This window comes from Podarcis muralis, chromosome 11, assembly GCF_964188315.1.
Source record: "Podarcis muralis chromosome 11, rPodMur119.hap1.1, whole genome shotgun sequence".
Classification (NCBI taxonomy): Eukaryota; Metazoa; Chordata; class Lepidosauria; order Squamata; family Lacertidae; genus Podarcis; species Podarcis muralis.
In genome coordinates, this window is record NC_135665.1 from 6,181,553 (window position 1) to 6,325,731 (window position 144,179).

At 43.1% G+C, this 144,179-nt stretch overlaps 1 protein-coding gene across 2 annotated transcripts; it reads right to left on the reverse strand.

The window, feature by feature from the left end:
* Positions 1–30,214: 30,214 nt before the first annotated feature.
* On the reverse strand, positions 30,215–105,084 carry LOC114606788 (transducin-like enhancer protein 1). Of its 2 annotated transcripts, none has more exons than XM_028749348.2 (20): positions 103,965–105,084; positions 102,926–103,026; positions 100,880–100,943; positions 100,449–100,493; positions 81,963–82,025; positions 80,472–80,546; positions 70,813–71,017; positions 70,046–70,062; positions 56,005–56,121; positions 52,916–52,969; positions 52,273–52,425; positions 51,150–51,294; positions 49,929–50,119; positions 46,858–46,934; positions 41,998–42,247; positions 39,265–39,512; positions 32,660–32,807; positions 31,874–32,024; positions 31,116–31,192; positions 30,215–30,857 (listed from the first exon to the last, which is right to left on the reverse strand). In XM_028749348.2, exons 1-20 carry the CDS (start codon positions 103,986–103,988, stop codon positions 30,750–30,752), a joined length of 2,313 nt encoding a protein of 770 aa, XP_028605181.2. In that variant the 5' UTR covers positions 103,989–105,084; the 3' UTR covers positions 30,215–30,749. The 2 variants fall into 2 exon arrangements, with proteins under 2 accessions (XP_028605181.2, XP_028605180.2); XM_028749347.2 differs by having other exon boundaries at positions 80,442–80,546.
* Positions 105,085–144,179: the final 39,095 nt, after the last annotated feature.

The following is a 144,179-nucleotide window of genomic DNA, read 5'->3' on the forward strand; positions in this document are numbered from 1 at the left end:
GCTGCAGTAACAGAGAGGACTAACTCATTAAGTTGTCTTGGGTAGGTGGTGAGCTCTTTGGTTGTCAACGGGTACCCAATGACAACAATCCTTAATGCTCCCTCAACTTCAAGGCTGGATGAAGATGTTTGTTCCTTGTTACCAAAGTGAGAATGCATAAACACTTTAGATTCCCTAGAACTACAGTAGCAGCACAAAAATAATTTAGAGATAGAACCAGTGATATAGCTACATGTGAAAGCAGTTTTCATTTCTGAAGCCAGCTCAATATTTACTAACAAAATCTCTTCTATTCCAGAAGAGAGTGGATTAGAGCAATTGTACTGAGAGAGGAAACAAGGCAAGTATATATATATATATATATATATATATATATATATATATATATATGCAGGTTTTGGTGTCCTCGGGTGTCTTCCCGTGTAAAAGTTGGGGTGTCTGGGCGACGTTTCGACGAGGTCTCACTCGTCATCTTCAGGCTGGTGCTTTCGGCTTCTTGTTACTGGAACAGAGCAGGATCTCAGTGTTTGAGTTCCTATAAATACTGTTGAGGAGGTGTGGTGTATAGCCTCCAATGTTCTGGGCAGAGAGGAAGTTCCCAGGCTAGTGTGCTTTTTCTTCTTTTGTTCCTTAATTACTTGAGAGATATCTTGAGTGATTTCTTGAGTGATATCCTGAGTACCACTTAGGTGGGTCATTAGGTGTGGATTAGTTGCTAAAGCCTTTGTGTCTTGACCTCTTGAACTTTGTGAAGAGTTTTTCTGAGAAGATGGCTGTACTGCACTTAGTTGTGCTCTGGCTTGGCTTCGTGTGTAGGGGCGAGCTGTGGTTTTGTGGCCTGTGCCAGCCAGATCTGTGTAGGGATTGCAGGGGGGTGCAGCATCCGGAGGTGCCACCATGGTTTGGCTACTGGATGGTGTCTGTAATTTATCTGTGGAGAGGGTCTGGGTTTGGGTCTGGTGTGGTTGATTGGTGATGGCGTTCTGTGTGCCTCTGGATCTGGTGTCAGTTTTTGTGGGGAGGGCTAATTTCCAGATGTCTGGCAAGCGGGATGTGTCGTCACGCTTGTTCATGTTGTGAGGGTGTTTCTCTATCTCGATGGCTTCCATGATTATTCTCTTGTGGTGATGTTCCATGTTAAAGAGCAATTTGGAATCTGCAAAATTAATTTCGTGTCCTGTTTCTTTCATGTGTTGGAAAAGAGAGGAAGTTTTTTCTTCTTTTTTGACGGCATTCTTGTGTTCTGCAATACGTGCATTTATTCGTCTGTTTGTTTGTCCAATGTACGTGGCTGGGCAGACTTTGCAGGGTATTTCATAGACCCCTTGGTTTTCCAACTGGATTTTATCCTTGGGGTTTCTGAGGATATTGGCTATTTTTTGGTTGGTGCAAAAGGCTGTTTTGATATTGTGTTTATGGAGGATTTTGCTAATTTTATCTGTAGTGCCCTTGATATAAGGAAGGAGGGCCATGCCATTGTTTTCTTCTGTGTCTTGGTTTTTGGGGGGTGTTTCTTTTTGGATTAGCTTCGTAACCCTGTTTTGCTGGTATCCATTGGCAATTAACACATTTGAGAGATTCTGTAACTCAGTTGTCAAGTGGTCTTTGTCAGCCAGGCGTTTGGTTCTGGAGATGAGAGTCTTGGCTACGGAGTTTATTTGTGCAGGGTGGTGGTGTGACTGTGCATGTAAGTAGCGGTTGGTGTGTGTTTTTTTCCGGTAGATAGTGTGTCCTAGGGAGCCATCAGGTTTTTTGTAGATTAGGACGTCAAGGAAGGGAAGTTGGTTGTTGGCTTCTATTTCCATAGTGAATTGTATTTTGGGGTGTAGGCTGTTGAGATGTGTGAGGAAGCTATCCAGTTTTTCCTTCCCGTGTGGCCAAATTACAAAGGTGTCGTCAACATATCTGAGCCAAAGTTTGGGTTTGTGTTCTGACTTGTCTAAAGCATTGGTTTCAAAGTGTTCCATGTACAGGTTTGCGATGACCGGTGAGAGGGGTGATCCCATAGGTGCTCCTTCTATCTGTTTGTATCTTTGTCCATTGTGGATGAAGTACGTGTTGGTTAGGCAGTGGTTGGTCAGGTCCAAGATGTATTCGGGGGGATTGTATTTGTTTTGAATGGCTGTCAAGGCTTCATTAATGGGCACTTGTGTGAAGAGAGATACAACATCGAAGCTCACAAGTAGGTCATTGGGATGTAGGTTTTGCTTCTTTATTGTTTCTATGAACTGGAAGGAGTTTGGAACGTGTGAAGAGATGGATTCTGCATAGGGCTGAAGTTGCTTGGCGAGAAATTTAGCGAGATTTTGTAGAGGTGAGCCTATGGAGCTGACTATTGGTCTGAGTGGTGTTCCTTCTTTGTGTATCTTGGGGAGGCCGTAGAGTTTGGGGCATCTGGATGATTTTTCTCTGGGGATGATTCTTAGCTGGATTTCTTCACTGATAGGAGAGGCTTTTATTTTGGATTTGGTGGTTTTTTCCAGATAGGTGGTGGGATCTGTTTTTATAGGTTGATAGGTAGGGTCTTGGAGTAGATTTGATAGTTTTGCTTGGTAGTCCGATGTGTTCATCACAACAGTGGCATTACCTTTGTCTGCTGGGAGAATGATTATGTTGTTGTCTTTCCTCAGGTTGGTGAGTGCTTTCTGTTCTTCTTTGTGTAAATTGCTTCTGGGTGGTTTGCTGGAGCAGAGGATGTTGGTGACTTCAAGTCTGATTTTATTGGCTTCATCTGGGTTGATTTTGGTTAGGCTAGCTTCGACTCCGCATATGATGTTTTCCGTGGGGATGCGTCTCGGGGCGACTGCAAAGTTGAAACCTTTGGAGAGTACTTTGGTTTCAGTTGAGGTGAGGATCCTGTCTGATATGTTATGTACTCCCTGATGGCTCCCTAGGACACACTATCTACCGGAAAAAAACACACACCAACCGCTACTTACATGCACAGTCACACCACCACCCTGCACAAATAAACTCCGTAGCCAAGACTCTCATCTCCAGAACCAAACGCCTGGCTGACAAAGACCACTTGACAACTGAGTTACAGAATCTCTCAAATGTGTTAATTGCCAATGGATACCAGCAAAACAGGGTTACGAAGCTAATCCAAAAAGAAACACCCCCCAAAAACCAAGACACAGAAGAAAACAATGGCATGGCCCTCCTTCCTTATATCAAGGGCACTACAGATAAAATTAGCAAAATCCTCCATAAACACAATATCAAAACAGCCTTTTGCACCAACCAAAAAATAGCCAATATCCTCAGAAACCCCAAGGATAAAATCCAGTTGGAAAACCAAGGGGTCTATGAAATACCCTGCAAAGTCTGCCCAGCCACGTACATTGGACAAACAAACAGACGAATAAATGCACGTATTGCAGAACACAAGAATGCCGTCAAAAAAGAAGAAAAAACTTCCTCTCTTTTCCAACACATGAAAGAAACAGGACACGAAATTAATTTTGCAGATTCCAAATTGCTCTTTAACATGGAACATCACCACAAGAGAATAATCATGGAAGCCATCGAGATAGAGAAACACCCTCACAACATGAACAAGCGTGACGACACATCCCGCTTGCCAGACATCTGGAAATTAGCCCTCCCCACAAAAACTGACACCAGATCCAGAGGCACACAGAACGCCATCACCAATCAACCACACCAGACCCAAACCCAGACCCTCTCCACAGATAAATTACAGACACCATCCAGTAGCCAAACCATGGTGGCACCTCCGGATGCTGCACCCCCCTGCAATCCCTACACAGATCTGGCTGGCACAGGCCACAAAACCACAGCTCGCCCCTACACACGAAGCCAAGCCAGAGCACAACTAAGTGCAGTACAGCCATCTTCTCAGAAAAACTCTTCACAAAGTTCAAGAGGTCAAGACACAAAGGCTTTAGCAACTAATCCACACCTAATGACCCACCTAAGTGGTACTCAGGATATCACTCAAGAAATCACTCAAGATATCTCTCAAGTAATTAAGGAACAAAAGAAGAAAAAGCACACTAGCCTGGGAACTTCCTCTCTGCCCAGAACATTGGAGGCTATACACCACACCTCCTCAACAGTATTTATAGGAACTCAAACACTGAGATCCTGCTCTGTTCCAGTAACAAGAAGCCGAAAGCACCAGCCTGAAGATGACGAGTGAGACCTCGTCGAAACGTCGCCCAGACACCCCAACTTTTACACGGGAAGATACCCGAGGACACCAAAACCTGCATTCCTGTACCCGTGAAAATCTACGAAAGCATATATATATATATACACACACACACACACACACACACACACACACACACACACACACATATATACATACATACATACACCACTACTACTAATACTGTTGTTTGTTGTTGTTGTTGTTGTTGTTGTTGTTGTTGTTGTTGTTGTTGTTATACAACACTCAGTGCTTAAGGGAGACTCCCTGCAATGGATGCCTTCACACTAATTCCAGGGATATCAATTATTCTAGAATCACAAACAAAATGCTCAAAAAACAGTAAAAATCAAACACAGGCAGACACCTTTTGAAACCCGCCTACCGAACAGCTTATGGGATCTGTTTATTCATTCAACAAATATATGTTGAAAGATTAGGCTGGAGTTGGCTGCCATTCAGCAAGATAAATGTAGAGTAGACTCATTTTCTGCCTCACTTAATGCTTAAGGATTTGTATTAAAGGAGGTAAAAGCAGGGGGTGGGGAATTCCAGCCACCTAGATCTTTGGAGTGGGATTATTTTGCCAAGGACCTCACACAGAGGGTCTGATCAGCCCCCTTACATAGAGTGAACGGTCTATTTTTTTTCCCCATAGAAAATTGACAAAGAAAGAAAACTGGCAATCAAGGAGCACTTGCAGAGACTATTCAGACTCCAAAGACTGGTTTTCACAAATAGCATCAGTAAAACTGTGTCTGGACTATGCCACTTTGAACTGCAGGTGATTCACATGACTGAATACATGAAAATATATTCCTATGTATAGAAAACCTAGGATGTCGGGGAACTAGGCTTGGACATTTATTTCTGACTGCTACTTTTCCATACATTTTTTTGTATGCAGGGAATGTTCAAAGGATCTGAAATGGCACCACTCACATTTTCCACCTCACCCACTTGTTTGTGATAATAGGGCCTTAAGTGACAAGAGGAATAACAGAAAGCTAGAAATAGAGTTTTTGACTATACAGTAGGGGTGAGGAACCACAGTCTGAACCGATGTGTGTCTGCCTTCTAGTCAGCATCTCAGACTCCCTCAGCAGACCAAGAGAGGCAGGTCCTGATTGAAAGGCAAGCCTAACTACAGAGCCTATCTAGTAAGGTTTTCTGGCTATGTACACACTCCCATTTACACTGCATCCTGTGTGCTCCCACAATCGGTTTTGGAAGTGGTATATACAAAAAGTTAGCCCCAATTCATATCTATCCTGCCATATCTTACTAAATACTGCATGTTGATGTGTTTCTGCCAAACCAGCCCGAATTGAGAAAAATAACAGCTTAGCTGTATTAGGCTGGCCTGTCTCCATGCTCCCTCTCTTCTCCAGCCTCCGGGGAAATGAGTGAGAAAGAGATGGTAACCAGGAGGAAATTGATCGGGAGAAGTTTTTCTCCCTCTGTCATAATATTAGAACTTGGGAATATTGAAATACAAATCCCTTCTTCACACAGTGCATAACTAATAGAATTTGCTCCCATAAGATGTAATGGACACCACCTCAGGTGACTTTAAAAGAGGATTTGATAAATTCATGTAGGATAAGGCTACAATAATGGCTATCAGCCATAATGGGTATGTCCTGCCTAAACTGTTGGAAGCACCATGCCTCTGAATATCATCAGCTGGGAATCATAAGTGGGGTATGTGCTGGTGTACTCAGGTTCTGTTTGTGGGCTTCTTTCATTCTGGAAAGAAAAGCTCAGTTAGAGAATTTCTGACTTAGAGAGTGACTCACTTGCTACTGAGTCATAGCTGCAGAGGGGGCTTGCCGCTGCTGAATTCCATCATTTGCCACCTGAGGTGACTGCCTCGCTCTGCCTAATGGTAGGACCAGCTCTGACCACCTGTGCTTCAACTGCAGCAACAGTTAAGAATACCTTTTACCAGCTAAGGTTGGTGCACCTGCTGTGCTTAAGAAGCCAAACCAGGCCTTTGTCATTCATGCAGTAGATCAAAAGTGGAGAACAAATGTGGCCATCCATGCCTGCCTATCTAGCCCACAAGGTTCTCCCCAAACAAAGCCTTTCTCCAGGCCACACCCCTCTTCCTGAGACTGCATCATTTACTAGCCTTGTTCCATTCCCTCACTGGCATTCAACCCCACAGAATTTTGTCCATAAGGCAATGCAACCATTAAGTCCATTGTCCATTCTTAGTTAATTCCAACTGAAATTACTATGATGTGTGCTGAATTTGGTTGGGGCTTCCTTTGAAAGCATTTCAGAAATCTCAGTTAGTAAGGGGAGTAATTTTAAAAAATATCTCTCTCTGAATATTACCGCCTTCATTAGCCACTGATTTGTTTTCTACATTAATTCAAATAAATGATTTTGTCCTAGAAAGCCCTATTTGACCTTGGTCACACCCACACCATCCATTTAAAGTACTCTTATGCCACTTTGACAGTCATGGCCTCCCCTTCAAATCCTGGGACTGGATTTAAAGGGTCCTGGGAATTATAGCTCTGTGAATGTCTCCTAACAGCTCTTAGCGCTCCTAACAAACCATGGTTCCCAAAATTCTTTGGGGATGCCATGACTCTTAAAGTGGTATAAATGTATGACCAAGAATGGCCTCCACCAAAGAAATGATCTGCTGATGCATGCCCAACACACTGTGGCAGCTCAATGTGTGGCACGTGGCCCAATTTATATGGTAGCTCTGAGATAGTGGAACAACCTTCTTAAGAAAACTTATCTTGTCCAGTCACTCCTTGTACAGTGGAACCTCGGGTTGCAGACATAATCCATGATAGAAGCACATCCACAACCCGCAGCGTTGTGCGCGACGTGATTTGGCGCCTCTTTGCATACACGAGTGGCAAAACCCAAAAATAACCCTTTCCGGTACTTCAGGGTTTTCTGGGGTCTGCAACCTGAAAACATGTAACCCGAAGCATTTGTAACCCAAGGTACCACTGTACTTGGCAGCTAAAACTTATCTGCTCCAGTGGGAAATTTCAGGTGTAGCCTTATAAGATGGATGTCCAACTGCTTCTGTCTCTGCTTCTTTACCCTTGTCAAGATTCAGTAAGAACAACTTTTTGGGTGTACTGTTTATCTAGTATGAGGAATCCTAATGCCAAGCAAGGCTCCTACTTGTTGACCTTGTGAGCTCTTGTTTCATTATCTGAACTGAGAATACCAGTAGACAGACCCAAATGGGACAGGGTAGTGAAGGTACATTTCAACAAACACATCTTCGTGGCCTGGCCCCTGACTCCTTAACTGTTGTTTTGACAGCAAACAGACAGAAACTAGAAACAAATTTCAGCTCCACAGAAATACATGTTGTCAGCATCCCAGCAAAAGATGGAACAATGAGTGGAGGCAAAGATCACTGATGATGTCAGAGATAAGAGCAACTAGTCACAGGTGGCAGGATTTGTTGAGGGAAACTTGGGAGTCCATGGGCTTTCCCTCATCATATGGAGAGAGAGAAACCCTAAATGTAATGTTAATCACGTTGTTAGACTTTGAGTGGATGAAATAGCTAGCTCAGGGAGCACATGGCAGACCCCTCCTCCATCTCAAGATCCTGCTCTCAATCAGCCCCATCTCCCAGGCTGGCTATTTTTAAAAGGGAAATTGTGCACTAAAGGGCAAATCTGTGATTAAACTTATTTAGGCCCTACAGAAGTGTAATTTGATAGAAGGTACGTTAGGAGGCCAGTAGTGATGTATGGAAGTGAGAGATGGACCATAAAGAAGGCTGATCGCCGAATAATTGATGCTTTTGAATTATGGTGCTGGAGAAGACTTTTGAGAGTCCCATGGACTGCCAGAAGATCAAACCAATCCATTCTTAAGGAATCAGCCCTGAGTGCTCACTGGAAGGACAGATCGTGAAGCTGAGGCTCCAATACTTTGGCCACCTCATGAGAAGAGAAGACTCCCTGGGAAAGACCCTGAGGTTGGGAAAGATGGAGGGCACAAGGAGAAGGGGATGACAGAGGACGAGATGGTTGGATAGTGTTCTCGAAGCGACCAGCATGAGTTTGACCAAACTGCGGGAGGCAGTGGAAGACAGGAGTGCCTGGCATGCTCTGGTCCAGGGGGTCACGAAGAGTCGGACACGATTAAACAACTAAACAAGAGATAATAACCAACTCTGAAAAGATGTTGGTTCTGAAAGCTAAAGATAGGCACACAATAGTTGATATGAAAAAGTGATGGCCTTAATAAAAAATTGTGGCAACCAAATTCAGTGTCCTGAGAGGGGGGGGGGGAAACGTGTTTCACAAACAGTTTCCATTCCACTGGTGGATGGACTCCATTGGCTATCAGCCTGTAATAATAACAGGAACTACAGTGTTCCTCGAGTGCTGAAGAACACCAGGAAATAATTTATACCTAGAACAGCATCCATTTTAAGATGAATGGCTGTAAAAGTTGCAAAATGTTAAATAAAATGTGCTTTTCTGCACTTATCACCTGCATCGTTTTATCAATTTTCCCACAGCAAATCTATAGTAGTATCAAATATATAGTAGTCCCATTGATACCAAATTGCCTTTAATTCCCTTAAGGTGCTCCCACACCTAACGCTGCAGCTTTTGCAGAGCGAATAAATTGTACCTGGGGAAGGGAGAAAGTGTCCGCCCTTGTGGCATTTCTGGTGCTAGACTTAGAAGGAGAAAAGAGAACTGGGCACTGCAGTTTAGTTACAATGATGTAAACCTAAGGCTGCAATCTTCTGTGCGCTACTTGGGACCATATTAGATCAGTCTGTGGTCTAATAGGATCATATATACAAAGTGTGGCTGAGATTATTCACTTTCCCCCTTGAAAGTAGTGACTTTGGGAGGTAGAAGGCCTTTCCCCACTGTTATTCATAATTGTCAACACTTATCCTCCTCCTCCCCCCCCCCCGCCCACTATTTTCTTAATCTCTCTGGTTCATTCCTTCTCAAGTGGTCACAGGGAATACACGCTGAATGTGATGATTTACAGTACATTGATTTAAAACTATCTGTTAAACTCACTAAATAAACTCCATTTAGAGTAATGGTAACCCTCTTTATTCTGATTGCATGGGTGATACCACCTAATCAGGGTTTGGTACTGCACTCTCCCATCACTTTTTCATTCCAGGATATATATAACCAATTACCTTGCTTAAAAGCACTAAATGGAACCTGCCCACTGAATCATTGTAGCAGCCGGGGGTGGGAGGAGGTTATTGGAATTGAGATAGACACACCCTACCGAAAAATGTTGTGAGATCCCCTGCCCAGCTTTAACTCAGCTCTAATACTTATATATACCAGAAAATCAGTGTAGATATAATAAAAACCAGTGCAATACTGGATCTGCCCCAAGGGATTTCTGCTATGGCAATAGTTATAACCAAACACCCAGAATTATCATTTCTTACTTGCTGCCATCAGATAAATGCTTTAATTCCAGCCCTATTTCTTTCCACAGTTAATAAATCCATATGTATCTTATTTTATTCCTATGGAAGGTACGACTCAGTCTGGAAATGGCCATGCTATTCTCATACCAGTCATGGCCATAATTATCCCTGTCAATAGCCTTATTGCACTCATTACACATTATTATGTGCACAAAAAAGTGCACGAAGACCTGGCACAGTGTATCCCATAATTTAAGTGCCCAGGCCTGGGCTTAATTTAGAAAAGATAAACTAAATTTGGGTAAAGGAGTTGCTGACTTTGAACTGCTTAATCTAAAACATCTGATTTTTGTTATAAAGGATATGGCTTGACACTCAAAAATTTAACCTACGCACTAACGTTATGCTAGGGGGGGAAACAGTAATGGGGCTCTAATGAATTCACTAGAGACCATTTGCATTTTGAAGCACACATAAAATGCGACCATGTGTGTTAGGTTTTGGCAAACTGCTAGGTATTTTGCTGCTGTCAGTCATCCAGAACTTCCATATATATCTTAGTACTGTTGCATTTAACACAGCAGCAATCTAGGATGGTCTCCATCTTACTAATGCTTAGCCTGGACAAGGCAAACTATAGATGTTAGACCTAACAGACAGTCAGGCTATATTTACAGTCTTCACTGCTTAGAGCAGGGTTAGCCAATGTCTCACCCCCCCCCCCCAGGTCTTGGACCCCAGCTCTCATCATAGGCCATGCTGGGGCTGAGGCTGATGGGAGTTGGGATCCAATAACATAAGGAGGTCAGGTCACCATGTTGGCTGCCCTTGGGCTTACAGGGTTTGAGTGTGGCCCAAAAACTTACTCTGGGGAACAAGAGAGTGGTTGTCAGTTATCAGTTATCAGCCTGGGCTGTGTTATGACCGCCAAAACAAAGCCCTTGCACTGCCTTAGATTTGGGTGTGGAAGAGATACAGGCTGCTGCACTCCAGGGGAACATCCAGCACCTTCTTCTTTACTCTCCCAACCTGAGGATGTGACCCTTCCCCTGTCCTCTTACTTCAGGGATCAGTCCCCAGTAGTGTCTATATATCCCCAGCCTTACAGAAACCATCAGTGATAGAACTAAACAAGAGTCCTTTAGCAGAGCCAGATCCTGTGGGGAGGTGGGGCCAGGTGCAGAATAGCAGCCTTCATAAGACTCAGTTCTTTGCTGAGGCAACATTTCTTCATAACCTGTAACAAGAAGAAAGCCACAGCCAGAAGGGTTCACTGGGAGCTTTTCTTGGACCTGATAAGGCTCATCACAATCTTGTCCAATCAAGCCACGTGCCCCTGAATCTGTCTCTACATGATTCAAATCTGCTCATTGAGACTTTACTTGACACGATCATACCAGAAAAGTTTTTATCTGGTATGACATTAATTAAACAAGCTTGTTACCACCTCCACTGAGAGCCTCAAGTCCCAGAAGAATAGAATAAATTGATACTAGAATTACAAGTCCCAGAATCCCTGGCTGAAGTCCTTCTCTGTAGGGAAAATGGTATGCATAACATCAGCTTCCTGCCCAGAAATTCTGGAACTGTTCATTCCAACCTCTGGCAAGAACAGATACTCTGCCAGGGCCTGGGAGTGCTCACTGCTGTTTCCACCTTCTCCTGCCCCAGGGGAAAACAGCAGTTTACACAATCAAGGAGACTGTAGCCCTACTTGCCAAAAGCTTCAAGGCCAGGAATGTGTTCACAATCTTTTTTGTAAACATGCATGGAGAACTGCTTGGTTATATAATCACCTTTGCATGAATGCTTGTGGCAGCCCAGAGTAGTTGGCTGAAGGTCACTTCATGGAAGATAAAGGTGGTTTGTTCCAGAACCGTCCAACCAGGTCCCAAATAATGTCACCATCACATCACATTGATGTTCCAGAGCATGATCTCTAGGTGAACTTCTCAATACCACCAGTGGAGATTCCAAACTGGTTTATGGCATATACCAAGACTGCAAACTGACAACAGCACTGTAGGTACAGAAATGTACTCATAAGAATATCTTATGTATATGTGGCATTGTTAGAAGAAAGAGCAAAGTGCAACATCATAAAATATGTAATGAATCTTTGCTAAGTCTTTCATAAGAATTCAATGAGACTCAACAGTGATCTATGCCAGTTTGGGCAATTACCATCTACTTAGAGCTCGGCTGCACTTGCTCAAACTGCTATATTTCATGGATGCTCTGCCAACAGCATAACTTACAACAGATACACTTTTGACAACTCCAGTTGAAACATTTCAAACACAATTCTGGAAAGTGTAAATATGGAAAATTAGGTTGACTTTTTTGGTATGCCAAGAATACCCACAGTGCTTTATGGTGACCTGATTCAGCAGAAAGGCAAACAACAGGATGAAAGAATGTATTTATTGTGTCTCAAGCATACAGTGCAGCTCACTGCTGTTTTCTGTTTACATTGTAGTGGCCCTTAACACTCCTAGAGCAGTTTATTCAGCTGTGTCTACAACACAAAATGATGTGCCGTATTTCCTCTTAAACCATATTTTAAACTTTCTGGGCCCAGTCACACTTTTCTATACATTCTAGGTAATCCAGGGGTGGGTGGCTGATTTTTCCTGTGGTTCAACCCCCTTAGGTAAAACACTGTATCTTTAAGTCATCTAAGTAGCAAAGTCAGGACATAGGGCCCAGCATTCATATAGGAATTCACAATTTATAAAGTATTAAATCTCTCATAATACAGTACTAGAACCCATGACCCAATGAAATGAAAGGGTGGGAGATACAGGACAGACAAAAGGAAGAATTTATTCACATGGTGCAAAGTGAAGCTATGGAATTCTCCACCACAAAATGTTGTGGTGGCCCTCAACTTAGATGGCTTTAAACTGGAATTAGACGCATTAATGGAAGATAAAGCTATCAATGTCTGCTACTCCTGATAGCTGAATACTTCCTACAGGATCAAAGACAGCATACCTCTGAGTCCAGGAACACCAGTGGAAGAGGATCATTGCCCTTGTGCCCTCTCTGTGGGTTTTGCATAGGCATCCAGTTGGCCACGGACAGAAACAAGATGCTGGACGAGATGCGTGTGATTCAGCAAGGCTCTTCTTATGTTCTTAAATTGGGCCCAAAACACCTTAGCTTTGATGTCCCATCCCAGAATCTACAACCAGGTAAGACTGAAGAGATTCTTCCTTGCATATAAGAGGCACACTGAATGTACAGAGAGGCCCTCTCAGTGGTTACTCTTCAGCTTTACCAACGCCAGACATTCTTAAAGGCAATAGTCACTACAAGGCTCAGTAGCCAGACATCACTATGCATTTTAGTTGTATTTTTATGTGCCAATTCATACAACATAGCATGGTGGTGTACAACATGGTGGTATTCAGCTAAGTTTTATTCAGAGCAGACTCATAGAAATTAACGATCGTGACTAAACTGGGTCCATTAATTTTAATAGGTCTACTCTGAGTAAAATTTAGTTGACTGCCACCCAATATATGCAATCAAATATAACGCCTGAACTGACTTCAAAAAAGGAGTTGTGAGGCTAAAATGCTTCTTTGAGCTACTTGACAGAAGAGCTGAATACAAATATAGCCAACAGAGATTAAAGACACTTCACTGAGCACCACGAAAAGGAGCAAAGTATAAATCTAACTACAAATGAAAGCAGGGTGCATCAGTCATAATATGTGAAAGCAGCCTTTCAGGAAAGAAAGTGAACCCTGACATATCTTTTAGGGTTACTGAACTTCAGCTAGGATTAGTTTCTCTTTTTTGCTGTTTGATGAATATGACACAGTTGTAACACTTAAAACATTTAAGGTGTGCAAAATGTACCTCAGTGATTAGGAAAAGAATAGCAGGAACATTTGCTCTAGCATATGACATTCACAGCTCATAGGTCCAAACCAGGGTCTGGTTCACGCATAATGCTAAACCAGGGTTAACATTAACTACAGTTAATCATAGTTAAAGAAGATGTGTTTGGCAGATGATCACTTAAACCTTGGTTTGTGATATTACAGAATAGTTAAAACAACAAGCAAGTGACTGAGTCTTGATTGTGGCTCGACTTTTCAGCCACTCTTCTTTCACATGTCTAGAGCTTTTGGACGGTGGCAGCTCCTTAACCATAGTTAAAGAGAAGGTCCAGGTCCACCTGTAATGCTGAACTGTGGTTAACATTAAATAAAGTTTTAAAAAATGGCTAGGAACCTTGGTTAATGAGCAACCGTTAATAAACACTAAGCCACAGTTTAATAAACCATGGTTTAGCATTATGCAGGCCCAGATACAACATGGCAGGCTGGTGCATTTTATTCTTGTATCTGCTCCAGGAGTAGCCAACATGGTGCCCTCCAGGTGTTGTTGAACACCATTTGCCTCAGTCAACATGGCCAGGGCTGACGTGGGCTGTGCTCCAGCAAGATCTGGAAGGCACCACAATGGTTACCCTTGTCTACTTCACCAAGAGCTTGACAAGAATAATCAGTTGTACTCCTACTGACCTTACAGCACTCATTGCTTTTAGCAAATTTACCTCTACCCAGCTTTTCCAGTCTCAGAACCAGGTGAGAGTGTGGAACTCCCAAAGCAATGGAGGAGAACAAGGTAAGCTCAAAGGGCAAGAGGAAGGGTTTTAACTCTCCTCCCTGCATGCTCCTTTTCTGGGGTGGGTAAAGAATATATGTCCTTCCCTGATTTGTTTGCAAATGGAACAGATAAAGTGCACAAAGTACATGTAGGTGTCCTATCCCATCTTGTCTGGCCATGAGGGAAAAACTTTTTTTGGATCTACAATAGTTCCAAGGTCACTGGCCAAGGTGTGACACAAATAAACCCAGCCCAGAACATTTTGTATAGGCGGGGACATGACACCCAATTCACCCAATACACTCAGAGGTAAGAGAATGGCTATAAGATTATATTTCCATTGATGAAGGACCCAGGCTGCGAGTAGAAGAAAAGCACTCCATGCAGGTCCATGCACATGCCTTCTGCAGGTGGACTAGATTGTTTGGATGTGGTCATAGGAGGCAAAGCACTGCGTCACACATAGCACCCTGTTTCCACAGTTGGAAGAGTCTCTAGATCATTGCCTGAGTGTTTATGGCATAAGAAAAAGAATCTCTGTAGGAAGAGGGAAAGGTTCTTTCTCTCTCTCTCTTGCTGTGGGACACCCAGACAAAGCTCCTATCTTTAATTTCAGCTTCCTTTCATTTTGGTTTTGATAACATGGGTTTCTTCAGACTAGTATAGCAGTAAGCTCCCCACCCCCCATCCCCACCCCAAGGAGCTGGAGACACAGTCAATAACTGGCATGTTTTATTTTTGATTGAATGTCTTGCTTGAGGCATCTTTTCAAGGCTTTGCACCAAAAATGTGGGAAATTGCTATGGATCAAGCTCAGGACTTTAAAGTAGTAGCACAGTGTGAAACACTTGTTATAAACACAGACTGTAGCACACTGCAGAAATAAAATAGCGGGTCACTATTTTCTTCACAGGAGAAGGAGGTGGACACATGCCCTTTTCTAACATTCAAATATTCACAATGCAAAGATAGGGCCCCAAATCCCCATCGCAATAATGCATCTGCGACAACCAATGCAAGCCATGGCCACAAAGGCCAAATGGGTTCACGCCCTCTTTGCAAAGCCTTACTTTGCTTTTTAGCTGGGAACTCACTTAAACCTTCCCCTATAACCTCTTCCCCTTTCCTCATCCACAGGTGTCTGTATGGGTGTGTACACATGTACACGCATGCAGTTTGCAGAAGTTAAAACTTGTGTTTTTTCACAATCCTAGAATGTGTATTTTAGTATTAATCCATTTCCATTTCTTCTCCTCAGCATATTGCTTCAAGTATTTTGGGATACAGCCACGGAACTTCACAAAGCATTGAAAGGGGGAAAATGCATTAAAAGATGGAGGCCTGGGAGTAATTCAAAGAGGTGGGCATGTTTTCTTTTTTTCCTTTTTTGGGTTCTGTACGCTTACAGTGGGACACAGGTGGCACTGTAGTCTAAACCACAAAGCCTAGGGCTTGCCGATTGGAAGGTAGGCGGTTCGAATCCAACGTAATGGGGTGAGCTCCCGTTGCTCGGTCCCAGCTCCTGCCAACCTAGCAGTTCGAAAGCACACAGAGCAAGTAGATAAATAGATACCCCTCCGGTGGGAAGGTAAACAGCGTTTCTGTGCGCTGCTCTGGTTTCACCAGAAGTGGCTTAGTCATGCTGGCCACATGACCTGGAACAAACTGTCTGCAGAAGCAGACAAACGCCGGCTCCTTGGCCTTTAAAGCAAGATGAGCGCCCCAACCCCAGAGTCATTCGTGACTGGACTTAATTGTCATGGGCCCCTTTACCTTTACCTTTTTACGCTTACAGCATTTCTCTCTCTCTCTTTTTTTGGTGGGCATGTTTTCTATGAGCTGCTGTCTGATTTCTGGTCACTGACCGTATTAAAGATATTTGATTTGAGCTGCTGTCTGAGGGGAGAAGGGAAAGATGCAGTAACCAGCAAGGGAAAATAGGAAATTCCCCAGTGAAGATTTTGATCCCAAGTGGAGAACTTGGGGGCCATAAAAGCTTGGCTCTTGTTCAGGGAAGGCTTTTAAACTTCAAGTCTCAGAGTGGAGATAAGGAACCTCAAGTCCAAGAATGCAACCCTGTGGTCCACAGGATTTTGCCCAGGCCACTGACTGTGATCTAATGATTTCATCTGGCTGCAATGCCTCCTCCAACTGTGATAATACTCTTGCTTGCCTTGAGGAAGGGAGAGGGGTCTGGCCTCACCCATCCCTGGGATGAAGCCCCACAAAAGGTGGTCTGGGGTGGAATGTAGCCCTCAAGCTGAAAAAGGTACCCCAGCCTTGACATAGAGCTTCCAAAGTCAGTTTCTGGGTCTGGTTCAGGAGAATTTTGCCAGCATCTCTCAAAATCACTATGCCGAAGTGTCCATACTCAGCCAAACATCATGGCTGTAGCTGGTAGCAGCTTACAGTAAGTTGCCTTCAGTTCCTTGGCTATTTATAAAAACAGCACTAAGGAGCAAATGGTACTATTCTAGAGGAGAGACAACTTCAAACATTTGTCAGTGTGTTACAGTAATAGTGGATTTGAGGAAGGCCTAGATAATGCATTTGTTTTCTTGAAGCAGCAATGTTTTTCTCTCATTACAGTGTATGGTTTCATGTGAGGGGAAGAAATGGTATTCTGTTCTATAGATTGCTCACCACCACCAGTGGAATAATCTGAAAAGCTAGGAGAAACAGAGACATCTGGTTTCCTCATCTGGAAACCCACTGAGATAGAGCAAGCATTCAAAAACGGTGTACAGAACACAAAAACATCCTGACCACGTGTTTTGTAAAGTCAAACAGAGAAGGGCCTATTGACAGTGAACACTGACCATGCTCGGCAGTCATAGCCATAACAACCATCTCCTCATAATTAGCCATTTGGGGCTGGGGAGAATTTCTTGGGAGGAAAACCAAGGGAATGTTCACATTTCCATTCCGAAATGGAAATGAGGAATCTGACACATTTCTAGGGAGGGAAATATGATTAATCCTACTAGGGTGGCTAATATCACATATTTGAATTTTGACTCATGGTTGTTAATTGGCCCACATGGTAACTATCATAGCAGCCTAGAAGTATTCCTTTTATGTTATTTATATTTTATTGAAGTGATGTCAACTAAAAGAAATAAAGCAAAACAGAAAAAAGAAGGAAAAGGAAGGAAGAAAAAAGAACAACAAAGATAAATATAAAAAAGAATATGCAAAAATGCAATATATGATCTTCCCATACAATCATATATAAATTGGTATAGTGTTATTATCCTAATACTTATGTAAATGTTAATAGTCTTCTACATTTTGTATTAAGTCCTTCCCAATATTATCGTATTTATCCATACAGAGTCTGCACCTGTAAGCAGAACGGTCATAGGTTGCGAGTGACGTCATATCGCCAATCCATTGATTAAAGGGTATCATATCTTTATTTTTCCAGCTCATCAATATCAGTCTCTTGGCCACCATTAGGGCACGTAAAACCCATTTTCGTTGTCCCATTGATCATTTCCATACTGCAGGTATATAGTTTAATAGAATATTCTCTGCTGAAAAATTTTAAGACTAACCTAGTAGTATTCCTGTAATATACAGTAGTGACTCAGTCATTTCCAGATCAAGTGGTATCTACTCTGCATCAATTCAAAAGATTATGATTTACAGACAAAGTATTATATGCAGCATGATGCATAGTCTGAGTGGACCCATTGAAATAAACAGAAATGACTAACTGGAGTCCATTAATTTCAGTGGGTCTATTCCGAGCAGAACTTCTAAGGCTCAAACATATGCTAGATTTTTCCATGATTTGTTTAAAACACACACACAGAGCCTGGGTGGGGTGGAAGCCTTGTGTGGAAGAACAGTACAGCTGTTTTATTTCCATAGCAAATGTGAAAAAGCTATTTGGGGAGGGGATTATTTTCAGCTGGAAAAAGACCAGAGGAAATGGGTTAAGTAGACTCCTTCCACAAGCTCTTGCCCCACAGATTCTCAGCCCATTAGAGACAGCCAGGGCTGTAACCTGCAACATGAAAGTGGGGAAAGGTGAGTAAAGAAACTAACAAAGCCTTCTCCGCCTTTCTCTGGTCTTTCCTGCAGCCACCATGTGGCTATCTTTATTTTCTGGCTGCTTCTACTCAAAGCAGCACTTTCTGGGTTTTGCTTTCTGATCCAGCTCACTCTTTGTACTGGAGTCCTGTAGAAGAGCAGTTAGGCTAAGGGGCTTCATGTAAAGCAAAGCAAAAACCTATCCAGTTTTTTGAAAGGCCCTAAATTATTGTGAATATATTTCTAAGAAAGGGGTGATCTCATTGTAAAACAGTTGTAACAGTTGACCTTAAGTGCAAATGAAAATAACACAGAGAAGCACATCTATCTAAAGCTAGTCTACACAGTTTCCCCACCCAAGCAAATATTTACCAATAAAGCAGTTTCCAGACCTTTTGGTTTAGCTTCTGTATTCTGGGACCACTGCAGCTCTCTCCATCATGGCTTCTCTTCTGATTTCAGCTCATTCTTCGTTCCTTAAGAGCAAAAATTTCAATTCTAACCAACTCTATTACCCAGCTTTACTTAGGTAATTATTTCTATTTCTGTTCCCCAACTCTTGGCCACCCAGAAGGACAATACAGCTATGTCTGGGTTCACTCTTTCCCATAATTTCTTTCTCTCCCTTAACCCATTTTGTGTTTTAAGGTTCATTTCCCCCATTAGGTGTCAGTTTCCTAGGATGAACATTTAACCCTCCTCAGAAGAGCCTTTAAGACAGAAAGCTACCATTTTACACCTTCAAAGCAAAACACAAAATAGCTGGAACAGTTTCATTCCTTCACACTATCTGCACAGCTTTGGGTTAAGAAACAATGGTAAACGGACAACAAACCTGTTTTTTACACTGCAATCCTGCACCCACTTTCAGGAAATAAAACCCACTGAAACTAAATGGGACTTACTGCCGAGTAGAAATGTATAGAATTCCCCTGTGAGACTACCCCTGGTTCAATTGTTTGGAACTCATAGGTATTGAATGTAGGAACAATTGGGCTTCCAAGAAGGTGTCCTGCTGGCCTCCTAGACACAGACACACATGCTGGCCAAGCCCTCCCAGGCCATGTATGATCACCAGTTGTCTGAAGGGAGCCTGTACACACAAACCCAACCCTTCAGACTCACACCAATCATATGTCAGCATCTAGGAGGTAGGTGTGGGGCATTTTTGAAAGCCAAGTCATGTGTCCAATACCCTTGGGTACCAAACCACTGAACAGAGAGGGCTTCTGTTAATCTTTGCTTTGGAATTTCTGTTTTAAAGCAGTTGATGCTTCTATGCGGATGTCCTTCTCTACTCAGTAGCTCTACCAATATTATTGAAGATACACCCATTTCAACTATTCTCTTCCCTTCCCACAGTCACATGCGCCATTAATCTGCGTGATGTACCATTGTTAATAGGACAAATAAGCTAGTGATTAGTTATGTCTCATGTGAAATTGTGACAGCACACTGATAACAGTTCTCTCTCTGAAAAGTAAGATTTCCAATAGACTGAGGTAATTTTGGAATCACTCAGTTCCATGGCGCACACCATTTTAAATGACTCTTGTAACCCTCCCATTTAGGCATTTGAGGCTGTGCTAAGGCAGTCTACTTATCAGAACACTGGTTTGTGCCTGGTTCTTGGCAACAAAATGTGGGTTACGTTTACTAGTTTATTTTCACTTCTTTGTTAAGATGGTCTTGTGTTCACTGTGTCCACCTGAAAATGTTGACCTCTTATTCAGAGATGATGCATTATACTTCATAACTCACCTAACTGAAGATGGTTATAGACTAAATGCCAGAGACCAATATACAGTTTAACCACACTACTTTTGTGTCCAGTGGGGAGCTGCTGAGATAAGCATTCATTCTTCCCCATCTTTACTTTCTATGTAAAAAATAGAAAAGAAACCAACCCAAAATTGGCTCTTTGGTTCTGGTTCTTCTCATTCTGTTGATCAGCCAACATCATCCTGATCATTCAGAAACAGATGCTTTCACTGCATCATGCAGTACAGATCACAACAGGAAAAGAAGAACAGAGAAGGGACAGCAGTCTCTTGGCTATGATGATGCCAAGCTGTTTACAAACTTTTTAAAAAAAAATGTAATAAAAGCACAAGGATACTTCTGAATATCCTTTCAAGAAGTTTTATGCTCAAGTCCCCAAACAACTGTTCTCTGCCATTTCCAAGATGTGAGGCAGTCTCTATCTCTAGCACTTAAAAGCTTTCCAAAGGAGGGTGGCTACCAGCCTAGCTAATAATTTGTACCTTCCTGCAACCGCACATAATACAGCCTTTATTCAGTAAATAGCAAAGCCGTTTCACACCAAGCCAAAGGTCAGCTTTTGCTGTATTAATAGCTGCTCTGGGAGGGTCAGTGTTGTGCTATCCTACATTTTTTCCAGGGCCTGGAGATGCAATTTCCTACAATCTGCAGGCAATTTCCCACCAATTTTCTCGGGGAGCTAATAGGCTGTGACAGGAGATGGAGCTAGCAAGCAGCAGGCGGCTTCAGAAAAGACAAATTGCATCTCTGCCACCTAACTGGGCAATCTAGATCGACAGAGTTTATAGCTTTGTAGTGTTATTGGGCCCCATGCTAACACCAAATCATTCAAGCTGCTATCTGAATTTCATATTCTTCTTCCATCTGAATTTGCTATCGCCACATATCACCCCCCGTTACAAAATAGATTGTATACGATTAGTGGTTTAACTGCCTTTCAAATAGCTTTCTAGACATCGTTCAGATTCAAAACAGGAAAATGCATAGACTTGCATCTGGATATCACAGTCATGTTTTCCTTTCGAATCTGTTTTCAGAGGAGGCAGCCCATGTCATCCCAGAGGATTTGCAACCATAGGAGAAATTAATTTTCCTGAAGTTTAATGGGAAATGCCATAATTCTGAAAGACTCACTGCACAAACACATACCCATTAAATAAGTCTGGGTATGCATGATTGTGGGAGAGCACAGTATGCCGTTAACTTTCCGAGTACTTCATTTTATTTCATTTTTTAGTGGGAAATTCAAAAAAACTATTTTGGAAAGCAACACAACATGGTTGCCATAGGGCTGTGGCTGGTCACAAAATGGCTGTTGGGGGCAAGTTAGTCACAAGCAACAAGAACAGAGCAGAATACAAAAAAGGAACACCTATGATTCCAAAGCTTCCTGCTTCAGAGTTCTGTGTACCCATTTCAAAGAAGGTAAAATGTGCCCCAGATAATGTACAAATGAACCCTGGAAGACAAGAACATTCATATACAGTCACATTTCTGACGAACAGAACACCCAGAAGGGAAGTGAATTAATTTCCCTAAATCAACTTTAAATGCTGCCCCCATCTCCCTCTCTCTTTCATGACACTCTTGCATACACTGCAACTGTGTCTTCACCAGCAAGCACCATTCTGCCCCCCTTTCTCTCCCACAACCTTCTCCTTCTCATTGTTCTATCTGCTCTCTCCCCATGGTCCTGCCTTCTTCTTTTCTTGCTTTGCACCTCTTGCGTTCTCCCTGCCTGCCCGCCCATCCACCCTGTTTTCTGCCTTTCCTCATTTCACATTCCCTATTCCCCCCCCTTCAAGCCTAACACACCCAAACAGAGCTCAGCCACCGCCTGTGCTTCTCTCTGCCCCTTCCAACCATCCCATAGGCCTGCTGCCATCCAACTGGAAAGGACCTAACAAGGAACTGCAAGCAGCCAGAGGAGAAGTATGGGGAGGTCATTTAAATACTGCTACACCTGGCTTGAGAGCAGTACATGTGAAAAGGATCTAGGAGTCTTGGTTGACCACAAACTTGACATGAGCCAACAGTGTGACGCGGCAGCTAAAAAAGCCAATGCAATTCTGGGCTGCATCAATAGGAGTATAGCATCTAGATCAAGGGAAGTAATAGTGCCACTGTATTCTGCTCTGGTCAGACCTCATCTGGAGTACTGTGTCCAGTTCTGGGCACCACAGTTCAAGAAGGACACTGACAAACTGGAACGTGTCCAGAGGAGGGCAACCAAAATGGTCAAAGGCCTGGAAACGATGCCTTATGAGGAACGGCTAAGGGAGCTGGGCATGTTTAGCCTGGAGAAGAGGAGGTTAAGGGGTGATATGATAGCCATGTTCAAATATATAAAAGGATGTCATATAGAGGAGGGAGAAAGGTTGTTTTCTGCTGCTCCAGAGAAGCGGACACGGAGCAATGGATCCAAACTACAAGAAAGAAGATTCCACCTAAACATTAGGAAGAACCTCCTGACAGTAAGAGCTGTTCGACAGTGGAATTTGCTGCCAAGGAGTGTGGTGGAGTCTCCTTCTTTGGAGGTCTTTAAGGAGAGGCTTGACAACCATATGATGGTGTTTCCTGCTTGGCAGGGGGTTGGACTCGATGGCCCTTGTGGTCTGTTCCAACTCTATGATTCTATGATTCTATGATTCTAAGTGTGAGCAAATCACTTGGCAGGTACCATGGCAGCCCTATAGGGGCACATTGGCAACTCCACCTATATACCATAGGACTAAACCAGAGCTTTCCAAACTGTGTGTCGTGACACGTTAGTGTGTCTGTTGCAGTGTAGTGTGTCGCACGAACGCTCCTCCCAGGGTTGGAAAGGGGATAGTTTAATCTCTGGTTTACTAGTAAAACTGATTTACTGTGTCGTGAAATGATGCAGGTTTAACAGTGTGTCACCAACGTGAAAAGTTTGGAAAGCTCTGGACTAAACTGTGACTAAGGAATAAAGACCCTAAATTCAAGGTAAGAAACTGAAGTCAGTTATGAGGAGGTCCTTCGTATCCACGTATGCTAAGGAGACAATGGGAATTTGTACTTGACTTCCTTCTCTCCCCTGGGGGCCCACCTTGGCGATGCCAAAATAAAGAGACTGCATCACCAAACTGTTCTTATGGGGTGAATTAGTGGGCAATTCATGACAGGAATTTAAAATAGCAACTCTATGCACCTTTTAAATATGAGAAAACCTTTAACTCTAAAGTTAGCTTCCCTCCCCACCCCACAAAAACAAAACAAGTATGGTAAAAGTTAATAGAACTATGAAGATCCCTCTCCACCATCTTCAAACAAGGGCAAACAAGGTAAAATGAGAATTTCCAATGAAGTAAAATGTTTCCCAGTGGGGGAGAAAATATAAAAACATGCCATAAATTCAATCTTAAAGAGCTTAATTACTTCACTAATGAAAAATGTAAAGTTACCATGAAAGTGTCAAAACAGCCTTTCATTCCAATTCTTCGATTTAAAACCACACGGCACTTAATATACAGTTTCATATTTAGTATTTTTAATGAAGTGCTGCTCTTTCAAAGGATGGAAGAAAGTTAGTTACTTGCACTCAAACACCAATAAGACGCAATATGTAATTACCATTCTCAATGTAACTGTTCACACACAACATGAGGGGAGAGAGAGAGAGCGCGCACAGCTGCAGCAGGAATACAGCTTCTAAAAATCCTGACTTGGAAAATGATTTGAATTGAAATGATCATGGAGAATGGAAATGCACACCTGGGCCCATTTTCAATGAGATTCACCTGCAGTTTAAAATCTTTGAATCAGCAGGTTCTGGCACTTGCCATCCAATAACTATATATATATATATATATATATATATATATATATATATATACACTGCATCAATGTAATCTTCATTGTTGTGGTTTCTAAGAAGAATCCTTTGAAGGAAAGACTACAGAGCAGGACACATGACCGCCCTCCCATGTTCACCCAACATTTCAGGGAGCTACAGAGCCATGCCAACTACTCCATTCCACACGCCAGAAGTCCATTTGTCCTTTGTGCATTCTGGTCTGTTTGTGCAGGTTGGGAGGAGCTGGCCACATGGATCCTCTCACAAGGAGACAGTTCCCATGGTCTTGAAAGTGGTCCTAGTGTGTCCACTCCTGCAAAAAAACTAAACCCTCTCCCTGGACCCTGAGACACTTGACAACTACTTCAGTGTCACCAATAGTCCACGGGGGGGGGGGGGGGAGGGGTAAGGTGCTGCTCAGAGGTGCTTTTGGAGGAAGCTTACTATCTTCAATCAGGATTCAGGACTGGTATTGACACAAAATTGTGGCCTTCTTTTTCATGAGGAATGACCTTCTCTGGGAAGAGAGATGTGGACCACAACCTTGTTTCTCCTATTAGATCTCTCAGCAGCTTTTAATCCTGGCCAGTCTGTGAATTGGGGGCTGGAGGTGCTGTTCTGTGGTAGTTCAGCTTCTTCTTGCATCACTGCTGTCATCTGGGTACTGTGTCTCTACACCATGGCCCTATTGTACACCCAGTGCTGTTTCACATCTATATGAAGCCACTGGGAGCAGTCATCAGGAGGCTTGGGGTGCAGTGTTATTAGTACACTGGATACCCAGCTCTAATCCTCCATCAAATTTGAGTCAGGAAAGGTGAACCAAGCTGAACCACTGCCTAGATGCAGTAGTGGGCTGGATGAAGACCAACAGACTGAAACTGGGCAAAGTACAGGGTTATCATTGGTAGCAGCCATTGATAGTCTTATCTTTTATGAATTTGTCTAGACCCCCTTTAAAGTCCCCCTAGTTTGTCACTATTACTACATCTTGTGCAGTGAATCCTATAGTCTAACTATATGATTCCTTTTGTTTGTCCTGAACCTTCCAGCATATAGCTTCTTTGGAGAACTTTGGGTTCTAATATTATTCTATCCACTTTCTCCATACCATACATCAGTTATAGGCAAACTCGGCTCTCCAGACATTTTTGGGACTACAACTCCCATCATCTCTGACCACTGGTCCTGTTAGCTAGGGATGATGGGAGTTGTAGTCTCAAAACATCTGGGGGGCCAAGTTTGCCTGTGCCTGCCATACATATTTTTTATATACCATTATGATGTCCCGCCAACACTAATCTTTTTTTTAATAAACTGGAAGTCCCCAAAGATTGTAAGCTTTCTATGTAGATCATGAGTAACTGATCCATCAAGCTCCCCACTTGCATGGAGTTCTATGTGCCTGTATCTGTATGTGCATTGCATCCTTTTACATGGCAACAGAATCCGCAGTTGGGTGGGTGAGTGACCAGCATGGTAGCAGTCGTCCAGGACTAAACAGTACAATGCTCCAATACATTCTTTCAATGCATGAGTAGACTCAAGACACCATTATGACCCAGAGCCTTGAGTGCTGTGTCTATCAGAGATGGGCAACCAATGGCCCTCCAGATGTTGTCCTATCAGTTAATGATGGCATGGCCAGTGGTGCAGGAGTTACATTTGTGGGGCCACAGGTTAACCACCCCTGGTATACATGTACCCCCTGTGTAGCAGGCTTCTCCGTTTATCTCAATGGGAGAGGAACCGTCATTATCTATTCCTTGCTATATAGGCATGAAGCTGTCTGCAAGTGGAAGCCTTTTCAGTTCGGGAAGCAGGGGAAGTTTGGAATCAGGGCAACTGATTAACATCTCTTCTGATTACACAGACAGTGCATTGGCATTGCCTAACTTTTCTTCAATTGAAGCAAGTGACAGAGAGAAATATGCATTTGAAATGGACAAGTAAAATCTTAATGTGCAATTTCTTCAATAATACATGCAGTACATTTGCAAATACTAATTTGACATTAAGGTTACTGTCATATTAAGCAGAAATACATGGCTGATTCATTAGGAGCAAGTAATTGAATGACAGCACTAATATAGAATTTATAAATATTAAAATAGTACATTAATTTTAAACCTAGCTTTGCAGTGAATACTTGGGCCAATAGATAAATTGGATAATTCAGAAAAATTAAGGGGAAGCTTGGAAGTTATCCAAAATATCTTGATGCAGTTAACCAAAAAATAAGAGTTATTAGCTTATCATAATTGCAGCCAATTTTTAAAGTAACAGAGTACTCCGCTGTGGATTGCTGCAAGGAAGTGGAACAAAGCGTGTGAAATGAACAGATGGATTTGATTTTAAACAAATTAAGCCCACTCCCTGGGATGTAACAAGTGATTTTGTAGTTTTCCATGTTATGGGTTAACTTCCCACTGTGACCTTCTCAGACTGCTTGCTAATTTTTTTCCCTTGTCATTAAGCACAATCCTTGAAGGAGTACAAGGGCTTACTACTTCCCGTTGCAAAGCTACCATCTTCAGCCTCTGTGTCCAGAAGGCCTGCTTCCTACAAGATCAAGCTCACATACAGCAAATTGAACATGCCTGTGATCACAGAGTTTTCTATACAAGACGGAGTTCAAAGTAGGCAATCCATCTCGTGTAAACTGGCCTTGGGAGCACATTGAAAGCTCAGACACAATCAATTCAGTAATTAAGTTGTGAAACAATCTATTATCTTCAGCCATAGTACATTCTTCAGTTGTTGTTTTTTAAATGAGATAAAGTTTCTTTACTTAGGAAGGTTGATAACAGCTTACTATTTCTATCCCCCCAATTTCTTTGGAATTGGGATGGGATACCTTTCCATGTTGGAATGCCATAAGCATAACCCAGAGCTGCACCCACTTCATGTGTGCATAACTTTCATTTGATAATCCACATCGATCATAGGAAGAGAGGACACATATTAAAAACAGTTGCCCTAATATAGGGGTAGGGAACATTTGTGTCTTCAGACCCAGAAACCTCCCCCTTAAATAAATTCACACTTGACTCGAATTTTGGTTTTGGTTTTTGGCAGAATTTAGGCCACAACTTTATTGATTACAGAAAGTGAGTGGTTGCATAGGCTCTGGTTCAACTAGCTCCCTGCCATGCAGGGAGCGCTGACCCAGGGCACCAGCATAGGTCAGCCAAGGGTGAACACCTGGATAAGCGGAAAGCCGGGAACAGGCTACCTCCGCCATCCAAATGTCCCCCTGGACAGGGCACAACCCCCTCTCAGGGGTTGACCAAACCATCAAGTCCCTGGATTCCTTTAACGGAATACCCTTCACATAGGGATAGCAAGAGCATTCTCCCATCCCTATCACCTGAACCAGAGCCTATCTGCAACCTTACAAGTTGTGACGATTTGCTACGCGGTAGGTGAAACCCAAATGGCAACAGCCAATCAGCCAAGTGGGGAAAATTCCTGCCATGCCGCTGTCCCAATGACAGGTGACACACAACTGCATAGCAAGGTCAATCGCACAAATCCCTAAAATTAGGGAGAGGTAGGTGGGTGTTCCGAATGCACGCGCTGAAAGAGGAAGCTCCGGGTCACGCGCATGGGTATAAATAGGTCCCTCAAACCGTTTGTACTGCGTCCTATTGGCCAGATTGCACCCAGCTACGAGGGTCCTACCAATCGGGTGTTGTGGCTGACCAATTGTACCTACCCACAACACAGGGTGTCAGTTTCCAGGTCTCACTGCAATATGTGCCCTCTTTAAGGGAAGACCCTAAAGGCTGCATTCACTCATGGTAACCTTTCAGTGGCCACTTAGCAATGATGGGGATGATCAGAAATATACACCTCTCCATCCAGGCTAGTAAGAGGTATGGTATCACAGTTGAAAGATGCATTCCTGCCTGGTAAAATGGCAAGAGGATGGTGAAAAGCAGGCCCAGGCAGGCTATGGATGCTTTCAGCCCCACGACTGGAGCTTCCCCATTCCCGCCTAACAGGTGGCTGGTGCTATTGGAGATTCTGGTGCCAACCAGGTACACCAACATTTAACAAAACATGAGTAAAGTAACAGGTCACTGTGCTATGTGTGCATCTCTGTTTCATGGCCATTAGTTTATTTATTTACAGTATTTCTACCCTAGGTTTTTATGACACCTCATCAAGGCAGCTAACAATCAATAAAAAGATACAAATAAAGCAATAAACACCCCAGCAATAAAAACCAAAAGCTACTCAAGTCAGAAACAGCCACAGATTAAAAACAGCACCTTTTAAAAGCTCACTGAAATCTAACAGCCTTCCCTGTCCTCTGAAAGGTGAGAATCCAGGCAGACCTCTCAAAGGAGACTGCTCTAAATTCCAATCTCTTGTGTCACCTGCCAAATATCAGACAGTGGAGAACTGTGTAAAGTGGATCATGGTGTCTGGGCATCTTTGTAGAGGTAAAGGAAATTCTTGGTATACTCTGGTCTCAAGCCACCGAGGGTTTTATAGGTCAAGACCAGTACTGTAAATTGTACCTGGAAACAGCTAGGTAACTAGTGTTTATCTACGTGATGCAAAAAAAGCATAATGCTACCAGCAGTCTCTACACTACAAGGAAAATGGGGAAAGTTTTAGCCTTAAACTGAAAATTACAGAGGAGAATCAGCCTCCTGGTGTCAACTATTAGTGGTTGCTGTGAATCTACTTCAGGAGGGTCAGACAGCATGTACACAAACTCATCTGAGAATGTGATAGACAGAAGATTTTTTTTTTAAAAAAGGATAGCCAGTTCATTGCATATTATGCTAAGCCTCATAACGCTATCTTTCTGGACCAAGCCACCAAAATAAAGTGCTGCTGAAAGATAAGAGTAAGAACATCTGGAATTCTGTGACAATTTGTAATGCCACAAGAAACCCAAATTCTGCAACAATTATGAATTATGCAAATTGGGCACTCTATATATTCACTTAATCTGCCTAAGCACTCATTTACCAGCAGCCATATCCATTCCCAATTTCTGGGGAAAATAGGGTTCTGTGTATATGCACATTCCTGCTTTTATGTATCCTGAGAGCCAGAGACATCACACTTACAAAACACACGCCATTGACTCTTTTCTAAGCCTTTAAGCACCTTGGTTTGCAAAACTTTCTGAAAAGCGAAGAAACCATGAAGTCCAAGAACAGTAGGGTGATGGGAGAAAGATGACCCAAATGGATTAAGCCATTAGAAATACTCTTGATACAATACATGACAGGGCTTTGAATGGTTAAAAAGCATAATGTTGGAGCTTTGTGCCCCAGAACCAAATGCTACAACCACACCTGCTCATCCACCCATGTTCATATAGCTGCACATCTGATATGTGCCGATAGGTAGAAAACAATACTAATTTTAAAGGCCATCAAATGAGGCTATTGAGAATAGTTAACATTTTACATTCTGAAATCAGAGTTATATATATTAGGGCTACTACCATTCCATACTGCTATAAAATGGATTCGGTAGAATGAGCATATAAATTGAAAAGAAAACTAATGTCTCTTCAGGCACTAGATGCAAGAAAGGAAATCTGTTTCCAAATGGGAAGCTGTGTCTGTAGTTAAGCCAATGTTGTGTTGATTTGGCTTCCAGGTGACACTTTTGCATCAATGTCGAGAAGCTGGCCAACGCACCAGCAAACAAACCAGTAGGCAAATGCCCAAGAAAGCTAACCTTCAAAAGCATAAAGAATTCCTTCACTTTCTAAGACTGCAAACCTGTACCACTTTCATAAAAGCAGATAACCTGCACTTGGAAAATAATGTAATTCTTCCCTAAGCCCTTGACTCTTTTCCTTCTTTGAAAGCAATGGAATGGCCCAGAAGGGGCAATGTATAGGACTGCTCTTGTGTGGGGGTTTTTTGCTGCAAAGTAGCAAACTTCCATGGGATACGAACCACAAGCTTGTTTACCATAGCATTTCAATCCTTAAACATTCACTTACAAACATTTTGAATAAACAATTCCTCAAAATTTAAAATTAGATTATTTTCTGAATGTAAAAGTTACTGCTTTTCTGTTTTCTGCAGTACAAATGTGAATTCTGAATACAATCGGTTTGAAGAAAACTGCTTTTAGTAAAATAAGCCTCAGAGCTCAGCACAGAGTGTTGTGTCCAACTAAGTTTTACTCAAAGGAGATGTGCTGGATCTTTTCTTGTTAGGACTAGTATTTGATGCACCCTAGAAAGACCTTATCAAATATTGCAAAAACTCTACTCTAGCTTGTTACAAAATGTAGACCATAAAATGATTTTTTTTAAAAAAAATGACTTAAGGGGCATTGGGGTAGAGAGAGAAAAGAGAGACCATTTATTGATACTAAAGCCTTTACTGTATTAAACCAAATATATTTACAATTTATACAAATGTTTGATCTTCAACAAAAAATACAAAAACCCATATCCCAAGAGGCAAAACCAGGAAACAAGTTTATCCAAGATATCACTGCTCTACACAAGACAAGAATGCAGGTGGAATTGCAAGTGCTGAAACATAATCCCGCATATTCAAGCAATGAGCATGATTTTTATGAGGTCATAAAGAGGGGGGGGGGGACCAACCCAAAGGCTTCAACAATCTTCAGCAGACACTGCTTTTAAAATCCATCAAAACTATGCTACATTAATCCATTTTGCCTTCTTGCTTCACATCGACCCAGGAGCTGGATACCAAAATGCTGCCTTCTGTTTAATACATGTTGAATAGCTTTGTGTGACATTGTGGAAATCAAGTTCTTCCTCTTTTTTTCTTTTTTTTTTAATTAAGAAAGGTAAAATCTTTCTATGTCTACACATTAAGAATGTTTTGGCCCAGTTCAACTCGTCATGTCTCCAACACAATTTCTCAGTAGATAACTTCATAGACAGTAGCTTTCTTGTCTCCAGAGCCGGTAACTATGTATTTATCATCCACGGAGATATCACAACTAAGTACAGAAGATGACTCTTTGGACTAGAAGAAAAAGAACAGAGTTATAGTATAAATGGTCACAGTATGAATGTCAGTGTGTCCCTCTTGTTTATTCTTTTCTAGAACATACCACGTTCTGGTTTAAAAATTCACTTGTGTTAAGATACATGCACAGAACAGGATAACCCCTTGTCTACTTCCCTGAGCTCCTTGGTGAAAGTGCAAGACTGGTAATAATATCTTTGTTCCTACACCTCACCCACCACCACGAGGTTCAAATTGATATGCTGTTGTTCTTACCTGGAATATGCTTGCACCATATGGGGTTCGCCAGGCATTTAGGAGGTTGTCTTTTCCAGTACTTACAAACCATTTGCCTGTAATGTGACCATCAATGAAAACACAGTCAAATAATTGACACTAACAGACAGACTTGCGTATTCCCCCCCCCCCATATTCTCTTGTATCTAACAGCACTTTTATCATATGCCTAAAATGTTCCCCATGTTAACAGCTTTGCAGGCGGGGGCGGGGGGTAGGCTGTGAAAGATTGCACAAAGTCACTTTACAGAAAACCAGTATAGTAGCCTACTAAATTCAGCGGCCTGTCATTTTGACAAGCATTTGATGCATGGTTAACCAACACAGAGTGCCTGAAATCAGCCGCAGGGCATCCCCAAGCTCTCCTCATCCAGGACAAATCCACCTTTGTGGGTTTTTATAAATGATTTAACTAAAAAGGCATAACTAGCTCAGTAAAGCAACGGGCATCATTCAAAACTCTTGATATTCCAACATTCTATAGCCTCACAACCTAAGCAAACTATGGGCCACCAGCTGCGTATGAAAGCTGCTTTGATGATATTGCAACTTTATGGGCATGAGCTACCTCTCACTAACCTCCTGGGGGAGCTGGTAATAGGGTGTTACCTTTATTTTCCAGCTGTTAAACCAAAATAAATGAAAGCATTCAGGTGCCTTGCCCTAAGACATTCAGCTCAGGTGTGATTGGCTTGCAGAAATACTGGTGACGTTGAGCCGCTCTTCTTCCAACTTACCGCAATAAGCAAACTTGAGTGACAGCACACAGCTCTCATGCAGATGAAGCTGGTATTTGTCTGGCTTATTTACATGCAGCACTTCCACATTACTGCTCTCCATTCCCACAGCCAGCCATTCACCAGTGGGGCAGTAGCCGAGGGAAAAAATCTTTAAGAGAGAGAGAAAGAACCCTTTATTTTTCTTGCAAATATTAGCAAGAAAGGAAGGAAACAAGAGACAATAAACTAGGGCTGCAATCATAAACCGCCTACCTGGGAGTAAGCCCTATTAAATTCAATAGGACTTATTTCTGACTGTGCCATCACAAGTCATTTTGCATCTCTTTTAGAACAAGAAATCATGAATCCAAATGGCAGCACTGATTGTTTATTAAATAAGAAGGGTGCATGCTAATTTTGCATTATGTGAAGCAATGGCACACATGCTTTGTCAGTGTTCTGGGGCATTTCCACCTCCTTTGCTTTCACCACCCCATCCCAGGCAAAAATGCCAAACTGCATTCTTTGCAGAGTCCAGTGTTTTAAGATACCGGTTTATTCCAAAGCTGCCGGATTACCCCAATGGATGCTTCAGTAACGATAAAAGCTTTGCTCCACAGTAAATGCTTTGGCTGAAAGCAGCCTGAGACTATACCAGAAGCCTATGTGAATAATAATGTGGTGCTAATAATTTTGCTAGCATTAATACTCTGACTTCACTCTGAAGTTAATAACCAAGATAAGATGGAAGTTGTTCAGTACACCAGTCAGTGCCTGAAATTTGCAGCAAGGAATACTAGGCACCTGGGATGTGAAGTCATGCTGCTGTAGCTGCCGCCCTTCTCTCAAGTCCCAGGATCTCACAGTGTTGTCCAGGCCTCCCGTCCAGAGCTTGGTACCATCATTAGAAATGTCAATACAGCTGGCTCCATCTGTGTGGCCCTGGAATTGCCTGATAAAACAAACCAGATTGAATAATGATTTCCTGCCAGAACTCAAGGTAAACACTGTTGTGTTGTTAGTTTTGGACTCTCTCTGTGTGTCATCTCCTCCACATCACCTGATGTGTGGCAAGCAGCAACACTGCTCGCCCACCCCAACCTGACATAAAATACCGCACTGTACAAAAAAACTATTTTGCAGGTGCCAAAGCACATGGAATGTGCCACTAATCGTCTAAACAGGAACTAAGTGAACATTAGCAGAGATTTTGGAAAAGGTAAGTTGACAGTTTGAAAAACTGTAATGTAATTCACGATGACGACACCTGGAAATAAATAAAAAAAACTTAACAGGCTCCTAGGCTAAACTCAAAGTACAGAGGACAAATTGCCTCAACAGAGGCAGCCAGTTATTTATAGGCTTTGTTTAAGCTGTGAATCAAGAGCATAAAAAAAATAAATACTTCAGCTACATAAACACATGCAGGAAGGGATCCAATAAACCTAATCTTTTTACTCGTGTTGGCTGAGCCTGCAAAATGATGCCCTTCGTAGCAAACAGGTCATGAGCAGCCATCATTATTCAACAATGTTTTACATTTTAAATCTCGGCATTTGGAAATCCCTACTCTTGGTAACAAAGAGTCAGCTCGAGCCTTCCTTAATCCCTAAACTGGAATGTTCTAAGGCGCCCGCCTGCCTTTTACCACCAGCAATTAGCTTCAGCTTCATGCTTTAAAAGCAAAAGAGGAAGGCGTAGAACGACTGCCATGGGACACCCTATGAATCAACATGGCATGTCTGGAGTCGTTGGTCTGAAAATTCAAGGAGTTATCAGCTCGTGCTCTCCTTTTATTTTCTCTGACTTTTACCAACACAAGCAAGGGCAAGAAGTGAACCACAGCAAATTGGCAACCAATACTTATTGCTCAGGAAGCCTGGCACAACTAAGCTGCTCTAGTCACAAGGTCTGCAACAAGAGAGGAAGCAGAAGCTCTTTATTCCAGAAGCCCACATTAGGAAATTATGCTGCCTCCTTTGCTCAGGTAAATAACAGGTGAGCCAGTCTACCCCAAGCTTTCTCCATGTCTAGTATAGACATGTGGTTACTTAGAAAGCCCTGTGTGAGCTAGGACCTAAATATGCAGAGTGCTTGAACACTGTGATGTCTTCTGTGAAATGCCCTCCCTTCAGAGGTGTAGTTGGGCACCCTCTCAAGAAATCGGTTCCCTTTCTTGGCAGTGCCACTTCTAGCTGAGACTTGCTGTGTGGCAACGCAAGAGAGAGCCTTTTTTATGGTGATGCCCTAGCTTTGGAGCTTTCTACCCTCGAGATACAACTGGCATTGTCCTTACTGAGATTCTGATGACAATTGAAGCTATTTGCCCAGACCTTTGTTGGGGTTTAGTGCCAGGATAGACCTGCCTTTCTGAAATCATAATTTTATTATAGGGATGTGGAATGTGTGGCCTTACAGGGATTGGTGAACTATAACTCCCATTTTTCTCAACCAATGGCTATGCTGGATGTGGCTGATGGTCACTAGAGTCCAACAAGCTATGGAGGGCAACAGTTTCACCATCTTTGTTGTGCTGTGTTCATGAACTTGTATTTTAAACTGCAACCCTCTCTCTAGAACTGTATTTACAATGAAGAGTAAGCAGAAAGTATTTTAAAGATATAAATGTCCCTTTATGTGCTCATGCTTTTGCTGGTTGCTAGGCTGTAGGTTCAGGCTGGAAGGATCAGATCTGCTCTGCAGCTGTAAGATGGACATTTTAACTGTGGTGTTTTAGCTGCTCCCAATGATTTATGAACTAGATCTGATGGTTTAGGTTTAGTTTTTATGATACATAACTTACACATGTGGTCCAATGAAAGGCAGGGTAGATTTTCAAAAGACATGCATTGATACATACATAAAAATGCCCAGTTATTCTCTATCTAGAGCTCACCATCCAACAATTACCTTGGATTATTGTCCAAGAAAGCTCCATCTGTCTATCTTCTCTTGCTCATCTATCTATCTTCTCTTGCATGAACTCAGCCAACTAATACAATAAGATTGTGGTCCTATAGTGGCATTAGAGGTCAGTATGAAGGAAGTTAGTCATGATCTATGTGTGCCACTAACTTGGCACAGCACTTGCACACCTCTTCCTAGAAAGTGCAAGTATGTGTAAGACTGTTCAAACAACAGGGGATGTGAGCAGAAAGAACTACAAAGCCACTCCTGGAAGTCATTTCAGACATTACTTTTATCTCCATGCATCTTAAAAGTCAATTTTAAGTGTGTCTGACCATTCAAAAGTTAAATATATGGGAGTCTTGAACAGTGTGCTTTTCGCACCTCTTTTCTCTGTCCTCAAAAGTAACATTTATAAAGTGATTGTGTAATGCTGTGATTTATCCTTCCAGCGAACAAGCCTCACTGTCTGACAACAACGTTCACTTACTGAAAAGGTCTGGTCCACTATGCAATTAGCACAGTAAAGAAAGACTGAAAACCAGTTGGTGCACAATTATGGATTGCGGAGAGAAAAGCTAAGACAAACACAGATATCAAGAGCAAATGTGCTGCTCTTTAGACACAAGGCAGAATTCCTCTCATGGGCCACTCCATGACACCTCATGGATCACACACAAGCAGAAACTGCAGTTAGGCATATAATCGCCATCCAGATAATATAAGCGCTTTTTAAATAAAGAAAATGAACTAACACTGAGTATATGTCTTAGCAAGGGAGTGCTTCGTTGTAGTTTTAGAAGCAAGATATTCAGCTGATCACAGTTTCCAGGAGTCAGGATTTCAGTACCCTGAAAAGCTCTTTGCCCTTTTCCATTACTAGCAAAAAGCGGGGGGTGGGAGGAGGAAATAAGTGGAGGCATGGAAAGCTGCTTGATTTGTATAAAGGCGACAGAGGTGGCAAGTTTTGGATTTACTTGAATTTTGAACTACCTTGCTGTAGAATTTTGACATTTTCTTTAAGTGCCATGTTCACACAGCCCAGTTCATAATTAAGATGACTCATTCAGCCTGTAAGTGTCCAGAAATGCTAAGTAGCCAAACTCTGATGCTTTAAATAGCCACTCATTAGTATCAAGACAGGTGCAAATGTCGGCTGTGCTTGGTGAGATTTATTGTGGGCTGCTGCCAATTGAGCTGAGATGTATGAAAAGTTGGTCTTGTGGTCCACCAAACACTGTCATATTATAAAGCTATTTTGAGCAGTTAAAAGTCACTGCCTTGCCAAGACATTCGCATTGAGGTGTGCATACACATTCATTCTTTAATCCTGAAGGCCTGAAAGGAAATTACTTATGTGGACATTATGTTAATCACACTCCCTACCTTCCAAACCTGGAAGTGTTAGAGACTGCGAAAAGAAAAGTCACTTAGCCTCTAGGGGCTGGTGAGAGAAGGCGGATTAGCTGCCAAAAACATACTAGGAAAAGAACACACAGGATTCGTGAGATAATTTCTAATTTTTATTTATCTTTTAGTTAAATAGAAGATTTAAGAGCTGCCTTGTGCATTTGTACCTATACTGTCAATAGCTTTGGGACAGCTCAACATTAGTATAAGCATTAAACAGGTGGTGTTGTTGCTTTAAAAAATACTGGTTACTGGCGGCAAAAGGTACTTAATGCCAAGAGACAGAAGCTGCAAACCACCAAGTTTCGGTTAGCTGGCTTCTACCTACAGCAGAAATGCTGAGGCCTTTTTCAAAGATATCCAGCTGGACAGTGTAAGACTTATATCCTTGAATTCACACCAGAGGAACTGGAATAGTTTCTGAAAGAGTTCTGAAGTAGAAATGACCATGTTGAAAGATGGCTTGAGCTCAGCTATTAGCAGATGCCAGCAGCACACAGCGAACTGGAGCTACGTGCATTCTTAAGGGATCAGAGCTCTCAAAATGCATCATTTTATTGACTAAAAAAGGGTTTATTTCCTATAGCCAAAGTCAGTACTTTAGTATGTATTTCCTACCTTACGTAACTGGATTTTAAAAGGAGTCGTTTTAAATTCTCAACATATTCCATGATTATTATTTTTCAAATAGCAAAACAGAACATCAGGAATGTCTCAGTGATGCAGAGCAGGAATGTAGCTAGCTGGCAGGGCTGAAGCAGATGTGGGTTGCCCTCAGGAATATGGAACAGGAAGTGGCATAATGTCAAGGAGGGGAACCAAGAAAGGATATGGGTAGTAGAGCAGTAAGTAGAAATAAAAGGTAAAGGTACCCCTGCCCGTACGGGCCAGTCTTGACAGACTCTAGGGTTGTGCGCCCATCTCACTTAAGAGGCCGGGAGCCAGCACTGTCCGGAGACACTTCCGGGTCACGTGGCCAGCGTGACAAAGCTGCATCTGGCGAGCCAGCGCAGCACACGGAAACACCGTTTACCTTCCTGCCAGTAGGGGTCCCTATTTATCTACTTGCACCCAGGGGTGCTTTCGAACTGCTAGGTTGGCAGGCGCTGGGACCGAGCAACGGGAGCGCACCCCGCCGCGGGGATTCGAACCGCCAACCTTTCAATCGGCAAGCCCTAGGCACTGAGGCTTTCACCCACAGCGCCACCCGCGTCCCTGTAAGTAGAAATAGGCAAAGGTATTTAGGTGCACCAGGCAGGTAACTTAAAAAAGGTCAGATGGGAGGAACCCAGTCTGAAAGAGCCCATTAGAAGACAACAAAAGTGATAAAGGAGCAGCCCATAATTTGCATATAATAGAAATAGGGGAGAAATAGTGGGGCAGGGAGTGCCATAATTTCACTATAACATTGTCAACTGTCCCTGATGGAAGCAAATTCAATTGGAAATTATTCACTCTCTCATTATTTGCAGACATACCAAAGGACTTTTTTTGTTCTTCTTTTCCCCTGATGCATGCTATGCCAAAAGCAATTGAGGGCAACCAGATAACCTGAAAATGAGCTATTAATATTCTGGCCATTCAGCATTTTCAGAGGGGTCTGTAGAGCACACCTGCTGTGCTTTGAGGAAGCAAAGATGGCAAGCAGCCAGTTTTGGGGGTTTTGTCTGGTTTTTTTGAAAGCTAGAGACGCTGATTTGTGACTACATGTAAATAAACAACATTATCTAAATCCGAGCTAAGTGAGTGACTGCTGGAAACACGGTAGATGTTTCCAAATCTCCCATGAGTTTGTATCCTGAATGTGACTGGTCATGCTGCCACCACACACATAACTAGGCTTTTTCCATGCTCTGGAAATCTGGAAGAGCGGTTTGTGGAATGTAGGTCTAGTGGAGGGGAAAAGGTACTGCACTGCACACTTGGCACTAAAACACAGAAGGATTTGAGGCCAAAGGTAATCTAAATTTTGCACCAAGAAAATCTCAATTCTCAAGAAATTATGCAAATGATGAAATGCTGCATAATTTATTCTACCATTTTTGCTACTTTGCATAATTATTTTGATAGGCATGGGGAGCATTGAGCCCATTCCTCTGCTGTTGAGAATCTTGTTCAGGCATTTTTCAGGCTTCTGGGTTTCAGTGTGCATTATTCACACACTTTTGAGTATACACTCACAACCACAAGCGCTAGAATCTGGTTATGAAAACAAACAAAAGAAAACCAAGTTTCCCTGGAGGCTGAATTCTCCAACCATATCCAAATCGTGCAGCTTTCCAGAGCCCTCACTGACTTGTAGAATACACACAACCCTGCAAAGGGCAGCTTGAAGATACATGTATTTTGTTTCAGACACGTTTACAGATGAGACAGCAGATGGGGGGGGGGGAGTGATGAACTGATTCAGCAAGGAAAATGGCTAAGCACATGTACGAACTTCTAGGTGCAAAGAAAACAAGAAAGGAGGGCATCGCGACAGGACCCTTCCTGGCTTGCTAGTTGCCGTACAAAGGGAGATTCAGAAGCACAGCCTCCTGATTGCTGGAAGTAATTAGAATTTTATGTCTGCTGACCTCTGGAGTCACTGAGGGGGCAGCGCCATTTCTTCCATCTCTGCTGGCTGCCCTTTCCCCCAAACCACTTCTCTGGGTATGCCAGGCTTCTGTAGCCACAATGGGTGTATTTGGTAGAGTTCTTGGCATTTGATGGCCTCAGGACATCTCTAATGCACTAGTTCCTCCCTGAAAGGCTACAACTGCCCTATCTTATGAGCTCAGCTCAACTGAAATGGAACAGAATACAAAGGTTGGTGACGGTGGCAGTGACGGTGGGATCCAACAGAAGGAATGGGTAGGGCAACAGGAACAACAAGAAGAAGAAAAACCCGATTTGTCTCCAAACCCAGACAAATTTCATAGATCTCTTAGGAAAATCTTGCTGATTTGCCCCAATGGCCAGCCCACTCTGAACTGCTAATTTAGGCAATTTAGCACTTTCAGTCATGACAGTGTAATACTGCTGCATGGTAACTGCACATACAAAGGGGGGGGGGGGAATGGAAGGAAATTGGCTGAAAAGCAGCAACTAACCTGACCAATGTCTGATTGTGCAGATCCCAGACTGCAATGTTCCCATCGCTACAGCAGGAGAAGCAGACCTTGGAATCGGGGCTGATTGCCAGAGCATAGCAGGCAGGAGCCGAGGACGTCAACTCTGCTTTTATACGTGGAGTTGGAGCTGCCAGGTCCCAAATGGATAACGTGCTGGCTTCCCCGCCAACAATCAGGGTGCATCCGTCGGGGAGCAATTTACATGATCGAATGTAGTTATCTCTGTTCTGTGGAGGTACAAATCTCAATGACATTAATATACATTCTCTGCAATAATGCCAATGATAATGTTTTCATCCGATAGCCAGACTTTAAGCACTGTAAGTCCTGAAGCTGAACCTCACTGGCCTGGCATGGACAATCATTCAAAGTTGCATTAGCTTCAGGGCTGAGCACTCTTCCTTTCACCCTGCACTGGCTTTGGCATGAAGGTCTTGTTTTGTATTAAGTCAGAGCTCCCGGTTATGTCCTAGCCAAGGAACTCTGAGATAATGTTGTCAGCTAACACAAACCGGGGTAATAAGCCAGGATCATATCATCTTTCAGCTCAGAAGGAGAACTCCAGCTTAATACAAAGCAGGATTTTCAGGAGCACTCAGCACCCACTTCATAAACCATGGTTTATGTAGCTCTGCACAATCATCTGAACAGGACATATAATTTCCAACCCACACATGTCGCTGCCAGGACGTCTTCTACTGTTCACATCTAAGCAGAGACAGCAGTTAAGAAAATTCAGTGAATTTCTCTCTTGAAAGCATAACTCTTTATATTGTTTTCAATATGAGTGATGGCAATTCTAGCATCTTATTGCACATTAAGTATAACAAAAAGAACCCGATCCAAGATAAGTGTTTGTTTGTTTTCTAAAAGTGTGGTGCAGTGCTAAAGAAATCACTTTGGACAAAATCAGTGTGCCCTCAGTGGTTACAGAGGCTCTCTTTGATTAATATCCCAAGTTCCTAAAAATAAAGGTAAAGGTAAAGGTACCCCTGCCCGTACGAGCCAGTCTTGCCAGACTCTAGGGTTGTGCGCCCATCTCACTCAAGAGGCCGGGGGCCAGCGCTGTCCGCAGACACTTCCGGGTCACGTGGCCAGCGTGACAAGCTGCATCTGGCGAGCCAGCACAGCACACGGAACGCCGTTTACCTTCCCGCTAGTAAGCGGTCCCTATTTATCTACTTGCACTTTTTGGCGTGCTTTCGAACTGCTAGGTTGGCAGGCACTGGGACCGAGCAGCGGGAGCGCACCCCGCCACGGGGATTCGAACCGCCGACCATGCGATCGGCAAGTCCTAGGTGCTGAGGCTTTTACCCACAGCACCACCCGCGTCCCCCTAGTTCCTAAAAATACCTGTTGCTAAAAAGCTTGGGGTGGGGGAATCAAGGAATGGAAAACCCCAGGCTCCAACTATTTCAGGTTTTAGTCCATAAATGCAGCAGTTGTCATTATGCTCATTTTCAGTAGTCACATTAAGAGTGGTAAAAATTCTGAAGCAGCCAAAAGGATAAAACTAGTAACAAATCATGCAGTGCTAGTAAGGAGAAAGCAATTATTTTTGTGTTTCTTTGTGCTACACTTCCCTTAATTCAACAGAGCCAAATTCTGTCATGGCAAGAGACTGTTCTCTTTTGGTGTCAGGTAACGTTGTGGCAGCAGAAAAAGACACATTAAGGGGACAGTAAGTATAGGACTTGGCTTGAACACCCCTGTTAAAAACTACCATCAACATTACTGCTTTCATAGAGCTTCATGGAGTCAGGTTCAGCTCTCTGGCTCTGTTAGCAGAAGCCCATGCAAAGACTCCCACTAGCGCTGTTTCCCCCTTCCCCTGTGCACCCCCCCCCCAAAAAAAAAATCAGGAGAAGCTCCTGAACAGCAAAGAGGAAGAACAGTCTTCACCCATGGAGCCTCCAACACAATAGTGTTCCAAAATGCACCTTGAGAGGAAGGCCTTTTTATAATACAATCAGAGTTAAACTCCAGATTTGCTGCCCCATAAGAGTTTCACTTCTTCACTGCCCGCTTTCTGGGGGTACAAAATTGTAAAGGCTGCAAAATGGGTGCCAAAATCAACAAGGGAAAATGAAGCAGCTGTAGAAGATGGGCACTGGTTCTTGCAAGGCTTGAGAGCAAGAAACCAGTTCTATCTGCCATTGCCATGTAGAAGCAAAGCTGAGATAGGGAACCTTTCTTTGCCTGAAACTGCTTGCTCTTCGGGGCAAACTTCAGGGGGCTACCTGGGCAGGGCCAAAGGCCAGAGTGGGTGAAACAATAAATGTAAATTTTATGTTTGTTCAGTAGGCTTGTTTATATACCCACCCCTACCTCTCTGAGTTCCATCTAAGAGAGCAAGGTTCAGGGCCCAACAGGTATTTGATCCTTGGCTTGGTTTCTCTGCAGCTCCATTGTTCAGCTTTTATTACTTACTGTTTAAAACATTTAACTTTCATTTTTTTACTTAGGGGTCCCTTTAGGGCAGTGGTTCTCAACCTGTGGGTCCCCAGATGTTGTTGGACTACAACTCCCATCATCTCTGCGCTCTGGCCTTGCTAGCTAGGAGTGATGGGAGTTGTAGTTCAACAACATCTGAGGACCCACAGGTTGAGAAAGGCTGTTTTAGGGGGTTCAGATGTTAGCCAATGACCTAGTTAAATTCACCAGGTTCCTATATTTCAATACTGGACTCCAGTTTCTATAGGGTAAACTTACCAGACAGTCCAGCTGAGAAACAGGACTCTTGTTGCCCGGCTGGCTGATATCCCAGACTTTGACACATCCCTTCCCACCAGTGTACACGTGCCTCGTTGGGTTGCTGATGGTGACAGCACATACCACTTCCCCGTGATTCAAGGTGTTGATCTGGCGAGCATGACGCGGTATTCCTGGTCCAATGAGAGCATCTGGGGGGAAAGGAACTGGCTGCATCTGACCATCTGCAGTAACGTGAAATGAGTATGCTCTGTTTGGGATGAAAAGAAGAAGGTGGGAGGGGAAGCCCCAGGTCACACAGCTGGCCTATTTCAGTTACTAAGTCATAACTGTGTACCAGTTCACACTCGCAAACAGAGTAGAAGTTGTGGAGCAGCTCAAAGAAAGCTCACCACTTGTGCAATGCCGTGACGTGGCTTCTTTCCACACAACTGCCACCTGGCTTGGGAAATAGCCACGTGGGCACAGTTTTGATGCAATGTTGTATTTGCAAAGTGAAAATGTTATTTTTAGTTCCTTGCCTCCCCCAGCAATTCACACATATCAATTCCTGAGTGCAAAACGCAAATCAACATGAACAGATGCCTAAATTTATCTGGAGAAATGCTGTCATGACCTTCCAAGGTACAGCATCTGCCGGGCATGTAGAAGATCCCTGGGCTCAACCTCTGGCATCTCTAGGTAGGGCTGGGAATGTACCTTGCCTGAAGCCCTGGAGAGGCTCTGTCAGTCAGTGTAAACAACACGAAGCTAGATGGACCAGTGGTTTGAGGCAGTAGAAGGCAGCTTCCCATGCTCTTGTGATCAGATAGCTTGAATAATGGCTTCAGTGCTTAAAGATTACTTATCGTGGCCCTACAACATCTCCCCTGCCCCCTGAAAAAGGTCCTTGGCCATTCAGTGATTCACAGCAGATGCCAACACTAGATGATTTATAGTAAGGCATGGCTATTCAAGGGAGAGGGAGGAATCAATGCATTCACTTGCTTAGAGGCCCGAAGCACATCACATGAGCCAAGGGAAGTAAAACAGGAAATAAAGCGCTCTCTTCATCCACCTCTTACTTTCACTTACTGCTAGTTACCCATTTGCTAGATTCTCTGTAGGGCTTAAAATATTGATTATGCAATTTAGTTAGTCTGCGCTCCCTTTTTAAAAAAAAAACAGAAGAAACTCAGCCAGGGACCTATCACCATCAACATATAACCGAAATTATTTTCCCTCTCTCAACACGCTGCCCGAAGACTTTTGAACTACCTGGTCAAGTAAGGCACATTGGCCCCATTCAGACCTAACAATTGCAGTTTAATCCATGGCCTATTAGACGGAAGGAGTGGTGGGCTATGCACTCCCTCCTCCACAGTGGCACTGAAGGATGAGAAGAGAGGGAGTGAAGATAGAGTGCCTGAGCACAAATCTCATTCTCAGTCTATGGTGTGTGGGGTCACACTAATAATCTATGGTTCATTAGACCAATATTGTTATATCGGAAGATCAACATGACCACATACCATTTCCACAATCCAGATATGCACAAGTTAGGAAGCTGTGGGATCACACAGATTACTACTTTGTATGGAGGTGAAATTACAAAAGGCTGCACCAGAATAAACCACAACTACAACTAGACGGAAAGATGGAAATAATCTAGGAGTTTAGAAGGAAACTCTTTTGGAAAGAAAAGAGGCTACAGCCTTGATGTCTAAAAGGCAGTCTGGGATCTCTTGCATGGAAAATAATTTGGGAAGCAGTACCTCAAGGAACAAAAGAGCAGTGATATATGAGCTGGAAAAAAGTGCTTTAATTTTCCATGTTCATTAGTAATGATAAATATTGAAAATTGAATGCTAGGCAAGTTGAACAGTTTTAAAGTTTTTAGCTTTGCTTACTAAATAAAAGTAAAATAAACATGCTAAATTAGAGCACTCTCTAGGGCATCTGTAACTTTTCTAATGTGAACTGTACATGTTCCATGCAAAGAATACTACGCAAATTAACCTAATTTGCACTGCAAATTTTTCCGGTTCAAATTTTATCCAGAAAACCCACACCACTGTACAGAAGGACACCTAACTTTTTAGGTCAGTTTACAATTGACCAAAGCCACTACAACTCTTATCCTATGCATGTTGACTTTTTACCTTTAGCGTTTTATACATGCTGACTTGGAAGTTCCACTATGTACAAGGATTACTATATAAAATGGCAAGCAGTAGAAAGGAGACTATATTTTTGAAAAGAAGCTTACAGTATGTTTGGATGCTAATGCTATACATCAGCACAGCCAGCATGATCCCCATGCTTCTAGCATTTGCATACATCATTAATGCGCAAAGTCAACCACAGGATTTTAAAGACAAGTAGCCTTTAACAAGGGCCAGGCTATTTTAAAAAAAGTTGTGGGCCTTACATTCTGTTAACATGTTGTCAGGTGGTAGAGGAGAAACAGGAAGCAGGCTGTCCAGAGGGAGTTCTTTCAATAGCAGCAGAATGGAAAACAAGAGTGTGTTCCTAAGAGGCTGATTTCTTTTTAAAAAACAGCAACCAGTTCTATTCTAATTGTCATCAGCTTGTACAAAAATGCTATTTTCAGGAAAGACAGAACTAGCACACAAGGCTTTAAAACAAACCCAAACATAAGGCAACACACAACTTGCTCTGGGTATGAAATAATAGAGCACCAGTCAGCTGAGACACGGAGGGAGTTGCAGTTATTTGTTTGGGAGGGGAATGGAAATCTCCCCCCTACTAAGAAGAGGATACACAGCAAGGACGCTGCATCCCATTTACAAAATAAATTCAATGTGACATCTCGATTTGTGTGCCTGAAAGAAGCAAGCTTTTCAGACTGAAGCTGAAAACTCTCCTGCTGTCAATATGAATCTGTGGCAGACGGTGCATTATCTGTACTCCTACACCAGAAATTTTCAATAGACTTATCTATCACAGATAAGGATATGCCATCAGAAAGTTGCTATGGGTAACTGAAGGCATCCCGCTGCCTTGGGGTGATCAGGCGTAGCGTCAGCCTCGTTTCAAAGGCAAATAATGAAAGGAGATCAGCTCAGCACCTAGGATTTTCAAAGTTTATCTTGTCTATTTATATAGTACGCACAGGCTAAGATGGAAGCTGCGTCCAGCAAAGAGAAAGAGAGAAAGAGAGGGGGTGGGAGTAGCACTAGGTATTATGGAGTATTGTTTTTAAATAAATTCTAAGAAACATGGGCCAGACAATAACAGCCACTGGGTTACTGAACTGTTCAGGACACCAAAGGTCCTTAGCTTCATATTGCTGTTGGTTTTAGTTTTTTAGCACCTGACATTTTGCAAGCATGCAATTTAAACAATCACAACAAATTATCCTGGTCCATTAGGGCAAGAGGACATTCATATTTGATACAGTACCTCACATTACAAGACACTCTGGACATGCTTCATCTCCTGTGCTGGCTAATCACATCTCTGGGCAGCACAGCCAATCACAATCACCTCTATACCCCATCCCTGTCTCCAGGAGTGGAAAATTTCAATGGGAGTACCAGGGAACCCCTCTGAACCTCCATGTTGATTTTGTTTCTTGGGAATTAACTCTCATCAATCCAAGTCCCTCAGAAACACCCTGGCAGTGCCCCAGCATTGGGGCAGAGCTAGCGGGAGCCTCCCCACCCAATCAGATGCATGTCTTTGAAAGCCTGTGTTCCATCCAATCCAATCCAAAATCAGAAGCAGGCTTGCCAGATATAAGACTTTTTATTTTGTTTTTCCCCTATTTATCAGTATTATGCTTCTATCCATTCCACCTTTCCTCCAAGGAGCTGAAAGTAGCATACATGGGTCGTCTTTTGCCTCTTGCTTTCCTCACAGTAGCCCTGTGAAGCAGTTTAGGCTGAGAGACAATGACTGGTGCAACGTCACACAGGGAGTTTCACAGCTGATTTTAACCCTTGATTCCCAGGTCTCAGTCCACTTTATATCTCTCCATTCCACATTTGGGGTGGTGAGGAATGCACAATAGTTTACCATAGATCTGTTCCCCTGTTAACAATCCTGTGTGGCTCTTTTAAGATGAACCAATTCAGGCTGCAATCCTATGCATACCTATCAGGGAGCGAAGTCATGGAATCCAGTGTGGTTTACTTCTAAGAAATGCATAGCTTCTTTGGCATGAACCCACACAAGAAATTGAAAATTTAGTGAAGTACTATTTCTAAGACTATAATGCCAAAGTGTCCACAGTAGCATTGCAAGGGATGGGGAGAAACCCCCCAACAACCTGGCTATTCCTCTAGGTCTAGTGGGCATCAGCTGCCACTGCTCTGAATAACCACAAAGGCCAGAAAACAAAGAAGTAGAAGCTCTCAAAATCTACATGCAAAAGCCACGAATGGAGTGGGATGCACAGCCATGTTTCCATGCAAGTGAGAAGTACAGATTCCCATTTTAATGTTTCCTAAAAATTCAATAAATCTTCAGATCCTACTAAAATTAGAAACAGGAATTCCTATCTTCACAGGAGAGGTTTTCAGATTAAAAACAAATCAAAACAAGGACATATTTTCTTTATTCCACCCAAGTACTAAATTCCTCCTCAGCAGACTGGTGAGGCAAAGTTCTAGGAAAAGAGAGGCACATCTTGCCAATTGCTTCTAACATGCCAACGAAATGGCATGCACTAGTAATAAAAACAGTATGAAAGTGCTATTGGTGATTGTATTTTGAAAATCCTTATCAGCAGCTGGCTGTAACCTTTCTGGAAAATTCCACGTACCTTCCCCTGTGGAACTGTCATGTGTTGACAAAAGGTAAACAGAATGAGCTCTGGCTGATTTAGACTTAGTTATGCTGTCAGACATTACTTACGGTTTTCCTCCAGGGATTCCAGTCAGATTTGGAGGGATGCCGGGTACTCTCATATGAGGAGGAGGATCAAATCCAACCTGATAATGAGCAAATAGATTCCTCAGAACTCGCTGACCATTTAGAAAACACAGTTTCCCCATTGGCTGCACCAGAACAAAAAGCATTTGCATTCCACAGCCACTGAGCATGCTCAGCCTTCACTGGGCTGTTCTGCAAATCTCCTGCCCCTCCTTCTGTTTTTGTTTTTGTTTTGTGCAAACTTGCTTATACTTCTCCCTTCTGCATGGCTGCTGCCATTTTGGCTACATAAGCAATGGCTCTCACAGCATGAAGCTCAAGAAAGACAGGCATTGATTTCATACCTCATGTGAATGTAACAATGAAATGGCTTGTTCAAAACCCAAGTTAACCAGACATGTGGGCCTGTTTATCAGTGGCCAAGGCAAATAGGTGCTAAATTATATTCGTGCATGTCTCATTTTGTGGTAGACAAATTATGCATACAACAAAGCACATCGAAGCCTTGATCAACTTTACTGTATTGATTTTATCTGCGGTAAATATCAACACTTTTGAATTTATAATTCCTTTGTAGTGACGATGAGAATGTGGATTTTTGTTATAAACAAAACAATTTAATAATGAATGATATTGTGCCCCCAAAAAAGTACGTGTGTGTGTTCGAAGGTTACAGACAAGATATAAGTCTAAAGCATGTTTCTGAAGGCCTTGAAAAACCACATATTGGCTTCATTTGGACATAATGGGAGATCTGTAGTGAATTTGGAACATTTGTGCTTCCCCTTCCTCCTCTGCTGTGGCATGAGGTGTTTGGAAGCTTTCTCTTTTTCTAGACTTAACTGCAGTTTGCTATGTCATCCAAACCTTGACCAACAGTGGTTGATAGTCAATTGAAGCAAGCCAATATCTAGTCAAAGTTTATGACAGAGGACACCAAACAAATGCCTGTGGGTGCCATTGTGCTCGAGACGACTTCTAGAGGTGTCCCAGACTCTATTATTATTATTATTATTATTATTATTATTATTATTATTATTATACTGGGACGTGGGTGGCGCTGTGGTCTAAACCACTGAGCCTATGGCTTGTCAGTCGGAAGGTCTGTGGTTCGAATCCCCATGATGGGGCGAGCTCCCGTTGTTCGGTCCCAGCTCCTGCCAACCTAGCAGTTCAAAAGCACATCAAAGTGCAAGTAGATGAATAGGTACTGCTCTGGCGGAAAGGTAAACGGCGTTCCCATGCACTGCTCTGGTTCGCCAGAAGCAGCTTAGTCATGTTGGCCACATGACCCGGAAAAACTGCCTGTGGACAAACGTTGGCTCCCTCGGCCAATAAAGCAAGATGAGCGCCGCAACCCCAGAGTCGTTTGCGACTGGACTTAACTGTCAGGGGTCCTTTACCTTTTTACTACTACTACTACTAAAAATAAGTCTCTAACCCTCATAGAAAGCAGGTTATGGGGCAAAATGTGCAGGTACCTTCTAAGTGATTTCTGTGAAAGGAGAGTGGTGTAGCTGCATTGTATACTTTTCCTGGAACTGAGGGATGTTCTCTGTTGTTATCAGACGGCAACAGAATCAGTGTGCATGTAAGTGAGAAATCAGCTGACACACAGCTGACTTACCATGGTAAACCTAAGGTTGCTGGGGGGATAATTGTCTCTCTAAATGCGGGTGGCGCTGTGGGTTAAACCACAGAGCCTAGGACTTGCCAATCAGAAGGTCGGCGGTTCGAATCCCCACAACGGGGTGAGCTCCCGTTGCTTGGTCCCAGCTCCTGCCCACCTAGCAGTTCAAAAGCACGTCAAAGTGCAAGTAGATAAATAGGTACCGCTCCAGCGGGAAGGTAAACAGCGTTTCTGTGTGCTGCTCTGGTTCGCCAGAAGGGGCTTAGTCATTCTGGCCACATGACCCGGAAGCTGTACGCCGGCTCCCTCGGCCAGTAAAGCAAGATGAGCACCGCAACTCCAGAGTCGGTCATGACTGGACCTAATGGTCAGGGGTCCCTTTACTTTACCTAATTTTGTGTTATACCATGCTCCACATGGGAGCCATTTCGTGTGATGCCACGCCCTCTCTATGGTAGCAATTTTGTGGCTGCTGCCTCCAGCACACTCTCAAAATTCAAAATGCATCCATTAGTCCAAAAGAGTTGGCATTCCCTGGTTTATGAAGCCCACTTGTTTCAACCAACCACAATCAAGACTAACCACAGTTTAAGGTTTGGATGATAGCTGAGGAAGCAGAATCGTTCCATCTCTGTCACGGCTGTGATGGAAGAGCCCAGGAAGGAGCTCTTGAGCCGAAGATTTGCACACCCTCATAAAAACTAAACTACAGTTTAATGATGGACCTGAATGTAGCCACAATTTCACACAAATCTCACCACATGATGAAATTGATCCACATACTGAGGAATTTGGAAGACTAGGGTCTCAAAAAGCAGAGACAATACGTGATGGATGTGTGCTTCTATGATATATCACTTCCATTACAGAACAGTCTACAAGGAGGAGGACCCTCTATTTCAGGGATGGGGAAGCTGTTGCCTTCCATGTATTTGTTGGACTACAAATCCCATCATCTCTGATTGCTGGAGCTAATGGGAGCTGAAGAACTTTTGGAGGGCTACAGGTTTCCCATCTTTGCTCTATTTCAATGATACAAAAACAGAAACAGAAACAGAAAATCCTGTATGCAACAAAATGAATGTCAGATACTCACTAAGTGTAAACATCTTCTTCCCCAAGAGAATAATCAAGTGCTCAGCAAACCAATGAAACAATTTTATGGTTTCAAGCTACCTTTTAATGGAGCAAGGCAATGAAGGCTGCTTTCAAAAACTAGACAGCATGCATAAATAGGACAGATACACCCTTCACTTTTTTAAATAAGGGGGAAAGTAGTTTCAGCTACTCCTGCCATGAGCCACACAGCAGAGCAGTAAAGTCTCTGCTGCTGTTATATCCCAGGAGCTTGACAATGCCAAATGTTGCATAGAGGTTTCTCTCGGTGAGCCCTGTCCCCACCCAGTTCAGTTTGCAAGCCTACCATAGGGGATCGCCCATAGGCAACCACAGCGGCTGCGGCTGCAGCAGCACTCATTTGCGGGGACATGTTGTGCAGGCTGGCATAGGCTGCTCCTGGGCTGGTCAGCTCTCCATTCATGCCAGCATGTGGTACCATTCCAAACGGAGCAGGGTACGGTCCGGGGACAGCAAGAGGTGTCCTCAAGCCAGCAGCTGCAATACAATAAGAAAACATATTGATGCTCAGGACAGTTTCCTTTGTTGTCCCTCTTCACAGAAAGCAACAGGCACCCTGGAATTCCACATGGGTGCTTCTTCCACAAAACCCAAACTATTGTGTCCACAGCACTAGCTATAATCCAAACTGTGCTTAACATCATCTCCAAATTGCAGCTGTGTAGACCAGAAGCTGCATATTTATGGATTCCAGAAACATGGGAGCCAAGGGGGCTGGAGCCCTCACCCCAAGGTTGGCCAGGGTAGTGGTGCCTAAGCCGTGTCCCCAGCAAAGATCGGGGGGGCGGAGGAGATGGCTGCTATAGTAAAAGGGGACTGACAGGTAGAAGTGAGGGGAGGGTACAGCCTCCTTCTTCTCTGAAGCAAATAATATGCTTTAGAGTGTTCCATAGTTGAATTCCGTTAAGTGCTCTATAATTTTAACTTTGATCAATTACTAGTTCTCAAAAAAAATTATTATAGAACTGTGCATACGATTGTGATAAACCCATTTCAACAATACTGAATGTGATAGCTTTTAACATTTGCCCATTAAAGAAGCAGATGGAAAGAGGCACATGAAAATGTAGATAATATTCATCACATCCTGAATGCCTGCAGCACTCTCTCTCACACACTCCCCACACCCCATGAGAAACACTTCCAGAGGTCGCTGGGCATATTTCTTTCGAGACTGGGCATAATTTATAACATTTGGTGCTGCTACCGACTGCAGTTAGCACGCAGATGCACATGGTGCCGTTCTGTGTTTGTCATTATGCGCACTTCAACAAACATTAGCTGTCTCAGTCTCAAATATGGGATAATAGTTTCAGAAAGGAACTAGCACTTGGAATAATGATCAGAAATTCAAACTATGTTAGTATTTCAGAAGGCAGCAGCATGCAAACACATCAGAAACAGAGAGAGACAGACACAAGCTAGGGGAGCTATTAACACATCATTCTTCTTGATAATGTTTATAAGTATTCATGAAGGAAACAACATCAAAAGAGGTTTGTGTTACCTGCTTGGTTGACCAGAGGGTCCATTGATGGAGGTTTGCCAAGGCCTGGACGAAGGCCTGGAGTGGCACTGGTTCCTGGGGTTGGCACATCACTTCGTGGGGTTGGTGTGCTGGACTTCAGAACTGGTGTGCTGCCCTTTTCATGCTGGTATCAAGAAACATTGCTTTTTATCCAGGCCATGTTACACAATTGATCACAACAGCAACTGAGATGCTGGGTGCTAACTGCCTAATTCTCTAGACTTATTTTCCTAAATTCCAATGAACATTAGCAGCATTTATGCTGTATGTGAAAACGAGAACTTTTAAATTAGGATTAAAACATCAGAGAGAGAAGACCAATTTAAATCATTGATATAAATCAAGATTCCAATTTGAAAATTCACATTACCTGTATAGCATACTAACTGGTTGCCATAACAATAAAAACGTAATGGTTTGCAACTAAATAGAGGTTGGGGCCGAAAAGTGATATATAAATAAAACATAAGAGATATAAATAAAACATAACATAACATTTAGAAAATCTAGGAGAATAGTCACAAAAAAATCTAAAAAGAAATCAATGCTACTTTGTCTGGTCGAGAGTCAAAATATTCATACATTTGGTTAACTGTTCAGATCAAATAATTGAAAGGTATTAAATTAGTTTACAACATCACCCATGTACAGAAGGGTCAATGGATGACACTAATGACAGAAGATCACACTGCTTAGATCCTAATGCCTAAAATTTGTGTCTAAATATTGAATACTTTCTCAGATTAATCCAAAGGTCCTAGAGACAAATGTGTGTTTGACAATCTGTTGAGAGCTGCAGCCTAGAAAACTTAACTGTTTTGACTTTCAACAAATTAATTTGACAGAATTGCAATCCATATCTGAGTGAACTGAAAGGGCAAAATTCTGACTGATCTTGAGAGAGCTGGGTTTAAACAAGTGTTTGATTGGAAGGCATTTTATTTATTAGTTGCACAACCACCTTATGTTTTCTTAGGTGGTGGCTGACTCCCCCAATCTAACACCACCCCCTGACATGTACCATTTACACGTGAAGCTGAAATAGATAATTATTAGGCATCCAAATATACAACAGTGGTCAGGCCAGAGGGGTAACACTCACCAAACCGATTTCTTTGGATTTCATGGAAGTAGAACTTCCGGATGAGGCGGTGGATGCTGGGCTGCTAGAGGCATCTTTCTTCATGAGGCGGTTCTTGTCTATGCCATTCTCACGTGGTGAATGAGCAGGACTTGCCCGTGGAGATGAAGGGTCCTGGATGGTTTGCGGGCAAGGCAAAGGCAATAGCAAGCACTGAATTAAAAAGTTCCTGATGCAGGGCTGCCTTCAGATGGCTTCTAAAAGTTGTATAGTTATTTAGTTCCTTGACATCTGATGGGAGGGTGTTCTACAAAGAGGACACCCCTACCGAGAAGGCCCTCTGTCTAATACCCTGTAGCTTCACTTCTCACAGTGAAGGAACCGCCAAAAGGTCCTCAGATTAAGAACTCCAAAGCATTCATGACTTGTGGTGAAAGTATTCTGGCCTCTGCATGGAAAATCACTACTATTGTGCCTCACTCCCCTGTGCCTATCCATGAGACCAGTGACCACAGGGAGGACTACTGTAGCTCAGATATTCAACCAGAGATAAGTAGAGATATTCAACAGAGATAAGTAATTCACAACTTTCAGAAACATGGTGCAGTGCCTTGGAAAAAAACCCCATTTCCAATTATATACATTCCAGTGCAAAGCAACTTACCTCATTGGACACATCCACGACTAAGTTGTCATCGCTTTTGTCCCCATCACTATCCTAAATTTAAAAACAAAGTATTTGTTTTTGGTCAGTACACTTTGCTACAGTATGTCTATTCACTTTAGCTGTAAAGACCAAACATAAATACAGATCAAATACATTGCAAGCCCATGGCTTAAACAATACAAATAGAAAAATAGATACAGAGATAGAGATAACTATATAGATATAGAGAGTGGTTGTTTTTTTCACACACAAAATGTTTAGGGGTACTCTCATTTTCCTACTCTCATTGAAATACTGTCCCTCAATGAGGCCAAACTTAGATTCACAAAATGTTTAGGGGTATGCGTACCCCTGTGTCCCCCCAGAAAAAAGCACTGGATATAGATACAGTGGTGCCCCGCAAGACGAACGCCTCACAAGATGGAAAACCCGCTAGACGAAAGGGTTTTCCATTTTGGAGGTGCTTCGCAAAACGAATTTCCCTATGGGCTTCCTTCACAAGACGAAAGCCCATAGGGAAATCTCTGGGACAGCAGGGAAGCGCAGCGCGTCTTCCCCACTGTCCTCGGACCTCCTCCAAAGGCTGGTGGTGGGGCGGAGAGACCTCCTCCCACCGCCAGCCTTCGGAAGGCTGTCCTGAAGACTTGTGGTGGGAGGAGGGTTTTCCTTCCCACCGCCAACATTCAGAATGCTGTTCTGAATGTTGGCGGTGGGGAGGAAAAACCCTCCTCCCACCGCAAGCCCCAGGAACAGAGGAGAAGCGCTGCGCGCCTTCCCCTCTGTTCCCGTACCTGTCCTGAAGGCTTGCGGTGGGGAGAAAAGCCCTTCTCCGCACCGCCAGCCTGGCAAGCGGTCTCCATAGGAACGCATTAATTGATTTTCAATGCATTCCTATGGGAAACCGTGCTTCGCAAGACGAAAAACTCGCAAGAAGAAAAAACTTGCGGAACGAATTAATTTCGTCTTGCGAGGCACCACTGTATAGAGAAAAAGAAGTGCATCTAGCATCTTCATTGTAGTTTCTGCTGTTTGCTGAAGATGCCCCTCTTTAGCCAGCTTCTATTGTTCTGCTAATTTCTGTCCTTGGTGGTGCTGCTACTGGGGGCTGCCTGGTTGGCATTGACCCATGACTTCAGCAGGTGGGGCTTTTCACAACTGGGGAACCACCAAGAGAAGGCTCTGTCATGGGTAGAGATGGGAAGGCCTGGGGGGGAAACCAGAAAAAGGGGACCAGGGACCAGGTTTTTTTTCCATTTTCCCCCAAAGCCTTTTCCCCCGGAAAATTTGGGGGGAAAAATGTGTGTAATATTCAAACTGTATCAAACTGTTTTTTTTTTCCAATTTTTTCCAGGGAAAAATGGCTTTGGGGGGGGGAAAGGGGGGGACCTGGTTCCCTACCCCAATTTTTCTGTGTTTTTTCCCAGGCCATCCCATCTCTACCCATGACAGAGCCTTCTCATTAGTGGTTCCCCATTTGTGAAAAGCCCCACCTGATGAAGATTATCTTATTTTTAAAATGTATTTATTTGATTTTGGTAAAGATACAAACAGTAGGCTTAAATGTAATGGATCATTTTTAAAGAAAGTATAATAAATCAATATCGCTGATGTGTGGACATGGTCGTTATAATAAGGTAATACAAAGAAGTATATAGAAAGCAATACAGTTAACCAAGATCTGTGAATGTTAACCATAAGTTAATATGCATTTGAAAAGATATAAAATTGTTTTCTTTATTGCATGCAATTTTTTTTAAAAGGTACCATATATCACCAAAGTTTTCTGTTTCATTTCCTTTTCCAAATGCTTTCATCTTGTATGTTAACTTTTCCACTGGGGCACTGGACCACATTTCTTGATACCATACAGTGTCTCCCTCATTACTGACTTCCAAGAGAAATTTAAAAATATTCCTGTTTACCCAAGCACTTGATGACCATATGCTACTATTCCTGGCAACCTTGAAATCATTGGCTGATAAATGTGTTTTTAAAAACATTTTCAAAGAATGCATTAATCTGTTGTTATAATATTTTACGATATCAATGTTTGTTGTCATTGGCTTCTTTGGGAAGATTATAAACTGAATTACTATTAGTAATCATTATTGTTCTAGGATGCTGTTATGTGGAATGATTTCACTTCTTTTCATAACTGTATAAAATGTTTTATTTGTTTTTAGTTGTATGAGTACATGATTGCAACCTTTCCTCGGACCTTATGGTGAATGACAGGTAAGAAATGAATGAATGAATGAATGAATGAATGAATGAATGAATGACAGATGGATGGATGGATGAATCATAACCAGATAAAAAGAGAACATCAATTTCTGTACAAAAATAAAAACATACCTGACAAATGTGCTAGATCAGGGGTGGCCAATTCCCAAGAGACTGCGATCTACTCACAGAGTTAAAAACTGGCAGTGATCTACCCCCTTTTGGGGGGTTCAGGTCAGTGATCTACCGGTAGATCACAATCTACCTGTTGGACGTGCCTGTGCTAGATATTCTGGTATACAAGGTGGCACCTGATCCCCACTCTCCCATGAGTCTCTTGCTTTTGCTCTTCACCTGTAGGTTATACCATTCTGCTGTTTCTACTCTAGGAATCTCTCAAATGGTCTCCCATCCATAGAGCACACACTGCCAGACAGACTTAGGTTTGGCAGCAGAACTACACTTCAGGCATTATCTGGGCTAAAGATATCCTATTGTTAGTATGGTTATCAAGGATCACAGAAGCAAGGTCATTCATTAACAAGAAAAAGCCCAGTTCAGACATAATGGCAGCCTTAATGACAGCACTCTTGGAATGATGAGAGCTGCAGGTATCCTGGCAACCTGACAGAATTCAGAGAAAAGGTGCTGAGAGACCCAGAAGGTGGTGAGGAAAGGAAGGGAAAGAACCACAGTTCCTAACTAATAAGATCAAATTCTTGACATCCCTTTATGTGAAGCAAAAGTTAGGCTGCCAGTGTTCGCTCCTTCACATACATGACCATATGAAGCCCAGCTATGAGTTCCTCCATACATGCACAGTATCTGAAAGTAAGTTAATCATCGTTGACAGATTTACTCACATAGTGGCTCGAGTCCTTATCATCCACCTTTCTTTTTTTCATGTCATTGGAATAGTCAGGTCCATTCCTTCGTTTATCTGTGCTCCGCAGGCTATCCGGAACCAAGAGTGAGTTACTCTGTAAACACAAACACAAGGTCGGAGACATTTACCTTAAAGATCTCCTTGCACACATTTCCTAAGCTTGAAATAGGCACATGATACCCTTGCATTCATTTCCAGATAGCATTTTACTATTCAAGTACATTAATTACATTTCCAGACAGTACTTTACAAACATAAAAACCTTAAAAGCAGATTCAGATACCCACAAAGCAGCTGTTTTAGGAAATAGGTTTGTGCAAGTCACCTGAATCAAAGAGCTTGTTATTATATATAGTCTTATTCGAATGCTTTTTATGGGGAGAAATTCAGGGGCTATTTACTCATGAAAAATATTTCAGCCAAGCATAAAGAATTTGTGCTTCTGAAAAGGAGTTTGTCTTAATCTCCTCTTAATTTACAGTCTGCCTTAAAATTTGCATTGCTAATGGTTAATATATTACTCCTCTTTTAAGTGAATGCCTGTGGAAAGGAGCAGACAGCAGGAGTGCCAACTCTGTTTAGATCTCAGCCGAACAGTTAAGAGTGGCTCCAGTTTGAGGGTCGCCAACCTTTTTGGTGCACATTTGGAAACTGAAGAAAACCACAGGCATCAGGCACACGACATCAAAATATATTTTGTTGTCTACAACAGAATGCTTCTTTCAAGCCTATTTTGGGCAGGGCAGGCGGAAGAGGAATTTGTAGATACCTGTGGCTGCCATGTTGTTCTAGATAAATAGAAATTTGATATGCCTGCATCTCTCTGTACTCAGCAAAAAGATTTACGTAAGAAACTGGTATAACAGAGGTGGGGAACATGTGAACCTCCAGAGGACCTTCAGCTCTCAACACACTTAGCTAGTATGGCCAATAGTCAAGGATGCTAGGAGATGTAGTCCACCAGGACCTGGAGGTCCACAGGAGGCGGTGGTTATTATTAAATTTGTGTACCACCCTTCATCTGAAGACCACAGGACAGTTCACAACAGGTTCCCACCTTTCAACTATCAAGCCATACAAGAAGAATATAATACCTCCTTCAGATTCATGAATCTTTCCTGTTTTATACTTTACTCCTATATTGCTTTGTTTTAAATATGCTGTACACCAGTCAAGAACGTTTTGTATTTGCAGCTTATAAATTATTGTAAGTAAATAAACAAATGTAAGCTTTAATCGGCTTGTGTGTCATCCTACTGAGAGCAGACACAGAGAAATTAATGGACTTGAGTCCAATTATTTCAGTGAGTCTGCTCGGAGTATGACTAATGTTGGATATCACCCATAAGAATCATAAACTGAAGAAACACAAAGCAGTACGAAGCGAAATGACCTGACTGCCTAACTGATAAAACACACAAATGGTTGGTCTCAGCCAATTTACTGCTTAGCACTTCTTTAAAATAACAATAACCAAAAAAAACCCACTTCCAACATAAAACTCAGAATGTGAACGGAAGGCCAAAATACAAGAGCAAGAACTAATTGTGTCCACAATCTACAGGGTACTTTCTTTTAGATAATGCTAAGTACAAACTGTTGACCCAAAGGGGAAGAGAGGCATTTGAGATATTTCTGGGTCACATGATAATTTGACATGCCTCCAATTCTCATCTTCCCTCCAGCAAAAGCATTAAACATGTCACAATGGGTTCTTTTAAGTTCAGGATTAGCATATGCAAGAAGGGCAATTTGTTCAATGGTGTGTTAATGCCATGAACAATGCTGAATGAATGGTTGGTGGAGGGGGGGGAGAGAAGAGGGCTCTTTTCACAAAGACCTGACAAGCCTCATTTCTGAAAGTCATCTTTACAAGGAAGCATAATGCTAAGGCACTTTAACAAAAGGTATACAAAAAAAAAAAAAATCTACCCGCACCACTACTTCAAAGAAAACTGTTATTCACATATTAATAATTACACCTGGAAGCAAAAAAAGAAGGTAATATTACTAAGCGCTTCTCCCCCCCCCACCAACCCCCCCTGAGGACAACCACCCTAGGAGCTTTGTAGTCCTCATACACCAATTCTTAACAGCAAGGAGAAAAGAAAACAAGACAAACAAGGGCACCTAAAGCAATCTGAACTTTCTTCAGCACTCCAAGAATCACACTTTAAAAGCAAGCTTCAACCCCTTTTATTTCTGACTATTCAAGCTCAACACACACTAGGGATCTTACACAAAGCATATGGGAGGGTCTAATGAAATCAAGTAAAAAGCAGCTCACAGTCATGTCTTTACCACAGTGTTCTGTGGCTGAAAAGGCAGGTTTGTAGGATCACTGAACTCATTAGCTTGAAATATACAAGGTTGGGTTTTTGTTTTCTACCCCCGGGTGACTCAAGGAAACTAGGAAGGCTCAAGGGAGAAACTGGGAGCAAATATTAAGTTCCCATTTTGAAAGATCTTCTAATACCAAAACACAAACATCCACACATATACTTTACAGAACATTGCTAGCAGACAGGTATGTTTGTTTGTGTATAAGTGAGTGGGGGGGATATAAGAACCACCAAGTGTGTAGAGATCCATATTTCATCAATATTCACTGTCCCAAGACAGTATCTCAATATATTCCACCCAGCCTTCACCATTACAACTCATTTCCAGCCCCCCTAAAATTTCCTTCTCTGTTAAAATATCAATTCTTATTTGCAGGTACTTCTGCTTTGAACATCTCCCCCAAAATGGTTTTTGTGCTGCCACCACTGGTTTCTTTAAACCTCAGATCTTTTCCCAAGTCTTCCATGAAGCATGTGGCTGAAATGGGCATTCTTATCACAAAGACTTGAAACCAATACCAAGTATGTTGAGGTGCATTTGCCCTGGCTAAAATTGGAAATAAGTGGTCCCTTCTTTGGGGGCAATGTGTAAACTACCACCTTAAGCCCAAGAGATGACACTAAATTCATGTTGAGCCTAGAAAGCAAAGATCCCACTGTCCTTGGGAGTCATTTGTGATGACCTCAGAGACATGTGGAGTGTTGAAAGAGTCTACACTGGGAAGGGTCCTAAGGGCACATGAGGGGCCCAAAATCCTCTTGGGAGGCCTGGGCCATTTGAGACATTTGCAAGCATCTGGTGGATGGAAAACCCTTGACAGACCTCCTAATCTAGCAAAACATCTTGCATTATAAAAGAATGGCACAGCTCACCATTATCACAGGACAATAGAGCTGAAAGGGGACAAAGGGGACAACCCCCTGCAATGCAGGAATTACAACATTCATGCCAGAATTTTGCCTTGGGAAATATGGAATTTGATCCGACAAAGACTCTGAAAAAACCACTTTCCGGAGAAAATGGCTGTACCTCATTGGGAAGTTTTATATTGGCCGGGCCTAAGGCTCAGTCCTTAGATTGAAGCTCCAATGACAGTGCTAACCATAGTCAAAACAAAAAAATATTCCTTCCAGTAGCACCTTAAAGACCAACTAAGTTAGTTCTTGGTATGAGCTTTCGTGTGCATGCACACTTCTTCAGATACTCAGTGCTAACCATACTGAGCTAGATGGATCAGTGGTCTGATTCAGTCTAAGGCAGATTCCTATTTACATTACAACAGGACCCCAACGACTTGTCCACTGATACAGCTCTGATTTTTTCACTGCTTCATAGAAAACAAACGCTCTCAAAATGGCTGGCACTTTCTATTGATCTACAGTGCTTACCTTATGAAATTTTGAAAGCACATTAATTTTTAATATCGTGCACTGCAATTTGTAATACTAAGTATGGTTTGAAATCAATTTGGCATTGGTTACAAGACCATTCTCATAATCAGCATTTGCACCAGCACTATCTGTTGTAATGTTATCAAAGCAATGCTGCTATAATTCCATAAGTAGTACAATACTGTGATTGAAAAAGCGGGGGGAAGAGACCAGAAGTTTCTCTTCAAATCAAGTGTTATAGAAATGTACTGACAGGTGTGACCAAGGACAAAGCTTTTTCTGGGGTGCTGCTCCACGTATGGAATATTCTGCCTCGAACTATTTGCTTGCCACCTGTTTCACTGACTGATGCCAAGTGTTTTATTTTCCCTGAGTATTTGATGCCTATTTATTGTCACTGCTTCCCTTTTAATCTGCATTTTACACTTTATGTTGGGAGTGTGTATTGAGCATGCAGAAGGTCCCAGTTGAATTCCCCAGCATCTCCAGATAGACAGACTCAGAGAGAACCATTGAGATTTGCCGTCATTCTGTGCAGACAGTAGCGAGCAGTTCACTCATTCTCAAGTAGTTTTACTATTTGTAAACTGCCTTGGGTGAGCACTAGGAAAAGCAGGATAGGAAGGCTTTAAGTAAGATTGGCAGCAACATCTAGATGACTACTGGATTTGCATGCCTGGTGCTGTGGGTTAAACCACAGAGCCTAGGACTTGCTGATCAGAAGGTCGGCAGTTCGAATCCCCGCAACTGGGTGAGCTCCTGTTGCTTGGTCCCTGCTCCTGCCAACCTAGCAGTTCGAAAGCATGTCAAAGTGAAAGTACAGGTAGATAAATAGGTACCGCTCCGGTGGGAAGGTAAACAGCGTTTCCGTGTGCTGCTCTGGTTCGCCAGAAGCGGCTTAGTCATGCTGGCCACATGACCCGGAAGCTGTACGCCGGCTCCCTTGGCCAATAAAGCGAGATGAGCACCGCAACCCCAGAGTCAGCCACGACTGAACCTAATGGCCAGGGGTCCCTTTACCTTTTATGCCTGCTGATCTTGTGTAGCCCCCTCCAGAGGCAATTTTCAAGGTTCTCAATCCTATGCATGATGGCAGCTGCAGACAATCAGCTGGCTATGAGCAGGCAGTAGACATGTGGGTGTTCTGAGCAGCTGCCATGCTGTTCCTGAAACTCCACCTCAAGTTTGTTTGTTATTTGAATTTATATACTGCCCTATACCTGGAGGGGAAGCAAGCCCCCCCCCAAGACGTTCAATTTTAAAGACTGATAATGTTATGAAGATATTAATTCTTTTTAAAATAAAGGTTTTGGTCACAGGCAGCAAATGGGAAGAGAGATGGTGGATAAAATAGAACAATTTTTGTAAGAGTCTCTGAGAGAAGCTGCTTTTGTACGGAAACCTGAGGTACCAAGAAGTCAAAATCCAGACCTATTTCAGCAGCATCACCCAATTCTATCTTTTGAGATTAGGTTGTGTGCTTTCACGTAATCTTGCCAGTGTTATGGATACACAATGGATCGTGACTCAGTAGGATGTGAGATTATTCTCTGGAGTTTACCAAAGCAAAAGAATACAGAAATGTTTATGAAAAACAGACAATAAATCAACTCACACAGCAGTGATTTGTACACACCCTGAGCAAAATATAGAGTGGAGCAACAGAGCTAGCAATGGGGGTGGAGAGGGGGGAAAGACATACCTAAATATCACTTCTGACAGGCTCAGTGATAATGTTCATTCAGAAGAAAGGAAATGTGTTTGCTAATTTGGCTATCTTTTTTATTGTGGGATGAATCTTATCTTGGAGGCAGAGTGGCAAAGATCTTCAGTTCCACTCAAGTTGCTAGTGGTTTGCAACACACTGAAGTGAGTAATGAGAATAAATAACAGAAAAAATGGGATTGGGGGGGGGGACTGTTTCACTTAGGAACTTTATGCATTTCCTGCCAGAAGTACTTGCAGACTCATCAATAAGTTTGTCCAAAGTTATCCTCCATCCACTGTGGTATAACTACTGAAGCAGTGGTCAGGTAGAAATGAGCTAACAGTTCAAACTTCTGGCAATATAAAAGTGAAATGTGCATCGCCAAAGAAGGTCAATTGTGGATAGTTTTTCCCACCATCATCAAGATGCCTTCAGTCCTAGATTGCATTTTGCCTTAGCCCTAGGGTCAGGGCTCCCTCACAGCACAGCAGTTAGCAATGGAAGTGGCAGTCATATGTATTTCCCCATATAGTGGGTTACTTTCCATAATAGCGTTGTACTTCCACAGGAAATAACTTTGCATACATACAACCCATATTTTTGTTGACAAGTTATGGAGTCTTGACCACATTTGAGTGTTTTTTGTTAAATCAGCAGCTAAACTACAGCAGTAATTATTAATGTGGCTTGGTTGAGGTTTAATATTATTTATTTTGACCACTTTAGAATTCTAAAGAAGGAGCACTGTACAAACCATTAAATGAAATTACGTAACTGTCAATTGCCTATGCTTCCAAAGCAAGCATCCTGATCTTTAGTATTTTCAACAGTTTATCTTGTTGCAATTCTGCTTTAAGGAGTCTTGTGCACTTTGGTAGAAAGGTATGGTTATAAAATGGATTGATATTTTCTTCACCATCCCATTACAGCTGCCTGCAACACAGGGGTGATACTTGCACCACTGACGTCTTTATATGTGATAGCAGCAAGACTTAGGCCTAACCTCCATACTTTAAATTCCACATATCTGCTAAGTGAAAGCACAATGTGTCATATACTAACTGCGGAATTATACCTGTTATAGTTACAACTATTTTGTAGTAAAAACACAATGAAACAAAACAAAATGGGGAGGGTTTCAACTCCAGTAGGAGTTGTTTTCTGAAGTGTTTCTGAAACACTTATTTTCCCCTATAGCGGAAAATCCCCAGTTTGAGAGCTTCATCCCTTTGCTCAATTTTTGCAGAAGTGTCCAAAGTTTAAAAATTCTGGGGTAGACAAAGCAGTATGATTGTTTCATTGAGTTATGTAATGTAAATTGATTGCATTTCTGTCAAATAATTGTTACCACCTTGCTAGGAGAAACATGAAACCAGTTTGTTTCACCTTAATTTCAGTAGACTAGACATTTTAATTGAGGATAATCCCAGCTTTCATGGTCAGAACCCAATTTATCAGGGATTAAGAACATGAAGTCTACATTATTTATCCAGATTGGCCTAAGTGATTAAATCAATTTTATGAGTAATTCCACCACCACTCTAATTTTTTGGTGCTGTTACTCAAAGATTCCCTTCTACTATAAATTCAAAGTGTAGCTTCTCCTTTGTTTGGCCCTACTCTGTTGAATGGGAATTACCATTAGTTTCAAGGGGTCTTGCAAACAAGATGAATAATTTAATTACATCAAAATTCTTATTCTTTCAAGGAGCTCGGGGGGTGGCCTTTGACCTCATTTTAACTGTGAAGCGTTTTAGGGTAAAAAGAACTTGCCCCAAATTTCCCATATAAGCTTCATGGGTTTGAATATGGGATTTCCACGCCCAAACCCAGCACCCTATTAATTGCTATATTATACTGGCACTCAAGGATGCAAAGGCCCCTGTAGCTCTTCTGTCATTAAATTTACATAGTTAAAACAGTGGGGAAAACTAAAAGGGAAATCTACACAAGGGAATGCAGGTCCCACAACACTGTACTTTATTCAGATGGATTTGCTTAGCTATACTTCTCCACTTGAGACCCTTGCTGGCCTGGGGAGACAAATGAAGGGCTCTGAAGTAAGGGAGGGAGTCCAACTGCAAATAAATTTATAAGAATGTGCATGTGTGCACACCCACGCTTGACTATAATTATGCTAAATATTAAGTAGAGGGAAATGTATGCTGATGAATGCCGGGATGGCAAAATGTTTGCCCCCAGAATAACCAATATTTACTCATCATGAAATTCTAGCTCCTCTCTTTTCTCAAAGAGGAGCTCAGACTTGCCCCATGAATGTATCTGTAAGAGTTACAGCCTTTCAATAGCTGCTAGTATTTGACTATTTATGAATGACAGATGAATGGGTGTTAATAAAGGTGGACACTGTTGCTTCAGCAAGTCATTCTTCAGCTTACTTGCAAGTTCTTTGCCTTAACAGTTTTAAGCACAGCAATTGTGCTGGGGAGGGGAGTGCTACTGTGTTGCACGCACAGAGAACTGAATATTAGGCCTCTAGTGACCAAGAGTGAACCATCCAGGATCACTTCCAGACTACACTCCCAGGGGGAATGTGACCCCATCCAAAGCAGGCAACTCACCAGTTATCTGGATTTGAGGATTCGGTCAGTTTGTTGGCCCTCATCCAGCCCATCACCAAGTCCAAACAGTGGTCCAGGGCTTGCACAACCCCTCCCAGTTCAGATGGACATCATCAGTGTACTGATCTAAGAATACTTGCAATCACCTTCCTTAGAAAGGGGACATTTGCAGTAAGCCCATAGCTCAGTGGCACAGTTTTGGTATTAGAGATAGTGCCTAACATACAACCATCTTTAGGTTTCATTCCAGAGGGAGGTTTGACAGCCTTCTTCACAATGGATCCTGGAGAGGGCGGAAGACAAGTTGGTCTCTTTTTAGTGTCGGGCTGGCAATTAAGAGTAGTTGCTAAAGTAGGGTTGTTTATTGCCCGATTGTGTCTGCCTTTGGACATAGTCATTGTAAGATATTTTGGTTTTAAAAAAGGATGTGCTGCCGCTGGGATTGAGGGTTTAGGAGTTCCTGAGAAGAGACACTCTTTTCTGCTAGTTCCATTAGCAGCTTATCAAGGAGGCCCTAAACAGGTGGGCACTGGATGAGGGCGTCTAATGTTCCAACATCTGAGCCAAAGCAGCCTTGGCTAGTACATCGCTTGACATGACACAGGCTGAGAGTCTGCCATATAGGCAGCCATAAGAGAGATTACGAATAGGGTTAATCTTTTTATCCCCCTGAATTTGATCTCTAAGCTCACCCAGTCCTGGCAGAGTAGGAGTTTACGCCTGAAGCCTTAAGGGCTGTAGCTGAGGCATCAACATCTCTCTTCAATGTGTTTTCTAACTTGCAGTCAATGTGGTATTTATTATCTGCAGCCGTAAGGCAGGCTGCAGCATTAGACAAAGCCACAACCACAGTATCTTCCCTGGGAGAAGAAAACAAGTCTTCTCTCTCATTAGAGAAGGGGTTGAAGCTTAAGAGAGATTCTGTTTACATTAAGAGACGTAATTGGCTCCTGCCACTCATTTTTGAGTGCGTGTTCAAAGACAGCTTGTGGCAGCACCAGCAGATTCTTGGCATAAAGTAGACTTGATGTAGGATCAGGTGCTATTGTAGTCAACCCTGTTTTGAAGTGGAAAGAGGAAATAGTCAGGCCTGCTAGGGCTGCCATATTTTGAAGAGCGAAAAAGAGGACACATTTGCCAACTTCTGCTTTCAACTATGGATCACTATGACGACTCTACCCATGAGAAAGAGGACGTGTCCTGGAAAAAGAAGCCATATGGCAACTCTCTGTAGAGGAGTCAAAAGTCTAGTGCTGCCTCAGCCAATGGAAGGGGTGCAGGTTTAGGCCAGGAGAATGATATATCATTTAGAGCAGCCTTCCCCATCCATCTCTCTTCTCTCTCCCCGCCCCCACCCCACTTTTACTGGACTACATCCCCCTTCAGCATAGCTAATGGTCAGAGATGATGTAAAGTCCAAACCTCTGTAGACTAAAGGCTGGAGAAGGCCATGCTAGAAAGTATACTCTTACAAGGATGGAGGGAAATAGTAGAATCCCACTTTCACCTCTGGGGCCCCAGCATAAAATGAACCCTCTAGGCTAGACTTCCTCAACCTCATCCCTCCAGATGTTTTTGGCCTACAACTCCCATGATCCCTAGCTAGCAGGACCAGTGGTCAGGGATGATGGGAACTGCAGTCTCAAAACATCTGGAGGGCCAAGGTTGAGGAAGCCTACTCTAGGCTAAAGTCCACATTTATTTAATGAGTTTGTATGCTGCTTTTAAAGCAAAAAATTCTTGCCAAAGTGGTTTACAAGCCATTTAAACATAAAAAAAATTTAAAACCACAAAATATCATAAAACATCTCAAAATGTATTAAAAACTATTATGAAAAGCCAAAAGACCAACATATATCCAACAGATTTTTGCAATTATCAAAATCAGGAAATAAAATTGGGGAGTTCTGCAACTCAGAGCGACCTTGTGGCTGAAGGCAGTTGGACCTTAAGGCCTGTTTCAGACATGCAAAGTTTGGCGTTTGTCTGACATTGCATGCAATTGCAACCCACAATTGTAGGGCCACAGCTGAAATGGCAAGCACATGGAAGAGGGAAATCTTATTTCCTTTATAGGCAGGCATGTCTGTTGGGCTTCAGAAGCAGATAATAAAGGACAGGAATGTTGGTACTGTAAACCCCCAGCCCCCAAATTATCAAACTAATGAGGGGCAGTAGTTGATGATGAAGGGAAGGGTGTCAGTCATCATTTGATGCTGGTACAACTGGAGCATATTATCCTGAACAGATTGGGAGCCAAGCTTGCATGGAATCTGAAACTGTTAAGGGAAGCAATTAAGAAGGTTCCATATTTCATCTTTGGCAGAGTTCATGGCTTGTAGGGCCATATTCAGATGCCACACTAAACCAAAGTCAGCAAAACAGAAATGAGCTGCAGAAAGTCTCAGGTTCACATGCTTCTCCCTCCGATCTTTTCTTCCAATGCAGCTGCAAGGAGTTTAGACACAACCATTTTTAATCATTTATTTTTCTGTTGCCCAAACCAATGATTTGTTTGCCCAAACCAATGATATGTTGCCCAAACCAACTTTAAAAGATGAGTCTCCAAAGTGGTTTGCTGAAACAAATTGTGGTTAATGGCAACCATGGTTTCAGATTTGGATGCAAAGCTAAACTGTGGTTAATAGAAAACTGAATGAATGAATGAATGAATGAATGAATGAATGAATGAATGAATATCTGTAGCCTGCCCATCTGGCTGAGTTTCCCCAGCTACTCTGGGTGGCTCCCAACAGAATATCAAAAACATGATAAAACACCAAACATGAAAAACTTCCCTAAACAGGGCTGCCTTCAGGTGTCTTCTAAAAGTCAGATAGTTGTTTATTTCCTTGACATCTGATGGGAGGGCATTCCACAGGGCGGGCGCCACTACCAAGAAGGCCCTCTGTCTTGTTCCCTGTAACCTCACATCTCGCAGTGAGGGAATCACCAGAAGGCCCTTGGAGATGGACCTCAGTGTCAGGCAGAACGATGGAGTTGGAGACGCTCCTTCAGGTATACTGGGCTGAGGCTGTTTAGGTGAAAGTTTCCAACTCCTCATTGCAGCTGCTCCAGGGGAAGTGAGAGGCTGTGAGAGCCCAGGGTTCACTGCAGCTCATTCTCATTGTGCTAAATTATGTCTTGGTATGATGTACAGTAGCTGGTACTGTTGTAGGATTGAAGGATTCCCTTCAATGCACCCAGAAATGTAGTTCCTAGCCAGATAGGAAAAACTACTCCAGCAGTTTGACAGTCCAGGTCCTGCAATGGCTCTTACTGGCCACTATAATATATACTTGCAACTAAATCAGGAAAACCCACCTCCTCTCTTTTTCAGGAACAGCTCCAAAAGTGTGATGGCAGGAAGATTAAAAGCAGCGTACTTACCGTGGAATAAAATGTCTGTCATGCAGAGATGAACACCAAGGTAATACTTGAGGTATTATTAGAGAATACAGAGTACATTTGCTTTACATTCTCCAATTAAGCAGAGTTTATTTGTTTTTTGCTCACACTTGTGAGCATAACCCTTATTTACTGCTGAAGCAATCTGATTCCCATTCCAATATACTTTTTAAAATGGCAATGTATTTGCTATATTTGGTTGAATTCAAAGTGTCCTTCCACGTGTGGGTGGAGGAACTGTGCTACACCCTGTGCTAGAGTTCTGTAGAAGAGAAGAAACTAAATCCAAGATTTAGTTTTTTCTGCCTGCACAAACACTCGTAGAAGCATAGAACTTCTAAGTAACCAACTTATATAGGACACTGCAAGCTCTTCCACTAGAGCTTAGTTCAGCAGTTGCTAATGGTGCTAGCAAATATTTCACTGACTTCTTTCCCAGACTGTTCTGGGAAAGAACAGTCCTTTGGAATAGCTTTTTGGGGGAAAGAAACAGCAGGGGGAATAGAGAAACTGGACCAATCATTCACCCTGCCTGCTGGTGGGACTCAGAATCCAGGCTATGTTTCATAGGACACACTTATGAAAGATTCAAAAGTGACCCCTTTAATATACAGTGAAGAGGTATTAAGCTTTGAAGAAGCTAGTGTAAGTGGAAGAAGAAAAAGTAAAGGACTGAAATTAGATCCTAAACCTCCATGACAGGGGTCAGTAAACTTTTTCAGGAGGGGTCTGGTCCACTGTCCCTCAGACCTTGTGGGTGGCCAGACCCACCCTCTCCCAAATGAACCCCAACCCCGCCCCTGCCACCACTCACGCCACCGCCGCCTCGTCTTTGGCAGCAATGGCGTCATCCTCTGTATCGGCGGGGCACAGAGTCCATGCTGCTGGCCTGGGCGGTGGAGACATCGGGCCTTAGTTTGCCGACCCCTGCTCTATGACATGCACTGCCCACAAATGAAGGTAAGCATCTCATAGCTGGGGAGTGGAAGTTGGAGAAGAGTTCTTACATCAGTGTTGTGTCTGAGCAGCTGAAACATACAAGTAGACTAGAGGACAGTGCAACGTACACTGAGAGTGATAAGTAAAATAAGAATGTACAGTCATACCTTGGGTTACAGATGCTTCAGGTTGTGTTTTTTCGGGTTACGGACTGCCGAAACCTGGAAGTACCGGAACAGGTTACTTCCAGGTTTCAACAGTCGTGCATGCGCAGAAGCGCTAAATTGCGCTTTGTGCATGCGTGCCGAATCGCAACCCGTGCATGCACAGAAGTGCCACTGCGGGTTGCGAACACGGCTCACGTTTGCAACCTTCTCTAACCAAAAACAAGCAGCAGTTTATTTCAACTGCAAATGAAACACAGTACCCTCTACAACTTCACAGGGATGGACGTGCTTCTGGGATGCATTCTGACCATGTGACAATGCTCCCTCGCCTCTTGTACACAGTCTCTTGCACTCTTGATCCAGCCCTACTATTTTGGGCAGCATATCTACTCTTCCACCTTTGCCCAAAGCTTTGAAGCAAATTGCATGAATCTTTAGATGGCTCAATGACACACATGGGAAGGTTAAAGCAACCCAAGTTATATTTCTTGGGGAATGTAACAAACTAAAGATGACCTCACAACTTTGGCAGATATCCCAAATGACTTCTCAAGACTTCCAAGTGTCCAGAGGAAAGTCATAAGCAACCCCAACAGAATTTGTACTTCTAATACTCTAATGCACTTTTGAAGTTCCTGAACTCTAGTGTGGAATAAACTGGAAAAATATGAGAGGGGATGAGAAAGACATTCCTTTCACATCTTACAAAACAGTTTTGAATGTGTGAAAACCCTGGAAAATCCAGTTTCAAGGGATATCCCAAAATCAAATAAAATTTTATTTTTAAAAATGCTATCTAATGTCACTGATTGTAGTACAGATATGATACACGACAGACATATTGTCTAAATTAGGTGTATACATGGCCAAAGAATCATGGTGGCCCCTGATACCAACAAAAAAGTTCTCTGATGAACCATGTGAGGGTGAGGAAGTGGTTTTTAAAATCAATAGAACACTTTTTTGAAAAGCCTAAGAGTGACACTAGCAATACATTCCAAGTACAAGACAGATTAGATGGGAAATGCCTGATATACTAATCACAAAAGGAACGGCAGATTAGATATGAAACATCTGATATGCTAATCAGATACTTAACACATATGTATATGAAGACAAAGTTAGAAAAACTACAAATCCCTGGTATGGCTAATGTGCAAGTTTTTAATCTCACCTGTTTTCACAAGTACACACATATGTAATACAATTAATGTAGGCTTGAGCAGTTGCTATCCAAAACCAGATTAGTTTGTAGGGATATTATCAGAGCAGCTACAAAAGCTGTTCAATAGAAATTTTATTTTTATTTTTATTATTCCAACAAAGCACTGCAGTATTCATACCACAGACACTATGCCCATTATCTAAACTAGGAGAGAAGTAGCAAGTAAGCCCTACAGGGAAGAAAATGTGAATATCTGGCTATCAACTACTGTAGTAACTGAAAAATGTTAATGTTAGCAGGAATATTGGTACTTACTGTGCCCGCATCTCTGTCTGTTCCCGTAGTAATCAAGAAATGCACAGACATGCCCGTTCAGACACAGAGGCAAGAACAGAAATAAAAAAGGGGGGAAAATTAGAACACAAGCCGCGAACAGTTTTAAAATGGCTTTTATTTATATAAGTCATTGCACATTCCTAATACAGTGATTTCCTGAAAATTACATTTTGTAAACATGATTTACAGTTTAACCATACACAAAGCCTAGTTCTTTCCATGACAGAATAAATTACTTTTTTCTTTTTCAAAAATTATTCAAGTGCAATTTTGCCCAATATTTAAAGGTGTCCTAAACAAACCTACAAAACAGTTTTAATGCTCTAAAACTTTCATTTCAACACATTCACCTCAAAATTTGACTCCGTCATTTGCCCACCCTCCCCAGATCACTTTCTTTAATCAAAAAAGATAAAATTACCCATTTATTCTGTTTTAACAATTTTCCACAATATTGTGCGGACCACTGAGGTTACAACTAAGCATCTGTCAGGATGTCAAAATGTCCTGCACTTCATAAAAGCAAGGGATCCTTAGCGATCTCCCAGCTTCAAAGACTGAAAACTTCAAGCTGAATTTTGCTTCAGTGGTATAAATGCAAAGTGCCATTCTTAAACGTTTGGCAACCAGTTTGCTCTCGGCTTTCGCTCAACATAAGCGCAATTTCTTTAGAGACGCCTGCCATTTGCAGCAAGGTGCAAAGATGCGCCTGGCAATGTCCTAATCAGGCTTTCCATGCCTCTCACCTCTGTGGTGGTCTGCGTCATGGTGTTTCTTGTCATCTTTTATTGCCAAGTGAGACTGCCCACCTAGAGCACTGGAGAGGGCAAGGAGGCCAGCGCTGCTCCCAAGCGGAGGAATCCCAGGAGGCTGAAGTCCTGATGGGTGAGGGGTTAGAGGCACTGGGGGTCCATGGCCGTGTGAGAGGTGTTGAGCCTGCAACTGCTGTTGCTGTTATTTGTGGGGTATTTCCAGGCAGAAGCAGCGGCACGTAGGTTGGGGATGAAAGAAAAGGAGAACTGGTTAGCCAACTGAACTCATTGCTACTTCCAGTTTTCAAAGCCCACACTACTCCAAATAATCGCCCCATACCAGGTTTCACAACTGCTAGAATATTTCCTCAGATATCGATCCTCCTTTGTATTACAGAACTGAGCCCTGTAATTTAATCTACAGCCTGACTAACAGGAGATTTGTGCAGTCTAGACTCTTGAAGACATCTGGCACCTCTCCAAATCCACCCCCGTATTAACAAAATTAGTGCAGGCGAAACTATACAGTTTGCACACATTCCTCCTACTCAACCCAAAAAACTAATTTCCACTACTACTTGTGTTGCGTGATTGCTTTTTTAAAAGTGGTGACTTGGAAGGTCTGGTCTAAAATAAGGCTCCACCGCAGCTTCCACTAGGAGTATTTCCTGTGCAAAACAGATCAGCTGGAAGTGTTACCTTCCAAATGCATTTCGGCACCCAACATTTATAGATGTTCCCTATTGCTCCTCTTCCTCCCTCCCACACTTAGAAACTAACTCCTGCATTAAATACTTGACAGGACAGATGGTTGGTCTGAATGAAAAGTTCACTTTGATTACTGTTATCCTCAGTACGTTACATCTGAGATTTACTTGGAAATATTCTAAACCTTGCAGCTTAGTCTACTTGAAGGCCGATCCAAATCCTCTCATTTCAAAAATGTGATAAAATTACTTATGTTTGTAAGTTCTCTAATGCAAACAGAAATTCCCCAAAGCTGAGAGCACTACCAGGTCCTGTATTGGACACATCCTGTGGCACCAACATACCAATTTCCACCCACCCCCTTCATTTCAGGTTAGTAGTTACAATTTGATTTAAAAAGCAAAATGGTTGCAACAGTCATAAGTCTAAACAGGAGTACAGTATCAAGTTTAAGAGGAACTTGAACCTGGAGAATATAGAAGAACACCCCCCCCCCCTTCTTCTATGTACCTTAGATCAAGAATTTCAGATGAACAGGCCTAATTTTCCATTTTATTTATCATTTAAAATTTGAAGCTGGGGCATTTGGACAGCTAATGAAATTTAGGACTTAAGAGAGCTCGGTTTATAAAAACACTGAGCAATCAAAGACTCAATAGGTGGCTATGGACAAGTCATGAGCTCAGCTACAGTGTCCCCATCATTAAAAAGCTAGGCAAGGGTTATTGTAAGGAGAAGCATTTCATATTACAACTGCTGTAAAAAGGATATTTACAACAATATTTCTCAATGAGAATCCTAAATGCATTCTAACAAGGCACAGCATGCTAAACACTAGATATACTCGCATACATGTTTTAACAAGCCCATTTCATAACCCATAATTTATAGCTGGCTGCAATTGAAACTGGCCAGGGTTTGTGACAAACCATAACCGCATGCAGAAGCAAGAGCCTTTGCCCAGCTCAAAATAGCGCCAGTAGCAAAATGTCCAGGACTTTTAGGTTGACTGCCTAAAAAAAAGCTCAACAACCTTTGAATTTGACTTTTAGAAATATGGCAAGCCTGCTGATATGGGCACCAAACCAAGGGGATGCAAAATAATAAATAAATAAGGAATTATTGTGAAAATAATATTTAGGGGGGGGGCACCAAATTTTGTCCTCGCTCAGAAAGCCATTACCAAGCCTGCCCCTGCGCTCACACACACTAATCCGTAGTTTATCATTACGTGTAAGTGAACTAATGTCTCACCAATGGCAACGTTCGTTAGCCTGTCTTAAAAAAAACATAGAATAGATTTCTCTTTTCATTAAGAGAAAATATGTGTAAGAACATAGGAAACTGCCTTTTACTGGAGTTGGATTAGCTCATTTAGCTTAGTATTGCCCACTCTGGCTGGCAACAGCTCTCCAGAGTCTCAGGCTTTGCGAACTCTTTTCCATCACCTGTCATTTGATCCTTTTCCAATGGAGATTCCAGAGGCTGAACAAGAAACCTTCTGAATGCAAAACGTGTTCTCTAACAATGAGCTCCGTCTCCCTTCTCCCCGCTCCCCACCCCTCCAGCATTCCATCTTAAAACCTGGGTCCATTTTTTCCTCATTATCAAGGATGTTAATAGGCAGTGCTCTTCTCCCATTTAGTCTTCAAATTTAACGTTGTGCCTACAGCAACTGCAATGCTGCAAGTTCACCATTAAATAGAAAGATGCCAGTAATGAAAAGGGGAGTGGAATGATGTCTTAAATGAGGTACACACTTCTCAAGAAGCAAAGCGCAACCATGGCTAAGGACTGCATTACTTCCTCATATATATATTTTTGGCAGTGCTACTCTTATGTACACCAGGCATGGCCAAACTTGGCCCTCCAGATGTTTTGGGACTACAACTCCCATCTTCCCTAGCGAACAGGACCAGTGGTCAGGAATAATGGGAATTGTAGTCCCAAAACATCTGGAGGGCCAAGTTTGGCCATGCCTGATATACACTTTTACACTGGGGTTGAAACGTTTAAATGGAACTAATTTGATTAACTGGTTGGTCTACAAACATGTTGGTTGCAGATGGCATCTTTCTACGAGACATGCCTCTTTTTTTCAAACAAAGGAGAGGCTGCCTCTGCGATGAAGCATGGATAAATCTAAAAGGCGAAATGTACTTCTTTTTCATAGCCATCATTCATTTTTTTACAGAGCCAAAAGTCAGTCAAGTAAGATTCACGTGATTAAGTGACATTTTAAAAATAAAATAAAATTGGGCCACACACTTAGTTTATATGCAACTACAGACTTGTCAGGTTTGAGTTAGGGCATGGTGAGTAGGATGGACAAGGAAGTGGAACTGCAAAATTCTCTCTTTTTTTATAAGATATTTATTAAAAATTTGCAATATTAATACAAAAAATAAAAATTAAAAAATTAAAAACACACAAAGTTTCCATTGCTTATTTTCCATTAACTTATTTCCCTGACCTCCTCATACCTCCCTTTTTTTGTATTCCAATTCAAATTATAGATTCAGCAAATCCTTATAAAAAAAGAGGGGGGGATTTTTTAACCTGTTTCTAAATCTTTTTTCTCCATATTCTCTTAAAACATTACAGCCAGAAACCACTTAATTTCTATCCGACATCATTCTAACATTCATTAATTTTATAATGTTTCTGTAGATAGTCCTTAAATTTCTTCCAATCTTCTTCCGCTGACTCTTCTCCCTGGTCGGAACTGCAAAATTCTCACACACATTTCAGTCTCCTGGTCCCTCCTCTAGAGTCATTGCTGCAGGTAAAGCAACAGGTGGGGTGCAGATTTGCTTTTCCAAACAAAGCCCAATTCCAGGCAAGGAGCAAAGATAGTGTGTGTGTGAATAATGCCTTCCTTTAAATTTTCAAGCTTAACAGTAATTTAGTCAAGTTACCTTTAAGGTTACATTTCAGAGATCACCAGCTACAACTACTAAAGTGAAACGCAATTTTAGCCATGACAGGCTTCCAACCAGCAAAACCAAAGAGCGATCACGTAACCTAGACGGTTAATGGGTCTCTCTCTGTGGCTGTCACCATTGACAGACAACAGACACAGCCTAAAGGGTCTCAGTATACCAGTTCATTTGGCTAGAATTAAGAAACAGTAACTAAGTTAAACATTCATAACTAAATGTTTGCTTTTTACTGCGTTGGAACCAGAATGACTCTTAGAGTCGGGCAGGGCTTAAGTCTTCAGGGGATCTCCCCCCCCCCAAAAAAAAAGTTCTCTTCTGTGGGAAAAGGATAGAAAAACCGAGGAAGGAAACCAGCACTTCACTGTATATGTTGTCAAGTATGTTTGGCAAACCAGATTTACAAAATTTACAACAAATGCATCTGAAACTTTCATTTCTTGGAAAAAGGGCTGGAACAGGGAATAGGAACACAGCACCATATGTTTGAAAACAAATTAGGAAATACTTGGGAACGAGGGTGGAATGGAAACTCTGGTGCAAAATGCGTGGCAGGCTTTTTAGTTGCCTGGATGAATTTCTCATGTGTCTGTACTCCAGTCCAAAAATCTGCCTGGTAAAGTACTTCACAACTTTTTCTTTTAAAAAAACTCACACTCACATCATCCATCATGAGGTACAGCTTTATCTGTGATGTGATAAACATAGGTCCACATGTAAAGGGGGATAAGGGGTAACAGCAGAGTATTCCCCCCCCAAAAAAATACACAAAATTCAGGTTTTTTGCATACTTCAGAAATGTAGTTCCCCCAAAGGACATCATATATTTTGCTCTGAGTCTCAGCCAATGGAAGCCTCACTATATACACTAAAGATTTAACCTCTTGTTCCATCTATCCCCTAACAGAAGCTTGTTATCTTCCCATACCCTCAACCAACCCCACCCAAACCCTAATACAGCACTCAACACTCAACACACAGCGCAGACAATTCCAAAAATCATGCAAGGCTAAGCTGTTCTAGAATTACACTTTTGAATTCACATCTCTTTGCGCCCACATTTCTATTTTACAACAAAAACATGCATCCTGGTTATTTATAGGCTTTCTGAAGATTAACTACATGCTCATAATAAACCCTCAAGAGGTTAACCTCATCCCCTTAAGCTTCACACACTACAATCTCAGAGATAGCTGGCAACCACAGCCAAGCAGAGGAAAAATAATCCAGCATCTTGCTAATCCTTTAGTCAATCACCTCATGCAATGATGGAAAGCCCTTCGGAGGCTGACAACTCAATCTGTCTCACAAGTGCTGTCAGTCCAAGAGATAGATTTCACAGAACCATTAGCAGCACACCTCAGAGAGGAGGAGGAGGAGGAGGGAGGAAACCCAACACCTCGCAAGTATTAAATTCTTTCTGAACAAGCTAAACTAAAAACACTCTCATAGGCTGCCTGTTTCTTGCGAGTGTTGCATGCTGCACTCTAAGGTATGTTTCTATAATTCATCAAGGTGGCAGTATTTTTAAACACATTTTTTCCCCAATCTGAACCAATCTTGTAAAGTGATTTTATTTGCTACCAGTGTCATTCAGATTTCCTGGCGTGCACAACTTTTAATTTTCCAGCCTGTTGCTTAACTATCTTCTTCCAATCCCTTCAAATTATACCAAGATAATCCATTTAAGCCCTTCATGCCATAATCTAGATTGTCTTCACTACAAAGCAAAAAAAACCCTCAAATGAAACAAAACTACACCAGGCTTAAATACTGAAAATAAGGATGCCATAATGGTTCCCATCTCTATTTTTAAAACCCTACACATGAGTAAGGCATCTCCCTTCAGGCTAATGCTGACTGTGCCTTGGCTGGGGGTGGGGGGAGTGGCCACTGCACTTTCTTCAATTGGAGGGAGTTTGAAAATAAATGCCTGAAGAGAACTATTACATTGTACTATTCGGACAGGACCAATACGCAGAGACAGATGTCTGGTTTACAGGTTCTCTTTTGTAGAGGGCTCCTTTTGTTCCTTCCCCCTAGTATCTCTCCTCCCCACAACACACATTATATGTGCCTGCCTCTCTGACCCGGCCTGCTTTTTCATTTCAAAAGTTTGTTTCCCACTAACCCCCCCCCCCCTTACTTCTTGCTTCTCCATTAATGTGCAATGATTTGGCACCATTATCTCCTGTGAAGGAGCGCAGCCTATTTCTTAAGTCAAGAAGCATAAAGTTTGCAGACTCTGTGCACAGTAAACTCTTTACAGAACACCTATTAGGAATATAGGTAACTTTCCACCCAAGCTCCTTCTTCTCCTTCCCCTCTGCTGCTTCTACTTTCACGGAACAGAAACCTCTTTAACACCGTTAAGCCACTGGCTACTTGATTGTGCTCCTAAATGTTGGAGAATGCACCAGCCTTATTTGCATTTTAAAAAGAAGTCTTTCATGATCTTTCACGCTCACAATAGATGTCTAAACCGTTAAATTACTATTTCTTTTATTAGCTTGAAAGACACTGCAGTTTAAGAGCATGCGCCCCTGCCTCCCCCACCGCTATTGTTTTTTACACTAAGTTGGGTCTCTGAACAATACTGACAGCTGCTATCAAACTGGGCCACGTTTACTTTCAGTGCAGCTGCTGCTTGTAGGAACAGACAGGCTCCTGATGGATCCTCCCCTCTGGGGAGACAGGCTGACACAGTGCATGTTCAATGAAGAGGAGCAAAGGTCCACTGAATTGTCATCCCAATTTTATGCTGCTCCAATTTTCCAGAGTGCACACAATCCCTTTCAAACAAATCAAGCATATGTCAGAGCATGAAACTTATTGTGCAGCATAGGATAATTATTGATGTATACAAATGTGGCAAAGGGAGAGATGATCTCTTCTTGGACCAACTTGGTGGAAATGTAAAGGGGGAAAAATAGTGAGGTTTCCAGTGTGTGTGCGCGCGCGCATACATACACACACGCACACACACACAACTGTTCTTCAGGCTATAATAGAATTGTCAGATCAGCTATGCAAGAAGCTGAGATTGGGGAAAAGGGTGGAATGTGGGAGTTTGACTGTGCTAGATAGGGATGAATGTAGTATTTATGAATACTCACTAAGAACTGAAGTTTATTTCTGCTGGCAGTGACATGTTAATACCTCAAGGCTGCAATCCTATACACACTTACTAGGGAGTAAGCGACACAGAAATCAGCAGAGCTTATTTCCAAATAAACATGCACAGAATTGCACTGCACATCCAGCAAAATTACAGCTGCTGGAGGACTCAGAAAAAGAGCAAATGTTCCTAGATTAAAACTATGTTAGCATATTAAGCTAAAGAATGGTAGTCTGAGTCCTTTAAAAACCCACTGTCAAGAAATGTTATGCTGGAGCTGCAAAGCAGAGACTCAGTGCAGTGTGCGACTTGTAGTCAATTGAATGGAGTTTGCAAAAGAATGAGCTTGGGTCAGAGCTGTACACCCTTCTCAAGGTAGACAGGCACTTTGTAGCAAAACGAAAAACCCAGCCAGACATGCCACAAAAGCTTCATGGTCCAATGTCAAAAGGTTTCTATGATGATGATGATGTAGAAGAAAGACATGTATTTGCACTGTTCTGTGTCTGCTACGAAGCTCATAAAGTATACTTGAAACCACTATTTAAAATATGCCCATTAACCAGAGGTGTTTGTTAAATCAATGTACACACACACACAAACACAGAGACTGAGACACTAGGTAGATGAACTTTTGAGCTGAACTTTCAAATTAAGAATTTATTAGACAAGCAAGGGCTGTTAAGACATCAGACAAATAGAGACTTAATTATTTTTTTAAGTAGTTGATTGGATGGGAGGGGGGGAGAAACAAGGATTCGGTTCAAAAGGGGGGTATGTTTATGCAAAGCTAATCTGTCAAGTGTAATAAAGCAGCTTGAATAAAATTTAAGCTGAAAATCCACTGACACTCCCCATTGCAGGGAGGAATAGCTATTAAAAGGAAATGAAGGTCACCCTCCCCGTTTATTTCACCTAATTGACTGCCAATAGCTTACCACAGGCAAAGCGACAGCAGATCTACAATTGAGAAACTGATAAAAGGAGAGTTTTCAAGCTGAGACTCATTCTTTTAATCCTCCCTCCCTCTTATGTTTTTTTCCATCTCCAGTTGGGATGTAATTTTAAGCACAGATGGATTAACTGGTTCCATTGTCTGTAGACGTCACTGGACTATGGCACTGTTAATCCATACAGCAGCATGTCTAATTATCATTACAAAGTGTCTGAGGGAACTCTAAAGACCAGCAGGGCATCTTCTCACAAGCAATTAACATAAATTGATAAATGAATAATTTGAATCTGCTCAGGCACTCGCGTATGAATAAAATCAGAAGAAAAAGGAGGACCACTTCCTGTTCCTGCTCCTTTTGCTTACTGTAGAAGGGCAGTAAAGATTAGTGATATTTCTAGAGTATGGCAGCAGGGCTTAGGAAATGAAGCCATGGCTCATGAACTTCAATAATGCAAAATAGGTTACAGAGCAATCCTAATCCTCAAGAGCTGCTGGTCAGTGGACATGTCTGCTATGGACCACTCCCGCAGAAAGCTCCACAGCTTTGGACCTACCATTGGTAGTATCATTGCTGTATCCCCAAAAATGGGGTGTTTCATGGGGTGTGTGGATGCGGGACAGCCACATGAAGGGGCCTGTGGAGCAGGCTCATCACCTACACAAGCTTGGAGATGGTTTAGTTCAGGCATGTCCAAGACGTCGATTGACTTGGAGATCCTGGGACAGATATTGGTCGATCGCAGGCTGAGAAAGAAAAGCCTTTCCCTGCAGTCTTGGACACAGCAGCAGCCGCTGCTGCCGCCAGTCTCGTGCAAGCCTGAGCCTTCCCCGCCGCTCGCTCTGTGCTGCGCTCTTGGGCATTAGAGCTCTGGCAGTAGGGTGAGGGGGACATGGTGGAGGCAGGAAACAAAAAGCTCCACACCTGCTCACCTGCTTGCTCACCAGCGAGGAAGGCAAAGGACAAAACACATATGGAAAAGTCCCCTTAGCGCTCGATGAGTTTAAGTGAGGGAAAGGGTTTAGCACAACAGCAGGGGAAAGACAAGGTGGAGGAAGTGCGTGGTGATGCTGACAGGAAGTCAGCTGTGATTTAACGCAACAGTAGGGGAAAGATGGAGAAGCCCAGCGCACTCTGACTGGCTCCTCAGATCTGTTTAAACTAATATAAAAATATAGTTTGACTTTTCTCACTTGTTTAGCTCCTTGTCCATCTAACAAAACTATTGGGATCTGTTGTGATGATATCCAAACATAACTACTGTTTCTGTGAAATAAAGATAGATAGATGATAGATAGATTTAACTAACGAACATGACTTTGGAAGGTGGTAGATCACTTCCAGTTTTTGATACTGGATTGTAGATCACACCCTACTCGGTTGGACATGCCTGGTTTAGTTAATTCCCCCTTCAGTTGATTTCAATAGAGGAAATTTTACAAAAGTTTGTCTTCTGGGCTTAAAAAAATGGGAAAGGGTCACCCACTCTTCATCTCCTGCCTCAACCAGTACAAGTCTGCAGTGTGTTGAAAATGGTGGACCATGTCACTCCCCACTCTGACTGCTCAGTTAAGTTACTTGCAACTGAAACTCAGACACATACACTATGAATAAACCTCAGTATATTGGATGCAGACTCAGAAGAGAAAGCTTTTGCAGCCTATTAATTCCCATACTCCAAACTAGACAGAGCAATAGCAGAAATCTAGAAATATGGGGTGAAATACATAGACCCAAGCAGGCAATATTATGCTTTCAGTAATTCTACCAGATTTTGAAGAGATGCAGGTGCCAAGACAAATAATGCTGCAGAACTAGCATTGAGTATCAAAACTATTACAAATCAAACATTTAACACATCAAAAACTACCAATGCAATAAGAAAGGAAAGCTGGTTATACACACTGTAGGAGGTAGACCTGGCAGGCCACGTACCCCGATGATGGCATTCAGCTCAGCCATGGTCACTTGTTTGGCACGTTCTACTGCTTGAGCAACTTGTTGCTGATGCTGGAAAGACAAACATATCATTCCCATTGTTAGAACCAACCTAACTGAACTAAGCTGGAACAAAGTGGCATTTTATCAAGGGGCAGAGTATTTCCAAGCCACCCTGCAAGCTAGTATATATGGGCAGTCTGTGCAGAAAGAGGAAAGGATGAGACTTGAAAAGGCAAGCACATGTCTTTTGATTTTTCTTAAAATCAGGGGGTTTCTTATTACAACTCTTCAATAAGTGAGACTGACAGTTTTCATATACCCTCTGTCCACCATAAATAAATAAATGGTCAAGAAGCCAAATTCACATGTCACAATCAGCCTAGGTTCCTGGTTTTTCAGGAACAAGTGGTGCCTTAATTTACACTCTTGCTTCACAAGCCAGGAAACTGCAGTTAAGCTTGGCCCCATAAGGCAACAAAAACCATGTTTAAGGTTGGCAAGCAATCCTGGCTTGTCAGGGCACAACAAGCCAGCATCCTACATCCAGATGTCTGAGAGGCACACTTAATTGCAACTTCCTGGTTAGTTTCTCCCATTCATGCCAGAGAAGGAGTAAAGTGGGAGTAAGCAAGCAGCATAATGTTCATTCCCAAATACACCACAATAAGCTAGCAACCCAGGCTTATTGTGACATGCAAACTCAGCCAAGGAGAGGAAGAACCTTACGACCAACTTTGATAAACTCTTCCAGGATGCTACATCTTTAATCATATACACATTATAATTGTGTGGTTTCAGAAATATTTGGTGACAATATGGTTGCAATCTACAAGCTGTATTCAGAAACAGCAGCAGCAACTGCTTGCTCAACAACATAGCCTGCAGCACTAGACTAGTGTCCAGTGCCCCAGCATAACCATTACATTCCTCCCCACCAATCAAGTATGTAAAGAGAATAGGATTGAACAATTCCAGCCTCTATGGTCTCCACTATGGCAGATGGCACAATCCTACATGCAAAGTAAAAAGGGGTTTTCCAATTCAATAATTCAACAAACTTTCCAGAAACATGGTCATACCTCTTTTGTGTCTCCATTCTAATTATGCATGAATATAGTATCAGAATTCTCTTTCTATAATAATTATAATTAGACTTTTCTAGGAACTGTATTTCACAAATGCCACTCAAATTGTATAGCGTGCTATCATTAAACACCGACATTTTTATTTACACAGAAATTAACAAATGGTTAGCTGCCTTAGAAAGAATAATTTTGTGACTGAGCTATTTCACCAGTTATATAGTTGGTGCGCCTCTTCTCTCATCTGCTATTCCAAATTAACAGGAGGCTTGCGTTCTTCAGCTACAACAGATGTTCCTCACTCTTGTGAATTTTGATAAAATTAACATCTTAAAAACTAGCTAATTTAAAAACAAAGATGCAACATAATTTCACTTTTTAACAGCTGAACAGTTTTACTTACTTCTTGAGACAAAAATGGGATGACTTGTGCACAGATTGTATTCAATCTCTTGGCAATTTCTGTCTATAGAGAAAAGTAAATATTTAGATTAAAACATGCCATTATATATTAGTTCATTTACAAAAATCATATTGAGTACAAATATTAGGAACATTTAAAGTAGGCCAGCATTAGGTGGAGTCTAGAGTGTATGTTATTAAGCAGAGCAGGTTTCAGTCTGTTGAAGGACATCTGTTAATGCTTCCAGTACCTCATATCTACATATATTAGAGCACAAATCTCTTCTTCATAAGTAGCTCATTAGCAAGTAAAGCATTGGTTAAAATCCAGCATGAGCTAAATCCCTTTAGACTGACAAATCCATTGTTCTTCCATGTTATTGGCCACACAGAATAGGATATGAAAACAGTTGCCACAATAGCATCATCAAAATACTAGGGTGGTGGTTGAGGCAACCATCTGATCAAAGTCTAGATAACTTAAGGAAAGAACAATATTTTAGTAGCAAGTATCTTTATTAACTAAGCACTATTTTCCAATAAACTCTTATCCATAGGAGGGGTTTCCTTATCTGAAGTCAAGTACCATCATGGAAAGAAGCCAGTCTAAGTGGAATGGTCAGTTCTATAACTCAGTTATATAGAGTAGGCATGTCCAACAGATAGATCGTGATCTACCAGTAGATCACTGGACGTCTGCAGTGGATCACTGGTAGATCATTGGCTCCCCCCAAAGAAGCTGAACAACTGTAGCTCTCTGAAAAAAAAGCTCAACATTTTACCTCCTCCCTGAAAAAACTCAAGAGCTTTGACCCGAACCCCCAAAAAAGGGGATAGATTACTGCCAGTTTTTAACTCTTTGAGTAGATCACAGTCTCTTGGGAGTTGGTCACCCTGATAAAGAGCATCTGCTTTGTACACAGAAAGTTCCGAGTACAATCCCCAGCATGTCCAGAGAGTGCTGAGAACGTCCCTTGCCCCCTACATCCTGGAAAACCACAGCCAGACAGGGCTGATTTCTGACCTAGATGGAGCAAAAGTATGATTTAGTACAAAGGCAGATTCCTGTGCTCCTATGAAATTATGGCTGAAGTGTATGGGAATTGTTTTTGGCTTAGTTTGAGGCTAGGTTGTACTCAAATTCTCAATTCAGGGCAATTGCTAGTTCAGTTTCAACACCTCAACTCTGGTTAAGATAAAGCAGGGTGGCACAGGATACGGACGATTCCTTGAGAATGGGGAAGAGTGGATGACAACAATGCAGAGGGTCTGTTTGGAGAAACAGAAACCTAGCTCCCCTGGAATTCAAAGATACACAATATTCACCTGGATTAAAAATTATCTAGGTTGGATAACTGCACATTTCTCCTGGGCCTTCACACCTCTATGTCTGAATCACTTCTAAATATTTAACATAGATGCCATCCGTATGAATCAGAGCTTACCACAATTTAAACTTAAGAGATGGAAAACCTTGAGTGAACACACCAAGGAACAGTAATATTTTCCCCACAACATTTGGACGTGCACAAAGGTACCAACAGGGCTAATAAAGAATATTACTGTTTATTCCAAGTTAAGCATAGAACTCTGATGTACATTCTTATGTTACCATCCTAAACTTTATTGGAGGGAAGAGATTTTACACACACACAAATGCCTCTCTGTGGCCCCCTTTGCATAATTTCTGCACTTCATTTTATTTATTTTGAAAAATTAGACCCTTCCTTATTTAATATACCATTCAAGGCTGCTAACAATCCTGTCTTCACAATTATGACTTTCGAGTAATGAGGGATGACCCAGATAATGTGGTTGTGTTCTGCCAGCTTTTAATCCCTCCTAGAAGATGCTGCTAAGAGATGCGGTTGGTGCTGTGGTCTAAACCACTGAGCCTCTTGGGCTTGCCGATCAGAAGGTTGGTGGTTCGAATCCCCGTGATGGGGTGAGATCCTGTTGCTCGGTCCCAGCTCCTGTCAACATAGCAGTTGGAAAGCACGCCAAAAAGTGCAAGTAGATAAATAGGTACCACTCCGGTGGGAAGGTAAACAGTGTTTCAATGCGCTGCTCTGGTGGTGGTGGTAAGGTCACATGGGGAGTCGAAGGTTGGCTTGAGCAGATGGCCAGCAGCACGCCGGGGGGAAGGTGTGCCCTAAATTTCGGTTAGAAGAATTGGAGGCTATGGACTGGCCATCCTGCTTTATAGCATATGATGTGAGGCCTACCGTATCATACTTCAACTTTCCTCATTTGCTTGAGGCTATTCTGAGGAACCAGTGGCATTGATGTTCCTCAGATTCCTGAAGGCCTCTATGAGGTGAGAAATAAGCTGGGTATGACCACCTTCACTTCCACAAAGCCACCAGAAGAAGGAGATTGTGTGCTCAGACGTGCTCCTGCCACCAACTGGAAGCCACAGTCCTACCTAGATTCAAGTAGGAGTATATTCTTGTACTGTGTTCCTGTTTAGTGGAAACAACTGAATACTCTTCTCATTCCTATGCTACTGTCTTCATCGGCAGTGTTCAATCAGCATACAGTCATACCTCATGTTGTGTTAGGTTCATGTTGCATCTTTTCGGTTTGTGAACGCGGCAAACCCCGGAGGTGTATACTTCCAGGTCTTGCTGCGTGCGCAGAAGCACTCTATCACACTCTGCACATGCGCAGGAGTGGCACTCTAGTTACAGAACTTTTCAGGGCGCGAACAGCACCCCCGAATGGATCGAGTCTGTAACCAGAGGTACCACTGTACTTAAAAGGAAACTTTTAAGCATCCTATCCTCTGCTTACCATCTGAAGGGTGCTTGTTCAGTTAACTTCACCAGAAAGCCAAACTACTTCAACACACAACCCACAAGCTCGCATTAATTAAAACAAAAACAAAAACCATGTTCCAAAAAAGAACAATAAAAAGGATGGAGCAAACCAAAACCAGTCAGCCAATCAAAATATAAGCCATATTTCAGAGATGGGCTATAAAATATATATGGTATTAAATCTCTGGAAGGCCTGTCACAGACTCTAAAGTTCATGTAGTATTCATGACTTCTGAGCTGTCACCAGTTTGACACAGCTTATCGTTTGATTTCTGATCTGCAAATATAGAGGACAGTTAAAACAATGAGGGATTAAAGAAGGAAGGCCTTGCAGATACATCAACACTAATTGCCCACGTTCTCTCTGGCTCCCTAGCAAAGCAGATTGCAGAGGTCGGTGCCGCACATGAAAGCCCTCGCTCGCATTTGTATGGCAGCAGCTTTCTGTGGAGCGGCTCAAGTGCCCTTAATTGTTTATGTTCTTAATGCAAGGCCTCTTGAATGCATTCATTTTTAATAGCAGGCTTGAGTGTGGGGCCTATCAAAGAGTACACAGAAACTGCAGTCATTAGACCTTGCTATCAGCAATGATGGCCTTTTGATTTATTTGCAAATGACAGGTTTGCCAGGCCCCCAGACTCAAGTGCTGCCCTCCTTTTTGAAGCGTCAGGAAAATCAACATGAAGGAATTCGGCTGCATTGTGCAATGTGCAGTTAAGACTGCAGTCGTTTTTGTCACTTGTGAGTCTGTGTCTGCAAGTTCTTATTAAATGAAAAGTGTTTTGACCTAAAATGTAGCTAGCTGCGAGTACCAGTACTTGTCTTATGTCAAATGTTAGTTCTTGAGTGCCTCTGCCCGCCACCTACCCACACAGCTTTTAAATAAGCTCAAAAATGGCCATTATTGAATTTGCACCCAATTTTTCCTACACACTCTGCAGCAGGAAACAAATACATTTAACCAGATTACTAATGTGTGATAAAATGCGTGATACCCTTCCCTAAATTTCTAAGTTTCTATAGGTCACTGGTTTTTCGTTAGTGGATATTTAAACTATGTGTAAAGTTAACGTGTTTCCAAGTTCAAACTGGAAACTTAGGTTAATAATCTATAGTATGTCTGCACAATGTAAGATCCCATAGAGAAACTTGTAACACTTTCTCAGAGTATTTGCAGTACTTGGGAATTATATTTATGCCCTCTGAGAAGCAAACCTTTGCCTGGGCTTTTTGTGTGTGTTGCCGTCTTAAGTGTGAAACTACCATGAATGCAAGAAGACACTTGTCCAAGAGTGCTAGAGAGGGAGGTGTCACTTGGCACCTGGTGCTATTCATATTTTATTTTGTTTTACCCTCAAAGCCCAGTGCTGGCACTGGACCACCCTTGCTCCTTGCCTGACAGAGGGGAGGAGTTAAGAGCTCAGAAGAGAGGGGAGGGTGCATGCGCTCTCTTGGCTGGCTTCCTACAACTGCTGTTGGGTAGCATACACACACAAATCCATTATTTTGTTTAACAATGAAGCTTGCCATCAGCAGAATGAGGTAGCAGAGTCCTGAGGTAAAAGGTAAAGGTACCCCTGCCCGTACGGGCCAGTCTTGCCAGACTCTAGGGTTGTGCACTCATCTCACTCTATAGGCCGGGAGCCAGCGCTGTCCGCAGACACTTCCGGGTCACGTGGCCAGCATGACAAGCTGCATCTGGCGAGCCAGAGCTGCACACGGAACACCGTTTACCTTCCCGCTGGTAAGCGGTCCCTATTTATCTACTTGCACCCAGGGGTGCTTTCGAACTGCTAGGTTGGCAGGCGCTGGGACCGAACGACGGGAGCGCACCCCGCCACGGGGATTCGAACCGCTGACCATGCGATCGGCAAGTCCTAGGCACTGAGATTTTCCCACAGCGCCACCTGCGTCCCAAAAGAGTCCTGAGGTAGCACTGCCCAAACAGGCCAAGGAGCCTTCTTTTTAATGAACCCCAGTTTAAAATATTTTCCCCACACACACACAAAATAAAGGTAAAGGTAAAGGGACCCCTGACCATTAGGTCCAGCCGTGGCCGACTCTGGGGTTGTGGCGCTCATCTCGCTTTCTTGGCCGAGGGAGCCGGCGTACAGCTTCCGGGTCACGGGGCCAGCATGACTAAGCCGCTTCTGGCGAGCCAGAGCAGCGCACGGAAACGCCGTTTACCTTCCTGCCGGAGCGGTACCTATTTATCTACTTGCACTTTGACGTGCTTTCAAACTGCTAGGTTGGCAGGAGCAGGGACCGAGCAACGGGAGCTCACCCCGTTGCACAGATTCGAACTGCTGACCTTCTGTGGTTTAACCCACAACCCAGCACACACAAAAATAGCCCATGTTAAAGAGAATGACCTTCTAAACCTAGGTGAGGAACCCCTTTCAGCCCACAGCAGTGGGAAGTGGGACCAAATGCAAAAGTTGGCAGAGCATTGGATATGACATTTAGTTCTGTACAGCCCATTACACTCCGGTCATGCAAAAAATGCAAGAGGTTTCTATGAACATACCCCCAGACTCCTACCAGGCAAAGGAAGAAGCATTATCACAGTTCAAGGATATACTCCAGCCAGGTCATGGCTTGCAGGAGAGTCCCAAGGACCCAGCATAAAAGTTTGGAGGGCCATATTTGAACACCAAACCAACCCTCTGCCTGCTGTGCTAGCAGAGAGCTCAAGACACATTCAACAGCGGTGCTTCATTCTGCTACATGCACAGACCAAGCACGATCTTGCGTGTGAAGAAGATTGGCAAAATTTGATTCCCGTTCGACAACAGATTCTTAAATCTTGAAAAATGAATCACAGATGTTCTTCGTAACCAATGATCCCTGTAGTACATTAGCAGCAACAAACAACCAATCCAAGACAAACAGCTGAGAAGTCTCACCCTCCATTCGGGGGGGTTTTAACGCCAAAATCAGGATGTTTTCCTATCGCAAACAGCTTCTCATCAACATACGCGCCAATCTCCATAATTTTATCATTGTAAACTCTCAACGAAGGAGGACTTTCTTTGCCTAGACAGCCAAGCCCTAAAGTGATAAAAAGAAGTCCAAAGGAAACAGGCCGCACTTCCTGAAACGTGGGAGACATTCTGCCTGGACAGGAAATGGAGGGATGCAGAGAGAACTGGATTTTCTCACTGCCATAAAATGCAACTCAATTATGGTGATTAAGCAGCTCACCATTAAAAGCTCTTTTACCTCCAGGTGGTTATCCTGATGTAAGCAGCGAAATATGTTTTTAGAAGACAAGAGGGGGTAGGGACACAATAAAACTTATTCTCTCGGCCGGAACAGGCATGTGGGTGACAAAATCTAGTCCCATTCACCCAACTTCACTCATGAATTTATCTTTTCCTCTCTTCTCAAGTTGATAAAAGCTATCTTGACGTTCAAACTTAAATGAGTGGTGTGCAGATTTCAAGTTTGTGGGATCTAGCTTGTTTTTAACTAGATTCAGCAAGCATGTGGGTTGGGGAATCATTTTTTTTTTGTGTGTCTTTATTAAACAATTAGGAGCAAAAAATTTAAGATTTCCTGGAAACAGCTCAGAGATCTATCAGTACAGTTGTACCTCAGCTCCTGAACGCCTTGAGAGGCGAACGTTCCAGCTTCCAAATGATCTAAAACCAGAAGTGAGTGTTCCAGTTTTCAAACATTTTTGGAAAAGCCAAACGTCCGGCGCGGTTTCTGCTATTTCTGGAAACCAATTGAAAGCCGCACCTTGGTTTCCGAACATTTTGGAAGTTGAACAGACTTCCGGAATGGATTCTGTTCCACTTCCCAGGTATGACTGTAGATCCTGATCTACCTTCCACCCACCTTAAAATCATCAAACTCTCATCCCCAGCTAGTGAAGAGGCAAAATGTGTATATTATGGAGCATGCATGCATATGTCTTATAAAAGTATGAAATTTCTAAAACATCTTAATAAAATCTTTGTTGCATAAGTACAATGCAACATCTGACAGCCACTTCTCATGAGGCTAAAAAACATTTCCTTCTTGCACTTTCTCCTCCTTGAACACAACACTTTGCTTGTAATTGCTCAACTACCTTGGAGAGAACTTCAGCATGGCTGTTAGCTATTTATAAACAACAGTGTGCATGGCACATTTTGCAAATATTTCCCCACATATCCCTTTGGGTTGTTTTTCACACCTACTGGCAAGGGTGTGCAAGTCACAGAATCATAGAATTGTAGCCTTGGAAGGCCCAGGCATCAGCATCACACACACACACAGGTGACATAATTACCCCCCCCCCAATAAATAAATCTGGGGCACAACTCGGCACCTCTGTATGCTGAAATCATTTGAAAACAAACCTAAACTTGGGAACTTAGGAAGCAATTTCCAAGAGGTCAATCTAGCTGTGGGATCTGTTGCGCAATCTTTTAGCTGCAAAACCCAAACTGGAATTTGCCTTGGATTAGAAGCAGTGCTGGCCCCCGTGGTGATTACATATCAAATTGCTCATTTGGGACCAATTTACATTTACACACGAAAGTAGGGAGGGGAGGAACTGAAGCAGGCAGCATTGTGGGGGTGGCACACAACTAAGCAATGTACTGGAAGTATGTGGGAGTAAGTTTTGCATATCATCTGAGGGGAAGCAACCACTGAAGAAACGTGCAAGTCACACTTCCTGTTACCTCTGCGTCTTTCAAGTTCAAAGCTGCCTCAAAACTTCATAACCTTTTCCTTCCACATTCTGGCACATCAGCAAAAGCACCAAATGCAAAGAGAGAGAGAGAGTTTAATAACATCTAGTCTAATTGCCAAGCCAACATCTCTGCTGGCTTGGTCATGTACACAGAATGGAAGATGGCAGAATCTCCAAGGACATGCTCTACAGGGAGCTGGCTTCAAGTACCAGGCCCATTGGCAGGCCAACTCTGTATTACAAAGATGTCTGCAAACATGATGTGAAGGTTGGCAACATCAACACTGCCGTGTGGGAATCCCTGGCAGACGACCGCAATGCCTGGAGACAGTCAGGTCATGCAGCCATAGCAGTGGCCAGAGGAGGAATGCAGAGAGAAGAATGGCCATGGTAGACCAGCACAACCGGACACCATCTTCCCCAGCTGCAACAAAACATGTCTCTCCCATATTGGTGTCTACAACAGGTGCTGCAACCTTCTAACAACTTGACTTCACCCCCAAAGGCACGCTCCTCCATTGTCTCCCAAGAAAGACAGATGCAAACCAACAACCAAGTCCTATTATTATCATTATTTTACTTCTGCTCCACAACTATTGTGCCTTACTTAATTGTATAAGATTAATCAGCTGCAGCCATTTATTAGGTCTTACTCATGGGGATATCAACTAGTTTCTCCTGCTCCAATGAACATTTTATCTGACTCACCACAACATGCGGCAAGACTTCTGACCATCCTTGAACAAACCAAAACAAAATACCCCAGAATCTAGCGCTTGCCACAAGGCTAAACCTCATCTGCTTATCCAGGAAGCAGTCTTTTAACTCCTAGAAGAATCTTTACAATCTCCAAACAAATCCAGTCGCTAAATAGTGCATCTGCTGAAAAGAGAAGCTCTATGTATATCTTACTCATGTGAAGACACAACAAGGGTACAGACTGGAGCAGTCCTATGTTTAAATCACACCTCTGACACCAGGTGGTTTTTTAAAAATAAAAACACACACCCAACAATCAACCATGCATAGTATGGGGTGGCCTATATAGAGAACGCAATGTGCTAGCTCCCACTGGCATTCAGAGGCTCTGCGTGACTATCACTTGGTTGCAACCATGTAATGCACAGTTGTTAAAGATCTGACATAAGGGCAGGGCTAAAAGTGCCACTTCATTCTGGGCTGTACTTGATTGTGCCTTGCATGCAAGTAATGTATAGCTGGAATTACATCTTAGAAAACACTTAGAAGAAAAACTATGAGGGGAAAAAGGCAATAGAGCACATTCAGAAACATGTTAGCAACACCTAATAATGACAATTTGAACCCCAATGTTCACCAACATAAGAGTTAATTCTTCACTAGAAGTACATATAAAAGCAATCATTTTAAAAATACAGTATGACCCTCTAGGGTATTGGAAAAAGAAATCATCATTAAAAAGGACACTATTATCACCTAATTGAAATGATACATTCAGGCTTGCCACAGAACCAGCAACCAACTGGACTTAATGCTCTGCTTGTGCTATAGAAGACCCGGCAAAATAGACATGAAAACTCCATCTGAATGAACAAAATGTTCTTCTTGCCATTTACACTGTGTAACAGTAATCCACCAGGGAATAAAGGTCAAGGCTGCACTTTTGGTCATTACTGAATCATTTGAGATGATCTGTGGTGAGGAAAATCGAAGGCTGCGAGTATGCAGCAAATGGCTTGACCTCAGACCAATTTTAGTCTCCATCTGTCTAACAGACATGAGGATAAAAGCTCTTTATAGGGTGTTCTTAGATTTTTTTTTTCTTTTAAAAAAAAGCATTGCAAGCCAGGAATCAGCCTGATAGAACATTAATAAGGAAACGGGAGCCTTTTGTGCAATTGGAACACACTTCGATTGCTGTTCCTTTATTATCTGAAATACTCCCATTTTTCAAAGTCTCTTTTCTTAACTTAAAAAAAAATGTTGAGACACAATGATTTGGAGCAAAAGATACCAAGTGAGGAGTGTTTCCAGTTGCTGGGTTGGGAGAGGAATAAATAGCCAATTCCTGTATATGCAGGTTCCCACTAAGACTGGCTCCAGAAGGCAAGGGAGAGGCTTTAAGGCAAGACAGGAAGCAGTAGCAGCCTCCCAATGCAAAGGGGCATGCCTTACTCTCATGCACTGGGCTCACTTGAGCCAAGCCAGTTTGTTTTATAGGTTTCTCTATGTTCAGAAGTATCTTCAAGTCAAACAACAGCCGTCCACATGTGCACAGCCAAAGAGTTATAGTCACAGTGAAATGCTGAACATGCTGGTAGTATCTATAGCCCATTTACTTTTCAGGACCTGTAGGCAAAGTTGCTTCATAGTTAGAAATTAAGTATTCAGACATTTGAACTTGCTAGTTCCCTAAATATCCTGCCATATGCAACCATTACTTAATTCCCCCTCCCTCCAATACACATGCATTATTAGCCTCCTTTAAGGGGAAAAATCCTGCTAAAATATGCTAGTCTCTTATTTTGGCAGTGACAGCAACACATTAAGAGGCAATGTGCCATTTCAAGAAGTTTAAGCCCCCACAGTATATCAATGTCAAACAACAGCATGTCAAACTAAGATTCAATTCAGGTAAGTGCCACTGCCAAATGTTCTTGTTCCCAGACGTGCTTTAAGATTATTTTTATTGCTTAAAATTTAATTTGTTCCAACTCACGTCGCCATGACAACATTGGCTAGCCCTGCAAATCATTTGGGTAATTGGATATCTTATCTCTCTATTGCTCTCAAATCGAATGATTCTGCTAGAATTGTAACAGCCAATCAAGTTTACAGGCCTCCTGAGTAATAGACTTAGAAAAGTAGCCACATTCATCTCCTATTTACAGCCATATTAACCATTACACACACAAAAGCCATAGAAGGTGGCCTTCAACTACATTTCAAGTTATCAGTGCTGTCACCATTAATATTATCATCAACAGAAAGGGGTGGGAAAACTTACTCCAAACAGATTAAACTCAACTGATAAACAGGAATACATATCCATTTCAAATGAGCTTTGATCAGGTGCTGTCTAGATACATTTGCAACAGCAACACATCACTTCAAACTTCCCCAGCCTCCTTACATCCAATGTAATGACTGCATTCACATAACAGGATGGCAAAATAGCATTATCAGCCCCCACCCAGCATAGAAATTCAGATCACCACCGTTTTGACTAGCATGTGCCTTTGTGTTTCCCTGGATAGCATTAATGTGAGTGGATGCCAAACTCAAAAAGGGATACCCATTGTATTATGCTCCTCTTGTCCTTGTTCATTATTCTGATCCAGTTAAAACCAGAGCAATTTGAATCAGTGGATTTAATTTTCCTAACTGGCTTGTGGGTGGTACTGTTAATTGTTCACCTTTTCATTTATTTTCAAGCCATGAGCGTTCTACTCTTTGTGAGGGCTAAATTACACCAGATAAGTTTCCAAAAATAAGTTTCACTTCCATACAGGAAACAATGGGTAAAGTCACACGTGTCATATGCAGACATGCACATGCCTCTTTTGTCACCTCAACAGGCCAACCGGGGATCCCCAACATTTGTGTGTTTTTTTCTCTCCTTCTATACACATTTCTGAAATTGTCACATGACTTACACAATATCTGTGCAGGCATATGAATCAAATCTAAGTTCACTTATCTTCACACATGGTACCCCTTCTCCCTTTCTCCCAAGTAAGCTTCTAAGTGTAATTTACTATATATTCATGACTGGTACTGATGTACAATAGTACTATCCCCCCATTTCATTCATTAATATACTACTTTTCATATAAGACTGCAAAGCAGTTTACAAAGAAAAACAAAATTAAATACAGCACATAAAAAGCAACATCCATAAAGCTGGTTTCCACTCACTCAATACCCACATGAATTCCACATCTATTACTGCCATCAACCTACACCAGCCCCCACAAAACACTCTCAACAGTTACTGATCCCAAGAATTCCCTAGGTACATATACAAAAGACCACAGCACAACATTAGCAGCCCGGATGCTTCGAGATTGAAACCAAATTTAATCTGGGACTCCACCAACATCAATGAAAGTCTAACATGGTCACCCATTCACACTGGGGCTAGTGTTGAAGGCAGAGGAACTAAATTCTCACCCTAGTTGTCAAATAACAATTTGCAGCTCCTACAGAGAAGTGATAATCGGTCAGCCCCTTTTTAAAGGGTCACATGCTCTTACGCTAGCACAGCATCACACACCCCACACTCTGCCAAAACACAGTAATAAAGGGGATAGGTCACTTGCCCTAAAGCACCCCAAAACCATGGCTCAGCAATGTTTGTAACATTTGTTAAAGGTGTTGGTGGGCCATTAAACTGTGCTCTGCCCTTCAGCCTATCCACTATGCTACAATATTATGTAAAGAATTTAATTGAAGGTTTCATTCCCTTCTGACCCTGTTCACATCCCCAGTCATATTTGATTCATCTGACGGAAGAGAACTGGTGCCCATTAAAACCTTATGGCATAATGTTAGTCAGGTGGCACAAGAAATAATAGTTTATCAGCTATAGCTCAAAAATACATTCTTCCATTGATAAGATAGTTTGCTTAAAATGGTAATCTAAGTGTCAATACATAGTGACTCGGTCAATTATGACACTGTACTGAATGTGTGAAGTGCTTGCACTTAACAATTCTGTAACTGGGGTAATATAAAGTATTATGAAGGCACTGCCTTATGTCTGATCTGCAAAGATCACTTCTTGTTGAAAGAGCAAACATCTATGAAGTTACCCTAAGTCTGCTACCATATGCATATAGCTGCTCACGTGAAAACGGTGCTAAAATCAGTGAGGTTTACTTTTGAGTAAACATGTATTTGACTGGGCTGCAAGTTATAGGTGCATGGTGGCTAAGAGAAGCAATGTCAATACATGGATAACTCTGGGAGCCTATTCACAGAACCACTGCGGGTTATTATTTTCTTTTTTTATAAAAAAAAGAAGTGTGTGGAATTTTGCTCTTGTCAATGTGAAACTGAACTTGTCACCACAAACAGATTGGTGACAGTGCTCACTGAAGCTCATTCACACAACCAGCTTATTTCAGGCAATTTCAAAGAAAGCCAAATAAGCTAAAGAAGTCCTTGTAATAGCTGGGAGGGGTATATGTCTTACCCCCACATCTCCTAGGCTTAACTGAATGCCATCTTGACCAGGCAGCAAACAAAGACCCCTTGTGCTTTGCTCTCTTTCTACTAAACTGAAAGCTACCTTTGTGTTTCCACTCACTAATCCATAGAACCCTTTCACATGGCACAAAACAGAGGTTGCAGCATTTTGTTCCCTAAATCAATTTTCTTCTCAGCCATCCACTAGATGTTCCAGCACAGAGAAAGAACAGTCCTTCCCTTCTAATTCAAAAATCCATACTGCCATTGCCCTTGCAAACTGCTAAACAAGCAGTATTGGCAATTCACTTGTGTTCAGTAATATATTTACTGCAAATCCCAATGGCTTGCCTCCTAATGCAGTTTTCTATTGTGTCTGTTCTTGTCAATACACTGACTGGTCACCTTATTCCATAAGCTGCTTTGACCGACTGTTTACCCAAGATATCAAAAGGAACAAAAAACAATCCAGTGTGGCTTGATTTTCTGTCCAATCATTTTTTAAAGCCTTACGACATAAGAGCTGCCACTTAGCCAGAGGTTTGTGTCACTGCTCCAGAAGCATGGCCCATGGCAGATCAGCCATGTCCTACTTTTCATCGTTTCCAATCAGTCTTAATTGTTTAGATTGCCCCAATTAACCACAGTCAGACTGCAGGTAAGAACTCTTTACACACTGCCAGCCAAACCTATTGCTGAGGTTACAAAAAGCACATCCAACTGTCACACATTTCAAAAGAAGGTGGCTCCCAGAGCCAACTCAAACATTTGGAAGGGGAATGTGGTGCTGTCCTCTCCTGTGGCTGCCCGCCCCCCTCAGAATTTATGCAGTGGGTTGCTTAATAGAAGATATTCACTTTTCAAGATCTTCTGGTGTGTGAAAAGTCCTGTTAAGGACTGAGCAGCTGAAGAGTGGTGGTGCTGGGAATTTTAGTTTGCAGAGAAATAACAGCTGAAGGGCAGGATTTTAACCCTTGCTCTTTTTTCAATATTCCTCTGCACCACCTTTCATTGGAGTTCCCCAATGTGCATTTCCCCCCAGAAACCTTGGCTCTGTGGCCAAATGCCTGTCTAAATCCCTGAGCCAAACTGGGATGCGCTCTTCAGCACACCAGTGTTAAAAAAATATGTTCAGCTTAATTCCACAAAGATAGAGAATCAATGCATTCAGCAGAAATTCAGAAAACATTTTATGACAGCAATTAAAATGCAGCAGCCAAAGGAAGGAGAAATTATCTTTAAATATGTTCTAATTATAGCCTGAGCCTGGATCCTCATGATTGATCCTCTTCCCTACAGAACAAATTTCCTGCATGTAGAAAACTAGATATATTTACTGATATCTAGTTTACTAGGAAGGTGAGCCTTCTTCCCTTATCTCAGAGAGAACTAGGTGAACACTACTACGCCTCTTAAGAAAGGCGTAGAGAACCAAGGAAGTCTCTTGAATGAAAGGTAGATCCAGCGAAGTGTGAACGGTGCAGCCACACTGGGTGCAGATTTTCTGGGGTGCTGCAACTAAGATATCCAATGGAAGGCGAGAAGTGGGGAGCAGATTTTGGCATCGCAGAAAGTGCCACTGAAGTTTGAGAAATCAAGTTCCGCCACTGCTTAAATTGTCACTCTGTTTAACCCTCTATTGTCAACATCCACTACTGATGATTTAATGAGCAATCAGGGAGAGATTTTTTGCAGGAAGAGTCTTGAATACAGAGAGTTTTATGAGTGCTTCCTTAAACGAAGGAGAAGAATAGTGCTGTTAGCAGTATGCACGGTTTTTGAAGTTGCAATTATTTGGAAGTGAGAAGGCAACAAGCCAGACAGAAAAGGGGGAGAAAACATAGAAGGGCAGAGTGACAAGCTTGCCTGAAGGCAGGTCAGAAAGATCATAGCAATCTACCCAAAGCAGACAAAGGCCCACCTGTCAGTTTTAGGATGGCTGGAACTCAAACACTGTAGTAGTTTATATAGTCTGTCAGTGGGTTCAGCAGTGATCAATCTTTCTTTGGCCGACTGCCACTGAACAAAGGCTAATCTTACACCTAAACAATTTGGGTTTTAACACACGAGAAGGTTTACCTTCTGGTTTACTCTGAAGGCCAACAGACATGATTGGCGAGAATGACACACAGAGAATGCTTCCTGTGTGGCTGATAATATTCAAGAAAACTCTGCGACTTGGCACCAGCTTCACCACAGTAACCACTGCTAACCCTGACTGCTATAATGAGCAACTCATTTAAAAATGAATTATTGGCATGAAACTCGTACATTTTACAGCTTGCTTCCTAGAAGGATCTACATCAGGTTTCGATGGAGTACAAGCTTAGTATTTCCAAATGCAAGCTAGGGGAAAACCTAGTTGCTGCATTATGAAAAAGTTAACCGCAAAACACTCAAAGTCAGCCAGGTGGTTAGTCCTAATATCCCACTTAGCCAAAACATGCCATCTTCCGGGGAAACACCCTTTTTGCTATCTTTGCACCAGCTAAAGATTCCAATTCATGGAAGAAGAGCTCAGGGTCCAAGCCAATGTGGGGATGGAAGATGTTTCATGGTATTAAGTTGGTTGTATAGGCGCTGCTCTGGTTTGCCAGAAGCGGCTTAGTCATGCTGGCCACATGACCTGGAAGCTGTACGCCGGCTCCCTCGGCCAGTAAAGCGAGATGAGCGGCGCAACCCCAGAGTCATCCACGACTGGACCTAATAGTCAGGGGTCCCTTTACCATTATAGGCAAAAGTGAAGTCAGTTTAGCTTTACTAGGCAAAATATGCCTGAATGAAGTATCTTTTTAAGACCTCTTAAAAATAGATTGAGACTGCATTCCTATACACACTGACTGAGAAACAAGTCCCACTGAAATCAAGAGGAGGGGGGCATTTCTGAGTAACAGGTAGAGGGTTTACTTCTCTAACCTATCTAAAGCAGTTTACGACGTTTGTAGGAACAGGAGCTAGCTATATACCATGTGTATACAGAAACCCCAGCAGTGCCCCTTGAAACGGGCAGCATGGAAGGACCATGAAAGAATCACACAGTGAGGATGTAATAGTGGCTGCCCATATCAGCTCCCCATGCCTTCTAAGAGGGGACATGGCAGAAGCTGGATAAGTTTTATTGTCAAGACTGAGTTTATAAAATCCATCAATTATACAGGTGGAATCTTTTCTGCTACTGTCTGCAGCTTCTGGTCCTGCAGAAATCTCTGCTAAAGAGGAGGGGAGAGAATTTACACATATTCCTCCTTCCTGCTGCTGCTCCTCGTAAAGCATGTTCTAGGTGGCTGAGGAACGCTCTGGTACAGCACGGAAGGGGTTTAGGGAGAATCACAGAACATTGCTTCCCCTCTTCTTCCATTTACAGAGGCATACATTAGAACAAAACTATTCCTCAAGCAGAATGACGACATTGAAATCCATCCTGGGAGAACACTGACAACACTGAAAAGCAACTACAAATGTATGCAATAAATAACTTTTCTCTTTGAATTGACAGTCTGGATAACGGCAGTGTTTTACTATATTCAGGCTTTGTTAACACAGGAAGGCATGGAGAAAAATATATCTGGACCATATAAAAACACAGGCCCCATTAACATTAGAGCTTAGTGAAAAACTTTCCCCATCATTGCATTTTTCAGCATATATGTATAAAAAACTATGTTGTCAGAAGTGACAACTTTTGTGTCCCCTGATGATGCCTTGCTAAGCATTTGGTTATAAGCCATAAAGCAGGAATAATTTCAGCCTGTCAGGAGTCTAGCTAATGCCCAGTTTCCCCCTAGAGAGAATTCCTGTCAAACGTAATGAGAGCTCTGAAGGCCTTCTCTACAACATAATGAGCACTTAGGCCATGCTGGTGATCAGCCAGCAAAAAGCATCAATTTGAGCCTTGCTACACCCCAGGGGCTACACATCACCAGTTTTAATAAGAATTATGATTACTCTCCACCAAATGCCCAAGAACATACTGTCCATGTTTCAAGATCAGGGAGTTTCCTCCCCACTTTTCAAATTTTTAAGATGATGATTTGGACAGACTTGAGAAGTAGAACTTCTCATTTTTCAGAAGCGATTGCTTAGCACAGTTTCTGTGAAACTGAAACATGGGTTTCTTTATTGGTTTATCTACCACTGTATACAATGTAAAGAGTACGCAAACTTCCACAAAAGGCTTAAAACATTTTCTTGCCAATTTGCAAGTGATTTGTTGGCAATTTATACTGTAGCCTAAAATATAGTCTCTGCCACAGGTAATACCACCCTGCCTATAAGATGCATGCTAAAATAAAAGAAAACAAAGCTATTATAGTAAATACACACATTAAGGCGAAAGCAGAGGCCTCAGCTCCAGGGCTCTTTAATTTAGGGGGTTTAATCTTTAAAAAGTGAAGTCAGTTTTCAATCCATAGCTCCAAATTACACATTTTCTTCTGCTCCACCAGAAGATAATTTAATGTCAGTCACAATGTTAAAGTACTACCAATTAAGCTCACAAAGCCCATGATTTGTAACAAGCTGGCTGCATTTAGACCTCTGTTAAATAAAAGGTGTCAGCAAATAGCAGCTTAGACATTTTTGTTTTTCCAAGAGAAACTTTAGTATCTGTATCAACACAAGACGAGTAGTTTCAAAAGAAATACAGGCAACAAAATAAAGAGCGAGAGTCCAGGAAAGGCGTGTTGTTGCTTTTTCCTAAAATTCAGCAATACATCCACATACTGAAAGCTGCCAGAGTATTTATGTGAATGAATACTTTGAATGCAAACATGTATTACCAAATGCACTTTCTATAGCTAAAAAGCATCTACCTTTGACACAGTGATAACTTCGCATTACCAAATACGATGTTCTTACATCCAATGGATTTTACAGACAAAAAAAAAATCAAAGAGTTCAGAGTTACAAAAGCAGAATTCAGCACTGAAACACACTTGCTTAATGGAAGCCTTTGAATATACTGAAGATGTGAAGCCTGAACTAATCAATTTCTTTGCTGTGCCCTAGCCGGTCAGCCATGCTCTTTAATTTAATGAAACAAGAGTTTTAGATGAAATAGCACATATACATCAAGAAAGAATCGTATTGTTGCACTTTGAAATGTGTCCAACTGTGCAACTTCATCTAATGATAATTTTTTTAAGAGGCCATCGATTTCTAAAAGACTTATTGTACCAGCATCTTGATGAAAAAGTGGATGTCAGCATATCTACAGAATACTTACACCCTGCCATTAATGCTTTCTTTGGCAGACAATAACTACTCAATTGAAGGTCCTTTGGGCTGAGCAATCATTTAGCTTTTCTTCTCTTATGAGGTTCTTAGTGCCTTGTTCCACTTCAATACTCTTTTTATTCACCATTATAGTGGCCATAAGTGTGAATTTTATGGGAACTTGCAAACTCAGTCATAACCAAGAGCTTTCCAAGTCACTAATGTTTTCATGCTTTTAAATTGCTAGGATTTGAGCAACCATCAACATATGCGCTTGGACATAAGAGACTGGTTAGGCAGACCCAAGATTATAACGTGGAGTTTTCTCCTAGAAATTGGTTTCCTTGAAAGCACTTAACTTGAAATATTTTTGAAGACTCTTTTAGAACAGAGTAGCAATCATAACTCATTCGTATTTATGTCAACCCTCATTTGGCCAACTGGTAGTTTATAGAAAAGCTATGCATTATACTTACACCATTCCCCTTCTCCCATCTTTGAGTTCATCTACATACACTATGGCTTTTTTAAAACTACAAACATTTTGCACCACAGCACTCTAGCAGTTTTGCAATTATGTATCATGTCAATTTCTTACCTGTTTGTGCATTTCAATATTTAACCCATATGACATTTCATAGTACTAGAAAAAAGGGAGGAAAAAAATGTGTTAGAATCATGCAAAAGGCAGCATTGCACTTACAAAGCTGATGGCGCAGGCTTGTTCAATCTACTACTCCAAAAGGCGATAGATAAAATTGTAAGCGAGCTGGCTTTGACTTAACATTAGGAGAAACTTCCAAACAGGAACAGCTGCTCAACCGTGGGACTGTCTAGATCATGGGCTCTCTCCTTGGCTGGGGCTGTTTAAAGAGAGGGCACTGCCTGGAATAGTTCCATCCTGCACTGCAGATCCTTCACTGAGCATGGGGCTAGGGCTAGGCTGGGTGACCTACTAGAGGTATTCCAATGCTATCATTTCTGTGTTTTATCAAAACAAATAAGGAGACAAGATTGTATTGTATTTACCATCACGTAGTGCCTTTGCATTTCTGTCTTTTCACTTGCCAGCTTCTCACATTCCAACTTAAGGCTAGGAAGAGAATAATATATATTTGAAATAAAAACAAACCAACCACGACACAGGTATTTTTAAGTATGTCAATTCAAGTATTTGCCATTGCTTGCATTCTGAAAAGAAAGTTGTTTGGAGAGCTGTCATAATATATCACAGTGTAAATACAGAGAAACTGTAGCATACTGCTTTAATATGGAAGATCAAGCTCAAATATGCAGAGTACATAATATCAACTCAGAACAAATTAAACACACATTTACTCAGATGATGTATAGAAGCCATGGTTCCAATAGGGATCTATGATTGCTAGAGGCTGCAGTGAAGTACAATTCCTGATTTCTTGCCAGTGTTAATATTCAGAAAGATAGTACATCTATCCCAAAGATAAAACACTAGAGTTCAGAATAGTTATAGCAGTTTACATCTTTACATGTTCTTTCTAGGCAATCACTTTAAAACAGCAAAAACTATCTGAAATTATATACTATTTATACTACACTACTTCAATATTAGTACATTTCCACCTAGTATTGCACTATAAAGTTACCTGTTTAAAAAACTAAGCAAGAAATGAATCAGCATGAATTTGCATAATCAAATAGCACCTAAATGATAGCTAGGTACCGGCCCTTCTCAAAATTAGCATCAGTTAAAACCCATGCATGCTTTTCTCCTATAAGGTGGACCATAGTGTGATTTAAGTGATGCCATTAAGAGATTATGGCATCACATGTATGCTTAACCACACCAGTAGTTGATGCCTTTCAGCTGAAAGTAAAGCCACAATAGGATTCTGTGCACATTTACTGTGGAGAGGTTGGGCTACCCAGCTGCAATCTTATTTGTAAGCAAGCCCCAGTGAACACCACTGAATTTCCTCTGAAGTAAGCATACACAGGATCAAACTGTCATGCATAAAACTCGATAACATGCAATGAACCCCCAATGGAAATTTACTTCTCCCATGTTTGGGATTACAATGAAAGTGTGTTAATTCAAAATGTAAGTCTACAGGCCATCAAGATAAATCCTTTAGAAACTCAAACTGTTTTGCTGCTTCTCTCTCTCTCAAAGGGTAATTGCAGTGGCGTGCTAGAATACCTGATCAGCTCATACTATCTTAAAACTTTGCTGTCTCAGAATACTACTTATCTGAATTGGCTTGATCTTTTGAGTTAGAAGAGTTAAAACTGTGTACACATGAACCTCAAGCTAAATAACATGATCTCAGTATGTGTGTGTTTATTTTGTTACAGACTAAGATAGTACGCTAACAAACCAAGTCTAGGACATGTTTGCTTGGAAAAGCCCTACTGATTTCATTAGGACTTGCATACAGTAGACTTACCTCACTTTTATACCATATCACTTTCAATACCATATCTTCTGTTTTGGCTTTGCGTATTTACTAAGAAGTGAGTCTCACTGCACTTAGTGGGAGTTACTTCTAAGTAAACTTGCACATGATGAAATTATTAGCGGCCTGGGTAAGTGTTCAAACACCATTTTCTCATGGCAGGAAAAATTGAACCCTTTACTAGCAGTGGTGACAAGTTCCTAGTATCCAAGTAACTCTGTTTCCCAAACAACAGAAGTTTAAATCGATGTTTCAACCATTTAGGAGTGGAATGCAGGAATATGACGACAAGAATACACTGGCTGACCAAATGTCAACTCAGTCTCTTTCAAAACTTTCCAGAGCAAATATTGACAGTTCCTGTGTAGTTCTGAAAGCACATTCTGGGGAGGGTGGGTTACGTTCACCTGAACTGAAGAGCCTATGCAAAAAAAAAATGGGGGGGGGGGTGTTCTGACCATTGTTTTTAAGTGAGTGACAGCCTTAAACTGACTCCACACGCCACCACCTGGGCACAACTACAAAGTACATTTTGAGCAAGCAAAACACACCCCACTGAACAAGCATGCTGTGGAGCAGCTTGAAATCCCCAAAAGAGACGTGGCCTACAGAGCACAGGGAGGGACCAGGCCGCACCCACCTGTGATACTGAGCTTGAAGGAACTGGAACTCCTCTTTGATTCGGTCTAGAGATTCTGGGATGGTGAACTTAAAAGGCTGTCCTGCAGCCTGGTGTGGCGTCTGGAGGAAGAGCAAGAAAACAAAGAGTTAGGAGGAATCTGTGTAGATAAGAGGCAAAGTCATCTCTACAACTAAAGTCCAACTACAGAGCACAACCCAAGGAGACAGTGGCACATGACACTTAAAAAGTGTGGGGGGGGGGCTTCAAGCAGCACTGGGGAAACTGGGCCTTGCAGGTGTTGTTGGACTCCAAGCCCCACCATCAGCCCAGGGATTAGGCAAGCGGGCGTCCAGCAACCTCTGGAGGGCCACAAGTTAGTTACCTGGCACAGAAATGTCCTTTTGGAGATTCACAGGTATTTCCATGGTCACCTGCCTGAAGCTTCTTCCCTACCTTTTAAAAATCTGCTGGTCAAGGGTGCCAACTTGAATATATCGGGGGTCCAGGTAAGGCCCTCCCCAATCGATTACATGACACACCATTTGAATGGCAATGTCCAACAACTTGGGGGGCTCAACTGTTTTACTGGGGAACAGAAGACCCATCTGCTCCTTCTTTTCAAAACAGTTTTGCAAAATGCTCTGGGAGCTCCTCAGAGGCAAGATGCTGTCTCCAGGAACCATCATCTCAGGAGACACTTCGGGGGCGTCTAGGTTTCACCGGCAAGGCTTTTCTTTGGAGCGCCGGCTGCCCGTCTCTCTGATCTAGCCCCGCAGTTGGGCTGGAAAGCGGAGATCGACCAGAGCAGCAGCCCCCCCCCACTCCCCGCCATTGTCGGCTGGTAGACAAACAAGTCCCAGAATAAACAAAGGAGTCGGCGCTGCTCGGCGGGCCGAGGGAGCGAGCGAGCGAGCCAGGCGCGGGCCCGCCAAGTTCCTCCGGCGGGACGGGCAGAGTTCGCAGGCGGGGAAGCGACCTTGCACGCACTTTGCCCGGACGGGGGGCGACCCTGGGGGGGGGGGAGACAGGCAATCGGGGAGAGGGGGGGGCCACTTACGGGATGCCGGCTCTGCGGAAACATGACTCGGGCTGCTGCTGCCGCTGCTTTGCTCCTTCGCAGCTGAATGGCCGAAGTTTAAATCCCGAGGGGAGAAGCGCACCGAAGGCAGCCGGAGGGAGAGGAGCGGGACCGGGAGCCCCTACTCGGCCTCGCGGCTCAACTGCACCATCCTCCCGCCGCCGACGCCGCCTCGCTCCAGCCGCTTCCTTTGTTGTGAGCTTTGGGGGGGGGGGAGAAATGTCACCGGGGAAGGGGAGCCCTGGCCGGGCAAGGGGGTCGCTTCTCGTCGCGGTCGCCGGTGCTCCTCCTTCGACGGGGCTCCTTCCTCGCCCCCCAGCCAAGAAACCTCCTCTTCAAACTTGCGCGGTGCACTTGTAAGACCCCAAACTCCCCGGCGGCGGCGATCTCTCTGCAACTCGAAAATCCAAGTCCGACGGAAGGGCTGGCTCGCCCCAGCCGGGGAGTCCCGCTACAAAAGGCCACGCGGCTGCCGGCGCCGGGAGGGAGACTCGAGGCGCACGGGACACGGGGAAGGAAAGGGGGTTGCGGCGCTGGATGGGGCGCGCCGAGCAAAGCGGCTTCAGGAAGCGGGGGGTCCAGCCGCGCCCGGAGAGGGGCAAAGGGAAAAGCGCCCCCCGCCCGCCCGCCCCCACCAGCCTCGCTTCCTCTCCCCGCAGCCAGGCGCCGCGATCGGGACCCAAAGGAAGGGACGGGCTGCCTCCTCCGTAGGCCCGCCGCGCATCGGACGGCGCCGAGCGGCCTCCGCGCTAGTGCCCCGCCAGGAAAGGACGGAGCGGCGGCGGCGGCGGCAGCATCCCCGCTGGCCTTCCTGCGCGGCCTCTTCTCCTCTCCCGACGGCCGCCCGCCTCGCTCAATCCCGGGCCAAAGTTCTCCCCAGGATCCCTCGAAGAAGAAACATCCAGGCGGAGCAGGCGATCGCCCTCCTCGTCGTCCCGCCGCAAATAATCACAAGGCTTTCTCCTCTTCCATGGAGACCCGCTCGGCGCGTGAGAAGGAAACTCCGCGGGACGCGCAGCCCAGCTCGGCGGCGGCGGGATCGCAATAAACGGGACACCAAGTATCCGCCCGCGCTGGTTACATTAACACGCGGTTTCACACTCCTCGAGCTCACCAGCCCCGCGGCCCCGCCCCCGGAGAGGGGGAGGAGGGGCGGGCGCCCAATCGCCTGCTCGGGAACCAACGTGGGGCCGTGACATCGGGCCAATGGGAAGCCGGCGCTGGCAGGCCTCGCCTCCCCCCTTCTCACTCTCCTCCCCCCCCCCCCGCGCCTTTGCTAGGAAGGCTTCCTCGCCGAGCTGCAGGACCCCTCCGAGCGAGCCAATGGGAGGCGGCGGAGCAGGCAGACAGGCAGGGAAAATGGGAAGGTCGGGGAGAAGGAGAGTGGAGAGGCTGAGCTGTCAATCAAAGTAACGTGGGCTTTTGAGAGAGACGGGGGGGGGGGAGGATAGGCTAGGCGCTCTCTCTCGCTCTCTCTCTTTTATTATTATTATTCCTTTCCCTTGCCCCGCTCTCTCCAGAAATCTGTGAAAATAACACAGAGAGATAAATAATGCATCCCTTCTACAGGACAGGCAGGAGCTGGAGTCAGAGAGATGCTGCCCTGTTTAAGCTAATGGAGGAACGAGGACCGTGATGTTGCCTTGGAGGGCGGCGTGTTCATAGCGATCTGTATCAAAGTTTCCTCCGAACAACTCCTCTCCAGGGCTTCAGAAAAATGGAGCCTCCTCTCACAACGGTTTTATCTTTAATTTGTCAGAAGGCTCTCCGCGTGTGTTTACCTACGTAGCCAGAAAGAGTAACGAGTCACTTTTTGAGATCTTAAGTGTATTTAGCCAATATCAAGACTTTAACAGTTGGTCAAACATTTCTTTTATTTATTTTTTTACCTGATCAACGGCCTTTGAATTTAGGCCTATCTGTCTAGGTGATAATAAAAAAAATAAAAGCGCTCGACACAAGGCCACCCCATTCTTTGCCAGCTCCCTATAGAGCCCAGCGTTGCCCTACTTTTGAGAACACCAAAGGCATGTTTGACCTCTGATGTCCCCGCTATCTCTGCAGGCATATTGGAAGTTTTGTTCGCGGGATAAAGAGGAATTTAGGCAGCGGCTAACCCACCAGTAATGAGTTTAAAGAGACTGTTGTTGATAGGATAGGCTCGAAATCCCTGTTTGGGTTAAAAAAAAAAAACCCGCAGTGTAAGCAAAAGAGCTGTGGATTTAAGTTACTAAATGCAACGTAGTGGCATTCTGCCCACAGTGTTCCATAGAACGGAGGCGCAAGAACCTAGGTACCCAGCTTTTTTTTTAAAGCCCAATCACTTTCAGCAAGACAGTTCCGTGTGTACATTTAAAAATACAGCCCAAGAGTCCAGCCCTACCACTGTTAATTTGGCCACAGTAACAACTCCTTTCTTATGACTAAACCTAGCAATAAATTACACTCAACTTCAGATAGACATATAAGGTGCCCTTTGTGGAAGGAGAATGCTATGCCCAGGCTTATTTATATACCGCTTTTGGGGCAAAAGGCGCCCAAAGCAGTGAAAAACACATTAATATAAAAGAAATCTACAATAAATCAATCAAAACCATACAAAATACCCATAAATCACACAGGATATGTGTTAGGAACTCCAGCAAACCCTGCAGCAAGAAACAGAAAAGGCATCAATTAAGGCACCCCTATCTCTCTCTCTCATACACACACACACACACACACACACACACACAGAGAGAGAGAGAGAGAGAGAGAGAGAAACACAAACACACACCCCTAGGGTGCACACACTCCTCCTCCCTCTCTCACACAGAGAACAGGTTCCACTAACATGTTCTCACCCTAAAGCAGAAACCACTTCTCTGTCGCACTGCAGCCAGCCAGCTAGCCAACAAAACACTCATTAACTCCACATTACAAAAACCAGAGCCTACGGTGGGGGGGGGGGGAATAAACACAGATCTACAAGCCTAGCATGCAACACCCAGTCCTCTCCTTTCTCCCCTGTGGGTGCAGGGGACAGGATCCACAAGAACAAGCTCACATACTTGAATGTGAAACATTTCTTAGCATCTCCATCAACAAAAAATTAACTTTCCATGCAACTTCACACTTTTACATATTGGCCTATTTTTTTAAAAAAATCAACAAATCTAAACTCAAAAAAGGGCACACCACCCTTTGAAGGTTGCTTCACCACATCATCACGCCAGTGGGATGTTTTATAGCTCAATGTCCAGTCCTGAAAAGAGTCACAGCAACCCCCGTGGCCTTGCCAAGGAGCTGGTCTTTGCTGCAGGTGTTTCTCAGCTAAGCAAGAAAGGTTACTGGGTGGTGGGGTGTTCTCAGTAACAAATCTCTTCACCATACAGCCAGCAAGTGTCAGTTTCCTAGCCTGAGAGGCACCGTGTCAGCTGGGTGTTTTATAGCTCAATAGGCCCAGTCCCAAAAAGGCCCAAAGTCCAGAAGTCACAGGTGATAGGTTGCCTCAAATGCCTAATAATAAATATATCAGTTTGTAGATCAAATTCTTCATAAGCGTAAGTGGTTCAATTCACAGTGCGCTCCTGTGTCAGGATTTCTTCATATACCAATTTTGCAAGTCAATGCTATGCATGTTTACTCAGGAGTAAAATACATGGCATTCCGCATAATTGTGCACTGAACAGCAGTCTTGGAAGTTGATGAGAGTGCCTCACTCCTCATACTTAGCAAAAATGACACCGTTTCTGATCTGGAGGCTTATAATCTAATTATGCCCACTTGCTGATTTTTGTGTCTGCTGCAATGTCCAACACTTATGTTTCTAAGCCTCTGCTAAAGCAGTATTTGCTCTTGCATTCAGCTCACTTCCACAATTAATAATTCTGAGATCTTATCTAAACAGGGAAAATGTGGTATGATTAAAGTCTACACTGACTTAATGATGCCCATGTTATATTGGGCACTACGGAGCGGTTCTTTTCAGGCATTGCCATGAGGATGCAATGCAAGAGCAGTCTTTCTTATTATTTTTAACTAGCTAAGTTCTCAACAGAGGGTACGAAAAGAGAACCCTATTAACAAAACAAAACAAAAAGAAATGTGGAGAGAATCTTTCCGTGTGTGGCATCGTTGCCAGTGAAGACCCACCCACCTGTAGGCTGGATCCTGCAAATAACTGAACACTTTAAGACCAACTTCAATGTTCCTAACCAGGCTGTTAGCATGAACATGTTTTTGAGTCCTATAAAAGGTTACCGTGACTGTCAGTACAGTACATGGGCTGAAGTTCATAGCAGTCTGAATTCTGGATTGTCCATGCAGCCAGCCCTATCATTAGGCAGAGTGAGGCAGCTGCCTCAGGCGCCAGATGCTGGGGTGGTGCATTGATGCCATTGTCCTGACCACATTTCTTATGAGCCCCCTCTGGCCTTCCCTTCTGCTAAAGGACAAAGCCGTGTGCCCTGCAGCTTGCCCTGTGTCCACTAAGCTAGCCTGCTGGTCTTATGGTGGAGGGTGCTGTCTCCTCACCACTGCTGAAGATTCAGGTGCGGATCCAGTTGAGAGAAGGGTGCTGTATCTTGTCCTTTATCTCAGGCAGCAGAATATCTTGGGCCATTCTAAATTGTTAATGGCTCGCTGTTATGCCAGCCAAATTTTATCCCCTTTGTAGAAGGACACGGCCATTTTTCCTTCAGCCCTTTGTGCCTTTTGAGGTGGCACAACTGTCAGTGAAAAGGCTTGGCCTGCAGGTGAAACACCAGGTGCGGAGCTTTGGATCCTGGCCTGTATATTTACAACAACCATGCTTAATATATTGCACACATAATACAAAGCTTAATCAATTTTCATACCAGTCACAGCTTGCAACTGTGATTTCCAAGTTGCAATGTGGATTACAACAGGACAATAGACAAGCTTCTCTGAAAGCTTGCCTACCACTACAGATTTTTCTCTTCGGGGAAACTGTTGGGTTTGTTCCAGGGCACACTAGCAGTGTTGGTGCTGTCCTTTAAAGCCCTAAACGGCATCGGTCCAGTATACCTGAAGGAGCGTCTCCACCCCCATCGTTCTGCCGGACGCTGAGGTCCAGCTCCAAGGGCCTTCTGGTGGTTCCCTCATTGTGAGAAGTGAGGTTACAGGAAACCAGACAGAGGGCCTTCTTGGTAGTGGCACCTGTCCTGTGGAATGCCCTCCCATCAGATGTCAAGGAAATAAGCAACTACACTGGTGCCTCGCAAGACGAAATTAATTCGTTCCGCGTGTTTTTTCGTCTTGCGATTCTTTTCGTCTTGCGAAGCACGGTTTCGGAAAAGTTTTGGAAAAGCTTCAAAAATCACCAAAGTCTTCAAAAACCTCAAAAAAGGCTACCACACCGCGTGCTATGAGTTGCTCCTCGAAGTCAAGTCGCAACTGTATTAACGGTTTTAAGAGAAAGGAAACAAACTTGCAAGACGTTTCCGTCTTGCGAAGCAAGCCCATAGGGAAAATCGTCTTGCGAAGCAACTAAAAAAACCAAAAACCCTTTCGTCTTGCGAGTTTTCCGTCTTGCGAGGCATTCGTCTTGCGAGGTACCACTGTATCTTATTTTTAAAAGACATCTGAAGGCAGCCCTGTTTAGGGAAGTTTCTAATATTTAATGCTGTATTGTTTTTAACACTCGATTGGGAGCCGCCCAGAGTGGCTGGGGAAACTCAGCCAGATGGGCGGGGTATAAAATAATAATAATAATAATAATAATAATAATAATAATAATAATAATGATGATGATGATGATGACAAGGTTGAGTCCCAGTAGGGTCAATGATTAGCACACATTATGAATTGACTGGAACAGGTGCCAGGATTTTCTACTACACAGATATCACAGAATCACAGAATTGTGAGTTTGAAGGGACCGTGAGGGTCATCTAGTCCAACCCCCCGCAATGCAGGAATCTTTTGCTTGAACCCATAACCCTGAGAGTAGCAATCTCGTGCTTTACCAAAAGAAGTCACATTCAGATGCCTGGGAATGAAAGAGGGAAGTCGTATATACTATAGCAATGAGTACTTTTGTTATTGAATGGCAAATAAGTGTAACAGATTAAATAAACAATTATTAGCACAGTGGCAATTAAATAATATAATTACATTGATTCTGGTATCTTAACTGATGCTCAGCTATGGGCTGAGTCCCCTTTATAAAAGGGAGTAGGCACACATAAGGATGTTCTTCAGACCACAATCCGTGCACACTTACCTGGGAGTAGGTACCCATGAGATTAATGGTGTTCACTTCCAGGTAGATCTGTATAGGTTTGCACTGTGATATGTGTATGTAGGAGCCACACACCAAGAAACAAAGTTAGTGTGGAGTTATGATAGCTAAGTTTAAGACTGGCTTTATGTTTAACCTGCTGGTACAAGTTTGTTAATATGACCTAAAGAGATAATTCAAATAATGTATTTTGCAACACGAACAAGAGTCGTTCCCCTTCTCAGACTTGCTGCAAAGATGCTGAATAGCTTTATGTAATCTTATTGATCGAAGTTAATTTTTGCAGGGCATGTTTTAACACATACTGAAAGTACACGTTGTTCACATTGCTCTGAACAAGAGTTTTTGAGCCACCTGAGATTTTGACTTTGATACCAGAGAACATTTCTTCAGTCTCTGCTATTGAAATGACAGTGGGAGATCAGTGGGATATTTAATGCAATAAATGCTGGCTCATTTGCATATTTAACTATTTTTCTTTTTCATTTGATGGTGGGCTCATAAAAATCTGCTCTTTATTACGCTGATTCACAAATTAAATTGCAGAGAGCTTCACTGTGGCCTTTTGAGTTGCTTAAGGCACACACACACACCCGTCAGGGGCATTTGAAACTTTATCTATTAATGAATTCAGACAATATGTATATATTTACCATTGCTGAGAAATATGTTCAGTTCCTACGCATGGATATTTCCTGTGGAGCTAGTTTGTGCATATAATTCAGCCATGATTTCCATATATCCCAGTCCCATGGAATAGCAGTTTGGAGTGTTGTACTAGGAGCCACAGAGTTCATTGGGTGACTTTGGCCCAGTGGCTGCCTAACATACATCAGAGGGTTGTTGTGAGAATAACATGGAGAAAGGGGGAAGAACCATGTCAGCCACCTTGAGAGTTCCTGGGAGCGAAGGTGGGATGTAACTAAAAGAAATACAGTATATGGTGCAGAATGCAGCAGATAGACTGCAGCGCGTAGTTTATGGTGCTCAGGATGTGATACCTATACTAAAACATCTACCTGCATTTTATCGGACCATTTCAAGTATCTGTTATTATTAATATACAAAGCCCTGACAATTTGGGTCCAAGTTGAGCCTTCGTATCCCAGCTTGATCACTGATATCATCTGAAGGAACATTTTTAGTGATTCCCCTGTGTTGCAGAGGCTCAACTGTCCTCAACTGGGAGTTGAACATTTCATGTGGAAATATTCTCCTAGCAGACATTTAGCAGCTATCCTCAGTGTTAACCTTCAGACATCTCTTGTTGAAATTAATGCACACAGGTCTATTCAGATCTTTGGTTTCCTTTTTTTAAATGAGGCAGTCACTCTGGAAATTATTTTATGTTGTGGGCAGTGTATAAATACTTTTTCTAAATTAATAAATATCATGCACATGCCCAATAATGTGGCCCCAATTCACATTATTAACACCATTTTGTGATCTTGTGAAAAAGACTCTGTGCCCTGGAAGGTCAGCCTTTTCCTCCACAATAAAGAAAAGTACAGTAGCATTATCAAGAAGCATACCCAAAGATAATAACCTAAAAATGCAATGCTAACCATGCCTTCATGGATCACTGCCTTGCCGTGGCAAAGGGGCTTGAATAACTCAGAGAAGCTATGAGCTATGCCGTGCAGGGCCACCCAAGATGGACAGGTCATAGTGGAGAGTTTTGACCAAACGTGATCCACCTGGAGCAGGAACTGGCAAGCCACTCCAGTATCCCTGCCAAGAAAACTCCATGGACAAAGACAACAGGCATATAAAGGTTATGACGCTGGAAGATGAGCCCCTCAGGTCGGAAGGCGTCCAACATGCTACTGGGGAAGAGCGGAGGACAAGTACAAGTAGATCCAGAGCTGATGAAGCGGCTGGGCCAAAGCCGAAAGGACGCTCAGTTGCGGATATGCATGGAAGCGAAAGGAAAGTCCAATGCTGTAAAGAAAAATATTGCATAGGAACCTGGAATGTAAGAACCATGAACCTGGGTAAGTTGGATGTGGTCAAAAATGAGATGGCAAGAATAAATATTGACATCTTGGGCATCAGTGAACTAAAATGGACGGGAATGGGCGAATTCAGTTCGGATGACTATCATATCTACTACTGTGGACAAGAAACCCGTAAAAGAAATGGAGTGGCCCTCATAATCAACAAAAGAGTGGCAAAAGCTGTACTGGGATGCAATCTCAAAAATGATAGAATGATCTCGATACGAATCCAAGGCAGACCTTTCAACATCACAGTAATCCAAGTTTATGCACCAACTACTGGTGCTGAAGAAACTGAAATTGACCAATTCTATGAAGACTTACAAGACCTTATAGAAGTGACACCAAAGAAGGATGTTCTTCTCATTATAGGGGATTGGAATGCTAAAGTAGGGAGTCAAGAGATAAAAGGAACAACTGGCAAGTTTGGCCTTGGAGTTCAAAACGAAGCAGGGCAAAGGCTAATAGAGTTCTGCCAAGGGAACAAGCTGGTCATCACAAACACTCTTTTCCAACAACATAAGAGACGACTCTACACATGGACATCACCAGATGGGCAGCATCGAAATCAGATTGATTATATTCTCTGCAGCCAAAGATGGAGAAGCTCTATACAGTCAGCAAAAACAAGACCTGGAGCTGACTGTGGCTCAGATCATCAGCTTCTTATAGCAAAATTCAAGCTTAAACTGAAGAAAGTAGGAAAAACCACTGGGCCGGTAAGATACAATCTAAGTCAAATCCCTTATGAATACACAGTGGAAGTGAGGAACAGGTTTAAGGATTTAGATTTGGTGGACAGAGTGCCTGAAGAACTATGGATGGAGGCTCGTAACATTATACAAGAGGCAGCAACTAAAACTATCCCAATGAAAAGGAAATGCAAGAAAGCAAAGTGGCTGTCCAACGAGGCCTTACAAATAGCGGGGGAGAGAAGGCAAGCAAAATGCGAGGGAGATAGTGAAAGATACAGGAAATTGAATGCAGATTTCCAAAAAATAGCAAGGAGAGACAAGAAGGCCTTCTTAAACGAACAATGCAAAAAAATAGAGGAAAACAATAGAATGGGAAAAACCAGAGATCTGTTCAAGAAAATTGGAGATATGAAAGGAACATTTTGTACAAAGATTTCCATAATAAAAGACAAAAGTGGAAAGGACCTAACAGAAGCAGAAGACATCAAGAAGAGGTGGCAAGAATACACAGAGGAACTATACCAGAAAGAAATTGATGTCTCATATACCCCAGGTAGTGTGGTTGCTGACCTTGAGCCAGACATCCTGGAAAGTGAAGTCAAATGGGCCTTAGAAAGCATCGCTAATAACAAGGCCAGTGGAAGTGATGATATTCCAGCTGAATTATTTAAAATTTTAAAAGATGATGCTGTTAAGGTGCTACACTCAATATGCCAGCAAATTTGGAAAACTCAGCAGTGGCCAGAAGATTGGAGAAGATCAGTCTACATCCCAATCCCAAAGAAGGGCAGTGCCAAAGAATGCTCCAACTACCGCACAATTGCACTCATTTCACACGCTAGCAAGGTTATGCTTAAAATTCTACAAGGAAGGCTCAAGCAGTATGTGGATCGAGAACTCCCAGAAGTGCAAGCTGGATTTAGAAGAGGCAGAGGAACCAGAGACCAAATTGCAAACATGCGCTGGATTATGGAGAAAGCTAGAGAGTTCCAGAAAGACATCTACTTCTGCTTCATTGACTATGCAAAAGCCTTTGACTGTGTCGACCACAGCAAACTATGGCAAGTTCTTAAAGAAATGGGAGTGCCTGATCACCCCATCTGTCTCCTGAGAAATCTCTATGTGGGACAAGAAGCTACAGTTAGAACTGGATATGGAACAACTGATTGGTTCAAAATTGGGAAAGGAGTACGACAAGGCTGTATATTGTCCCCCTGCTTATTTAACTTATATGCAGAATTCATCATGCGAAAGGCTGGGCTGGATGAATCCCAAGCCGGAATTAAGATTGCCGGAAGAAATATCAACAACCTCAGATATGCAGATGACACAACCTTGATGGCAGAAAGTGAGGAGGAATTAAAGAACCTTTTAATGAGGGTGAAAGAGGAGAGCGCAAAATATGGTCTGAAGCTCAACATCAAAAAAACGAAGATCATGGCCACTGGTCCCATCACCTCCTGGCAAATAGAAGGGGAAGAAATGGAGGCAGAGAAAGATTTTATGTTCTTGGGCTCCATGATCACTGCAGATGGTGACAGCAGTCACGAAATTAAAAGACGCCTGCTCCTTGGGAGAAAGGCGATGGCAAATCTAGACAACATCTTAAAAAGTAGAGACATCACCTTACCAACAAAGGTCCGTATAGTTAAAGCCATGGTTTTCCCAGTAGTGATGTATGGAAGTGAGAGCTGGACCATAAAGAAGGCTGATCGCCGAAGAATTGATGCTTTTGAATTATGGTGCTGGAGGAGACTCTTGAGAGTCCCATGGACTGCAAGAAGATCAAACGCATCCATTCTTAAGGAAATCAGACCTGAGTGCTCACTGGAAGGACAGATCGTGAAGTTGAGGCTCCAATACTTTGGCCACCTCATGAGAAGAGAAGACTCCCTGGAAAAGACCCTGATGTTGGGAAAGATGGAGGGCACAAGGAGAAGGGGACGACAGAGGATGAGATGGTTGGATAGTGTTCTTGAAGCTACAAACATGAACCTGACCAAACTGCGGGAGGCGGTGGAAGACAGGAGTGCCTGGCGTGCTCTGGTCCATGGGGTCACGAAGAGTCGGACACGACTAAACGACTAAACAACAACAAACCATGCCTACTCAGAAGTAAGTCCAATTGAATTCAGTGAGGGTTACTCCCTGGTAAATGGGGCTTCCGAACTTAAAAATGGAAAGTGTAATGCTGGTGGTCAACAAAAGAGGTTTAAAGACTGTCTCAAGGCAAATCTAAAAAAAATGTAGTATAACTACACTGGCTTGTGAGCGCTCCAGTTGGAGAACAGCCTTTACCAAAGGTGTCATGGGCTTTGAAGACACTCGAACTCAGGACGCAAGGGAGAAACACGCTAGGAGGCAGGCACACTTGGCAAATCCACACCGTGATCAACTCCCACCCGGAAACCTATGTCACCACTGTGGAAGGACATGGAAGACAATCTTACTCAGCTACGAGTGATTGTCAAAGAAGAAGACTCCCTGGTAAATGGGGCTCCAATTGCAGCCTAACTCAAAGAGTGTGTGCCCAAAGAAACTTAATAGTGTCATTAATTCTAATAATCAGCCTATGCTAAAATATTATGTTAACCAAATCATTACATAACAATCCAATTTCTTTCCAGTTTCCATAAGTTGAAATCTTACAGTCACTAGAGGCAATTGCCAATTCAGCCTATAAACTAATTATAGTCACTAAACTTTGCCTTGCAAATTAAAAGCACCATCAGAAGTTCATACTGCAAATAGAGTAACTTGCACCCACAAAGTGGAATACATGAATACATGCATACACCCTCTGTCATACCAGACTAATGACTTCTCATTACCTTCAGGGGGAAAATAACTGAGCTGCTGTATGGGAAGAAGCAGTGTCATGTGATCTTTACCTACTCCATTCAAGTTGCTTGGTGCAACCCTTTACAATCTGTTTTGTAATAGTCTTTCTAAGAACCTGTTTGAAAAAGCCTAACAATTGCAGCCAGTTCTTACTCCCAGGTATATCCTAACATTCTCAGCCTTTTTATAGATACTAGTTTCAAGCAGTATAATTAACTATTGTCTTTTTCTTTAGACACTTCTCCTATATTCTTGCTAAAGACACATTTTACCATGTTGTAACTATTATTCAAAAAGTTTAAAAAACAACAACACCTTACTCTCAGTAGACTACAACTTACAACAACAATTCTATATGACAGTCAAATATCACTCCCAGATGATGACATAATTCTCCCCTATCCATTTTAACAACTACATTACTGGTGAAAGAGGCTATGTTAAGAATAGAAGATTTATTCTGCTTTTAAAAAACACTTTTACTTAATATTGTGCCAGGCAGGACTCCTCAATGTAATTCATAACAGGATATGCATTACTACATAAAAGTTACTGATGAAGACCAATGATCAAAATATGGTTGAGAAGTTATAAGAATTAATATTCTATTGCTTTCAAATAGTGTATGTGTAAATAAATCATTGTTGCAGGATAATATATTGTTGATCCCAGCTCTGAGTCCCTTTCAGATTCTCTTAGTACATTATCCATTCACGTAACAGAAAAACATGTTTCCACCAGGCCACATTAAATAGCCATGGTCAATTGTTCTGCATTCTAGCAAAGAGACTGCTTAAGCCCAAATAAAAAGGTTACTCCATTTTTATAAGGATACAAATACCTCCTGATGTAGCAAGATCATGCCTTGCCTGGACTGATTCTGTGGTGCCTAATGGAGAACACTAATGAAGAACATAATTTGAAACTTAATAGGGTTTAAGGTCATAGCTTCCCCTTGATTCCCATACTATGATAATTATAGTACACTTCCTCACGCAGAACTTCAAAAGGCACAGAGACACCAGCAGCTTCAGTCTTCTCTGGGCAATAAATGAACAGCATGTGGAAACAACATCCAGCACTGAGTGGCTTCCCATTACTTCTGTTTTCTCCTTTCATGCCTACTTTTCTATCCTAAGAGTGTTACTGCCATCTAATTTACAGGGGAGGGGTGGAAACCTAATAGATTAATTGCACAGTAAAGTACATAGTGAGAGTACTCAGGCAATTTTGGAAGCAAAGGGATGAACACATAATCTCTTCTCAGGACGCCACCTCCAAGTGAGGTTTGGAGGGTGGTGACAAGGGAGAAGATATTTTCAGTGGTGCACCCCCCCCCAATATTTATGGAATGCTCTCTCCAGCAAGGCCCGCCTGGTGCTGACATTAACATCCTTGTGACGGCAGCAATTATTAAGCTTATTGTGATACAGCGACTAGCCCAGGGGTCAGCAACCGAAGGCTCATGGGCCAGAAGCAGCCCACGGAGGTCGTTTGACTGGCTCTTGAGCTGCCCCCAAACCGAGCCACCCGCTTGCGTGCTGGGCTAAACCAGCGCAGCCTGACACTGGGACTTAGAATAGAATCATAGAATCATAGAGTTGGAAGAGACCACAAGGGCCATCGAGTCCAACCCCCTGCCAAGCAGGAAACACCATCAGAGCACTCCTGACATATGGTTGTCAAGCCTCTGCTGAAAGACCTCCAAAGAAGGAGACTCCACCACACTCCTTGGCAGCAAATTCCACTGTCGAACAGCTCTTACTGTCAGGAAGTTCGTCCTAATGTTTAGGTGGAATCTTCTTTCTTGTAGTTTGGATCCATTGCTCCGTGTCCGCTTCTCTGGAGCAGCAGAAAACAACCTTTCTCCCTCCTCTATATGACATCCTTTTATATATTTGAACATGGCTATCATATCACCCCTTGACCTCCTCTTCTCCAGGCTAAACATGCCCAGCTCCCTTAGCCTCTGTGGCACCGGAAATCGCGTCTGCACAGACACAAACACCAAAAATCATGGGCAGGCATGCGATTCAGCCCAGGGAGGGATAAACCTTGCCAACCCCTGGACTAGTCTGATATCACCCAGTGAGCTTCATGGTGGAGTGATGGGAATTTGAATCAATTTTCCCTAGTTTGGACACTAACTGCTATTCCTCACTGGCTCATGACTTGTTGTGGCCCTCTTCACAGAAGTGGTACACCTATCCTTTGCTGTACATTTGCTTCATGTATTTCTTCCTCGCCTTCTTGTTTGGTGTTGTTGTATTTGCGCCGATCACATCAAACTGCCAGGTTCTACAATGATTTCAGTCAGGCCATATGGCAGGCCAAGGCCTAGCAGGATTTGAGCATGTGACACAGACCAGAAGAGTAAGGGTTGTGGGAAGCCACATGCTACTTGGTAACAATTCATTCAAGCAGATTCCTTCATCTTTCCATTTTAGCAATGTTACAGAGTTAAGACAGTCACTGCTGTCTCAATGAAGCCCTTGTGTTGGATCTCAAAAAGGAAGGGAGGGGGAATCCTCACGTGCAAAGGGAGGGGGGAACAGTAGCAGAGATCACGAGCGCTTAAAACAAAAATAAGATCAGCCCCCAAGAATCTCTTCTGGTTTCATGCAATATGGTAAAATTAGAGATTGCAGGAAACCAACAGAATTAATTTGGGAACGCTGGAAGAAAAATGACCAGGTTTTATGAAAATGACACATTGACTGGGCCAGTATGCTATAGTTTTTTTTAGACCAACAATTTCTTTGTTGAGGCATAGATCAAAAGAACCGTCATGTGTTTTCATTTTGTTCTAAGCCAAACTGGAAAATTGCATCCAGATGTTTAATAGGCATTCTGTTGCCTTCTCCTTCTCTCTGTCTTTTTTTGCACTGATTAGATATGTTGGTGCTGTTTACTTACAAGTGTAGCTGGATCATTAGCTAATGCAAAAAATGTTTGCAGTGAGTTGCTAATTAGGTCTTTTGGAAGCACTCCATGCTTGTGAACAATTTGTACAGTGGGCTGGATGGGGGGGGGGGATAGTTGCAGCACTTCAGATGTTGCTTTGCTCTCTGTGTCTGGGGGCAGATGTCTGTCTCTTTCCCCAATCTCCCTTTGCCTACAGAGATTGATGTTTGATCCCAATAGGTTGAAGTGCAAATAAATTAGGGAAGAGACCACACACACATACATACACACACACTTCTGTAATGTAACGTTAAAAGTTAACATGTGCTGTATTATTGACAAGGAAAATGTGGTAAACTTTGAACCATAATATTATCACATTCACATAATTTTTGGAGCATACTTTAGAGACAGATGGGGAAGTCATTTATGATAAATTAGTGTACTTGAATTCATTACTGCAACGCTTATAATTAAAATAGCTCCCTTACAACTTCAATACCTTTGCAGGGTGCTTAGAAGCAAAGAAGAATGAGAAAGCTTTTTGAAAGAGACTTTATAGATAGAAGGGGTAAAAAAAGATAAGGGAACAGAGAAAGGCTCTGGAAAGTACTGTGCTTTCCCATTTTTAATGTATTATGCCAGGTAAGATCTTGGAAAGGTGTCAGAGATATTACCCATTACAGTATTGTCAAAGAAATTGTTTTAGACTCCTTGGCTCCAACCTGATAACCTTTTAGGTGCAGTATCACCTTTCTAAGATTCTTGACATTGTGAATGAGCTGCATAATGAAGACCACCTGCCAGTCCATCACTCTCTCTTGCTGGCGCATGCCAGTGGTGAAATGTGCAACTTCTGCCTTTAGTACAGCAATTTTTAGTAACATCTTGCAACATTTACTTATTTCCACCCTTGCCACCTTTCTCTTCACTTACCAGTTTGTTTTGTTTTGCATCTGGTCTGAAAAACTACACATGGGAGCTCAAATGACTGCTTACAGATATATGTGGATATTTTAAGTGGTCCTAATAAAGGGATTAGGGATGCAGGTGGCACTGTGGTCTAAACCACTGATCCTCTTGGGCTTGCCAATCAGAAGGTCAGCGGTTTGAATCCCCGCGACGGTGTAAGCTCCTGTTGTTCGGTCCCAGCTCCTGCCAACCTAGCAGTTCAAAAGCATGTCAAAGTGCATGTCACTGCTCTGGTTCGCCAGAAGCAGCTTAGTCATGCTGGCCACATGACCCAGAAGCTGTACTCCAGCTCCCTCGGCCTGTAATGCGAGATGAGCGCCGCAACCCCAGAGTCATTTGCGACTGTCAGGGGTCCTTTACCTTTAATAAAGGGATTAATAAAGACATTATTACTGTTACTTTTGAGTCCCCTGCAATGGACTAACAGTGCTACTTGCCATGAAACTAAATGACATCCCAGTATCCTTTACCTAACAGCTACGGCAGGACTCCTAACCATGTCTGTTTAGCAGTAGGCCCCATTTAATTCAATGGGGCTTACTTCCAGGCAACTGGGATTAGAATTGAACCTAAAATGGTATCAGTTTATACATTCATTTTTTATAAATCTATACCTAAAGCTGTAGAATCACAACCTTCCACACTATAGAAAATAAAAGAAGTATTGTACACACAAATTTGTTTGGCTTCATAATTGGACTGGAAATATAATAATAGAAAGGTGGACTTACACATTATGGTGCTTGGCATAAATGGATTCCATTGTTGGCCAGGATATATCTGAACAAGTCTGATAACAAAAGTCTGAAGCAGTCTGTTCGCAGAAGTTGATACTAAAACTTTTGTAGAGGCGACAATAATTGTGTGAATTTACCTTAGAGCAGGGTTTCCCAAACTTGGGTCTCCAGCTATCGTTGGACTACAACTCTCATCATCCCTAGCTGGCAGGACCAGTGGTCAGGGATAATGGGAACTGTAGTCCAAAAACAGCTGGAGATCCAACTTTGGGAAACCTTTCCTTAGAGCAATGGCTGTAAAACAGGAACCCACATCCTCCCTGCCCATCCTCAATTAATGGAAGCCCTGAGATGCCTGGATTGTTTTCTGTATCATCATGGAATGCATGTATGAGAGGACTTCCAGGTCATGTCACAAACATGGAAGCAGTTTCTCTGAGCTCAAAGGAGTCTTGGGTGGAGGAATGGGGGGTAGCAAAGGCAAACACCCCCCCTTAAAGCACCCTGAAGGTATCCGGATGACAAACATTGCCCACTGGCACCATTTGTTGCCACTCACTGCCTTGGATGGGGATGGAGGACTTTGTTACAAGTGAGGAGCGGCAGGGCATGGGATGGCATCTAGTTGACTCCATTAGCGAGAAGCTTCGGAGCGTGACCATGTACGTAAGTGACTGAGCAGCAGTTCTCTTCCACTGGCCTTGCACAATCTTTCCAGATGGTTGTGCAGACTGGCCCAGAGATGGGACAGTGGGGACAAACAAATGGGATGCTGGTAAGGAGGTGGGACCACTGAAATTATCTTGCTCAAGCCCTTCCCACAAAAAAGGAACTTGAAGCTAGCACTGGTCCCATTCTTCCCTTCATTGGTGAATGGAGTATTACAGTTCATTGAGGAACTGTATGTACATATACCATTCCTACCAATTATAGTCACAAACGTTTTCTGGGGGTTCAGATTCATGATATCAGTTCCAACCATCTTGCATACATTTAATGTAATTCTTAACCACGTATATATTTTATGTTCAAGGCATGCACCCTTCTGAATATCAGCTTGCAAACTTGTCCTGTGAACTGAGAATTGCTGACTCTATATGAGCATCTGACAGTATGACGGAGCAGCCTCGTCTTATTATGCACAGTCACACTTGTGCAGTTTCATAAGTGAACACTGTGCGAATACAATAAAGTTGTTGTGTGATACACATTGTGTTGTGTTATGCATACAAGTTTTAATGTTTAAAGCATAGGTAGGCAAACTAAGGCCCGGGGGCCGGATCCAGCCCAAACGCCTTCTCATTCCGGCCTGCGGACAGTCCAGGAATCAGAGTATTTTTACATGAGTAGAATGTGTCCTTTTATTTAAAATGCATCTCTGGGTTATTTGTGGTGCACAGGAATTTGTTCATTCCCCCCCCCCAAAAAAAAATAGTCCCGCCCCCCACAAAGTCTGAGGGACAGTGGACCAGTTTCCTGCTGAAAAGTTTGCTGACCCCTGAAAGTGTATGGTTAGTTCAGCAATGGCCGTGTGGGTGCGTATATTACTGATATTAGTCATTAGGATCTTAATATTCTCAACAGGTGCAGATATTAACATAAAATTTTATTAACATAAAAATGAGATCACACATTTATTTTATACCCTGTATAAAGATGTTTTGCTGGTCTGTCCTTGCGGGGGGTGGGGGGCTGGCTAAATTATCATACACAGACTTTTAAGTTATGGATATATAAGTAGCAGCTGCGTATGATAATGAGGAAAGCATCTATTCTTAAAAAAATCTGGCATTCCACCACAATTGACTTTACTCTAGGATTCTTTTAAATAGTCTAGCTGTTTAGTTTGGCAGAAGAAACTTTTGCAAATGCTCCTTTTTTGAAAATTTGCCCTGTTTTCATCATATTTCTCTAGTTTCTTCCAGCAGAACCACTTCATCACATGTGAAAGCCAGAACTTCCTAACTGGTGACAATAATACACAGTAATAAACTTTTCCATCACAGCTCATGTCTGAGTTTTTCAAGGGGGGGGGGACCCACAATGTTTCCCATATTTGTCACTATCTAATTGCAGATATTAGACAACTACAAGGTCTCAATCCAAGAAAACATCTGCTTTTATTTTTCCTGTTTTCAACAGCCGATATACAATATAAGGAACATTTGGGGCAAAATGAGATTGTCCAAAAGTGTAAAGTTCTCTGTGTTGTTCTCATTTTTTCTCTCCCTCAGTTGTCTAAACCAAGGACACAATTCTGGGATTAAGATGCAGCTGTATCATAGCCAACCATGGTATGAAAGAGATCATGAGTACTACAAAATCTCCAGAGAATTCCAGCTTTCTGTATTGGGTTCGAACAAACCCACCAGGTGATATCAATGGCCCTGTGGCTTAGGAGATAACTGTGGCCTAAGAGCAGGCATAGGCAAACTCAGCCCTCCAGATGTTTTGGGACTACAATTCCCATCATCTCTGACCACTGGTCCTGTTAACTAGGGATCATGGGAGTTGTAGTCCCAAAACATCTGGAGGGCCGAGTTGGCCTACGCCTGCCTAAGAGGATCAACAGCTCCCCCATTTTTCCACTCTGCTGCCAAAGTATGTGCCACTTTGCATCAAAATTTAGTTTTTTAACCATAGGGTTTTATTTTTTAAAATATTTTTTTTTCTAAAGAAAAAGGCCTCCAAGACCCCCAAGAATTTAGCAGCAACCCACTCCCTCACCAACCCATGGACACAGCACTGGAGCACAAGTCTGAGAACTCTTTGGCGTTTTCTCTGTTGGTTTATTGGTCTTGTACACAAACAAACCCAAACAACAATGTTTTAAAAATACCTGCATATTGTTTTCACTATGTGGGGAAAGAGATGTCTTGTTTTAAGGCCCTGCTGGCGAGCGCTCCTGGTATAATTATCGTGGGTGGAGTGCAGGAGTCTGAATAGCAGGGAGATCAAAGGAAGATGAAATTACATTTGCATTTACTGCCTCCCTTTGCAAATGTCAATACACATCTTTTATGAAGCAAATTTGGGAAGTGAATCATGTACATGTTTCAAATACACCAGCTGAACCACCAGGTAGGTCATAGATCAAAGGGGCTAAACTGATATTAAAGGTCAAATTGCATAAATTGGAGTGGGGGGAGGCTGTGCAGTTATATATTTAAGAATTACAAGATTATCTTTCTCAGTGTTGTTTCAGTTTTGGGACATAAGAAACTGTCTTATAGCAGTTCAGATTCATTATCCATTTAGGCCTTTATTGTTTACTCTGACCAGCAGAAACTCTCCCAGTCTCAAGCAGATCTCTTGTTAGCTGCTTGCCTTTAGCTCTCCTTAAAAGCTTTGTGCTTGAAAGAAATGCTTTGGTGGGTGGGTGGCAGAGATCCTTACTGGTAATTTGCAAAGTGTTTAGGCTGCAACCCCTCTTATAAACCCCACTGAATTCAATAGGACGTCTGAGTAGACAAGATTAGGATTGCAACCTTAATTTATGTAAAGTGGTACCTTGGGTTACAGACGCTTCAGTTAAGACACTTCAGGTTACAGACTGACCCAGAAATAGTACCTTGGGTTAAGAACTTTGCTTCAGGATGAGAACAGAGATTGCATGGCGGTGGCACGGTGGTAGTGGGAGGCCCCATTAGCTAAAGTGGTGCTTTAGGTTAAGAACAGTTTCAGGCTAAGAAAGGACCTCCAGAACGAATTAAGTTCTTAACCCGAGGTACCCCTGTATTTTACTCAAAAATTTTAATACAAAGCAAGTCAAGGCCAACAACACCATAAAAGCCTTGCTGCACTATTCAGACACCAATGTCTGCTTTGGTTTGTCCTCAGGTCACTTCAACCTATTGCTGCTGATAGGGTCAGCCCTTGAGACCAAATTTATATGGGGATAATATAGGTACCGATAACTGACCCCCTTGGGGGTAGTAGCTATGGAATTTCATGAGGTTTAGTCAAGTGCTATGCTACTTATTTTCATTCCATTCAAACACACTAAAGAAAAGGATCCGCAGAAAATTACATTGGGAGGTTTTCTAGTTTTATTCCAGTAATCCAAACACCATCTATTAACTACCAACCAGCTGAATCATCCTCTATTATGCTGCCATTGAAGAATGTTAATTAAATTATACATAAGAAGAGGCCAAACAACCACACTCACCAAGCAAATATTTATGTGGAATAAGTACATCTTGTTCCATTGGATTGCCAAATATGCTCTCTTCTCTGGGAGATCGTGCTCTACAGCAATTAAGAATAATCAGACAAGAAACAGCACACCTGGGAGGTAAGACGGTGCCTTTTTGTTGTCTGGATCCTGACTGATCTACTGCAAATCACCTGGAGATCTGCCAGTAGATCTTGATCTACCTCTTGCCCTCCCTTGCCTTTAGGGGATCACCTGCTCCCACATCAACCTGGCTGTGAATACTGCTGATGCCTTCTGTTGGCACCATCAGAGGTAAGGCAGGTGGAGACCAGGGAGAGGGCTGTGGCTTGCCATCTGTGGAACTTCCTCCTCAGGGAAGTGTGCCTGGCATCTATCTTAACTTTTAGGCATCTGGCAAAGACTCTTTTTCGCTCCCAGGCCTTTAAAATATTCAAAGTCCTTTGTGATGTTTGCCTCCTGCTGCTGCTACCTTTGTTTTATGCTGTTTGATTTGTTGTTATTGCTGATTGTCTTATATATATTTTAATATACTGTACACCACTCTAGAACCAAAATGATGGAGGGAGGTACAGATTGTTTTTTAATGGAACACATCTAGAAATATGCATACTGCAATAACGATATGGTATACAGTGCTTTTTTATGGTGGGACGCAGGGGTACGCATACCCCTAAATATTTTGCGAATCTAAGTTTGGCCTCATTGAAGGGCAGTATTTCAATATGAGTAGGAAAATGAGAGTAAGCACTGTGTGTGTGTGTAAGTGATATGAGGGTAAGTGACACTTAAAGTGTGATGCATTTTCTACTGGCAAAACACATTCCTCGGGGGGGGGGGGTGTCTGCAAACTGTGTGTAGAATTTCACATATGCGGAAAAGCACAAAAACGTGCTTTGTGTGGAGAGAAAATGCATATGATTTGCAGTGGCCATAAATGGACTGTTTGTGGTTTCTGTGAAACAAATGGGGTTGAAACAAGCATGTCTGGCTTTAGACCACAAACTGCACAGAATGAATTCATGCTGTCAGGCTCCTTTTTTCTGCAACTCGCCCCCTCCCCGCTTCTCCCAGGTCTTGCATGCTGAGCCTTTACCACAAAGTTAAGGCACGTCCAGACAACTTCCTGTCCTCTCACTTCAGCAACTTAGTGGTAAACCAGAAGCGTAGAAAGCCATCAATGTGTGAAATTCAAGTATCTTGTAAAAAACAAAACAAAAAACCCCACCCCACTATTCCAGAGCTACACCAGCTATGTGAAAGGCCCAACCATCACTGATTCCCACAGCCTATGTTGTGGACGACCAAGGTTAACCAACAGGGTGCCCTCCGGATGTTGCTGGAATCCCATTCCCATTCAAGGCTGGGGCTGAAGGGTATAAGTAAAGGTAAAGGGAACCCTGACCATTAGGTCCAGTCGTGGCTGACTCTGGAGTTGCGGCGCTCATCTCGCTTTATTGGCCAAGGGAGCCGGCGTACAGCTTCCGGGTCATGTGGCCATCATGACTAAGCCGCTTCTGGCGAACCTGAGCAGCGCACGGAAACACTGTTTACCTTCCCGCCGGAGTGGTACCTATTTATCTACTTGCACTTTGATGTGCTTTCGAACTGCTAGGTTGGCAGGAGCAGGGACCGAGCAACGGGAGCTTACCCTGTGGTGGGGATTCGAACCACCGACCTTTTGATCGGCAAGTCCTAGGCTCTGTGGTTTAACCCACAGCGCCGTATAGTGCAGCATATAAATTCAATTAAAAATTGGGGGGGGGGTGAAGCTATAGTCCACCATATCTGGTGTGCGCCAAGTTGGCTCCCCCTGTTGCAGGATAGGTAGGAATGGCAGCACAAAGTCACTGGTACATGAGAAACATGGAGTAGTGTGGACAAGGGCCACATCTTTCGAAGCACCATCTTGAGCCAGAATGGGGAGCTGCTGGCAGGGGCGACACCCGGGGTGGGGCGTCGCTACGTAGTGCGCATGTGCGGCATTGCTATGTATGATGCATGCGCCATATGTAGCGATGCCACACATGCTCTGCACATAGCGGTTTGCTGGTGGCGCCGCTCCAGTGCTGTACAGATGGTCCCGGGATCCTCTACTCGTGGCTACAGCAGCGAACGGAGGATCCCCCACATGCAGCTGCAGCGACGTGATGGCTGCTTGCACCGCCACAGTGGGGTGCCTTCTTGTCACCCCCGCAGACGTGGAACCGGGAGCGCCCCACCCCCTGTTGTGATGCCACTGGCTGCTGGCGCTCCAGTTGCTGCTGGACTGCACACAATGGACATGATTGTTGGGGCAGATGGGAGCTGGAGTCCAACAGAAGAAGAGTTTGGATTTGATATCCCACCTTTCACTCCCCTTCAGGAGTCTCAAAGCGGCTAACATTCTCCTTTCCCTTCCTCCCCCACAACAAACACTCTGCGGGGTGAGTGGGGCTGAGACTTCAAAGAAGTGTGACTGGCCCAAGGTCACCCAGCAGCTGCATGTGGAGGAGCGGAGACGCGAACTCGGTTCCCCAGATTACGAGACTACCACTTTTAACCACTACACCACACTGGCTCTCTCACAGCATCTGGAGGTCACAAGTTCACCCCTGACTTAGATAAACCAGATGTCCTCTGTTGTGACATAGCATAGAATCATCGAGTTAGAAGGAATCTCAGCTAAAGCATCCATGACAGATGGCCACCCAACCTCTGCTTAAAAACCTCCAAGTACAAGAATTGCTTCTTTGGAGCCTCTTCCTATGCCATTATAATGACTCTTGTCATTGTACAACCAGTGGCGTAGCTCAGGGTGTGTGGACGGGGTAGATTGCCACAGATGGCACTTACATTTGGGGGCAGCCTGCTGGGCACGGCGCTCAAGGTGGCACACAAACACAGACACCCCAAGAGCCCAGCGCACTGCTGACAAAAGCGGCACGGGGTTGGGCTTGCGGCACACCCTAGCTGCTGCACCCCCCTACAGTCACCCTCTGGCGGCTGAGAAGGATGCAAAAAGCATGTGCCAGGCCCGCAAGTGGTGCTGGGCTCACAGGGTGCCTGAGTGACTGAGTCCCTCCCAGCTGGAGCGGGCCCAGGAGGAACGTGGGGGCTTGGACACCCTGCGGGCCCAGCACTGCCCAAAAAAGCAACGCAGGGCCAGCACACTCCTCAGCCCCCCTCTAGCTGAGAAGAATGCAGTTGCTCTGGTGGCACCCCCTGCCCCCATGGCTTGTCCTGCCCCTATGATGCAACATGTGTCCCCCCCCCCAGTCCCTAGTGGGGCAAGCTATACTGCTGTGTATAATCACTGTGTGTGTGTGTGTGTGTGTGTGTGTTTACAATCCACACTGGGGATTTGGTGGGGAAAACATGTGACAATGACACTGCCTGGGCTTCTAGGCAACACTACAATTGTTTGGTCAGTTTTCCCCAAGCTAACCATTTTTCAGGTGCATGACCAAGGATGGCCAGGTTTGAAGGGATCAACAGGCTAGTGCCCAGAAGGTCAGCACCAGCTTGTGAGGGGAGGGAGATGGGGGGGGGGTGTCACATCAGGATGTCAGAAGATAATAATAATAATAATAATAATAATAATAATAATAATAATAATAATTTATTTATTTATTTATTTATTTATTTATTTATTTATTTATTAATTAATTATTGGTTTCCCCAGCCACTCTGGGCAGCTCCCAATCAAGTGTTAAAAACAGTACAGCATTAAATATTAAAAACTTCCCTGAACAGGGCTAGGAACATGGTGGCAGCATGGCTTCAATGGCCAGCAGGTCCTCCTCCTCCTGCTTCTGCTGCTGCCGCCACCCCCCAGGGGCTGTCTCCTCCTTTTCCTCCATGGCGGGAGAAGAAGGAAATAAGAGGAGGAGGAGGAGTTTGGATTTGATATCCCGCTTTATCACTACCCTAAGGAGTCTCAGAGCGGCTAACATTCTCCTTTCCCTTCCTCCCCCACAACAAACACTCTGTGAGGTGAGTGGGGCTGAGAGACTTCAGAGAAGTGTGACTAGCCCAAGGTCACCCAGCAGCTGCACGTGAAGGAGCAGGGAAGTGAACCCAGTTCACCAGATTATGAGTCCACCGCTCTTAACCACTACACCCACACTGGCTGGCCACTGAAGCTGCACTGTGCTATGCTTAGCTTTGCGTTTGGCCCTGATTTTTTGGAAAATTGAGGGGTCCACCCCCCAGATATTGTGGCGGCCTGAAAGGGTTGGGCTTCCAGGAGTTGGTGCCTAGGTCAGCAGTTTCCTTCTCACCCTGAATGCTTCCAATGGTGCTGAGCAGTTGTCAGCACCATTTTAATTTCGTAAAGTGCCCTGGAGCAATGCTATACAGTGGATACTTGGGTTGCGAACGTGATCCGTGCAGGTTTGCAACCCGCGTCTGTGCGTCTGCGCACGTGCGGGTTGCAATTTGGCGCTTCTGCACATGCACGACCGCCAAAACCTGGAAGTAACCCGTTCCGGTAGTTCTGGGTTTCGGCAGTCCGCAACCCGAAAAGACGCAACCTGAAGTGGCTGTAACCCGAGGTATGACTGTACTGGGCAAAATTAACCTGCCAACTAGACCCAGACCTTAATTCTAAGAATCAAAACCAATCATTATTGCATATATATTCAAGCAGGCTAACGGACACAAAGAAATAATGTCCAATTGTACCAAGAAATAGCGATGGGCAATAAATTTTTGGAGGGGTGAGGTGCTGGAAACAACCTTTCTCCACATACCCCAAGTTGTGAGGGAGGGAGGGAAAACAGCAGCTTCAAAAACATCCCTTTCCTAAGTTCCTCAGTGTGTCTGATGAAGGTTTTAGGGCCCGCTTGGCATCTGCACGGCTGATGTAAAGTCTTGGCAGTCTAGGCGTTTTTAATTCCTCCTGACTCATTGACTTCCATTTTTTAGTGATTTAATCAGTGCCGGCCCATGACATTTTTCTGCATGAAGGAGAACCCAAATGCATCCCCAGCCCTGGTGGGACCGGCGCTAGAAAAAGTATTGGGGCACCGTTAATTCCTGCCTTCTATTTTCCAGGCATGATACTAGTCAACCCCACTGCATGCTCACTGATTTAATTGTGGCTAGAATGAAACAAACTAAATTTATGCATGCATATTTATTTATATTAGATGCTATATGCACCTTTTCGTATGGGGAAAAAACTGAAGGTAGCTTACAGACAATAAAAAACCAATAAAATAAAATTACTGTTTCAAGTGGTCATCCATTTGTGCTTTAATACTACTAACACCCTTCATCTGAGGAAATAGACATAATGGTGGAAACTGTGTTTCCTTCATAATCCTAATGTCTGGCTGGGATCATTTAAAGAGGTGGACTAACAGGCTGGGGGAGGGTTCAGATTCCTCCCCCATCTGCTATTATTCATTCATTTTACAATATTTATACCTCACCCATTAGCCAAAAAAGTGGATTACAAAAAAGATCTTCAGTGGTGATCACTGCCTTCAGCCCACAATCTAAAAAGACATAACACACGAGGAAAAATGAATGGGAGGGAAGAGGGGGAAAGTAACATCTTAAATTCTAGCCAGTGGCTGTCTTGCCCTTGATAAAGTCTCATTTTAAAAGTAGCCCATAGATCAAAACCATAAGAGGAGGGAAACATAAGGGTCAGACTGAGTCCAAACCAAAGGCCAGGAGGAACAGCTCTGTCTTGCAGGCCCTGCGGAAAGATGTCAAGTCCCGCAGGGCCCTAGTCTCTTGTGACAGAGCTTTCCACCAAGTTGGGGCCAGTACTGAAAAGGCTCTGGCCCTAGTTGAGACCAATCTAACCACCTTGGACTTGGGACCTCCAAAATGTTGTCATTTGTGGACCTTAAGGTCCTCCGCGGGGCATGCCAGGAGAGGCGGTCCCATAGGTACATGTTGCGATCATGCCTGCTCCCATCCATACCTACATTCAAAGCACTATCATACTACTTTAATAGTCACGGAGAATCCTGTGAGGCCAGCACCCTCGATAAACTTCAGTTCCCAGGATTCTCTGTGACTGTTAATAGTGATTTAAATGTTTGGTGCGGATGTACCTGTGTTGCATTCTTTGATAGAGTTATCTTCTTTATACGTTTGGAATATTTCCCCTCCCCCTTTCTTTTTGGCTCAGCTACAGCTTTTTTAAAAACAACAACCGCATTTTATTTCTAGAATCCTGTGATGACAGTCCTGGCATAACTCTTCCTTATTTTCTTTTTATAGATGATGAATATTATTGTGCTTTATTGGTCTTAAACCAACACACAGTTCTTTTGTCACAAGCTGTAAAACTAACAGTGTGATGCTCTTTATCTTTCAACCTTGGACTTCACCCTACATGTCATTCGGTTTTTACAGTTTGTGTGAAATGTACACTCATTTGGCAACAGAGCGGTAATTCATGCCTACCCGCCCTGAAAACAATTGCTCATCTGTAACTTTTCAGCAACCCATTTTATGGGCAAACATTACTGTATAAAAACATGTCTGATGCAAGGAAACGCCCCAAATCCTGTCCCCGTCAGGGGAATTCTGAATTGTATTTCTTTTTATATGTTTTGGTTCTACAAAGGTATATTTGACCTCTAAGGATGCAGTGCGAGACCTGGCAATGCTTTCTGGCTGTTGGGGCTATAAACCAGTGTTGCCCAAACAAAATTATGTTGACTCAACACAAGCATACCTGCTTAGTCTGCAGTATAACATAGAAAGTTTCTCTCTCTCTTTGGTACAATAACTACAAAAGGAATTGCTCCATGGGAAAGAAATAAATGCTATGCTGGTGAATTCTTATTTCCACTATCATGGTTCCTGCTGTTCCCATTGGAATTGGTCTTCTCCGTGCCCTCAGCCATTTAGAGAACCAATTTAGAAACGAAAGAAAATAGGGTGAGTAGGGGGAAAGAAGGTTTCTTGGCCTTCCAGATTTCACATATTTACTGTGTTTCGCTGCACCCCCCCAAGCTATTTACACTGATCCAATATATACACACAAACATATATATTGTCTTGTTGTTTAGGTAGCCTAATTTCTGTTGCCTATGCTCTGGTAACCTCTAGGTTAGATTACTGCAACATGTTATAAGTCAACTTTTAAAAATAAACAACAAAAAACTCGGTCTGAAACCATCACATCTGTTGTTGTAATAATAATAATAATTTATTATTTGTACCCCGCCCTTCTGGCTGGACTTCCCCAGCCACTCTGGGCAGCTTCCAACAAAGATTAAAAATACATTAAAATGTCACACATTAAAAACTTCCCTGAACAGGGCTGCCTTCAGATGTCTTCTAAATGTCAGATTTATCTCTTTGACATCTGATGGGAGGGCGTTCCACAGGGCAGGCGCCACTACTGAGAAGGCCCTCTGCCTGGTTCCCTGTAGCTTTGCTTCTTGCAGTGAGGGAACTGCCAGAAGGCCCTTGGCACTGGACCTCAGTGTCTGGGCAGAACGATGGGGGTGGAGATGCTCCTTCAGGTATACTGGGCCGTGTATAGTGCATTAGCTCCTGAAAGATAGATATTATTTTCCTGCCCATGGAAGAAGGTGGGGAAAATCCACAGGTTGCCTCCCCCCCCCCCCCCACTTGGTGATGGCTCTTTTCTTTTTGATTGGATTCTGGTCAATCAACCTGCAGTTAATATGAATTCTGGGTCCAGCCTGTCAGTGGCATTGATGGAGAAACCACGAGAAACTTGCAGCTTCTTGCTAATCACATTTAGTACCTTGGTTCTTCAGTTGCCTGTTTTCTCTGCGACACATTATATGTGGGGCTGTCAATTAGTTTCTGGGACCAATTCCAAGTGCCGGTTTTGACCTATAAAGCCTTAGATGGCTCAGGACTGCAATACTTCAAAGACCACCTTTCTCCATTTGAACTGACCCAGACCTTGCACTAATCACTTGAGAGATCTGGAGGGTGACAACACAAGAATGGGCTTTCACTCTCAATTTGTGGAATGCTCTCCCCAGAGGGACTTGCCTGGTGCCATCACTAGGTATATTTAGGTGCCAGGAAAAACTATAACCAGGCCTTTGGCCTTTAGCTATCTGTGGCCTTTTAAAAGTGGATTGGTTTTTTTAAAATGTATTTCTCTCTTCTCTTGGTTTTAATGTATTTATGTAGAGTTTATTGTCTGTCTCTTTGTAAATCGCTTTGGATTGCCCTGGGCAAAATAAAGCACCTAACAAATCTAATTAATAATAAACCACCAGTGGTTTCTGGCTGTGAAGCAGTTTATAAATCTATTAAATTAATTAGTTGAATATATTTCTGAAATGAATTCAATCCAGACTAAGGATGCAATTCTTGGCTGGGAGTAAGCCCTACTGAATTCAGTAACACTTACTTCTGAGTAGTCATGGTTAAGGTGGCTCATGCTGTAAGATAGGCCATATCTGCACCATAAATTTAAGGCAGTACAACTTTAAAGAGGCACGACTTACCCCAAAGCATCCTGGGAGCTGTAGTTTGTAATAGATTCCCTATTCCCCTCACAGAGCTTCAATTCCCAGAGTTCCCTGGGAAGAGGGGTTGACTATTAAACCACAATGGGAATTGTAGCTCTGTAAGGAGAATAAGCGTCTCCTGGCAAATCTTGAATGCATAATACAGTGGTACCTCTGGATCTGAACGGGATCCATTCCGGAGCCCCATTCGCATCCTGAAGCTAACGTAAGATGCGACTGCGTGTCTGTGCGTGCTGTGTTTCACTGCTTCCGCGCATGCGCGTGACGCCATTTTGAGCATCTGCGCATGCACGAGTGGCGAAACCCGGAAGTAACGCATTCTGTTACTTCCGGGTCGCCGCGGAGTGCAACCTGAACCTATTCATCCCGAAGCTACTTCAACCCGAGGTATGACTGTAAACTAGAGTTCCCAGGGAAGCAATGATTGTTTAAAGTGGTGTGGTACTTACTACTTTAAAGTTACTGTATATTGCAGATGGGACCTTAGCTGAACTTGGCTCACACTGAAATACATTTTCATGCCTTAAGCATCGTTGATTTTAATGGGAACTAATTGCAGCTAACTTGGTCTGGATCTGACCCAATGTGTGATTATGATGACACACAACATTGTTTGCCTCAGTGTACCTATAACATAGTCCATCCTGCCTGGCTGATACATGTATGAGTAATGTTATGTACTGTGTTGAATAGGATCCAAATTGCAGCAGTCTGATTGGTCCTAGAACAATAGGATTCAGAATGCAGCAGTCTGACTGGTCCTAGAACAATAGGATCCAGAAGGCAGCAGTGTGATTGGTCTGCAGGAGCCACCCAATCCAACTCCAGGTGGAAGTGAATCCGCAACCTGATTGGCCTGCAGGAGAATCCTGGAACTAGCCAATCACGTGGGGTCCATTGTGTAAATAATGTATATAAAGCAGACATTTCGGGGGAACCTCCATTCCTTACTACTATGAGCTGAATAAAGAGCATGAAATCCACACTCAACTCCGAATATATTTCAAGTAAGTTTCCTAAATCTGTTCTCAGCAAACTGCTGGGCTGCTACCCGAAAGCAGGTGCCCTTCTCACTTCTTGTCCCTGGAGGGAAGTCTTCTTGTGTCCATTGGGCACTTCCTTCTGAATAAGCATATTGAAAATTTCACTCTTAACAGTGCAATCCAAAAAAGGGGGGAGTGAGAAATCTGCAGGCAGTTTAACAACCTGACCCAAAGTTGTGCTGCTCACTTGCCAGAGCACGGAAGTGAGGGTGGGGCACTTTTTTCGGCATTTGTAATCTTTGATTGTTGTTGTTCTTTCCCTCGCATTGGGAACAATGGGAGGGAAATATAAGGGCTGGACGCTGGCTCCAAGCCTGGCAGCATAAATTTCCCATGGGACTGAGGCGTGTCAGGGAACCAGGAAGATTCTGATCTGAAGGATCCTCCTCTGAGAAACACCCCCCCTCAAACTGCCCCCGACATGCTCTCTCTTCAGCCCTATCAACATGAGAGTTGCACAGGTCTGGAAGTTGCCACGGCAGCCAGGAGGGAAATCCCATTTCAGATCTCCCTCTCTGACCCTGGAGGGGGAGATCCAGTGTATCCTTTAGCCCAGGGCCATAAGCTTTCAGCCCAAATGTCTGCTACTGAACCATATAATTTAAATGAAGTTAAGGCCCCCAATTGGGACGCGGGTGGCGCTCTAGGTTAAACCACAGAGCCTAGGGCTTGCTGATCAGAAGGTTGGCGGTTCGAATCCTTGCGACGGGGTGAGCTCCCGTTGCTCGGTCCCTGCTCCTGCCAACCTAGCAGTTTGAAAGCATGTCAAAGTGCAAGTAGATAAATAGGTACCACTCTGGCAGGAAGGTAAACGGCTTTTCCATGTGCTGCTCTGGTTTGCCAGAAGTGGCTTAGTCATGCTGGCCACATGACCCGGAAGCTGTACGCTGGCTCCCTCGGCCAACAAAGCGAGATGAGCGCCGCAACCCCAGAGTTGGTCACGACCGGATCTAATGGTCGGGGTCCCTTTACCTTTACCCTTTAAGGCCCCCAATTACTGCTCTATTATGTATTTGTGAGGGCATCAGTGTCATATGCATCTGAAGAAGTGTGCATGCACATGAAAGCTCATACCAAGAACAAACTTAGTTGGTCTCTAAGGTGCTACTGGACAATTTTTTAATTTTTAAATATATATTTAATATGCACACATCCATTTCTTCTATACAATGAGCAGCTCTGAGACAACATGCTGACATCTGCACTGAACTGCTTATATTTTTATGCTTTTCTTTTAAAAAATTATATAGGCTGACAGATTCATGTGTGTGTGTGTTTTAAAATTTAAAGGAATGCTCAAAGGAATTTTCATAGTTTATTCATGGCTCCCTGCCCTTTACTGGGTCTTTTGATAGCTTCCTTGAGTAAAATTACCAGTAAGTCACTGAAAACTGGCAAATATTAAGGACATTTTAAATGCCATAATTATACACATGAGGGAAATCATTAGTAAGTGAAATGAGCTGTTTTCTTTTAAAACGTCTTCCACTGCTAGGCTGCACCGAGATTGCCAGATGGCAGCTATTTGCCCTGACCTTCAGGTGTTGTTCTTTCTTCCTTCCATGTGTGTGATTGTATTTTCAAATATTTCATTCCTTTCTAAAGCAAAAAATGAGGAAGAAAACAATATGGAAGTAGGCAGAGGGGAAGAGGTCCTTGAAAAAAGGCTGCCATGAATGTGGGCCCTGGCCTTTGCATTTTAAAAGGCAGCTTGATCATCAAATCAAAACTGTACTTACCGTATTTTTCGCTCTATAGGACGCACCCGACCATAGGACACACCTTGTTTGAGAGGGGGAGAACAAGAAAAAAAATCTCCCCCTCTCTGCTCAGCACCCCTTCAGCGAAGCAGCAGGAGAAACGGAGCCCCTTCCATTTCTCCTCCCGCTTCGCTGAAGGGGTGCTGCGCAGCTCTCCCTCTCTGCTGAAGCCGGGAGAGTCTTGCTCTCCCAGCTTCAGAAAAAGGAACCCAAAGCCTTTGGAGTGCAGCACGAGGTCCTGCTGCGTTCCAAAGGCTTCAGGGATAGCCACCTGAAGTCTTTGGAGCGCAGCGGGAACTCGCGTCGCGCTCCAAAGGCTTCAGGAGGCTATCCCTGAAGCCTGGAGAGTGAGAGGGGTCGGTACACACCGACCCCTCTCGCTCTCCAGGCTTCAGCGAAAGCAACGCGAAGCCCTCTGCAGCGCTCCCTCTGCACTTCGGAAGCTTCACATTGCTATTGCTGAAGCCAAGGAGCCTGCATTCGCTCCATAGGATGCACACACATTTCCCCTTAATTTTTGGAGGGGAAAAAGTGCGTCCTATAGAGCGAAAAATACGGTATATAAAGATATGGGCTGCCTACATACTACATACAATATATTTCAAGCACACCCCAAGAACCCTGAGAACTGTAGTAAAGTCCTCACAGAGCTAGAAAGCCCAGCACCCTTGACAAACTACAGTTCTCGGTTTTCTTTCAGGGGGAAATGTGCTGAAAATGCACTTTAAATTGGTTTGTCTGCACCTGTGGATTCACTTCAAAGACAGAAGCACTGATGGACCTAGCCAATCTGTTACAGTCCAATACCAACCATCCTAGACAGTGATAATCTTTTTCACTTGCAGTGTCTGGTTAAACCATTTGCTACACAGGAGTTGCCGCTGAAATTTCGCTTAAAAGCAAAACGTGAAGCAAATGTTTTGGTCTGTAATCCAGTGGAACTTTTGTGGAATGATGGGCATATTTTCAGCCTTCTAACTTCTCTAAAAAAGGAGTCCCAGTAAAACTGGCGTTATTTATCAGAGGAGGAATTCCAGTGGTACCTCGGGTTAAGTACTTAATTCGTTCCGGAGGTCCGTTCTTAACCTGAATCTGTTCTTAACCTGAAGCACCACTTTAGCTAATGGGGCCTCCTGCTGCTGCCGCGCCGCCGGAGCACGATTTCTATTCTCATCCTGAAGCAAAGTTCTTAACCCGAGGTACTATTTCTGGGTTAGCGGAGTCTGTAACCTGAAGCGTATGTAACCTGAAGCGTATATAACCCGAGGTACCACTGTACTCATCTGTTGCTAGCTTGCCACATGCAAAAGTTGAGGCTCCCCACCAAGCAAAATATATGTGAAATATTGAGAGTAGACAAAAGAGTCTCCACAACACTAAGAAAACTTCTCAGAATCAGGTCAGATCCACAAATTCCTGACTTGTGCCATCCACCCTGCCCCATCAAACCATGTATATTTATCAGTCATAATTAGAGCCAAGTGTGAGCTCTGACAAGCTGATTCTCACCCCCTTCACTGTGAGGCATGTACATTCAATGCCTTTACTTTTTGAAACATGTAAATGGAAATGCCTCATCTATTTAATAATTTTTATACACTATTTGATTAAAAAACCCCTCTTAAGGTACATAAAATGGTATAATAATATACCAATAAAATTAGCAGTTTCCTGATGAGTATACACAATGAAACTTTATATCTGGATGAACGTCTTGTAATTAAAAAAAGGTTTTAGTGGGGATCTAAAACAGTACAGTGGATGCTCGGGTTGCAAATGTGATCTGTGTGGGAGGCATGTTCGCAACCCGCAGCGTACACAACCCGCAGTGTCGCATCTGCACACGCGCGGGTCGCGATTCAGCGCTTCTGCACATGCGTGAGCGCCAAAACCCGGAGTAACCCATTCCGGTACTTCCGGGTTCAGCATGGTGCGCAACCCAAAAACACGCAACCTGAAGCATCTGTAACCCGAGGTATGACTGTATAATGAACGTGTCTGCTGAATGTCCACGTGCAGGGAATTCCAAAGCAAAAACGCCGCTACACTACAAGAGAAACTCTTCACAGATATGGAATGAACATTGTATGACACTTGCTGAAGTGCAAGGTCCACAGATTGAAGTGGTCAAGCAGCCATATATGGGGCAACACAATCCCTCAAGTAAAGTGGTCCTAAGATGTCAAGGGATACCAACAGTGAAATAGTAAAAGCAGTGGCCGGCACAGATCTTTGAGCAGGGCTGTAATATGCTGGCAGGACCGTATTCTGCACTGCTTGCTGTTTCTAGGAAAGTTCCATGGCATTGGACACTGTGATCTGAATTGCAACATCATCATCATCATCATTATTATTATTATTATTATTATTATTATTATTATTACCATATTTTCCCAGCCACTCTGGTTGGCTCCTAACAGAATATTAATAATAATAAAAAAGCGATAAAACATCAAACATTAAAAACTTCCCCAAACAGGGCTGCCTTCAGATGTTTTCTAAAAGTCAGGTAGTTGTTTATTTCCTTGACATCTGCTGGGCGGGCACCACTACCGAGAAGGCCCTCTGTCTGGTTCCCTGTCACCTCACTTCTTGCAGCGAGGGAACCACCAGAAGGCCCTCGGCGCTGGATCTCAGTGTCCAGGCAGAACAATGGGGGTGGAGACGCTCCTTCAGATATACTGGACCGAGGCTGTTTAGGGCTTTAAAGGACAGCACCAACACTTTGAATTGTGCTTGGAAACCACAGTTTGCCAGATTTTGATAACACAACACGCTTACTTAATCAAAAGCAGAAGCAAAACTATCTAAAACACTTCCTTATGGGATGGTAAGGGCAGTACACAAACCTGAAGCCCCACCATGGCTTATCGTGCTCTCAAAACAGTGCCAATATCTTAAGGGGAAAGAGGATTTTTGCCAGCTGTTGGAAAGTATATTTGAATAGATCTTTAGCAGTGTGTGACATGCCTAGTGTCAGAGCACACTGGTTCTAAATTATGAATCATATATTTGCACTATAGCAACTTCCAGTTTAACATGACACATTTCTGAGTCAGTGAAAAGGTCCTCTACTCCTTTCTTTTCTGGCTCGCAGTCACCTCATTATATTACCCGTATTATTTGAAGACCAGGCCACAAATGCCCTCATTAAGATGTTCTTTGTCATTGTAGCAACATATGTTTAATCATTTGCAACCACTTGTGTGACTGCTGATTTATTTATGAAAAGGTTGACATATCCTGAAGGTGCTGTTAACGGATTATTCACACACACGCAGACCAGCAGCCTGATATTCATTATTATCCGCTTGTCATTCATCATTCTATTTCAAAATTTCAGTGACCCCGCATGGTGAATTGTAACACATGGAGAATGGTGGTTCCGAGGGCATTTAAATGTGAATGTTTAAATGGGTGGTGTGCATTCCTTGGTTGCCACTGATATCGCGTTGCCATAATAAGGCTTGCAGGTTGACACATTGCACTGCCCTTGTGAATAGAACAAGAATCAAATCGTCCAACGTTGAAGAAGTGATCACATTTTCACTTTTAGATGTGGCTTGATTGCGGAATTTATTATAACGGGGCGCAGGGTTCTCTTCCAGCCTTCTGGGCAAATGGCAGGGAGGACCAGCGGCAAAAATGGACTGAGCAGTAAATGCAAATTTTACTTTTGTACAGTAGGATAGTTTCTTTGTATTCCCATGGCCCTCTCTGTGTTTCACCCAAGAAATTCAGGAGCATTATCAGGGCTCAAGGAGACATTCCACCCAAGCAAGGAGGGTACAAAGCCCCATGCAGAGTCTCGGGGGCCACACAGAGATGCTCAAAGGGCTGCATGGACCCCCAGACCTGAGGCTCCTCATCCCTGTTGTACAGTTACTTTCCCATGCTTGTTTGGAAGCAGCAGCTGTGCCCACCCACCAATCCAGATTGGAACTGGCATACATATACAGGAAAAGGAGGTTGACAATTCCCATGGTATTTTCCCACTGGACCATCCCTCCCCCCCCCCAAAAAAAGTCCTGTATTTGCAACAATGGTGGCTGTGGAAAACTGTAGCTGTGTGGGGTCAGCACCCTTAACAAACTACATTTCTCAGGATACTTGGGGTGGGGGGAGTCATGACTGTTAAAATGGTATAAGAGTGATTTCAATATATGGTGCAGATGTCTTCACTATGTGGCTCCCTGCCCAACCAGGGCCAGCATTAGAGGGTCGCATTCTCAACCAGCTGGAAAAGCCCCAGAAGGCTCACTCCTAACTCCTGACTTGTTTATGCTGCTTCTCACATTGTTGCTACATTTACTCATCCACCCACTCAAGTGGGCAGGTGTTGAAAGTGGCAATTCAGCAATGAGGCCTGGCTTTCTGGTTAATAACCATTTCAAGGTGGTGTGCAGAGTAAAAATTTAACAGTGTAAGGCATAAAAACAGATTTGTTTTTTTAAAAAACCCTACTACAATCACCTCCACAAATTCAAAGTAATTAACAACTATACTTTGGCTGCAATCTGTACTGGCTGCCGCTCTGTTACCAAACCAATTTCAAAGTTATTGCATCAATATAAAAAGTTTTGAACAATTAAGAATACCCAGAATACCTTAGGGAGAATCTGGGCCCTTCTATTATTATAATAATTATAAAATTTTATTTATATCCCGCCCTCCCCAGCTGCTTAATCACTGAGATATTCTGTAGAAAAGCCTTTTTCAATCTTGGGTTCCTGGATATTTGTTGGACTACAAATCCCACCATCCCTGACAACTGGTCCTGCTAGCTGGGATGATGGGAGTTGTAGTCCAACAGCCTCTGAGTACCCACAGTTGAGAAAGGCTTCTGTAGAAGCATCTTAGGTTGTCCCCCAAGTTGGTAAGGCTAATCTGATGTCAACACAAAACCGACCCTTCTCTGTTATTGATCTGGTCTTGTGGAATGTTCTTTTAATAGAGATTCAGCAGGTGTCTTCAGTATTACTGTATTTTTTGTCCTACAGGAGGCACTTTTCCCCCTCCAAAAATGAAGGGGAAATCTGTGTGCATCCTATGGGGTGAATGCAGGCTTTCGTTGAAATGTGGAGAGCGAGAGGGGTTGGTGCGCACCGACCCCTCTCGCTCTCCAGGCTTCAGGAAGCTATCAGTAACCCTGGGGAGCCCGCGGGAGTTCCCGCAGGGCTCCCTAGGCTGCGGATAGCAGCCTGCTGCACGGAGCGCAGGGCGCGCTGAAACAGAGCGCCCTGCGCTTCGGGCAGATATCCGCGGCGGGGGGGGGGGGGAAATAAATTCCCCCCTTTATTCCCCTCCCAAAAAACTAGGTGCGTCCTATGGGCCGGTGTGTCCTATAGGGTGAAAAATACGGTAATTAAACATTTGCTGAAAACCTTTCTATGCCACCAAGTTTATGCAGATAGTTAAAGAGGGAGGGGATTGTAGTATATAATATTTTTAAAATACTGTAAATAAATAAAATCCTAACCCTCACTTAACTGGGACTAAAGCCCACTGAACCTAATAGCAATTAGTTCTTCATGGACATGGTTAGCACTGTGGGATTAGCCCATAATAGAAGCATAATTCCATACAATCAACAATCAAATGATGTAGAGAATGCACCCTACCCAGGGAAAATGTTGCTCATGTATTGACTGCCTGAAAAAGGTCCCTTGCTTGATCTCTTCCTTTGAGCCATGGTGGAAATGGGGCAAAGGGGCATATGTATCAGGGATAATTTATGATGTATGTTTTTTCTTAATGTATCCATGCTGGGTGGTTTCCACTCATACTCCTACATACTCTACGCATGACATTAAAAGGGGGAAATAGCCAAATAGGAGTTGCAACTTCCAAATCTACCTTCACATCCCTCCTATTGTACACGTTTTGAATTAGCAAGTTAGAAGTAGTGAACTCAGTGTTGGAGGAAAGGGGAAATCTAAAATTGGGGCCTGGCTCTGCACACCCTCAGGCCTGAGTGAATCAGAGTTATTCTATGAAAAGCAAGAGATATTTTTACGATATCCTGCTTCTTTTTTGATGCATGTGTTGATTGAAATGTCAACAACCTGCCAAATACTGACAACTTGGCCAAGGCAACTTTGTTTAACTAATTGGCCAGTATGTTTCCCAATATGTGTGTTAGGGACTTAATTAGGATGCAATTAATAAGTGTTTGTATGCATTGTATGGGACAGTGGTTATCCACTGAAGTTTTATTTACTGGCAACATATGGCAATCGGGTAAACTATTGCCAAAAAGACAGTAACTTTACAGAAGTGTATTTTTCAGAACTTAGCATTCTTCCAGAATATAACATGTTTTACAAGTCTTGTTCTATTCACCACCCTCAAAATATCTGAGAAGAAAGTTACATGGAGATATAGTAGCTTACTGAAGACCACCCAGTTAGCTTCATAGCTGAGCAGTGAAAGGACAAAACCCCCTGACGGACAGAAGAAGCTCAGAAGAAGAGGAGCCCTGCTGGATCACACCAAAGATCAGCTCCAGCATCCTGTTCTCACAGGGGCCAACCAGATCCCTGTGGGAAGCCTGTAAACAGCACAGGAGCACAAGGGCTCTCTCCACTGGTGGTCCCCACCAACTCATCTTCAGAGACATACTGGCTCTGATACTGGAGAACGTACACAGCCATCATGACCAGAAGCCACTGAGAGCCTCATCCTCCTTTTGAAGCTGCCTAAGTTGGTAGCCATCATAGCAGCTCAGGAAAACAAATCTGATCATTTAAGTATGTGATGTATGAAGAAATGCTTCCCTTCATCTTGATTCTCTCAACATGAAGCTTCATTGGATAAGAAGAAGAGGAGTTTGGATTTAATATCTCACTTTATCACTACCCCAAGGAGTCTCAAAGCGGCTAACATTCTCCTTTCCCTTCCTCCCCCAAACTCTGTGAGGTGAGTGGGGCTGAGAGACTTCAGAGAAGTGTGACTGGCCCAAGGTCAGCCAGCAGCTGCATGTGGAGGAGCGGAGACGCGAACCCGATTCACCAGATTACGAGACTACTGCTCTTAACCACTACACCACACTGGCTCCCCTCATTCTAAGATTATAAGAGAAGGTGAAAAAACATACATCACTTAGCCACATCCTCCACACCATAGAAAAGTGCCTCTGCCTGTGTGTGGGGAGGTTATTGGTTTGTTCTTTTTTATTATTATGCATTTTGTGGGCCCCCCCCCCTTGTAATTTTATCTTGTGAACTCTCCTGAGAACTACAGATAAAGGGTGGCATACAAATTTACTAAATAAGTAAAATAAATAAATCATGTTCTCTCCTACTTGCCTTTTTTTTTTAACTAAAAAAGCCCCAAAGGTTGTACACATGCTATAACAAATGCCCCAGAAGTCAACAAAAGTGACCATATAAAAAGGTAAAGGGACCCCTGACCATTAAGTCCAGTCACGAATAACTCTGGGGTTGTGGCACTCATCTTGCTTTATTGGCCAAGGGAGCCGGTGTACAGCATCCGGGTCATGTGGCCAGTATGACTAAGCCACTTCTGGCGAACCAGAGCAGCGCACGGAAACGCCGTTTACCTTCCCGCCGGAATGGTACCTATTTATGTACTTGCACTTTGACGTGCCTTCGAACTGCTAGGTTGGCAGGAACAGGTACTGAATAACAGGAGCTCACCCCGTTGCGGGGATTCGAACCACTGACCTTCTGATTGGCAAGCCCAAGAGGTTCAGTGGTTTAGACCGCAGCGCCACCCGCATCCCAGGTTGACCATATACTCACTGCCAAAAAAGAGGAAACGTATCACTAAAAAGGGGTACATTTCCTTGCAAGGAAGACTGTGGCCAGGTGACCTGTGTTTCCCCTCAGTCTGCTGTCAAGGTGTAACTATGAAAATCTTAAACAGGAATCGGAACAAACTGCCCTTCGAAGAGAGGACTGTCGCCTGTAAAGTAGAATACATGCCCCCCTGCCCTAATATCAGTGGTAGATCACATGCTCAGTGGATAATCATGTGAATTTCGTTCTTCCTCATTGCCATTTGTAATATTGCGAATAGAGGAGAGCTGCAACTGTTTTCTTAACAAAAGGTGGCTTTGTTTAGCTTACTTTCAACCAATTTAACTGCTGTTCTGGACTGAGCCAGCAGGACTCTGCAGGAATCCTGAAGGGACATGCAAAAAATATGCAAAGCATAAATTTCCCTGGGGCATCCTTGCGCACATTTCAACACCTCAAGCAGCTCTGGGTAAAACAAAGGTCTGGGTCAGACCTTTGCCTGAGATCTTAGACAGCTGCTGACAGCCAGAGCAAGCATTACAGGGCTGGATGGACCAGCAGTCTCAGCCACAAGAATGTGCTTCCGTGGCTCA

What these genes read in the sequence shown, in the direction of transcription:
- LOC114606788 (XM_028749347.2), bottom strand. Translation starts at nt 103,988, where the DNA reads ATGTTTCCGCAGAGCCGGCATCCC. An exon ending in CTTCAAGCTCAGTATCACAG is followed by an intron (nt 100,944 to 102,925) that starts GTGGGTGCGGCC and finishes TTCTCTTCCTAG; the next exon opens with CCTTAAGTTGGAATGTGAGA. An exon ending in ACTCAAGTTTGCTTATTGCG is followed by an intron (nt 31,193 to 31,873) that starts GTAAGTTGGAAG and finishes GTCACATTACAG; the next exon opens with GCAAATGGTTTGTAAGTACT.